This window comes from Seriola aureovittata, chromosome 6 (genome assembly GCF_021018895.1).
Source record: "Seriola aureovittata isolate HTS-2021-v1 ecotype China chromosome 6, ASM2101889v1, whole genome shotgun sequence".
NCBI lineage: Eukaryota > Metazoa > Chordata > Actinopteri > Carangiformes > Carangidae > Seriola > Seriola aureovittata.
In genome coordinates this window covers 14,688,418-14,807,193 of record NC_079369.1, presented here as the reverse complement: position 1 = coordinate 14,807,193, position 118,776 = coordinate 14,688,418, and the positions used below count along the sequence as shown (strand labels likewise).

The window sequence follows — 118,776 nt, the reverse complement described above, 5'->3', positions numbered from 1 at the left end:
AATTTTCTCAAGTATGTATAAATGATTTGATTTGTTGATTTGATTTGTTGCTTATCTAGTATGGAAACACTAAAATAGATTAATGTAAAATATGGCTTATACATAGTTTAGTTGAACTGGTCCCAGAACAATAAATCCAGATTTGAATTTGAACTCAATTTTACACTTAAAATTGTCACATACTAAGGTGAACAATGAAAGTTAAACCACACTTTTATCCAGGGTTTAAAGTTGGTGCAGCACACACTCAAACTCCAAAACACATGTACAAGTGCAAACTGTAGATATAAACTGATAAAAGTGATGCACATCCCCAGGCACATACACACACAATACTATTAAAGAGTTGATAATAATGATAAAATACAGCCCCACACACACACACACACACACACACACACACACACCCCCCCCCCACACACACACACACACACACACACACACACAGAGGCATGCCCTGGCCTGCTGTTGCTGTTGTCCACTGGTGGTAAAACTGTTCTCTGGCAACAGTCAAACAGTCAGTGGGCAGCAGAGAAATCCTGCCTGACTGACAGACGATATTTGCTGGTGCAGAGAGGAGGCGTGTGGAGGCTGCAGGAGGTCAGGAGGTCAGCAGGGCGAAGCGATGGCCTTTCAGCCTGGACGCGACTGACCAGCAGGTGAACAAACAGACAGGCTGCAGCGGAGGAGGGAGCACAACGACGGCATGATAGGAGACGGCAGAGATGGATTTCACTTTAAAAGTTTTGTTTAGCTTTAAAATATGTACGGGTGAACAATGAATGCCACAAAAGCTTACAAGTTTGCATTTTAAATCATACAAATGACAAAAGTGTGTGACCAGAGTTATTGGAACGGTGTCACGCAAAGTAGACTCAGAGACAAAGACAGTTTATTCCTGGAGAGCGGCCTAGTGATAAAGACAGCATTTTTGTTTCAGGATTCATTCGGCCATTCGTCCATCTTCCTTGTGTGTTTCATATCTACATCAGTAAATCGGGACAAAATGTTCTCTGGATAACGCATCCTGCTGATTTTCATAAACTTCACCTTCTTAGGGCTCGTCTTCATTCAGATCACTATTTTCTTAAATCTCTTCTAATCTTATTTTCAACTCTTATTTGTGCAAAGGTCATGTGAAAAAAAAAAAACTTTTTGTGTGAGTTAAACTAATGTGCAAGAATTCCTGACAACACTGAATATGTATCGTGGCAATTCTCTTGTCTTAATCCATTGTGATGTCAGGCAGGTTAAAGCACTATGGGAAAACACTGAACTATTCATGTAACATAAGCCTGTTTTGCTGTTTAACTCCCAGAAAACATGTAAAACAGGCCTGTTTGAAAATGCAAATCTAATTAAAAGTATAAGCTGGGTGAAAAGCAGATCAGCATTTCTTGAAAAGAGACAAAAGCTCACAAACTTGATCACTTTACCAAGAGTGTTGTCATTTCTGCTCTGCTGTAACACACGATGCTGCTAACGCTACGGAGCCTCGCCACAAACATTCACACTCAGCCACAGTGCCTGTTTGCTTTTGGTTTTAGTGCCTGCTAAGATACTATTGATGGCCAGTCAAGTAATGTCACCAGACCGTTTTTGGTCTGGCCTCACTGCGGCACTTAGATGATGAAAGCCGGTCCTCAGTGTCCCCCATCCGGCAACAAGTGCAGGCCCCTGTCCCCACAGCTCTGCAGGAGGAGGCAGATCAGCCTGACTGACGTAAGTGGTGTGGACAGATACAATTTCAGCCTGGCAACACAGCCAGGATTTGGCAACCCTCCTCTCTGTTTACCTAAAGGCTAAGGCAGCAGAGCCCAGACCTCACCTGCTGGCCTCACTGGTTGCCATGAATGCTCACATAATCCCACTAAGTCCATGCAAACCCAGAGCCGCTTCTTGTGCTAAAAGCTCAGAGTCCCTCCCTCTCACTAAGACCTCCACTTGATTAAGAAACAGTTTGTGCGACGATCAGTTTTTCCATGGCAACTTTGCATATCTCCATTCTGCCCAGGAAAGTTCCCAACCCTCTGTTGTTATACACACACACACACACACACACACACACACACACACACACACACACACACACACACACACACACACACACAACACACACACACACACACACACACACACACACACACACACACACACACACACACACACACACACACACACACACACACGCCTTTTATTTCTTCGCCCACTGTTTCAGCTTTTTACTATTCAGTCACACTTTAACCGCCATCTTGTGGAGGCGGGTATGATTTAATTTGAATTCCTCTACAAGTCACAGTCTCAGTTCTATATAAATCTGATGTGTGTGGGATGTAACCAACATCTGATTATCAGTACTTTATGACATTACCACAGAGTAATGAATGCATGTTTTCCAACACATTTCAGTTACATTATTAATAACAAAATTGAAGTGTTAATCCGAATTCTAATCAAATCAGCCACTTGGTTTTGTTGTTTTCTATGCTGGTGTTGGCATAGTTAAGATGGCGGGAAAATGTTGCCAGATTTAGTTATTGTTGGGGCATCACTAATAAATTCTGATTTAAGCCTTATAAAAAAATACTTCCTGCTCATTGGCATGAAATTTTTGAGGACCAGGTTTGTCAGCAAAACTATATAAAGGGAAAAATGACGTAGAGAGGATCCTGCACACAGTGTCTGCATCTGAAGCTCAAAAGTAGGACAATATCTCAGTTTGAGGGAGATGTTCAGCAGATTTTTTTGGCTGGAATCTGCAGACACTATGCAAGGTCCATTCTTTGTGTATTAAAGTCAAATTTCTAGGGTACATATTAGGATCCAATTCAGTGGTGCTGGTAGCAACAACAGATCCCTCGTGCAGGTTTTGGTTGTTCACATTAACCAAACAATGATTGTGATGTGAGGGTGAATCTTAAATGTGATTTTTCTGAGCAGCGGTGAGATGACAGTCCTGCCTCTGTTTGTTTTTGTTTTTTTATCTCTTGTGTAGAGGGTGACCCTGTGGTGTGAGCGGACACCCTGCATCTGGAGGGATTAGTGGGAAAATATAGACATACAGACCATCAGGGATTTATTAATGGAGACTGTTTCCCTCCACAATGCCCTGATTCATTTATGACGTCCTGCGCCGTGAGAGACGATGAGGTCATTTTATGGATTCTTTCAGGGTGGACGTCACATTTGAATGCTGAGAACATGCGGTCATCCTCCGCCCTGCCACCCCTGTGGAAACAGTGGCTAAGTCCCCCACACACAAACACACGCACGCACGCACGCACGCACGCACGCACACATCTATATATAGATACAGGACCACTGTAGGATTCACACGGTCGAGCCTCCTTCAGTTCCTAAAATTTAAGCACTGAGTACTGGCATAATTTATAGCTCACACAGAGTAAGAACAGGGCTCTCTGTATATATGTGTGTGTGTGTTGGTGGTATGACAAGGAAGGTCACTGACCTCTGTGACTTGGCTAAAATCCCCATGGGCCTAATTCAGCATTGGAATGGACCCCACAGTGCAATGGGAAGATGCCTCCAACATAATGAACACAAAGGCCAATTGTGACGCTATTCTCTGCAGGGCAGAAAGCAGCGGGCCCCGGGGACAGTAGAGGGTTTTGTTGGCTGAAACGGAGAAGGAAGCCTGTGCTTCAACAAGCCTCTGATAAGATTCATCAGTGGTGACTCAACGGTGTTAGTTTGTCTCCCAGGGCGCAAAGTGTTAGATTTACATCCACTGTGTTTATCTGCTCTTGTTGACTGAAGTGCTGATAAGTGACCCTCGTAGGCCAAATCATTGTCCTCTAGGTGTTATAGCATCTCCTCAAATATTATACAAAGTCTCTCATGTACAGGAAGACAAACAAGAGTCTCTCATGTAATTGTGATCATGTCTTTTCAAAGGTTGTACAATGTCTCTTGTGTCCTGAGAGTCTGACTGAGTATCTTGTGTGCTGTCAGTATTTTGTTTTACTGTTATATTTAACAAAACACATAGGTGCGTCATGGAGGCTCAGTGCTGGCTGCATACCAAAGATTAAAAAAACATAACGTCATAGTGTTGTATGCTCTACATATATGGTGATTGTGAATTTCTATGGGTTGAGAAATTTCACCCAATTCCTGAGATAAACAAACCATTTGAAAACCATTTGGATTATTAGAAAAATTCATTAACACAAAACTGAAAACACCACTGTTCTTCTTATGAAAAGTTAATATTTTGGAGATACAGTACATGGTTTCAACAGGACAGTGACAATAGCAAGCACACAGGTTTACTGCCCATGCATCTGATATTACACACACAGTGAGATTACACATGACAGTGTCATTAAAATATTGTTAAATCATGACTGGTGCACAGAAATACTATACTGTACATATCGTCATTAGTCCCACCCACTCAAATCAGCGAGAAGAGGTCAGATGAAACAAAAAAATTCATAACATCTCTAATGTGAAACAATCAAAACTGTTCAAACTTTGGAAGAATATTCTGTGTTCACGCAGGATCCAACTGCTCGGAGTAAGAACCTGATTGTGAAAAGGTCTTCAGTATGTCTTTGTAAGCAAACAGAGCGCGATCTACCTGTTTTCTGAATCTACACTCATCATGCACTTGTAAATGACTTTATGGTTCGACACATAGAAAACCAACGAGGTGGAACCAGTATCGTTTTGGTTAATGTCCACCTGAGGATGCTTTAAAGCAGCGGTTTGGTGCCGGGCAGGAAGGCCATGTGTGTTAATCTACTTCCAAAAATCTCTGCCTCTCCCAGAACCTCAACCTGCAGCTCGATCACAGAGGAGACAGAAACACGAACACAAAGCGGAACACAAAGCCGGTGCCGCCAACAAGAAGGCAAACAAATGCTTACACTGCTGCTACTGCCAAAAAACGCCCATCCCCACAATTTATTGCTCTTTTCTAAGACTTATTCAAGGTTTTCATCATATACCGACCGGCCACGCCTCCCCCACCAAAAACCCCAAATCTGTCTGTGTGATGAGGTGGGGGATTAAAAAAATGAAGCAACAAGATTGGCCCTTTCTTTTTCTTAAGAAAGACTAGAAATGAAGCTTTGTGCACGTCTGCTGCCGTGGCACATTTGACAGGTCTGGTCCGGCTGCTTTTGTGTCACCAGCATAAAGGGGATTGAGGGAGAACACAAACTGAACCACTGTGCCGTTGTGGCGCTGGCTATTAGTCAATGTGACGGCCTTTGCAGATGCTAATGGTGTATAGTGTGTCCCGGCCGGCCTCCCTCCTCCCAGAACGTGGCTATCTGATTGCACAAAGGCCTTCTGCTGGAGGTTGACTTTTCCCCCTTTCTTTTCACGCCTGCTACAAAGTCATTAGGCTTTTTTTTTACTCCTTTTCTCTTGTTTTCAGGAAAACAGGGGAATATCGTAGACACACAGAAAGCAGCAAGTTGATGTGAGGCAGATATCTTCATGTGTAAAGCCTCAGGTGATCATAGTAAGGACTATACACCTCCCCCCACCCCCCCGTATTCCTCCCTCCTTGCTGTGCTGCCCTTTGAGCAATGTGGAGATGCTGCAACAACCAGGCTCCTGTGAAAGAAGAGAGGATGCCCAGGAGTGTAGGACCTCTGGACTCTGACTTATTAATCAGTCAGGCCCTCGGCTGCCTGCCTGCCTCGGGCTGCATCATGTCTTCAGCCTGCTCTGGGATGAGATAACAGCCTGCAGAGTTAAATACTCAGAGGGTTTGCCCAGACCTGGAGCTGAAGCCTCAGCACATCAGCACACAGGTCACTGCATCCAGCAGCAACCTGCTGCAGGATACATAATGGTTACACACGTACATTTAACACAACTCTCCAAGGATGAGAGCGAAACAATGCATCAGAGCTGATTCTTTTTTCCTTCTTATCTCAGATTCTCAAAGGCAGTAAAGGTTAAAGTAAAGGGAGATGAATTCTGTTCAAGGCAACAATGCAAACAAGATTTGGAGATAACCAGTATCAGGGAGTAACTAAGTACATTTACTCAAGTACTGTACTTCAAAACTAATTGAAGCTAATTGTGTATTTCCGTGTTATTCTTCATCTACTCCACTACAATTCAGAGGGAAATATACTTTGTTCTCCAATGCATAATTCCAACAGCTATAGTTACTAGTTCTTTAACAAATGAAGATATTACATACAAAACATATGATGAGCTTATAAAATATAATGCACTGTTATACAATAAACTACCACACAATGTGTAAAATACAGCAGTAATAAAACAGTAAAATGCTGCCTGCACATTAATGCAAGTTATAATGATCCACTGACATAATTATGTAACTTTCAACTTCATGGTGGCGCTAGAGGAAAAGCCAAGGGAACGCCACATCCAGGGAACATAAATGTCTCTACAAAATCCAAGAGTTGTCAAAATATTTCAGTCTGGACCAAAGCAGTGGACTGACCAGAAGACACTATCAACATGGCACAAAAGCAAAAACTGCTAATACTGAGCTGGATGACGATGCACCCAACAGCAAAGCGACTTCCACTGTTGTACAGATTGGTTCAACTGTGACAGGACAAGCTGGCGCGTCATGAAAAATCTTTTTTTTTTTTTTTATTTATGTCAATTTTATTTGCACTTTTTCCTTTTAAACACAAATTTAATAAATAAAGCACATCTGATGGGGTACACCATGCAAACATTACTCTCTACAACATAAAACATTTGTTTGAACCAACTCACCGATTTTCTGTTACACAAGCGGCTCACTCTGCATACACGTGCTTAACTTTAGCTGTACAGAATGCACGGCATATTATTTATATAGACCCATGTGTCCTTATACACATATGCATGAATGAATGGAAAGGGGTTTACAGAGTCTCTCACTCCCTTTTGTCAAATATATGACAGTTTAGTTTTTTTAAGCTAGGAAGAGTTAGTGGACGTCTGCATGGGTGATGGAAAGAGTCATAGTGGTCCAAATGAGGGAGGTGCAAAGAGTGGTGCAATGTGAGATAAGAAGACAGTGGAAGATGAGAGTGAGGAAGAAGCACAAGACTGAGAATCATCCGGCCCTGGACAGTAACAGGTGGAAGAATCAGTGAGTTGACGAAAGCAATATACATTTTCGATTTAAAATCACCCACCAGCATGTTGTATTTTTCCTTTGTTCTTGACTGTTAGGACTATTTCTGTACATTTTCCTTGTTTTTGGGGTGTTTGATCTCATCCCAGAAGCAGCAAGAGGTGTAAGATCTTAATGACGATTCAATCACAGACACAAGAGTGGATAAGTACACAGACTGAAGTGTCCTGCCAAATAAACAAATGACATGAAACCTGATGCAGCTTGCAAACATATCAATGACATCACCCTCCTCCTCCTGTGTAGCTGGACCAACTGATCAGGAGGGACTGGATGCAAGACAAAAAGGGAGACATGGGGTGTCACAACTGACAAATATTGTAATAGTGTTTCAAAATCTAATGAGATCTATCTATAAATTGGTAGCTGATGTATTTTTTAACCATGATCATGACACTTTTTAACTGACAATGTAATATGGATGTTGAGTAATGACATCATATACCATATAAATAGGTATAACAATGTAATATATTCATATGTATGATCACATAATCAGTTAAAAACTGCAGTAATTGGTTTAATCATGTGTCTAAATGCTCTACAAACATCCTGAATTTGTTTAATTACATTTTTATCTATTAAGAGGGTATCCTATTCTTCCGTTTGGAAGTTTTACTATTGAATTGTCAGTTGAAACACAGGCAGATATATAGTAGATGAAATGTTAATGTACAATGATGGAGCTTTACACATAGACTCACAGAGACAAAACGTGAGTTAGAGGCATGGCCAGAGCATTATGTGCATTTGGCAGACATACAAACACACGATTTGTCAAATTCACCCCATTAGACCAAAATAATGAGAAATTACATCTTTACATAATATTATTTCCAAAACCTTCAGAGCTGAGAAGAAGCTGGATGTTGAACCATGTTGTTACTTTCAATTCTTACAGATTCAAGGTGAGAACATCTGCTGGAACTAAAGTCTTATTTGGGTTTACATGTAGAGTAAATGGAGAATACAGATTTAGCTTGGAGGGATAACTTAAGTGCTTTGGATCCTAAGTGCAACAAAAAGATTATTTTGAACTTTTAAGAGAGGCAAGTTCTGAGTCTACCAGCTGGGTGACTTGGTGAGCACCAGGTGAGATAAAGGTATGAAATTCAAGGCTATTTCACCCATCAGGACCAGTGACAGTGTTGTGCATTTCTCTGTACACAGATCAGTGATTGCACACACTCTGGAATCACATATACACAAACACCAAAGGCCAGGAGAAAAAAAAAAAAAAGAAAGTGGGGAGATGAAAATGTACACAAGCCTTATTTATTGAAAATGCTGTGCAAGCTTCTCATTTTCCTCCTGATCTGACTGTTTGTTTGGGCTCCTGTGCAGAAGTCCCCCTCTTGATGCAGGACAGCAAGAAGACAGAAGAAAAAAACAAAAGAAAATCAAAGAAAGCTTGAAAACTGTTCCTCCATATTATCCTTCAGGTCCAGGTCCATCTTCCATCTTTGTCGGGTGGGGGTGGGGGTGGGGTGGGATGGGGGGGGACGACAGGAAGGCAAGCCGGGACATTAAAATCAGGTGATGGTGTGGTGAGGCAGGGCAAGGAGGTGATGACGGTCATTTACAGATTTACTTGTCTTTGTTCAGTGCATCTCTCTGCTGTGATCCAAACATGTACTTTCAATTGTTCTGTAAAGAGGAAGGAAACTCAAATCAGATATACATACAGTTACCATTTACCCTGTTGATTGCCCTGATTCTGTGTTAACCTTTACTATATTTTCACAACATAACTGAATAATAAGTCGGTGCTTTGATTATTACTGATGATGATTTTGATACATGTAGCTGGTAAAACAGACAGAGGCAAATACCTACTTATTTCTCCTTGTGAAGAGCTTCTATGAAGGCTTCAAGTTTCTCCTGGATCTCACGAACTTTCTCTGCAGAGAAGCACGCAAAGTCAGTTGGTTGGTCAAAAATACGCAGAATATTGACACACACACACACAAAAAAATACCAACACATTGTTAGAGCTGAAACAATGTCAATCAGTTGATCAGTCACCAAACAAAAAATTGATTCTGAATTACATTGAAATGAAGAAAAGCCAACAATTCACTGGTTCCAGTTTCATGAATACGTAGATTTGCTGCTGTACTTTGTATAGTAAACTGCAGAGCTGAAACAATTGCATTTCTGATAATAGTTATTAGATATAAGAAAAAGAATGTGAGAAATTTTCTGTTTTAAATAATTGTTAACTGATCATCTTTTGATTTTAGACTACTGGGTGAACAAATCATGATATTCAAAGACATCAGCTGGGCCAATGGGCATTTTTTCTGGTGTTTAAAAGACTGAATAGACTTAATGGACAGAATTGTTAACCTCAGCACTAAACATTTCCAACAACCGCTGAAATCTTTTTCATCATCAGCATGGGTAGCTGATTATAAATCATTGATCAAGTGAATTTCTGCAGGTAGAAATTCTCTCACTTTTTCACCAAAACACCAGATGGTCCCCTCTGACTGTGACAGCCAAACCTCAAGGCAGACCTCCTTCACACATCTGATGATGAAGAAGTGGGTACCCTTTCCCAGTTAGCACAGACCACATCAAAGCTCTCACCATTCCCTTTTCATGGTATGTACCTCCCGGGCACATTGCTAATGGACAGAGGGAGATACCATAACAACAACATTTCACATAAAAGGAGGGAATCTACTGGAAAAACAGTCAGTCAACTTCTTTTCATGAGTACACTCCTATTGTCCGGAGACTGCATAAGACCAGCAATCCTTCCACCCAACATGTACTGTCACACGAGATGAGCGAGTCATCGAAAGCAGTCTTAATCGCTGATTAAACAGAGGCTGAAGGAGGTCTGTGGGCCAATGCAGAGAAAAGGAAGCCACAGCTCCCAATGCCAGCTGCACCTCCAGGCCTGGATGGCTCTCCAGCTTCCCTGTCGCCCTCACTAATCTGTCTGGATCTCCCCCAAGCACAAACTCAAACACTGGCTCTGAAGAACAAACTAGCACTGCTGTATCTTGATCAATCAGGCCCACGAGATCCATAGGCAACCTATTGTCGACTGTTTTCCTACGTGGAGGCCCAATGAAAACACAGCTTTAAAAAGACTTGTCCATTTTCAGGGAGATAAATCATTGTGGTTTGGACCACAGAGCAACGGTGTCCTAAGTGTCCATTTCAGGTCGGCACAAAGGTGATAACTGCGTGCGTGCTTTGGAGTGAAACTAAATCTCGTACTCAGGGGCTTGTGTGCAGCCCCTTTGATGGGAGCACGGCTGCTGAGGTATCCTTTTCCTGACGGATGAAAAGCAAATGGATGTTAGGAGAGATGCAGGCACACCCCCACACACGTCCAGAAACACTAGCAGACCTGAGAAGTGGATAACACAAGAGGAGTGCTCTCTCTCTCTCACTCACACACACACACACACCTACACACACACACGTAAAAATTGACTGACAGCCAGAAAAGCTTGGCCATGAATGGTGCACACACACACAACCACCTCAATTACTTGAAAACCAGCGAGAGCTGTGCAGTCATGCCACCTCCACCTCTTTTCACCTTCCTACACACTCACCGCTGGCAGGTGGTAAAAAAAGAAAAAATCCCCGGCCTTTGATACTCTGTTAACACACTCAGGCAAAATGGCAGGGCGTTAGTGGGAGATTACAACACCTAATGGAGGCATTAAGGGGGCCTGTCGAGGGGCACGCTGACAAGTCACTGCAGCAGGTGTGGGGTTGAATGAAACATAACCCTGCGGTACACCATTCCAACACACAGCCCACCGCAGGGCACAGCTCAAAGGCAACTGACAGAGTTCAGCCGTGTGGGCTGTGTGCCCTGACCACAGGACAACATACCTCAATCCAAGCCAATCAGAGAAGGATTACCAACATCTGTCTGACCTGAAGAAAAAGAGACGTGAGGTGTAAGGGTGTGGAGTTCTGGTTGGTGTGTGGAAAGGAGGGTACTGACTGTCAGATCATCAAAACCTGGGAAATCCCCTGGCTCAAGCTTCAAAGCCTATAACTGGGTTTAGATGTGGCTGATGATGCTCTAAGGAGACTCAGTGTTTCAGATGCAGACACGGGTCAAACACTGACAACTGTCGGGCAGAGACACTGAGCTCTGCTAGATCAGCAGTGGTCTAGAGGTTCGTTTGTAGGGCTTGTGATAAGAAAAGACACTGGTTTGAAGCTAATCACCCTCCTTTTCTTTAACATCGTCTGTGGCTGTTGACGCAACTGAGACCCACCACTGATCCCTAACCTTAACTTCGTGGGCTCTACAATCTGTACAACATGCAATACCCGCTACACATAGACCTTTGTTGAGTAGTAGGCTTTTATTATGAGGTCCACATGATCAATTTTCTCCTTTCTTTTGGCTGCCAGATGGTGGACAGACAATTAACCAAGATGCAGGTGTAATAAGTGCTTAAGCTTAGCAGCATTCAGGATTCACTTGGTTGATCTACTGTTGGAGTGAGAGAGCGCCTACACTGGGTTGTCTCATCCTGACTCTTGAGTGAACCTCCAGATTTGTTTGATTTTGGACAAACCACAGACAACAAAACTTGAAGACAATGTTGAGGAAGGCTGTTTCGGACTGGCTGCTCATGGGGCCTCTGCTTTAGCTAGCTGCTGATGCTTACTCAAGGTAAGCCTCAAACAACCCACTGACAGCCAGCTTTCTCTTTCTGTCCTTTAAGTCTTTACTATTTTCTTTCTTCATGTCATTCTCATGACATTATATACATTTAAAAACAAAAGATATTCAGCAACTGATAAGTATAATTAGTTTAAGGCAGAGACTGTAGAATGAGTGTAGGGTGAAGAATGTCGATCAGTGAAAATGTCAAAACTTCCACTTGGAAGTCCCGACCTGTGTGTCAGAATGAGGCTAAAATGACCGGCCATCTATCACGATAGAAATTGCAGCTAAAGGTTTACTTGCACCTGACTCCCTGCATTGAAGTTTCACCATGAGATGGGATAAATGAGAACAGCAAGGCCCATCAACCATTCCCTTACAGCAGGATGCTTAATGACTTAAAAATGAGCCCTCAGCAGCTTTCAGGAGCCCAGGAGGCCACGGGTGAATGTGAATGGCATCTTTCAGAAAAGCCAATATTCTGTGGATAAAAACTGTGAGAAACAGATATTTATTTCCACCAGCACCATCTGTTTGCCACCAAAAGACAGCAGCAAGAGGAAGAAAAGGCCACAACAAGGCTTTCTTTCGTTCTGTGGAAATGCAACAACAAAAAAAAACAGTGGACAGAGTCACTATGGCCTGTTCCTCTCTGAGCAGTGGGAGTAGCGATCTAAAACTCCATTTAGGCTCCTGTTTACCTAAGAGATGAGGCCCAAAACACAGTCATTCAACCGCTCACCCCTTTATCTGGTCATGAATATTCCCATAATCCTCTGGCCTCTATCCCAGAGGCCCCCTCTTTAAGATGCTGGGTGTTGTGTGGGTTGCCGAGGGTGGAGGGACTCTCGCCCATTCAGAGAAAGAGAGGGGAGCCTTTTCCCCCAATCCCCTCTTTCAAGGCCTTCTCTCGGCTGATCTCCACATGAAATGATATCTCATTCACTCTCACTCTGTAGAGTCTCCTAAGCCTGCTATGGCCGAAGCGCTGGCAGAAGGAGGGCTGAGCCAGAAAGCCTTTAATTGACCTGTAATTAGACTGTGAAACTGCGTGGCCCTGCTGGACAAGTAGCCACCACAGAGGAGAGGGAGAACAGAGGAGAGAAACAGATGAGAGGGAGGCCTGCAACTTACTGTGAGATAGAAAAAAAACAACTAATCCTCTTCCTGTGGGAGATGGCTACTCTTCTTCACTGGATGTGAAACGAAGGGGACCATAAAGAAAGGGTGAATGTTATGAAGATGTGGCAATAGATAGATTTCAGTGGATGAAGTTTGATGCCATGGTTGAGGCTCCTTTAGCATGGTACTCTGAAATTTTGTACTGACAAGAGGGCAGCAGTTCACTGTATGGTCACTAGAGAGAGGGGTGGAGGGTTTAGTTCCTGTCCCACCCTGTCATCATTCATGAAGAGACTTTTTATATCTCATGACTGCCAAGGTCACAGTGTAGGTGGGGACACTGAATGTTTAAACGGTCTGCTGTTTCCTTCTTTGAAAGATGATCTCTTAATGTAACAAACAGAAAAGCCTTTTTCCGCAGCATGCTGCTTGATTTGTCACTAAATCTGGATTGTCACGCTATAAAAACTGGGCCATGGGAGACATAGACACAGGGAGATCTGTAACGTCGACGGCCCAAACGCCATGTCAGTGACAGAGCAATGAATCAGCCCTCATACTCACGGCTCTTATCTAGAAAACAGATGCCTGGGAGAGAGCAACCCAACCTGGGGACAGACATACGTAGGTCTAAATAGGTCAAAAGCCTGGGGTCAGCCAGAGGGCAGACTAAACAAAAACAAAAAGTAAAATGCAGGAAAAATCTTTTTGGAAGAGCTGGGCGAAGCGCAGGTTTTATTGACAAGCATTGCTTGTGCCTTTGAAGGGCCAAACATTAAACATTTTAGTGCAGGGGGTTGTTAAGATGAGGATAGTGATGAGAAAATTTGAGAGATGGAGGGTTTAGCTTGAGGCCTTAGGGAATTTAACTGAGAAAAGAGAGACAACAGTAATTGTAAATAATACAAAAGAATAGAACAAAGACTAACTAGAACTTATCATCTAAATACAGCAGCAAACAAGTCACCATCATTTCCCCATACCATTCTTAAAAATGAACAGGTCTGAGTGAGCCTACTTATGCGTGTAAATCACAGCAACTCAGGGGTCTGATGTTTTCCAAGACTCACCTTTTGCACTCAAATGGAGGCCTGTGCTGAAGCTAAGTGGCAATCAATCTTGAGAAGCCACTTGGGCCTGAGGATGTGAGGCTGATAAGTCTGGTTTAAACTGAGATCCCGTCATAATCCCTCAGAGAAACTCCCCTCCACTGAATCAGCCACAGGTGTGTGGACTAAGTTAACAAAAGTCCAGACTGAGCACACAAAACACACATACTTGAGTTGGAAAACATGCACGCACTCAGTTGATAACTGGGCCTAAACATAAAGGATCAATTTTTAATCACCTTGACTCAGTCCCTTCTTGACACGGCGCTGACCCCAAACCACCCGATCAAACAAGACGACAGAGAGAGATACGACAGTCCAACTCTCCTCTTCCCTGCTGCCCTCAGGTAAAATCATGTTTCCAGCTGCTCTAGACCCCACACACCTTCCCATCCATATAACACTGAGGAGATGGTAAACGCACCTGGAATTCCTTTGAACCTCTAGAAAAGGCCTGTTCAGGCTTATAGGTTGGAATCACTGGACTGCAGGTGTTTTATTTAAATGCAAGGCAGACAATGTACTACTCAAAAAGTGGCGCAGTACTTGATAAAGGCAGCATTACTACACTAATAACCAGTTCATCTTTTTCTTGACACTCGATCAAAAACACCTGCGTAAATTAAATTCACACTCAAAAAAGAGACTTTAAACACACAGCATGCCTAGCCACACATACAATATGTTCTTTTTTTGTGTGTATGGTTTTCCTATTACCGCATCTTAACCAACACCTGATGTATACGTAGATGTGTGTGAGTGAGAAGTGGATCAGTGGGAATGGGTCCGAGGTGGCCACACTGCTGCAAACATGTGAACAGAAGTCTCGCTGAAGTTCCCCTCCAGTCACACACCATCTTCTCTTTCCTCTTTTCCCACATTTGCTCTCTCTTTTTCCCTGAGGAGAATGAATGATGGTTTACACTCTCCTTTATAGTTTCATTTTTTATCACCACTTCCATCAGCACCTCTTGATTGCTTGTCATCTAAAACACACAGCTCTTTTTTCTTATTTCCTTAGTCCGCTGGAGTTATTTCCTGAGTTTCTGTCTAGGGAGGACATTCAGAGGCAGCCACATCACCTGCAGATGGTCTCTCAGCCAACTTAATCTGACTGTAAATACTGGGAATGGTTTTACAGAAATGTAGCTAAGAACAATGTCAGTGTTAGCTGTTCAGTGGATATTTAATTTCAGGGATTACAAACACATATTCACTACTGTACTTAATATGTTTTCATATTGATCTACGACACAGAAGGTATCTAAGTGCTTCATCTACGCCTATTAACAGCTAATCACTCTGACCAATGATCAACAGCTGTATTATCAAGAGATTATCAAACAGATGCTGGATAGGAGCAAGTGTATCTGGGTCAAAATATGTAAATATACTCTGCTATAATTAATATTTTGTTACACATGGTTTTCCCTCATTGAGAAATCCTGGAACAGGCCTCACCCACCACCGCTGCTTGCACAAGGTTGACAGGTGAAAGAGCAGTGCGTATCAGATGAAGAGACTGTGGTGCACCAAAACGGGCGATTAGCATACGTATCACAACGGTTAGCATCTGTTATTTGTTTATGATGTTTGGCAGTGGCTGACACAGTGTTAGTGGTTGTGCTAACGCAAACTCTCGCTCTCTGTACTGACAATGTTTCGGCTTCGTTTTGCCCACCCGTCCCCACAAGTTGACGTGACTGGTTCCTTAGGGAATGTGAGGTATGAATCCCTGGCTGTCTGAATCCATTTTTATGAGACTGTCATTGGTTCACTGCGGTTCCAAGGTGGAAATATGCAGTTGGCGTTGACTGCTTATTTCATGTTATGTCTTGTATTATATAAAAAACACCATGTGGAATTGTTAACAAGGTTAAAAACTTGATTTTCCCTGAGAGGGGGTCTTTAAAGCTAAATGTTTAATTGGTGGAAATTTTATGTAGGACCATTTCAAAAACTATCGAAGAAAACATGACCCGGGTGATCACATTTCTGAAACCATATATCAGCAGTATCAGCAGGACAGCAGGAAATCAGTTATAATAGGGGCAGAATGCCGACTGTGGTAAACCAGATATAACGACAAAAATGTCTTTCAGGCTGTATTAACTTTGTTCTTCATTAATCTAGAAGTGCACACAGCATTAAGAAAACAGTAATAATAAATCATTTAAGGTGCCTTGCAATAGAAAAGTAGTGTATTCATTTCAGAAGTCTCTCTCACACAACATTAACAGAACAAGATTGGATAAATGTGGAAGGGCCGCCACATCTATGCTAGTGTTATGACAACTGTTGATCTAGTGTTTGTGTACTTGACACTCCTGGGGAGAAAGTGGATCAGTTGGCAGCAACACTGCAGCCTGAGGTTTCCTCCTCCGTGGGAAAAAACAAACTTATATTGTAACATTACTAAGCCTCTAAGTTTACACAGCCACACTGCTAACACCGTCTATTTAATTCAGAGACAATGAAGACTGTGGTCAGGCAGAGTGGAGATGAGGTTTACAGAAAGAGCAAGAAAAGACAGGGAGAAAAAAAAAAAGACAAGAGCCAAGGAATGAGAGACACAGAAGTAAGACAGTGTGAAATAAGGAGTGACGCGGAAAAGGGACAACGCCAGACAGAAGTGTAGATGGAGAAACAAAACAACAGATAGAGTAATAAGTCAAATTCATATAGATCATATTAATGTAAGAGTGCATCTCAGGCCAATAGTCCCAAATATGACATCAAGGTGGAAAGTTTACTTTACAAAAATGATGATGTTTGTCAACCTTCCAACACACAAACATGATCAGGTACTGACATCTAGCAGCAACGTTAAGACACAAACTCTCTGCATCTGCAGCCAACAGCTATCTGAGAACTACACTGGCATAAAAAAGTGATTTGATCTGCGGTTTCAATACAGCAGACTAAGAATTAACTTGGCCTTGGTGAATCATTTGTAAACTGAACAAATTACAATTTCCTACTTATGTAGTGGTGTAGTGGCAACTGTCAGTGACAACTGTATAACGTGTTCAGCTATACACAAATACAATATAAGTGATTAGAGTTAGAACAGAGGATGAACCTGATATCAAACAACACTCCTTAACAGATGATTGTGGCAACACACAATTTAGTTGTTTGTTGGCTTAAAGAAGCTGTTTTGTTATTTTAGCGTGGATGGTGAACTTTTTGAAAAGATCTGAAAACATGAATGTAGACGAAACCGTGCGACACAAAAACTGCCATTTTTTAAAATTTCTTATATTAGCTGTGACATAGGCTCACTGAAAGAACTGTGCAAAAGGTAGGAGACCACATGTATAGATGGTATAAGGTACTATACATACTGTGATTAAGTATATAATTGCTTGTAACTGGCCCATTTCATGATTCATGTGTAAATGTTCAAATTCAGTGGGTGCATTAGGTTATATCTGATTTGTAAACAAGATGTACAGTATGATGAAACTAACTCTATGATGTCAACAGCATCTAAATAATCTAGTTTCCAGAAGCATGGACGATGAAGCAACAGAAGCATTAATACCTATAGGAACAGAACTTAAAGCTGCACACAAAACATGAGCCAGCTATAAGGTTTGTGCAAATGCAGCAACTGCTCCGCTCCCTCCTGAACACAGGCAAATGTGCACACAACACCTTAAGATGATACGTCATCCCTTAGAGCAGAGGAGACCAGAGAAGCACTTCTCATTGAGCCCTCGCTAATCACTCTGGAGGAAGCTGTCCAAAGGAGGAGGAGGGGGAGGAGATGAAAGGAAACAAAGTGAGCGTGAGGCTGAGAGGGCATTCCGGTGAGCAAGCCCAGACAACCAGAGCTTTATTGTATTCTGCTTCTACACAAGATAAAGGAAAAGGAGAAAGTGACGGCATGTGCAAACATGCAAACACTTCACACATTACCACTGTTCTTGAGAGCACATTCAGTTGACACCTTTAATTCCTTAACCCTCAAATAACCTTAACACCAAAGCTGAAATCCATAAATTTCTGCACATTGTTGCATTCATCAGTAGCAACAAGCCTGAACTGAAGATGGTGAACTTTGTTTTCGTTGGCCAGGTGTTCATTAATTTGAATCAGCCCTTGCAATAATATGCTAGCAACCAAAGTGTGACACTAATGGACTTGATTTTGGTATCGGAAAATGCTAACGCTATAAAATGCTTCACTTCGAGGCTCAAGCATAATGTAGGTAATGTACTGTATAGGATGTTTCCGAACTGTTAAAAATAAAACAGAAAAGTAACTTATCCTCATCCCTCACTCTTAATATAACTGTCAAATGCAGTGAAAAATAGTATTTGAGTTACTGATTCTGTTCAATTAGTCACTGAGAAATTATTACTCTTCCTGTGCTCAGGTGCTCCTGCCAGCACACTCTTCACCAATCTGACAAGGTGGACAAACAGCCAGCAAGATGGGAGAGACAGCCGAGAAGCACTTATTCTCTTTTATAGGCAGCCAATTTATGTGCCAGGAGAAGAAGAGGAGCAGAGGAACACAAACAGAACTAGCACCGCTGCCATTTACACACATTACATATTATACACATATTACAAAAATTTACCAAAGCAAAGTGAGGCTGTGGGTCAGAGGTAGAAAGGGAAATAAGGAACACGCAAATCTGGAGAAGGTAATAGATTTAAACTCAAAACTTATTGTGTAGGAATAAAACAAGAGCTAAAACATTTGCCTTGAAGCTAACATAAGCATTAAATCCCACTGACAGTGCCCTCTCTATGTTATAAACGGCAAATATCGCACATGACATAATTTGCTGACACCAACCTTTTAGCAAAAATGGTGCAGTCATGATCTATGCTCACGAGTGTAAAGTGTCTCATAGTATTTAATATGACAACCAACACCACCATAATAGAGTTGTGATTCTGGAAACTCTCTCGTATAGTGCACGTTCTCAAATCAGGCATCACAGGACTTTTTCCAGTACAACACACACACACAAAACACAATTCTATGAGGGGCAATGAAGCAGCCAAGCAGCATCCTAGTGGTCTCTTAAGAGGCCTGTGCTTGCACATTAGGCCTGGGCTTTGCTCCAGAGGCGGCACTGTGCCATACAGCTGGTCTGGTACATGCTGACAAACACACACACAACTCTTTGCAATGTACATTGTACCACTCATTAATGATGCTTTCACCCTCTCACTCACTGACGCACAAACCTGACCTGTATTGGTAACCTGAGCAATGCTGGGCCTGTCTGCGAGTAGGGGCAGATAGAGCTTAACAGCAGACTGTCCCTGGGAGCACATTTCTGCCTTTGTTAAGTATGTTTATCCATTCTCCCTCTCCCTCTTTTCCCTCCTCTCTTCCCTCCTTTTCTTATAGGAGAGGTTGTCAGGTGAATGTGGTGTCTCCTGTCTGTGGTGCAGGGACAGGGTCAGTTGGACAGAATTTGACAGAGGTAGTGAAAACGTGACAGAGAGATCCTGATAGATAGAGAGAGGGAAAAGAAAGCTAGCTGGATCAAGTAGCCTGTGGTATTAGCTGACTGACCTGTGAGGTCAGGCTATAGTTTGGACCTGAGGCTTTTTGACCTGCTGTCTTTTAAAAGGCTGGAGGCAGGAGGACAACAACTCTGAGGAACAATGATTTCATAACGCGTTGAGGAACGTTGCTTTACAGACAGACATGCACAAAACCCATTTTCCTGTAGTTTAGGAAGAGGTGTGTGCAACTCCTATCAAGCGTCCAACCACTGATTTGAAAAACCACACTAAAATTGCTCTAGTGAAAGGCTGTATTTGGCGTTACAAACACACTTCTCCCGATTGAAAGACCACAGGTTCTACGCCTGCCAACGGCTGAAATGTCTTGAGTGAATGAGGCATTTGTGCGATTAATTGGGTGAATTTTGACTGAATGCTTTTATGCCCAGCTAGAATCTGCAACATCATAATGCAGTAACCAGACATGTCAATGCATCACTAATTAAATCAACAAGAATGTTAAAGGAAATCTAAAGAACTCCACAAGTTTTTACACAGAAAACCTTTTGATAAAGTTTGTTTCTTCAAAAACTTTTGCCCCAAGGAATCTTGCACACTTTGTGTTTTGAGGTGTGTCAGCCCATCAGCCATGCAGTTCAGTCTAGACTGATGGACCCATATACCCACGGCCACACACATGGGTCTAGGCCACATTATACAGAAAGCCCTGTGCAAAATGTCAGACAGCTAATGACCCAGATCCTCCACTCACCCACTAACTCAACCTGACAGACTGACAAAGCTGAAACTCTGGAACACACTTTCTTGGTAGGTGGAAAAGAAAAACCTGACATCAACATAAAATTAGGACTAAGTGATATAGGCATGCTGAGAAGTACAGTATTTACAGAATACTTCAATAAAGCAGTTATGAGTTAGAACAAAATGAGTGGTGTTAGATGTTTTTTAGTATTTTTTCCAGGCATTTTATGCATTTGTTGGAGAGGAGATTATGGAGACAGACAGGAAATGAGGAAAGGGAGACAAGGGGAATAACATGAAATAGAAGTCCCTTGCCAGACACAAACCGGTAATGTTGTGGTTCATGGTCAGCACCTTAAACCCCTAGACGACCAGGGTGCCTAAACTAGGGCTAGGTTTAGTATTTCTAGATTTATCTACAGTTTTCCCTCATGTTTAATTTCCTAGCAGAACAGAAATATTTTTGATAGAAATCTGAGTGCTGTGGGTCTAATCCTTGTACCCCTCTTACTACTGGCAGCTTGTAATGATGCAGATGCAGAATGTGAGGGTGTCTCTGTCACACAAATAATGGAGGTTCAAACACAAGACATAATATGTGCTCTGGCAGAAAATTAAACACACCATTCTACAAGTCACTTTAGGTCGCTGTTTACTATTCTGAGATATGATAGTAAAAAAGACTGAAAACATGAGATTTAATAGCCAGTGAAGTTACAAGGTTCCCATGCTGGACCCCAGGAGCCTGTCAGAGTGAATGTGTGTGTGTGTGTGTGTGTGTGTGTGTGTGTGTATGAACAGGTGTGTTTCTACCCTATAGGATCCCATGACAGATTCCAACCACATTCCCACATCTACCGCTGAGGGGAGTCTTTGGTGGTGGGAAGTGGGAACGTCATGCCTGTTTGGGAAAGTTTGGGATTGAATTGCCTTATAGGATTTGCAAGGCCAGGCAGGTCTGGGCATTCCTGACAGTGTGTGGAACGGAGAGAGGAGTGTGTGTGTGTGTGTGTGTGTGTGTGTGTGTGTGTGTGTGTACATGCACTCTTCTTTCCCCTAGGCTGGTGTCATGACTCCACAGTGGAGGGGGTAAAAACAGCCCCTTGTTTAACTACCTGGCCAAAAAGTTGTTGATTTTGTGTCTCTTTTCTCTATCTCTCTTCATGTAATTTGACTGTGCTTGTATGAATTAGTAGGCCTGTATAAAATCTTTGTGTGTACATGTGTGACGTTACTCTAAATGTTTGTCTTCTTAAATGCACAATAGATTGTGTATTCTGTTCTTATGTGATATGAGAACATGTGTGCACATTTGTGTTTACACTGGTAGTAACTGGTAAAAAAATGTCAATGGAGGGGTGTTTCAGAGTTTTCTTAGGGCAATAACTGACTCAACCAAACCAACACAAACACCCACACATTACACACACAGATAGACCAACCACTCAAACCCTGCCTCATTCACCTGTAGGCTTTTACAACATGAGTCCCCTATCAGTAGACAGGAAGCCCACATGAAGGAGGAAACAATGGGAATTGTGTGCATGCGTAAGAGTCTAAACAAATAACTCTTACAGGGTTAATGTTTGAGTGTGTGAAGCCCAAGGAACACCCATCAATTAGATTCTGTATATAAAAGCCAAGAATATCTGGCAGCAGGAAGTAGATGAGGACAAGATTTCTCAGGGCCAGAGGGCAAGGCACTGCCAGTTGAATCGTGTCACCACATAGCCGGAGAATATGGCTAATGCATGGGTCATATGGTCAGGATGTCTGCAAGTTGCAAAAACCTTTTAATAGCTTTTTAAGCTCTTTAAATTTCATATGGAATCTGATTTGAGATCAAGTAAAAATTGAGAAAAAAAAAAGTGATTATTACTGACTCAGAATAGACAATGAAAAACCCTGATAATAAAACTCTTTTAGTTAAAGGAAATATTGCCAGAAAAAAAGTCAAGATGGAAATCATTCAGCCTAGTATAACTATAAAAATCTGCCAATGAAATAAGATTAGTGTGGGTTTGAGTTTTCTAGAATCGAGGGTCATGCTTTTGAGATGAAAGCACAGATCTGTATTATTCTGTCTTGTTTAAAACCTTCACACTCATTAATGTGAAGTTCTTCATAATCAAAAAAAACTGCTTTAATCAAACCTCACTGGCAAAAATCATCGCAAAAAACATTGAAGTAGTTGAGGAAAGAAAATGTAACTATTGAAACGGATGAATGAGAGAATAGTTGTGTGAGTGTGTGTTTACGTTATACTTTGAGGTAGATGTGTGTAAATTATACTTCCCAGTGTGTGTGTGTTTGTGTTTATAGGAATTATCATTATGAGTGCGTGTGAATGTGTCATACAGAGTTCCAGCATGCCTCACGTACTTTGTGAATACAGACTTTGTTTAACCAGCAGAGTTTTGTTGAATGAGACCAAAGCTGGAGACCACTCAACTCTAACTGAAGTAGCTGTTAATGGGAGGCTTCAGCAAGGAGACAGGTAAAAATTAGCCCATCCCCAAGAAAGGTCCTTCAAAATTTACTAACAGTGCATATATACTGCATGTTCATGGTACTAATGCTACATACAGTACATGCCTCAATGCCTTTTTAACCAAAGTAAATGAGTCAAATTCCTTCACATTTAGTGATTCCTAATCTATTTTGCAAATGCACATTTACACATAGACAAGATTACCAGTGCATGAAAAAGTTTCCAACAGATCATTGAGTGTGATCTGTTGGAACAAATAAATCTAATGCATTACAGTGCTGACCAGTGTGACCAGTGACCTGCCTGTGTGCCTTAATCCACTCTCTGTAGACAAATCAAGACTGAAAAAGTATCCATGGAATCAAACAACATACACAGGTCTGGTCATGTCAGTGGTGGCACAGACCAAGACATGACTAATACTCAACAACTAGAGGGGTTGTTAGTGGTGTGCTTGTGCTTGCACCAGTTCCAAAAACACAGAAATCCTCTCTATCCATCTCTGGTTACCATTAACGCCAGACTAGAAATGAGACCAGAGCCATACTGGTAGTCTGACTCATACAAGCCACATCCCACTCATTTCCAACATGACAAATAAAAAACACACAAAGCACAACGGTCATTTGCAGTATCGTCTGGTTCATGACCTTTACTTTAACAATGATTTTTCAAATTATGATTCATTTTGTTTGAACAGAAAAAGAAAAAAAGAAAAATTATTCCTCATACTTAGTGCCTAACACTGACATAAATTATACATAACTTATGCAGTCAACAGTAATGTTGGCTAGGAGTCGAAATTCTGAAAGTGGGTGTCAGTCATCTTAAGTGTTGAACATCTGATTTTGGAACCAGATTATTCACCGTATGCTATTATTGACAAGTATGCAGGAACATGATAAACTCCTGAACAAGTTTAGAAAGCATTTTCCAATTTGAAGCGACTAAATATATTTTACCAATTTCAGATAGGTGCCATTTGGTAAAAGTAAAGAGGGTGTTATTATAATGCATGCATTATAATGCATGAGAGAAAGCAAGTCCGGACATGCCTTGTGGGCACTCTGCAAATTGTGCTGCTTTTAATCAGTAAAGTTGTGTAAAAAGAGACCAAGGCTGGTGGCTAGGCCTGATAGAGAATCAGACAACTCTCCCTCCTATCCTTACTTTCCCATGTGCCAATTCAAGTCTCCAAATATATTGTAAAAATATGTCATCAGCACCACCATATATGTCGAATAAGTTTATGTCCAGGCTCATCAGGCCAGACATACACATATGTATTGATATACAAGAGAAGACAGTAGGAAAACTAAGCTTAAAAAGCAGCCGGCCACTTGACATCCAAGTTATTTTAACTTGAAGTTACTGTATCTGTTTGAAGAACTAACCAACTAAATCCTGCTTTATCTGGCTAGTCAATGGAGATACCTTAAGCACTACTGCCACCTACTGACAACTTTAAGATTTCCTCTAATGGAATTATTTAGATATTACAATATACCTAGCTATCATAAGTTGATTCAAGTAAGCATATTTGAATGCATGGAAGCCGATGTATGCTTTTAATACTACAGTCTGGATTTGGTTGACTGACTGTAGTTAAAATCACATTTATGGTCTCTACAACATCCAATGTGACAAACTGAACCAGTGACAATCTGCCTTTTTACTCATTTCAATTTCAGCTTTCAGTGTAAGCTTCTGTTTCGCAAGTGTTTGTGAGTCTTACTGAGATCCTCCGCCAGCTGTACACGGCGACCAGTGATGAGGTGGGTCTTCTTCTCCATGTCTTCCCCAAAGTCATCCAGCACCTCCTTCACATTTTTCTCCAACCGGCGCACTGAGAAGACAAATGGAGGAACAAAGACACATACAAAGCATAACAATCAATATCCAATCCAAAAACAATGCATGGGATTTTTCCGTTTGCAGATTGAATTATTTGATCAACACATTTTAGCATCATTAAAATGGTTGAGGGAGAAATTGTCTATTCTCACAATGGGTGTTTTTGAGCATACCGGTTGTAGGACCAATTTTATTATTGAATTATTATCAATGACCTGGAAAACTGGTTATAAATCTTGGGTAAATTATATGACAAAGTAAAGGTTGTCCAGCTGCCCCAGTAATCCATATCTCTACCACTCTGAACTAAGCTTTATCCATTGATCTCAGTGTTGACTCTCTCGCCTAAATAACTGAAGGTTCCACTGACACAATTTACTCCATCAGAAAAATATACATCTGAAAGTATAGAGTAAAATTTTCATCAATAACCTGTTAGCATTATGGAATAACTCAAAAGATAAGTATTGGTAAGAAACCAAACTGAATGATGATAAACAATTTGTTAAAATTTGAGAGGCAAGGATGACTAACAGGGGGAGGCAGAGAGTTAGATATTGAACCATATTGTAAATTATATATAAAGTATCCATTGCTGCTCCTTTTATATGCAAATGGTGGGAGCCTCCTTTTAGAACAATCTTCCATTATAAATAAGTCCCTAATCCTTACCCTCAGTGTTGGTGAGCTGTTGTCGGAGAGTGTTGGCTGTGATGACCAGCATTCTCTGGATCCTCCAGAACAGTACCACATCATTGCACTCCAACTGTGAAAAATATGAAGACACAGTTCAACTTTTCACACAATGACAATTAACACAGGAAAGAAGAAGGTAGAAAAGAAAGACACTTCAGGGTAGTTCTTCACCTCTCCTTACCTCAGAGTCAACAAAGTGTCTCTGGTAGTAGTAAAAACCTCTCTTGCAGAGGCTACAGTGAGCCAGTGCCTTCTGCAAGAAGTGTCGGCGATACAGCTGATGCCACGTGTCCTTGATCTGTACAGGAAAAGAAGTCAGCACTCTGGGAGTTAATGGGTGGTAGTTATAATAAAAGCTCAAACTCTGTAAATGCTGCAACTATGAAATAACAAACACTGGATTTAACATATTTTTCCCATCATCTAACTTTTGTTTAGAGGCTCACCAGCACAGGGTCAACTTCGACCCCTCGTCCCTCGAGGTTCTTCCTCACTGTGGTGACCTCGTCATTGGCCAGGTAGGCTGTGTGGTCATCATGCAGCTTCAGCAAACGCTCCAGCTCATTTTTTGTTTCATTACGGATGTGCTAAAAGGTCAAAGATAAGGAAGTGAGCATTTAGATTTATATGATTATTCAATGCACTGTGTGCTTCTATCAAGCTCTAGTACCTGAGGTACTGTAAAAGGTGGATCTGTACTAATGTGTAATGTAACTGGTATTATACCCCGTCTTATAATCCTTCCACTTAAAAATCAATGGGGTGCCTCTAAAACAACAGCACAGTCATGCCCAGGAATTTGGGGAGACTCCTCAAACTCTGACCTGATCTGGTGTGCGATTCTTCCAGTTCAGCCACCTCTGCTTCCAGTCTGGACCCACCATGTCTCTAATTACTGAGTCAGCTGCAAGAAGAGAGAAGACAGATGTTCAAAGAGAATGAAAAGCATACAGTTTGCCATCCATTGCAGAATCCAATTCCATTGAAAGTATTTAAAAACTCTTTCATCTAGAATTTCTATGGTGCAGAGCACCAGGGGCAGTGAAGCAGAGTAACACACTACACAAAATAATACAAAGGAATGACCATTTCTGACCAGCTGTCCTCTCCTTTATGTGTGTGTCTGTGACATGTTTAACTGTGCCAGCCATATTATATTGAGCCATGCTGAACATTAGAACAGTGTTCGACTGCGATTCCCGAGTTTGTTCCGTAATTTAATGGCTCTGACCCAACTATGTTTGGATGTCAACCATGAACCCAGAAGTAGAGGAAATGTGAAAAATGCTAAATGGATGAGCTGCTCATATATACCGCTGTATATATGACCATTCATTATCTTGAACCATGTTCATGTTATGACTTTCCAACTTAACTACACAGGGCTATGAGACATTTTGACAGCTAAGATATCACAGTTTAATAGAGAAAGGGAAGTCTAGCACTTGGTGTGAAGTTGTATAAAGCCATCATGGCTAACGTACTGTCTTTGAGACGTGACTGCAGGGTTTCTTCCATGAACTGGATTGCTGCATCCCACTGAGGTTTGTCTGTGATGGAACGGTCTTCTAGGGCATTGTGCTGGATTACCCTCTGACAAACACATACAAAGGGCAAGGAGAAAAATCACATTAGTAGCAGAGTTGTATAATGTAATGCAATGTAATAGAAATGCATAATAAGTGCAGTACAAAATATGATACTTGATAGCATGATGACTACACCAATGTCACCAAGACCAGTTTCCTTTTAAAGGAAGGTAGATGATAACTAAATTGCCTTTTGAAAGGGACAGATTAAATTAACTTGTGTATAAGGTCTCTGTATCCTTGTGCTCAGGGTTGGTGGATTTACTGTTTGTTTACCAGGCTGTCCATGGCCCTCTCATTCCACTTGTGCCTTTTGATGCTCTCGTCCTTCACAGCCTCCTTCAGCTTGTCAAAGATGTCGTCCTGGTCTTTGCCTTTGTATTCAGCCATGAAGCGGGCAAACTCCTCCTGCAGTGTCTCCCAGGCAACCTGATGAGGAGCGAAGTGTTTTGGGGAAAGAAAAGAATCATAATACCACAAGGCCATTGCCTTTTTGAATATTCCTTACAATAAATTCAGTTTGTGACAAAATATAGAAACTTAATGTCACTAAAATATCAAATCATTCAGTAATAATTCAGTTTTAGCAACTGCATAATGTATATATGGAAGAATTACATATCAAAAACAATCCCATGATGAAACCAATTTAATGTAATACTCAACATTACAATCTGAATTATAATATGACCAGTTGTATTAAGAAAGACTGCATTACCTCCAGCGCTTTGTGTGGAAGCTGCTTGTCAGTCCACTGCTTGAGCTTGATGTCTATGGTGGTGTTAAAGGTACCAGAGTCCATTGTTTGGGCAGCAGGCAGGTAGATGTTCTCAATTACATGGGTAGAAACACGTTCCCACAGCTTCTTCTGCAGGATGGCCTCCCTGCAGGGGTAAAAGATAACTCATTGCAACTTCAAAAGAAATGTGATTAGTACCTCACTCTGAAGCTGGTTGTTGCAATTTTTGTTCTCTTGAGATCTAGTAAAACGCTGAAGGAGCGACGACATTAACGTAATAGATGTTAACATCCTTTTTTAGATTCGGCTTATCATGTTTTGTTTCAGATGTAAGATGGATCTAACAAGCAAGAATGCTCTGAACAAAGTTGCTTTTAGCTGTCTAGCTCAGTTCGCTTAAGTGACCCGGTGGGGCCTGAAAACAATGAGTGAAGAGGGATCGTTCTTGGCTCAGCTGCTTTCACAGTGCAGTCTGCTGCAGTCACAGTGTGCTGCTGTGATTGCCCTTGACTGTAGATTCCAATACAGCTTCAGTATGACCCTGTTAACAGCTAAAGGCCTCCGCACTCTCACTCTATCTCTCCACAGCAGTGTGACAATGGAACAAAACCCTCCCCAAGTTCCCCTGAGACCAGAGCAGTGTTGTGCCTTTCTCATTAATCATAAAGGCACGCTCATATTTCATTAGGCTCCCCTTTTGTTCAGGCTAGCACTCCTCACTGTCAATAAGCACTTTCTCCAATAGTGCTGGCTGCTGGCTGGCTAACAGGGCCACCCCTGTTCCAATCCATGGGCCATTCATCAGAGTATTGATCTGGGAGAACTGATGGCACGCACACTGGGGACAGCCACAACACCATGCATACATCTCATTTAGCAAGGTTTTCCTCATTGGAGGTGAGGCATAACTAGACATTCACATGTAGGTAAATGCTTTCAGAGAAAGACCAGCAGATTGCCCTAAAAATAGCTTTCCACTCATGTCTAGTTGAGTGCTGTAGCAGAACATATGATCTAATTCAGGAAGACAATTTTTATAAAGTTCAGTCATCTCAAGGGGATTTCCTAGTAAGACCAATATACTAAATAGGGTGAATAAACAAATAATACTCACAATATTAAAATTTGATCAATATTTACATTGTGACAACTGACTTCTGACTCAAGAACAGGAGGAAGCACTGTGTATTTGGAAAGTGGGGTCTACTGAATCCATAATTAGCTAAAACAAAGTTGAACCATAGTATAAAATCTTGCAAGGTTAATGCTGTTTTGACAGATATAACTCATCCTGAACTTACCAATGTTGTGGAGTCACTTGACTCAAACTAATGACTTCATCCAAGATTTCATTTTTGGCCTTTTCATAAAGTTCATTCTGCAAGGATTCAAAATAAGGCACAATTAGATGAGTATAATATGCCTTTGGAGAACTTCTGTGTAAGAGGACTTTCTGTTTCTCACCCTGTCCAGCTCTCTCAGACGAGGGTAGTTGTTCTTCCATTCTGTCTCCAGGTTGAAACGGGATGCTGTGGTGAGGAGGGACATTGATTATTTCATCATTTATCATTTACAATAAGAACACCAGCATGTATAACCTTAAACTTCACATTTAAAAATCAGTGACATTATAATTGCATACAAGTGATTCCATCATAAAGCCTATTTAGAAACTTAATCTACCTCTTGAAATTTCTAAATTAATCTACCTTCCCTTATGTGTCATTTCCCAGGTGTTTGTCGTCACGCCTGGATGACAGCAAACAGTAATACTCTATAATCAACAGGCAATGATCATACAGGGACAGGGCCTGCTTTGTTTTAACTTGGGTATGATATAAAGGCAGCTTTCAGACTGATAATGGTGCCTATCCTTTAATAAAAGTAGGTAAGGACTTTGCACACTCACTCTTTTAACTAGTCCCTTAGGAGAAGAAGGGATGGGGCCGATCACACGCACTTTATCAAAAGTCAGAGTTTTAGTACTCACATATGCACACAGGGGAAGACCAGAGACAGAATCACAGACACGGACACACACGCACACCAAGCCTGCTGTCCCTTTCCACAGCTCCCTATCCACAGTGGAGATTAGGCTAATTGCTGGTTTGTGGGGCCACGGTGGCACCAAGCAAGGACGATTGAGGCCGGCTGCGTGTGATTTGATGGGCTACGGATCGATACACCACACAATGGGCCTATGGGAACTGCAGTCTCACGGCCATAAATCTCCTGTGCAGTTAGCAATGGGCTTGTAATTGTCTAGACTAATTGCAGTTGGAAGGCAGGACTGGAGGAGTAGAGAAGTGTGGCAGGGTGGGCTGAGTAAGGCCAACAAAAGCAGGTGGAGGAGTCAGGAATAGTAGCACCTGTTTCCTGTGCAGCGTAATGAATAGAGGCAGGTGCCAATATCACAGTTAATGAAGAAAACTTTATGTCCACTCCCACTTTCAGAACATGCCTGGCACCATAAAGGGGCTTTGGACACAAACATCCACTAAATGGTGCACATAACAAGGTTTAAGAATCATTCTTCTCTGGGATAAAAGTTAAAATTATAAACCTATTCTGTTTTCTGTGCAGTCTTACCTTTGAAGACATCAGCCTGCTGCTCAACAGACTCCCTAACCATCTTCCAGAAGCAGTCGGAGACGGCCAGACTCAGGTTCTTTGTGGTCACCTGGTGGGCCTTCAACATGCCATCCCTAATTGAATCAATGCATTACTTGTCAGCTTTGACTTAAATCATGCAATGTAACGTTAACGTTTGGTGAATCAGGTGTAACATGCCTAAGTAATCTGGAGTTCTGGAAGAAGTCCTCCTCGTAGTCTTTAATGGAGTCTATGCTTTCACCAGTGCTCCCTGCGCACAGGTAAATAGCAGAACAAGTGAGTGAGTAATTGACAATTCAGGTAATGTTGGATTTCATATAGAACAATAACAAAAATATTATAAGTGCTACATAATATAATAAGTCAGAGCAAAAACTTCCCCATGCAAACAACAATATGATGAAGAAACCACAAATTACCTCCATCTAGTTTGCTGGGTAGCACAAGTAGTGTCGTGAAACAAAATTAAAGAATTGGGACGTGATCATGATCTGAAAGTCCTCAATAAATAATGTGAAATTAAATGCTCCACGTTGGATGACTCAGTAATAGAGGTTACCTTTGCCTGTCACCACAGCAAAGTAGCCCAGGGCCTTCATGGGAAACAGCTTTCCTTCCACTATTTGCTGGATCTGAAAAAAAAGATTTAACAGAAAGGATTTAAGTTTTTTGGCTCCTCCTGTCTGCACTATAAGGTTCCTAAACATTGGGTTGTTGAGGGACAAGCTGGTTAAAATCAAAGTGCTTGGCTCCCTCTGGTGGAGCAGCTTCATATAGTCGCCTCTCATAGTTGTGGGTACGTCATATACTGGTTTAAAAAAATCTTCAAATGCAACTGTTTTGTTATTAGTCACACTGGTTTTGCTCCCTATTTCTGTGTTCTTAACAGAATTCACATGGGATGTCAACGATTATCATTGATTTCACCACTGTAAGAAATGATACAAAATATATCAACCAATAATATGAAATTCAACTGTGGCACTGTTTTCCTTTTTGGACATCAATAATAAAAAGCATGTAGACAGATCCATGCTTTCATCACAGGAACAAAAAGTGCCAAGTAACTCATAGTCAATATGATATACAATTTTTGAGTTGAGTTGGCACTAAAAGCCCAATGGAGGGGTAAGTGACGAGTTAAACCGTCTCACTCTGCTCGGGCTGGCCAGGTTCTTCTCAGCCAAGTCCACCTTAGTCAGGACAAAGATAGTCCTCTTCCCTTGGGGGTCCATCTGGCTAACCAAGTCAGTTACAATGCTCCGCTCTGCATCGACACTGCCATCTGGACAGAGAGAAGGAAGATCACAAGAGATGAAGTAATGCTGTATAGCTAATAAAAAATGAAGACAATAGGACATAATTGCATGGTGGGAATGGTATGTTCATGGCTCACCCTGAATACAGAGGATGATAGCGTTGGGGTTCTGCATGTAGGCTTTGCTGATGCTGAAGATGGTTTCCTTAGTGTCTGATGCCATGCCAGCAGTCACCGTCTGAGAAAGACACACATTAAAAAGGCTTTTTAAAGACTGCATGTGTATCACTGTATTTGTGAAGACAAGTTTGGTTGTGGTGTTAACATTCCCACACTTATCAGACCGTATACTCACACTGATGACACCTGGTAAATCAACAAGCACCATCCTCTGGATGCCAGGGCCTTTGACACTCAAGGATATTGTCTAACATGCAAAAAAAAAAAAAAAAAAAGATTATTCCATGAAACATAAGTAAATCATTATGTCGCAGCTTCTTTGAATGGAAATACTATGTCGCACCTCAGAGCTGACTGTCTGTCCCTCCTTCACGCTCTTCCTCATCCTCAGCTCAATCTCATGCCTCAAAGCAGAGAGCTGCAAGACATAGGAAGAAAGACGAGATAAAATTGTGTGAACAGAGAACTAAGTTAAAGCTGTAATTCATATTAGGTGGATGGAGTGAATGACTTTGTGACTTACATCCTCCTCCTTGGTCAGGTCAAACTCTCTGCCACTATCCTTGAACATGGCCACATGGTGGGGGCCTTCACTTAGTGTTACCTACAGAAAGAAAATGAGCATAGTCTAATCTCTAAAAACAGGGTTTCTTTACATTTTCAACTTCCAAAATACCTTCATTTCTTGGTTGACAGTAGCCAATAAAATAATTTTACATTCTGGATAAGCAATTACTTACTAACTGATGTTACTAAGTAAATCTAATTTCATGGCATTTCAATTACAAAGTGTAGTAACAGTAGGGCTTCAAATTAACCAGCTATTGGTAAATGTGTAAATCTTTTTTGTGTTGTTTTACATTCTAAAGAAGAGGATTACACATCAGCAAGTCTGATTCCACTTACCTTGACAGGGGAGCGAGTCATCATCTCTCCTGAGCCCCGAGGAAAGATCCTGGCCTGAGCTATCATCTCCAGCACACTAGTCTTCCCAGCACTCTGATCCCCGACCACAACCACCTGAAAGAGGAGAGGACAAACTGAGAGACTGTGGCAGAGTACACAGATGGATGGAGGAGAACGAGGAAACCTAAGGAAAAAGAAGTGGAAAGGACCAACTAACACAAATTTGAAATGCAGGAATCTGGTGTGAGGATTCATCAATAGACAGATAGCAATTCTATTTGAAAAATTAGAAGAAATATATATTTTGGATAACAACATCTTTCCTTTTTTGCAAATATCAGAAACAAAACAAATCAAATAAATCCTACAAACACATTGAGTAACTCAGTGAGGCAGTCTTGTTAGAGAATTTGTAACAACTGAAGAATCAATTAAGCCCATATTTGAAAGCAAACCATTTGTAGTGAATGAGGAGCTGACTGACTGCTCCTTACCCTGGGTAGGTGGTCCTGCGTGTTGTAGTTGGCATCGTAGTCAGACAAAATGTCCAGAACCTCAGAATACAAGTCAATAAGGGATTTCTACATGGGGAGAAACAAAAATGAACATTGATGATAAAATATGTGTCAATACTTTAACCTTCAAACATGTATTTGTCACTTGTAGTCTAGCAGTGATTGTAAGGAATAGCTAAAGTAAAAGTGAAATAATTAAACTGATATTATTGCTCAGAGCAGCATTAAAGGGACAGTACCCAAAGATGGGAGTGACTATTCCTGTGTCCACCGAATGATCATTGCAAACCCAAACCCAAGCCTCAGAAGTTAAAATGAATGTGTTTATTGTATGTGTATGTGTATGTGTGTGTATGTGTGTGTGTGTGTGTGTGTATGTGTGTGTGTGTGTGTGTGTGTGTGTGTGTGTGTATGTGTGTGTGTGTGTTTAGAAACCTACCTTCACTTTCCTTTGGTGAATCCCCTTATCATCTTTTTGCAGCACCACTTTCCTTAACTCTTTATTCTCCTTCTCCAGTCTCTCCAGCATGCGCTGATATTTTAGCTATGTGATAGACAGTAGCATCCCATCAACAATGAGCATCAGTAACACATAACATGTAAAATGAGATGTTTTTACCAAAAAATCTGGTGGCAGTATTTGATCTAGAGGTGCAACGGTTGGATTTACCTAATTTTTCAGCTGTACGAACAGTATGCAGTATTGTATGAGTAGTAGTTAATAACCTATTCTCCAAGCAGGTAAGTTTTAACCTATTTGATGGTTTGGCCAAATCTTGGCAATTCCATTTCACTGGGAAATAAGACCAGTATTTAAAAATATTAGAAAAATAAAAGCTCTTGCATGATAATAAGAGTCCTGTGTTTCACCAAGAGACAGATTTTTAGCAAAAGTATCACAAAATCTACTGTACCTGTGTACGAAGCAGTTCTTCTTGAAGCTGGTCTATCTTTTCTTTGTCTGATGACTAAAGGTTGAAGCATAAAAACAGAAAAAGAACAGCAACAAACTGAGTTAATGCTTCGTTTCCACTTTGAAAATAAGGGCTACCCGTCACTCTCACTTTGCAACTTCATAAGCATGAAATCCCACCAGCATCAGGAAGGTTCATTACGTGCACACTGTATTACAGAGAGAACCAGAGTTGAGTCAAGTTAATGCATTAAGAGAAGAACAAAATCAGATTTCAGACAGACACTACTCATTCTGGGATTACTCAGCTTTGATCAACAAGCTCCAATTCACAAAACAGGCACAAATCACAGGGTGAGCCCTGAAAAATATGAATTTCATCCCAAAATTATTTAGTCATTGCAGTTTGATTTTTTACAACTGGGCAAACATCATTTTATTTTGCATTTTGTTTACTTGCAATAGGTTTGACAGGATGAGAAACAGGACAGAAAGCAGGAGACACAGCATAAATGGACAGATGGGACTGGCAGCAGAAGAAAGGGAATTTAAGAAACAAACAAACGCAAAACTACTGTAGCAAATACAATTTCTATACTACACAACAAGGACAAGAAGTGCGCTGTAAATTACCTTTTAGCAATATGAACAAACAGTGTATTAAAATGCTTTGAATTTCCTCAATTAGGAAAGTTATTTGGGCTTTACATAACTTCTCGTAAGTTTAAGACTTCTCCCGTGCTGATGATAAAATGATCAGCTTCCTTTATAAAAGTTGTCCATTCATGGTAGTTTCAAAAAGTGCAGCTCACACCATGCAGCAGGTTGCCACTCCATGCAGTGTTTCCATACATTAATGTGCTCCTGATGATAATCCATCCATTTGCATGAGAGTGAGGCTGAGCTACTACGTCACTTCTGGAGCCAGGCTATGAAGGTCCATGCATGCCTTTTCCACAGCCCACTGATAAAATAAATTTTAGCACAGCCTGACAGACTATGGGGTGATACATGGAGGCTACTGTTGGGTATTACAGGGGTCAGACTAACGGACTGCACTAGAAATAATATAAAATTTAAAAAGGTTATAAAATATTTAAAAACACTAGCATCATGGCTTAAACTGGAGGGCTAGACACAAACACCTGTAAAATATAATAATCCAATGCAGTAGCAATACAATAAATAATTTTAAGTGGAGGGGGTTGGTTTAATCTATGGTGGTGTTGTACCGTGTTTGCATTCTGTTTTAAGATGCTACTGTTGTCTATGTGGTGGACAAAATAAACACATTGTGGGTTAGCAAACATTGTATTTATTGCATGGCCACAGCACTGGAATGTATTATTGAGTTAATTAATTATTCTGCAGCTGTTCATGTTGTTGTGTCCTCCATCCTGTGCATATTAGGGACTAACAGAAAGCAATGCTACCAAAAATTTAATCTTCTATAAAATAGAAAGACTTTTATTTAATTATTAAAATTGCCAGCTCTACTCTTCACCAATTAAGTCAGTTAAAAAAGCAACTTAACAACAACTGAAAATGTTTTCACTCACCTCCACTACTTTAACTTCTCACCCTGCTGCAGTGATGCCTCAGTGTACTCCAAAGTATGTCAGTACACTGTGACATCACTGTTAGGTGTGATTATAGGTGCAATGGAGCACACTTCCAAGCACATCCAACCTGACCAATTAGTGATGCTGGATGTATTGAGAGGTACAACAGACTTGAAACTTTCATCCAGAGAGACCAGTGAAACCTGCTTTTCAGCCTGGTGTTAAGTTACTGTAACGTTTCGTCAAGGGAGCTGGTTTAAATAAAATTTTTCTAGAATATATATTCTGTTCCTACTCTGTAGCTGTGATCTTTAGGAGCCATTTGTGGGATAGGACGAATCTAAGTGGGGTGGGACCTTCACCTTTCGTTTCTGTTGAAGGGGGCTGGGGTTCGGAGGCGGACTGGGAGCAGGCTCTGGCGGTGGGGGACGCGCACTATTGGCTGCAGCGGCCCGCCGGACCTCCTCCTCGTGCCGCTGGATCTGCTGCTGAATAAGAATGAGCTCGCCAAGCAGACCCTGCTGGGGTACGTCATAGTGAGAAAGAGGTAGGAGCAGCAAAAAACATAACAGCCAGCTACTAGTCTGGTCAGCCATACAGGCCAATGCTGCATCCAAAAAACACAGGGCTACAACAGAAGAAGTCTGGCCTGTGTCTCTGTCGCTGGCATTGGTGCTGTTTGTTGGAGAATCACGATTCAGTTAAGGCTCATGTTTAAGAGAATCAAGATCTTTGGCTTTGGTAATCTTGCCACAATCATCAGTGTGACCGAACAAAGTTAAGTCTCCCTCAAACACAAAAGGGAGACGCCAAACTTTGCCAGACTGAAGGCAGAAGAGGCAACCAATACCACAACCAGCGCCTCTCAACAAGTGGCAACAACAGTGACTTGTCATGTGCCACTGTGGATTCATGACTGTACGCTCACCATGATTCAGACAACACAATAACTGATTTTTATAATTATACTTAGCAGTATATAATACATGAAGAGAGTTGAAATTCGGGTTTTACTGTAACGGTAAAATAATAAACAAGTTCAGTCCACTGTTTTAATGTGTTGCAACACAATATTAGGCGGTTCTGAATATAATCGATCTGACGATGTTGAAAATGATGAAAATAAGCAAAGCAAGGATTGGGATTGCTCTATCTGGGGTGAGGCATAAAGCATACTGTATAGCAGGTGAAATTTGCTTTGGTTCAGAGGTCCCCAACATGACAATTTGAGCGATTTTGTGCAATTTTGTGCTGGTTTTTGCGCCTTTCTCTGTGTTATGCACATGCAATACATGTAATATGTTTTTTGAAGTGAAACATCAACTTGTAAGATTTTAGTTGTGTTAACTGTGTTCATGTTGGAGACCAGGATTGCAGACAAAAAGCAGGGCATAGGAGAGGAAAGCTTAATTTTTTTTTTTTTTCAAATGCAGCTTCTCTTTAAATATACATAGTCAGAGCTTCCTATAGTTTGTTTTCAAAGTTTAACTCTGTATAGTATTACAAAACACATAAAAACTTACAATAACATAAAAAATAAAACAGAGAGACACTGAAACCGGTCACTTTATGGAAAAGGACAAAACACAAAATGGACAAAAAGGAGAGAGAACACAAGAAATGAAACACACGTGCATACAAAGTGTTTGCCAGAGATGATATACTGTGGTGGAAGGGTTGGTGTCTATGAATGAGCCTTCTGGGGAAAAAAGTTGAGAGGAATGACAAGCAGTAAAGGCACATGAAGTAATGATAAATATCGAAATGAGTGCCATACAGTATGTACATGGTATCCTGTGTTAATGGTGTAAATTTTTATGTAAAATAACACTCAATAGTAAACTGCTCTGCACTGAGAAAAGCTCTTATCTTTCTTACCATCACCTCAGGACCTCAAAAGCGTATCTTGATAACAGGCTAGCATGTAGCCTGAAACTTTTCACATGAAGTAGAACAGACTGAATCAGACTGCACCCAAAAAAAATTAAATATCAATATAGAGGACACCATCAGTCAAAGCACTTTATGGGTGCTCCAGTTCATATAATCAGGACCCTGTTTAAGTGTAGCTTTTAACAACTTATGTGAGACAACATGAAGTCTGCTTGGTGCCTCACAGGCTCTTAAAAGATATTTCGTTATTGCTTACAACTCATATGTTAGTTCTTTGGGTGCATTTTGATTTAGTTCACTATAGTTCTTGCCACTGAAGTGAAAGGTAGCCAAGCTGCAGACAGGAGCAGAGTGGGACTGAGCTGTGGTGGTGTAGAGAGCAGAAAGCTGACAACTGTCAGCAGGTTATTATAAACTTGCCTTTTTGTATTGCTTGTCACCGGCATCTTGTGTGGCTGCAGCAGAAGAATCTGTGGCTTTTAGAGGAGGATCACCTGAGGTTTCTACCAGAGGAGACATAACACCACAAAATAAGGTTATCAATGTATCATTGACTATTGAGTGCTGATTGTAAACAAGCTTAGGGAGAAAATTATGCCCATAACTAAAAAATGCCAGATAGCCATTTAAAGCAGGCCTAGGATAAGAAAAATAGACCAGTGTTATCAAAGTTCAAATGTTTGGAAAATATTGCACTGATATATACACATATTATGTGCATGTAAAGTAGATGCATATGAATACAATGTAATAGAACCTGTTTACATCAGTTCATTTTGAAAGAGTAACGGCCAATGGGGAAACTCGAACAATCAGTGTTCCGACCAATGGTGTAACTTCATCATTCACTCACCAACAGACATTTGTGTTTCTGGGGCGGGCCCCATTTTTAAAGTCCAGCCAAAAACATGCAATAAAGGTTCGGAAAACTGGTTAAAGTTGGTTCTGTTTAGGTATAAGGTCAATGAAATTTTGATTGGTGGATTTTCGTGGGGCAGCCTGTTAAGAAGAAAGCTTATTGCAAGACAAAATAAAACAACCTGACATGTAGTACAAAGGAAATTGTCACTGAATGCGTCTTTGTACAAATGACTTTGGAAGATTAGATTAGGTCTTTGCATAAACTTTTGTACCTAGATGCATTTATGGTTGCATCATTATTATTTATCATCACAACTATTTGACATCATTTAAGAAAAAAATATTTTGTAAATATTTGAATTTTTCAAGAATTTCCAACCTAAATTGATGTTTTATGTAAATTTTTTTTCATTTATTTACAACTATATTCAAAAATTTACTTTTTAAATTTTGTGTGCATTTTCCAAACATCTGAGTGTCAGTAAATAAAGGCAGAAAGAGATCGCACCATAGATTAGCAATGAGAGTGTAGTTAAAGAAAGCAGGTGATACAGGCCAGGGGAGAGAGGGTGGAAGTCAAAGGAGGCAAAAATCACACAGGTGGGACAAGGTAAAGCCAAGGACAGTCAGGTTATAGAAAGTCAAAAGGGAAGAGGAGACAAACAGAAAAACAGCCATTTTGATCTTTTAATTTTTCCTTTCCAGACTAGGAAAATCAAAAGATCAAGATGGGTTATTGATCCTATTTAACACTTTTCTTTTACTGCATGTGTGCTTTGATGTGAACAAGAGAATAGTTCTCAGGATTTTAAAAGAAGTCTGGAAGAGCAAGAAATCTAGAGTCTTTTACTGATTCAAACAAACAGATGTCAGCCACAAGGTAAAATCAGATGTCTGCATAAATAATCATACTCCTCTGAATACCCCGAGTCCAAGACCTTTTCAGCATTCTAGTCACAGGTTATACATTTATACAATAAATAACCTGTGTTAACCATGAACACTGCTGTTGTTGACAGCAGTGTTCCTGCTGGAACCTAACGTGGTATTGAATCTTCCTGCCTTTACAGCTGAACCATGGCAAGAACTCCTCAAGTCCGCAAGCAGGAACCCACAACCATACCAATATCGTGGCAAGATGGTGGTCAAACAGCGGCAGAAAGAATAAAGGGGAGTGGGCAGCGCTACTGAGTGCAGGGTTTACACACCTAACAAAAGATGCAGACCAGCTCCTTTGACTTCACTACCCAAACTCACACCTGTGAAGAATGTGGAGGAGGACAGGAGGATAGGGGAGGAGGAGAAAGGGAGAACAACACAAGATATAAATCATAAAAGACAGAAGCAGCGGGATGATGGTCAAAGCAGGGACACAGCTAAATGGTGTGTATTAAAACAAAGCAGCTGCTGTGCCGGAAATTCAAGTGAAGTAGCCACTTAATGAGAAACTGTTAAAAGAGATAAGCACACCCCAAACTGGTCCTGATCCTCAATGAGCCCAAAATATCCTTTTTTGTAATTACCAGCCAATCAAGAGGTTGCTCTATTTAAAGGCATTTCCTGTACTTGCTAGAGGCGTGTAGGCAGAATAAGATTTCTTTTTTAATATTATCACTTTCTTCCTTTCTGACTCAAAATACTGAATTCAAAACACTAAAACCTCTTCAGTATATTAGAGAAATGTCATGGTTATTTCACTTATTTTTTTGGAACTGATAAGAAGCAGAGCAGTAGGTGAAACCAGAGAGATATGAACCAGTTGCTAATTTGCTGACAATTTTTTTAGGAAGTTTCAACTGACATGATGGTGAGTGGATAATTTTATTCAGGGTGAACCATCCCTTTTGTCAAACATTCTTCAATACATTTGGGATATGTGAGCACATGGTGTGCTATTAGCAAATTAAAAATCAAAACCCCTGAGGCAGGACTGATGTGAGTGACAAGAGTGATGACAAACTGGAGGTCTGAGGTTCACCCCAACTGTAGTAAACCCCTTATACTCTACAATCAGGGATTAATCCTCTCACACAATACATCTGCTATATGCAACAATGCGATTTACAAGAGATGTTTTTTGGAATAGATGTAAAGTAATGAGAGCTTTCATCTTATCCAAGGAGAGACAGGCACTCTGGCAAAATGACTTATGAAACACAATACAAAGCAGTTTTATTGTGTTTTTAGTTCATGTTTTGTGAACATAGAAATAAGTCTACCCAGGATTGCTGTGGTTGTATAAGGCATGGATTTTAGCATTGCCTACAAAACTACTGATCTAAAACACATTAGTTATAAGTTATTCGGTATAAAGAAGGGCTCTTTGTAGAATCTGTTAGCAACCACAACCATAGACAAGAGGGCTGTTGCAGAAAAAGTAGCAATTTAGAGCATAAAGTAGGCTACTTCCTCATATTTTCTTATAACCTTGAGTTTATGTTATTTCATTCTGCTACGGTAACTTTGAGGTAAGAGAAACCACAAATACCATACTTTAAGTATGGTAGAGCACCCAACTGAATTGTAAGACACATAATGTAAAAACAGAGGCCAATGCAGGTGTGGCAGACAGGTTTGCTTCAGTACAGTTCCTGTTATCTTAATTTGAAACCTGGACACTGGACATGACCTCAGATTTTTGCAAATAACAATTTTATTTTTGTTATGATGCAGTAACTTTATGAAGACATAGTTCAGGTGTTGTTCACTCACCAGTAGACAGGAGGCTTTTGAGGAAAGTGAAGTTCTCTCCTATCTTGTCAAGGTCAGGTAGTAGTTTGGCTATTTCCTCAATCTCTGGTAGAGCCTTGGCCAATTTTTCTGTGGATACAAGAGATAACTGCTGAAGTGGAGAAAACAGAAAGGTTGGATAAGACAAAAAGTCTTATCCGATGATGCATAACTGTGCAGCCATGTTTCAAGTATATCCTAAGAATAACTATCCCTGTTTCATTAACTGAAATCAGGGATAATTTACAATAAAGTTATGGCCTGTTATTATCACATTAATTCACAATCAAGATGTAAACTGTATGTCTTTCACTTCATGAATCAGGGCACTAAAATAAAGATGCTTACCGAGATCAATTTGTTCACTCAGTTCCCAGACAAAATCAGGAATGACCCAGTTGTATTCACTAAAGTCAGGCAGCAACTCCTTCCATTCCTCATAGGTCTGAAAGTAAAATCACAAACCTTTGTTATTTTCACACATGCAGTACAGGATATAAAAGCTCCATTTTATTAGAAATATAATTGATATTTGCAATTAGCAGGAACACAATATGACAGGTGGAAAAACCAACAAATGCATGACACCGTAAATCAGAGACACATTCAATGACTCAATAATGACCTTTTTAGCTGTGTACCCTCCTCCCACTGCCGTGCCCAGCAGAATGTATCGGAGCTTCAGCAGTCTAGCAGCAAGGCGGGCCACCCAGAAGTTGCGCTTCTGCTGGTAGCTACGGCCCCCTGATCCAGGAGGTGGCTTGGGTGGTCGCATGGGCAACCGTGACATAGAAGTGAAGTAGCGGGCTGCCGTGCGATGAGGATATCGCTGAGGGTTGGTGTTTGCCGAATAGCGGTGGTGGATGGCACGGGACAGAGGGTGCAGCTTCTGCAGCGGTACCAGAAATCTCATCCCCATGTTGGTGGAGACCAGGTTCCTGCAGGCCATGCTGAAAGGACATAGAAATAAGACAACAAATTACACAAGCTTATCTTCCTCATGTGCCTAGACAATACAACATCAGAGGGAGCTTCTAGTCATCCCTTAAATTCTATCTCTAATGATACAAGTACTGACCAAACAGTAATATGAACTCTAATTTTATTCACAAGAGAATCATTCTAGCAGAAAAAATGTGACTCTGTGAAACCTGGGAATCTCAGTTTTCATGTTGTTGTAAAAACAGATATTGCAAATAATTGTAATCTTTATCAATTTCCAGCCAAACAAACCAAAATACACAAAATTGATATGTATAATAGTGTACATAACTAAGTCATACTACAAGTTACCAGTTAAGTAAAAGTTAGTACAACGTAGCACCACAATAAGATACAAAATGCAGGTAAAGAGAGAATATTATGCATATGACCAATTTAGCCATTCAAGTTAACGTTGGCGCAGCAAAATGCATTAAAATCACAATTGAAAACAAATCTACCTTCTATGATATATTGCTATCACATATTTAGATACGCATGCGGTGTTAGCTAGTGAATAAAAGGTATTTAAAGGCTGTCAAACAAGTAGGTTTGACTCTGTAAGATCAGACATATCCACCAACCACCGGGGTTAGCTACCTAGCTAGCCAGTTAGCTGTCTAGGTAACGTCCAGATCCCCTACAGCTGCTCAGGGCGCTTTGCAACTTATAATAAATATGTCAGTGACAGTGTTTGAACAAAGGTTATGAATGTAGATAGCCATAATATATTTAACCAGGGGTCTTTTATTCACAAGGACGACAGCTAGCTTGGCTGTCCTCAGCTGTCAAAAGAACCAGCTGCATCTGTAATTTCCTTACACAGCTAACACAACTAGCTTCAGTAACCACTACCTTTATTAAACACGCACTTACCAGGCGGCTTTGCTCCCGACACGCAACATGGTGCTGTTATCAACAGCAGATTAACAAAAATCTTTTTCAAATCCACTCTTTAGGCACAGTTTAATTCATCTTTCCAAATGGTACACATTTCCCCAGCCGCTAACTATCGCGTTAGCTAACAAGGACACAGCCAGAATGACAGTCCACTTCCTGTGGACGTTACTACCTCCAAATCGGCACTGACAGAAAACGAACCAGTGAAGAGTTCCTATGTGGTACATATCAACACCCCTTCCCTAGTTTATGCCTCTCATGTCATTTTGTACGATCATTAACAGCCAGGCCCAACATCAGCTGTGGGTACTAAGCCCACCTTTGAACAATTTTTGTGTGCCTATCACAAATGTGTAGTAGGATGCAGGGACCCTAAACTCTGTATTGAATAGTTTAGCATTTCCAGATGAAATTCCTAACTGTTGCCAAAAACTGGCTGTTGGGCCTCCACTATCCGTTATAAACATTATATTGACTGAAAAATCAATCAAATTATATATATATATATATATATATATTTAAAAAAAAGTCAAATATATGGATAATTGATATTGTCTTTGTTTGCAGCCTTATAGTACTTCTATGATGGAATAAAACTTTGTATTAAATACTTAACACACAGAAAGACTTAATCTGTTTGATAACACACAACCTTGAAACAAACTGCCCATGGGCAGTTTCCTGGTTTTCCATGTTGGTAATCTATCATTTGTGGAATAATTTACCTAGGCTAGAGTGATAATTTATAATGTCCTCAGATGATTATAAAATAAGCATAATGATATCTTCATAGAAAAAACAGACACTATACAGTGCTTACTGCAATTCACTGTAGCATACATGTGAAATGAAAATGATGTTGTCATCCCTACTTGAAGTTTGGTACATAAGAATGCCATGAATTGTGAGTAATTCCCTCAAAGTCTGCAACCTTGCAGACATGTGTAAAGTTAGCAATAGACACCATCCTGAGAGCTATCTGTAAGTTGGACATTAAAATTGGCAATACTTAACACGTAACTTGAATAAACGGTTTAGCTATGCATTAGACAAAATGCAATTGAGATTAAGGCACACAGGACCTTATGTAAGACATATTTGTGCACTTTAAGGTGAGTGCAAACATCAGCGAGGGCAGGAACTGCACAACACTGAAGCTGTACAGTTTATTTCCCAATTCAGGAGCAGGATCCTCCAAACTCAACATTTCTGGAAAGACTGCATAAAATGGATTAACAAGGCTTGTCAAATTTCAAAGGCTCTTCAAAATGAGGTATCCTGTGCCTGAATTTTGAGGACACAACCTGCGTAACCTTCACAGCCATTAGGATACCACAATCCATTATGAGCTATTCACTTGTTTACACTTAGGTGATCCATGTCAGCTTGTTAAACTAGTAAAGTCTTGTGACCAATTCACATTTACCAGGTACTGCACTCAGGAAAACTCTATAAACAATATACTTTGAATTTCTTCTACATGTTGACAACTCATACCCATTCTCTACATACAACCATGTACTTTTCTGTAGTTTCTGCAGCATTGTGGAGAATGACAATGGAGACAAAGTAATTGTAGACTTGCAACAGTGTGTTTTCAGAACATTTATTGAAAAGAAAGAAATCAAGATAAATCTGAAATACAATCCTCAGGGAAAAAGAAATGGAAATAAATAAAAAATAAATTATAAAGTACAAAAATTTTCAAAAAAATGTACATCTCTGCCAATAACAAAAACACATATACCCCAGGTGAGCCTCTTTCTGAGGTATGGGAGCTGCAAATAAAAAGCACACCAATTAAACTCTACTGAAAGAGCTGACATACAGATGGACTGTAATAAATCTTTTCTTTTTTTTTTTTACCAACAATATATTTTCATTCAGTTTGGGTATCAACTTCTATTATTTTCTCTGTTCATTACAAATAGACATTTCCCTGAGGAAACAACATCCACATGAGGGTTCAAACACTCAGTGGCTGACTCAATCTAAATGCCATTCAATGGTTTGTTTAAAATACATGATGTGACTAAGAGGCCAATGCTAACTGTCAACAGTCGGTATATGTTGTACCTGTGTAAGAGCATAGAGGTTTCAGCATAAAAATCAATTGCTTTGACATAGCTGTGTCACAATAAAAGGCAAAACTACGTAAGAGAAAAGCAATAGTATTTACACTTTGCACATCATTAAATTGATGAATTTTCTGTATCAAGGTGCACGATAATGACAGAGCTGAGACCGAATCATTTTGCCCCTAGCAGCAATATAATCACATCTACAACAGACTGCTGATACGAGCAGCAATGCACATTCTTTTTTGCCAATTTCATAATTTTACACAGATGCAAAAGATTTTTAATAGGTTCTAGACAAAAAAAGTAAAATGTGTATATTGGATGATTTGACAGAAAAGTAACAAGATTGTCGCATGTTTCTCAAATTCTGAATTTGCAGAGATGAGGTGCTAAATACACTACATCAGTTGAATTCCCTTCTTGTGTCAGATCCTTGGTTTTATACAAAGCATTGAGACAAATAAGGAGAAAAAAAAAGCTGAGAAGTAGATCTACTATAGGAACCTGCAAAAACTATTTTTTCCATTCAGTTTGGTTCAAGTTCAACTTCTTTCAAACTCTAAAGTAGACATTTGCTCCATTATTTTTAACCAAGACAGAACAAATATTGATCCAAGTGCCCCAATCATACTTCACAATAACTGATTGAAATTGTGAAATAAATGCCCAGGATTCATGCCCAAATAAAGAATATCCAAGCTAAAGCCTCAACAAAAGTCAAAGTACAAACAAATCTAATAGACAGTACAAATCAAAAATTGACAAACAACTGATTGTAACACAGTACCAAAATAGCAGACAAAGACACACCAGCCCTTTGATAATCCAAAAACCATACATTTTTATAACTAAAACTTTTTTGACTTTTATGCACACACTAGAAATGTACATCTCATATATACAGATAGAATCCATCTTATAATATTATTATCAGTGTTTAAAGTCAACTTCAGCTGAGACAAATCAGATTTGACAGAACTGAACACAGGCTAAAATAAACTTTTTTTTTTCTTTTTTCTTTTTTCTAACGATGTGATGAAAGGTCTTTGGAAACAGAATCAATAACCATAGTATTGCATTGCATTAAATTTTGCTCTTTACACAACATTCAATTTTAGCCTCAGTAGGTATTTAGAGAAAAACAATTAAACCCTGAAAGCAAAGAAGAAAAAAAAAAAAACAGAATATTCAGAAGCATAGAAACCCATGTGGCTCATGTTTGGGCACATCAGCAACATTTTTTTAAATCCCACAAAAATAACAAATTGAGTCTAAGATTTTTTTAACAAAATATCATAATTCTTCTGCAAACTGGCACAACAATGTCCATTTGAGGATGTTATGCTTTTCTTACCAGTTTTATCGACTATACATCTGTCTTCTCACACTGACAATTTGCCCACACAATACTATAACAAAATACTATCACTTTCCTCATCAAATAAACAATGCATCTATGAAAACTATTGTCACATGTCATATTTGAAAAAATAAAAAAAAAGTTTGGATCACAAGTTTCATATGCATTGGAATATTATTACAAGGATCTTAATCGACAATGGCTTTTAGCAACTGAGCAATGTCAGACGTGTTATAAGTGATGTTATGGAAATCTATTGTGACTGTTTCTATATGTATAAAATTATTAATAATTAATGGACAAGCTAAAGGTGATGCTATATGTCATACAAAAATCAGATAAAAGTGTTTTTGCCAGACTTTTGAGAAATAATTTGCTCAATGTTGTCATTGGAGAGGAAGTAACTTTACATTTACTTGACATTCTTTAGACACGGTGACTCATAACCACTGAGTTGCACTATGAAAATACTTTGAGACACACACTATTTGAAATGATTAACATGAAATCATATAATTCTTAAAAGGCAGAGTGCTAAGTTATACTGACAGTGGGAACGAGCTGCATGTATGTTGGTGTTTTTTCTTTAAAGTGATTCTCTATCCTAAATCTGCATTTTCACAATCAAACATTACCTCTGGTGGCTTTAGGAAGTTTGTAGCTTTCTCTTATAGTGGCTGTGGTAATCTTGTGTCAGTCATAATGATTTCTAAATGGTACCAATTTTCATGGCTGAATAAAGTATTAAAATGGAAAAATACTTCCTCAATCCACTGATGAAGTGTAAACTGCTTCTCTGCTGTTCATCTGTTTGCTCAGTACATCATTACTGGAATTTAATTCTACCGATTTCTCGCAGTAAGGTTTAATTAAGAAAGAAACTACAAACTTTTACAGCCGCTTTCAAAGTCTACAGGAGTGTTTGAAGAATACTTTCAGAACAGATTTTGGCGAGCATCACTTTAAACGTCAAAGAAACAGCAGTGAACATAAAATATAGCCCTTATCTCTCTATGCAGGTAGCCTATGTGCAATACATGAATACAACTGTACATGGTAATCTGCATCTATTTTATGCAGGGTGTGCTGTTGCGTGGATCTTTTGAATGTGCCAAGAGCAGCGAGCAATTGGGATGCACAATTCCTTACCTTAATTTACTATCACACTTTTAATCAGTCTTCCATAGGAAGAAATTTTGTTTAAATAAAAAAAAAAAAGAAAGAAAGAAAGAACTGGCTTTCTGAAGCCAATCTGATGTGAGTTTGTAGATGTAGGATTCTTTGATTCATATGGTCTCATGCATGTAAATTAACTGTTAACCAGTCAGATTCATGCTGCTTCTTGTGTAGATTTTTCTATTTTTTAAATTTTTTTTAAATTTTTTATAAACAGACATGTGAATGTCAATGTTTTTTAATTCTACAGTAATGCTGTATATTTGTAGTAATATTTCTAGTATTTCAACCATCTAGTCTTTCAAGTCTTCAGAACATGACAAATAGTGAAATGGCGTCATGCAAATCTTGGTATGCTTTCAGGTTCCTGTCTGATGTCAGAAGTTGAGAGGACAGGGCTCACAGATGCAAAAACACAAGATTAATGGTTTATAGCGGCCCACGAGGTTGCAGAGCTCATTACACACTAGAAAGCAACTTTTTGATGGATGAAAATCATTTAGTATGTAGGCAAGCTATGTTGGCTTTAATATTACAGTACAGCTGAAGTTGATGAGAATTTAGTCATTAGCTTTAGAGGTATCTTGTTATGAACTGAAGTGTTGTTGACTGGTTGGTGGCATGACATGGAAAATACAGCAAGGAGCTACAAAAAATAAATGAATGTCTGTGCCATGGGTCATGGCAATGCATCCAATAGTTTTTGAGATATATCAGTCTGGACCAACAGACCAATGGATTGACTATGCTAGCATGGCTAAATTGACAGTTCCTTTTGTTACTGTCTTTTTTTTCTTTTTTTTCATTTTTTGACTTTTCTACATAATATCTTTGTTAAAAACCAGAAAGGTAAACTCTGACAAACTGACAAACATGATGGATAGTCTGCCACAGGTCCCAGCCTGTGTGTGAGAGTGGATCAGCACATCTCACTGCCCTCTTAAAGTTCTTTACTTTTTAAAAGCCATAATGTTCTGAATGTGTATTAACATTATGGCCTCATTATTTTATGCTTTCAATCATCATCAGCCTGCGATGTATTATGTATTGAAATTTTAAAAGCCTACTTTTTCTAAACCTACCTTGCCTACTTATATTGTCAACACAACATTTTTTGTTTACATGAATTTAAATTAAAGTTGGCCGGGCACAACAGTATGACTTTCAGACGCCACGTCACACGACACCAGGCCTACAAATACTTTACATGTGTCTTATGAAAAAATATTTTCACTTATTGTGCAGTTCCCAAATCTTATGAAATCTGGACGGACCTGATCTTATTCTCTAAACTTTCCGAGACCTGTATAATCTGCTCTTGACAACCAATTTGATATGCATATTTTTGTGTTTATTATAAAATGTGAATATAAACTTCTGCCTGGGGTGTGCAATTTAACAAGACAGACTACAGCTGTTCATTGTTCCCAATTTTCTACAATTCTCGGTGTGCTTAAAAGAGTATTTGAATACTGGCTTCAAATAAGTAATCACTGGGGGTCCCATAGTAAGATTTAAAAATATTTTTGGTTATCACTCTGTCCTCTCTAATGAGTGTTTCCCAGGTGGTTATGCTAGCTCATTAAAATGACGCAATATAAACGTACATTAGATGTATAAGACCACTACACAGTAGCAATCAGAGCCTGCACTGCCCACAACAGGTAAGACGTAGCTATTCATTGTGTGAACATCCTAAAAGCGGGATGATGGCTGCTCAGAAATACAAACACAGAATGAACATCTGCATGCTGCTCTATGATCACATCATACTGAGTTGGTCAGTGCAGCCACCTACAGGTTTCTATCCATTATTCTGTGCACATTCAACTCTACCAGCCTTTCCACTTCTAATAACAGAATCTCTCCATTTTCAAAGTGGAACCTCTTTCTTCTGCCCTCTTCTTCAAACTCCACCTTTATCAACCATTCCTCTTACTCGCCATTCCAGCCAGAGTGGGTTGCACTGAAGTAAAGTACAACCCTTCAACTGGGCTAGCATCTGTTTCATCCTATACTCTACTTCTCTATTTTCTATATTTTCAGGGCAGTGATCTTTCTGAAAGTCCCATGCATGATATCAGACTATATTACTCAAAATGGATATCTAGTACTGTGGTGCTAATGAAATCTGAAGAGCGGGCTATTTTTAACAATGGTATAATGGCAATTACTTTCTAGCATTTAACACCATTCCATCTGACAGCATGTTTGTCAGAAGCTATTTCTCAAGTGGAGTGGAACTTTGGCTCTCTTTTAAACCGCTTTCAGACAGATAATCTTAAGAGGTCATCGTGCTAATTCAACCTGTTTTAACAATCCTCCTCCCAATGTGGGCTGCCTGCTGCTCAGCTTTGGTGGACTCACATTGCAATAAGGGGTGGGAATTAAATTTGATGTTACGGATGTTTGAATGACATTTAAACATAAGCAAGAGAGACCTGAGCGCGCGCAAGTGGGCGAGACACAGAGAGAGCAAGTACTGAGAGAACTGAAGCTTAACTTTATTTGGTACTTATGTGTAATTCTATGGTTTTTGCAGTAATGTCTCTGGAACTACAGTATCAGACGCAAGTCTCTGTGAACGGTGACGACAAGCAATCATCCTGTGACAATTTTACGTGAAGAGGTTGAATGTGCATTCACTAAGCACCCATATGAAAGGTGAGATTGAATACTGTGAGGGGCTGTGGTGGTGCTAGGAGTTGATCATAATTTGATAGGTGGAACCATTTTCTGGGCGGGGTTTGGCTTCAGTGGTGGTGGTTGGCTTTGGAGGCCAGTCGGGGTCCACACTGAGCTCCTGGGCCAGATGCATGTAGCGGGCCTTGGGCGTCTTGCGTGGGCAGCAGAGCCAGGACAAACACTTGTACGCCTGCAGGTCAATGCCCCCCTGAAAACACCACAACCCCAAAAATAATAAATAAATAAATAAAATAAAAATACCAGTGAAAGGAGGAAAGGGAGGAATGAAAAGCGGTGTCATACTTTGTTCAGGTTTTCTTAAACATTTTTACCGACAGTGGCATGCTACTTTATAACTGCCGCATGCAAAATATGAAACTGGAGGAGCCATTTGTGTGATACACAGGCACATTTCTTTACACTGGTAAACTACAACAAGTGTGCATGCATGCAAGTCATTCAAAACAAAATTGAGCATGATAATAGTTTGAAGGAGTTGGCAGTAGACAGCTTAAAGGGTGAGCCTTCTACTTAAAAACAAGCTCATGGAGTCAAAGATCAAACAAATAAAGGATTCCAAAGCAAATCTTTACAGATCAAAAAAAATAAAATAAGTAAAAATTTAAGGCTAGCCTGCTTCAATTGTAAAGCTACTGTACTTCATAGGAACCACTGACAGTGTTGACTGACAGAGTTAGGTAACGAGGAAACTAAGGGAAAGTGCAGTAATAGAGCTTGGTAGGAAGTGGAGGCGCAGTAAATGGGACAAAGGAGGTGGCAAGCAATCATACTTCTAGGGAAAAAGTAATAGGAGATATCCAACGCTTTGAAAATGTAGTTAATGTTTTTCCACAAGAATGTGTATGGTACACATTTGCACATATAAAAACTTGATACTTACTTTGCACTTGGAGCAAATTCAGTAATTTTAATTGTAGTAGTGTATATCACATCCTTTAAAAGGTTGATCTCGCAGATAAAAAGGTTTAAATTGCTTTAAATACTATCATGCCTGGTCTGGCTGGATGATTTCTTCTGTTACTTTCTTTAATTTTGGCAGCTGGCTAGAAAAGAAATGGTGCACTAACTCCAACATCTCATCTCTTGTGCATCAGATTGCTTCCTCTCTAATCTTTGTTCTGCCTGACAATTTAAATTTTTTCTTATGTCTTAAATTTTGAAATTTTTTAGCAACACATGACTCAGAAATGTAACATACTGACAACTGAGCGTGATGGTTTTTACCACCTTGTTAAAAGCACATGTTATATGGTTATATTCTTATGAGTGAGAGCACTTGACCACGAGTCTCGAATTAAACCAATGACTTCCCAGTCATAGACCCATTTATCTCAATGTAAATGTGTTTATCAGTGAGCTTCAGCAAGAATGTTATAAAGTAAACCAATTATCCTGAAAAGCAGTTATGAAGCTTATCTCACAACAGCGGTTTGGAGTATAACTGTAACTAAGCCCTCAACAGAGTGCCCATTAGAAGAACATGAGAGGATATATCAGGATGAGACTGATGTCTCACACATGCATGTCTTGGTTAGAGGTTACAATAGAAAGGTGCACTCTGTAACATTAGAGAAAGAAGTGGGGACAGAAAGAAGGAATACCACACAAGAGGAAAATGAAAGGGCTAGAGAAGAAGGTGTCAGATTTTCCCAACCTGTGGTGTCGGGGCGACAGGAGTGATGCTGCCCTGTTTGTCTCGGCTGAACACAAGCTTCCATAAGACGATGTCAAGGATGAAGGTCTATGGAATAGCGCAGTGGGCAGGGGAAAGAATTACAGAGAGGCTAATTTGATTTCACATAGCTCCTGCTATTTTTTTTTTTTCTTTTGCACAGAGGTCTTCAATTATGTTTGCACAGCCACATTGTATTGAAGCTTTATCATGTGTGGCAATTTTTTTTTTTTTCCATGAAGTTGTGTGTTAATCATTACATGTGATGTTAAAATTAAATTAAACAAAATTAGTAAGAAGAGAGTGCATGGATACCATTGTATCAAAATACTGAAAACTCTGCAAATGTTTGATTATGTGCAAAATCATTTTGCTTGATTTCAATTCATTTAAAAAGGTGAAAGGAATTTGCACTGGCAGTTTAGGAAATAGCTTCATCTAAAGTGTCTGCTAAGCAGTGTGTGTATGCAAGGGCAGCCATCTAAAAGGAAGGCAGAGGTGTAGTGATACTGCTCCACTGAGTGTGGCAGGCCAGCATAAACTATCCATTCTCATGCAGTAGTACAGCAATAAGTTATTTTCTTAAAGAGCATCCGTCTGTCCAAAAGTTAGACGAGACAAACAGATGCTGCTTTGAGGAATTTCAAAAGCCTCACTTATACATGCGTTTCATCAAAAAAAAGAAAGAAAAAAAAAATGGTCAAAAACGGTCACATAATTCAAGTATTAACAATTACAGATACCATATTTTGTCTCTTTGAAGACACTAACATTTTCACTTTAGAACATTTCTTCTCACAACACAAGATCAATCCTGCTGTCCAGCTAAGTGAGACAAAGATGAGCACACTGCATGAAAAAACAAAAACTGAACATGAGAAAAACATCTACCGTTACCATGTGTGCATGTGTGTGTGTCTTACCTCCACCACAACAGACACAGCAGCATTGACTAGGATGATGAGGAAGAGTTTTACCCTCCATTCAAACGGGACACAAACAATCTGTACAGAGAGAGAGTGCAAGAGCGAGAGAGAGCGACAGAAAGAGAGAGAGAGAGAGATACTCCAACAATTACCATTAAGAACTCACAAAGTGATCATAACTAATAATGCCTTTCTTAGTGCTTTGTGTATCTACAGCAGTTCAATGAGGCACATATTAATGAACTTACACATGTAATAGTATAAGGCTTGGCATGATAAAAGAAACTGCAGTCTAAACCAGAGCTGAGAAAAGGTGTATATTTTGATGTCTTCTTACCTCAAGAAAGCTGTCAATGGTTTCAACAGGGTGGAACATGATGAACAGGAGGAAAAAATACAAACCCAAGGCAGACAGCACAAAAGGCCCTGGGTAGTGCATACACAAGCACAAACACACACACAAATTTAAAATATAGAAAAAAGAACACTGTAACTACTTTATGACGGACTGATTAGTCTTAAGAGGGAAGTGTCTTACAATTCTTGTAGCTAGGCTGCCTGAAAGGTTTGCCCTTTGAGAAAACGATGGCAACAATGAGATACTGGAAGGAGGAGATATAGAAGAGGCTGGTGTTCTCATAGTTTTGGATGTTGTGGTCGTCCATTTCCGTATCGTTGTGGTCAGAGACATTAATGTGTGATGACGAGTTGCAGGCACTGGGTGAGGACAGAGATTGATTTGAGAAGAACATCAAAATACAGGAATTCTGTTTCATTGAACCAAAAACTAAATTAAAAAATAAGATATAATAAATAAAATGAAACTCATACATACATACATACAAACAAGAGTAATTAAATGGGGTATTCCACGCCAATAAGCATCATGAAATGATAAGGTAAAAAAGCAAGGTAAAATATTTTTGTTAGGTTGCTGTGCATTAGCAATGACAGCAAGTACTCACTCTGCAAAAGGTGTCCAGACTGTGTACCAGGGCTGCTGTCGGACCCAAAGGAATGTAATGGTCTGGAAGCCCAAGCAGATGAGGATCTGGGTCAGCACAGAGAACAACAGAGGCCCTGAGATCAGACCTGACGGTGGCCGACGTGACACAAGCTCTTTCCACGCTGGATTCAGACTCACTGACGAGGAGAAAGGACAGAAAGTAAAGAGAATGCGTGAGATATGACAAAGCTATAATGCAAATTGCCTTATCAATGTTACTCATCTTCTACTTACTGGTAAAGACAATAAGGAGGATGATAGCAACATCAATGAAGAGGAACTGGAAGTCTCCAAGGTTACTGAGGATCTAAGAAACAAAAACAACAGACAGCACAGATCAGACTGTAAATTCATTGGACTTCTCCACAGCTACTATTGATTACGAAAGCAGCAATACGTACAGAGTAGAGGAGAGTGACACTGATATACTGGATAATGCTGTAGAGGGCCATGAACTTGAACACACAGAAGGAGGTGATGAGAGCAGCACGGCCCTCCCTGTAAAAGCAAGCAACCACTGTGTTCATAAGTAGTCATTTTAATCCATTTCAAGAAAAACACTTTAAAACTGCACTATATGAAGGAAAACTAAATGCTCGAACATGAGCATTTTCCAATCACTATATCAATAACCTTTGCATCATTAAAAAATACCTACAAAATTGCAAGTAATAACGACATTATCCGTCTTTGATGATTTTGAGATGAGATTTCCCTTCAAGTTTTATTTCGTATTCGTATTTTCTCTTTTATTTATTTATTTAATGTGTGGCACGCAAATAAATAGAAGGCAAAAAAACCTGATGAGGCTGGGGACACAGGAGATGTTGGGGGTCCTGGAGGTGAAGGGAGAGGCTACAGAGGCCTCGAGCTCTGAGAGAGAGATGCCACCATGAGCCCTCTTCAGAGCCTGGGTGAGGAAAGAGAGAAAGATAGCTTCTAAACAGACTGAAGTCAATTTATGTACATGTTATTGTTACACCAACATTCGTGACTATACATACCCCACAATCATTTGCTCCATCTCCACACATCCCCACAAAGTAGCTGTGAGCAAATGATAAGAAATAAGTGACTCTGTGCTCAATGGTACTATTTTTCTTTCATTAAAAATTCCATTAAAGAAGTTTATTAAAAAAAAAGATTTCTACAATTTTGACTTATGACTTTTACTATTGATGATAATCTAACAGCCTCTCAGCAGAAAGCAGCATACATTATAATATATATAATAAATAAACTTAACAATCCTTGTCAAAGTACTTTGTCATAGCTACACCATGTGTTTGACTTAAATACTCACTCAACGCCCTGCAACGCCTCAATAAGCTGGGTTTTCTGGTCTGGGGCCATTCTGGCAAACACTGTCCCATGCAGCACCAGCTACAAGGCAGAACACATGGTCATAACGGCAGAAACATTAGGTATTGTGTACAGTGGGAACAACTTTAACATTTCTACTCCAGTTACAGAAAAGGTCAGAGTGACATCCATCCTCATTTAAGGGACATCATACCTTTTGAAGCATGTCCGGGAAATGCTCTGCGATTACTGCAAATGATTTTCCATTCATAGCAAAGTGGTAAAGCTCTTGTGTTTTGGGCTCATCTACATGGCACACATCCTCCAGGCTGATGTTCACTTCCTGTAGAGAAAGTACAGATTAGAGCCAAAACATTACAAGAATAAGATACCACATAACCTAAATCATCAATAAGTTAAAAATTAATATATATTATATATATTAATATTTCATAAAGGTTTTATTTGTATTGGATTGCATTATGTAAACAAATTGATTTAGTTGCATTATGTCACAATTTAGTTTTTGAAACTTTTTTATATAAACTGAAAAAGGTATTTGAATTCATTGTATGCCTGCATGCAGTGCGTGTCTGCTTGTGCAAGCCTTTTCATCTGTTGCTCCTGTATGTGTTTTGTGTTTGTGCAGTTATTCGCATTAGTATTAACTCCATCGCCTCACCTCCAGGCAAGATGTCTTGCTCGGCTTGTCAGCATATCTCCAGATGATCTTGGCGGCCTGTCCATCATGGGGAGGGAGGGCATCAGCGATGATGACTGTGTCCTGGGGAGGGATCATTCCACAGTCTCGGGCCACCGAAATCGCTGTCAGCATATTGTCACCTGGAAAGTGAATGGAGTAAACATTTATCACCAAAAGTCCATAAATCAATGATTTGTTTTACTGACACACATCTCCGAATTTTCTTTGAATGGTCAAACCATTAACTGTCCAGTAAAAAGCCCAAAGCTGTAACCTCAGAACTACCCAAATGAGTCTCTTGAATTATGTTCCTCCATCTGTTCTTTGTCTGCCTCTCCTACAAATAGAGTTTTCCTGCTTGTGAGTGATGGTAGAATGGTGAATAGAAATACAAGCTCATTGTGCTGGAGCACTTTACTACCACAAGGGGACACTATCAAATGGGTTTGAGGTGTGATGGCACAGGCTGTGTTTGCAAAAAACATATACATACAGATACATACATATATACATACATCAGAATAGATTATAAAATCTTATTGCTTGTTTTTAAATCACTGAACAGCCTGGCTCAATCTTATATCATTGAACTTCTCACCCCATATATCCCTGCTTGCTCTCTTAGATCTGCAAATCATCTGTTGTGCTCAGTTCCAAGGGCAATGCTTGAGACAGAGGGTGGTAGGGCATTTGCTGTGAGGGCTCCTAAACTGTGGAATAATCTCCCGTTGAGAATTAGGCAAGCTACCTCAGTGTCCTCTTTTATAAAACAATTTCCTTTATAAAAAGGCTTTTAAATGAGTTTCTGTTTGTATTATGCTATTATTGTTTTTATCATTTGAAGGCTTGTATTTCATTGCCTTTTATCTATACATCATGATTGCACCGTTTCTTTTTGACTGTGAAGCACTTTGTAAACTTGTCTTTCGAAAAGTGCTATACAATTAAAATGTATTCCTCTTATTATAATTATCATACAAATACCATGTAGTATGTGCAGACCATGAATCACTCATGAATTCTAAATTCACTTTCAGCTTCAATCTTCACACGACAGAGGAAAATGTGAAAGCAAAGGATATAAAGTAAAGAAGAAAAACAACAACAAATGATCCTCTGGTGGACACTGGAGTTAGTTTGTGCCAGTTAGACTGAGCAGCCTAGAAATGTTATTAGTTGAGATTATAGGTACAGCTGAGTAAATACCAGAGGGACTAAATCTAACCAGTGACAAAACACATGAGATTACCAAATTTACTGTGCTCTTTGTGTGATAGCAATTCAAGAGGTTTAACCAGCTAGAGGAAGAAGTGTAAAGTTTGTGTGTACAGGTATTGTAAGTTAATGTTTACAAATTTGTGTGTTTTGCATTTCTAATTAGGGACTGCCATGATGCAAATACTGTCCTAGTTTTAGGCCGTGTGTACATATGTAGACATGTGTGGGTGCTCTTACCAGTAACCATGACAGTGCGGATATTGGCCTGGTGAAGGTCCTGGAGCACCGCTGGGGTTTCTGCCTTCAGTTTGTTCTGCATAATGATCAGACCCAGGAACTCCATGTTTGTCTCTATGTGATCCCTAGTTCAAAGGAAGATATGTACAAATCAGTAATTAGGTGTCCAGTCCAAAAAGCTTCAAATACAAAATAGTATTGGGGACACACATACTATTGCGCTCAACATCAACTTGTCTATGTTTCATCATTTTGAGTACACACTTTGCTCGACACAGGAAGCCCTTTATTACGTTTTCTTATTTACACTCAGTAAGCATGTTATTAGGAACAGCATACTGAGTATGGCCTCCCTTTCCTCTCAAAACAGCCTCAGTTCTTCTTGGCATTGATTCAACAAAATGTTGGAAACATTCCTTTGAGATTCTGGTCCATGTTGACATGACTGCATCACATCATTTCAGCAGATTTATCTGCTGCACATTCATGCTGCCAATCTCCTGCTCTACCACATCCCAAAACTACTGGATTCAGATCTGGTGACTATATAGGCCAATGAAGTGCACTGAACTTATTGTCATGTTCATGAAACCAGTTTGAGATGGTTTTTGGTTTGTGACATGGTGCATTACCATGCTGGAAATAGTCATTAAAGGATGGACATATACAGGTATAAGAGTGTCAAACATCACTGGTGTGAAGTAGGATGCTCAAATGGAGCAGCAATCCTCAGATATGGTTCTCTGGAAGGGTAAATTAGTTGAAATCAAGGTCAAAAGCAACAACAAACAGTAAATGCTACCTATTAATGTTCTGAACTTTGTGCCACGTGAGTTTGGATTCGAGTCGACGGTGAGCCAGAGCAATCACCCTGAAACCCTGCTTGGTGTAGCCCTCCAAAACCTCTGCAAAATTTTCTGGCACTGCAGAGAGACAGGTAGACAGTGGAGAAATGATTAACATCAGAGAGGTGCAAACAGCAGGAAAATAAGAGATCAAAATTATATGGCTTTTGTGCTCAGGTCAGGGATCAGAGGTTACCAAAATTTACAGATACTGTACTGATTATATTTGATGCACTAAACCCCTACACATTTGGCAGGCTAGTGGGCTAAAATAAAACATAGTGCACTTCCCAGTGCTGGTGAACACCATAGGAGTTAGTGCACACCTCACCTGTCTCTTTCTTGCAAAGACTTGCCACCACCTCTGGCGCCCCCTTTGTGTACGCATTCATACGTTTCTCCCCCAGCAGACGAGCAACCACACTCATTCTCTGGAGAGCTGAGGAAAAAGGAAACTGGCGCACAATACCTATCTCATACGCTGACTGCACATGCACACACACAGGCACACGCACACACACAGACAGAAAATAACTGTATCATTTATGTCAAGGGGAAAAGGCTGATTGATACTGAAAATATGGATAATGCTAAACTGACATAGGTGACCAAATTGAGAAGCATTTGAGGTATCCTCTATGTTAGTATGGAAGATCAGTGTATGGACAAGTCTACATTTTTGCCAACATTAACAATATAAGTCCACTGTTCATGCTTACAGTTCTTTAAGATAGACCTGTGCCGTTCATTCTAATGGAAACAAAGACAAATTTGATTACTACATTTTGAAAAAGGAAGCAGACTTCTTACCGAGAGCTCATAGAGTTCCTAGAATGAGAAAAAGAGCAGACAGAGATAAGCTGGTGAGAAAACATAATGTAAAGACAAAAAAAACAATCATTAAGTAATAATGTTGCCTGTTGTTATTGTATACAATGATAGTAGTGTCTATGTTGCAGTGTTTGTTTTCATTACAGCCAATATACTGTGGATTTAGGTCAGTTAAAACACAACCTCAATTAGGCTGACTACAAAACAAATCCAAAAATTTTAAATAAAATCTTTTAAGACCTCTCTCAACCACTAATATTAGATTGATATATATTTCACTTTTTCTTTATGTTCATAGGATAAAAATGATTTACGATTTTAAGATATTTCTCAGACTTCTATCCTGTTGAACAACTGGGTTGCTGTGCGTACCATGTCCTGTTCTTGAGATACGGCAGGCTCTGGGGGCAACAGCTGCTTTGGGGGTCGAACCACAGTGGGCATGATACGGTTGTGGAGAGATGTTTCCTCCTCAGTGGCCTCTTCCAGGATCTGGGCAATCAAAGGTTTAGAGAAAACATGAATCACAAAAATGTCAATGAAACAAAAAATATAGATATAAAGAAACATACTTGACACAATAAGTATCTTTCAGATTCACTCTCTCTCTACACAAATAGCCTACGCATAAAATGGATTCCATATGGCTGTTGGTCCCAATATATCTTTTTAAGGGTGGTCTGACTTATGACATTTCCATTGTCAGGCCCTGGACAACTTTAAGCTTATGGATTGACATAGAATAACTCACCCAGCCTGTAGCCTCAAACATTTTGAGGTCCAGTGGGTCTCCAGACAGCTGGCCCTCTATTTTGGTAAGAGAGTGGCAAGTGGCCATGCAAGCCACAAACTGGGACTTGACAAGGTTCTCCTTGTAGGCATTTTCCTCCGACAGGTGGAAACTGGACAGACAGGAGAGGTAGGTGGATAGATGACAAGTTTTACTCAGACAAATACATATTTTTATTAAATGAAAAATATAAATCATAATGAGAATGAAAATGCATGTATGAATGTATAAAAAACAACTGGTGTAATATCAATGTATGATTATAGACAAGGTGGACAAAGTACACAACTTTATTACTGGAGTCAAAGTATAAATACTCCTGGTCAAATATTACTACTTATTACAGTACAAGTGAAAGTTGATTACTTGAGTTAAAGTACTGGTGTACGTTCTTTTAAAAATGCTATGCTAAAAGTATTCAAAAGTCGCCTACATTCTTTATGTCAATGCATTGTTGCGTTGTTCAACAGTACATTTACAGAATTTAAAAACTCTGAAACACCTACTTACTTGTAGAAGACGTAGGATAAAAAGCTTCTAGAATATGTTACGAAGCCTATAGAAATGGCCATGAAAACCCAATTGAATGCACAAATGAACAGTCATTGTCATTTTGTTTTTTTTTTGAAAATTTTGCTAATAATCCTGTATCTTGATAGTTAGTAGTAATCTAGTTCAGCTTTTTGAAAGAACCACATTTTCAGCAAATTCAAGGTCCATCAGGGTCTCGTTAGCATTTTTATTTAAATTTAAGTGTCTGAACATCAAAAACATAAGGAAATGTAACCATCAGCAGGAAGATTTTGTAAATATTTAAAATATTTGTCACCAATGCAGCCTGAAATTGACTAAAACAGTAGTAGTTTCAGGTGTGCTAAATTGGAGTAAAGACCAGCTTACCTGCCATTCTCAACTCTCTGGACTCCCCACAGGTCTAATCCATCTTCTGTCAGAGTTCCCGTCTATAAATAGAAAGTAAGTAGAATAGAATTTAATTGAATAGATGGGTTCTGCATCACCCCACAAACCAAAGGCAGGTGGAATTAATTTGGGTAACATCAATAGTTACTTCTTCATATCATCATACCAACTCAGACATCCACAATATGACTAATTCTTTGGTAACTCAAGTCTCACTACTATTCATATCACCATGTTTCTGTTTATTTTCTTTCATTTCAGATGTGTAATGTCTTCTGGCCTTGATTGAAACATTTGACTGAGAAAAAACAGCAGTCATACAACCTCTAATGCTCACCTTGTCAAAGCAGACCAGATTGATTTGCCCACAGATATTGATCCTTTGTGGGCTGATGCAGAAAATGCCAATGTGTTTGAGGCGTCGCTGGGCGTACACAATGCCAGCTGTCATGGCAGCTGGCAGAGCTGGTGGCACAGTTATTGTGATGATGTCCAGGGACTCAATGATGATGGTCTTAGCTGGCACCTAGGGAAGGCAAAAAGTAGAACATTTTTATGCATGTCTCATAATCACTTAGTCTTTGATTATCATCTCTCAAACTATAAATCAGGTAGGGATTCACAATTCACTCTCACTCGTTTGTTGGTAGGGCTGCTAAAATTCTGGTTTCAGACTCAAATATGTGGCCTCTCCAAACATGAGCTGCAGAAATCCACTTTAGGCTTGACCAGTGTGGAACAACAAAGTTTCTCCAGGGTATGTTTCTCCCCTGATTGTTCATATTAACAACAAATCCAAATAAATGACCCAAACAGGCTGATCCTTTAAGTCTGGCGCTAATCCTACCAAAAGCCTAGAATGCAAACTAACGTCTCACACAGTTCATGTTCTGCAACACGCAGAGATCCACTAATATATTACAGCGCTGTGTGTTGCTCAAAAACGTTTTGTGCAATGTTGCATTAAGGGAAAGGAATATCTTTTCCACTGGACTCATTGGGTGACTCTCAAAAAGGACAGCTGTTTTGGCATTTCACAACTGAAATTTTAATTGACTTTACACTTTTAGAACAAACCCAAAATGTTTTTTCTTGGAATTCAAATAAAAAAAAACAAAAAACTAACACAAACTGACTTATTGTAACTGTCTTATTAGTCCCATTACTATTATTAGTTTTATACATCTTTATGTGGAACTTGTATTATGCTTTGTTCTCTTTCTTCAATCTCTCTCTCCCTCTTCAGCCGCCTAGTGGGCAAACATCTCTCAACTCAGTTTAAGCTGCAGCCACAGTGAGCCTTTCATTCATAAGCAGATTAAACTGTTGAACTGGGCAGCTTCTAGATCTGTGTAAAACTATGTGAGTGAGAAGAAAGGCATTGGGGGAAAAAGGTCATATGTCCTTAAAAAATACATATTTCAAACAGAAATTAAGTTTTAGAAAATACAATACCTGCTGTGATGCATCGATATATAAAGATACAGTATGTTGTAACAATAAGACAAAGCCAAACAATGTTCCATGGGACAATGTAAGATTTGGTGTTCGTACAGGTAAAGCCCCCACCACCACCACCACCCCCACCCCCTTACTGCCAAACTCTGAACTTGTGCAACTCAAACAGAACATTGTCACCTCCTACATTACCTTGTTCATGATGCTGAGGACAATGGAGTACACAAAGCCAATTCCAGCCACAGCCACCAGACACAACAGGAAGAGGTAGGCATCACGGTACAGCTTGAAGTCGGTGGGTTTGGGGTACAGAATGGAGCGCACCAGCTGGCCTTTGGCTGTGCCGAAACCTGAGTGAAGAAAGGGACAAATCTTTCAAAAGTTGACCCTGTTTTCAGAAAGGAAATCATGTCTCTGAACTGTGATGTCCACAGATTAACCTGTGACAGACTTTTTTTAAGAATGGCTCAAATGTGGATTTAACACATATTTAGTGGAACAAAGATTATACTGGCGGCCTGAATGAAAAGGATATTACTGACCTCTGAAATGCTGCATTGCTCTTGTAATGAGCAGCAGTAGTGCTTGAGAGGTACAGTATGAGTCTTCAGACTATTGTTAGTCTGCAGCTAACTATTGTATTTCAGTAAACTTCATGGAGTACAGCTCACACTACACACACACACATACCTGTGCGGACCACCACAGCCTTGACTAGTTCGCCTGTGTAGAAGCGGGTCTGGATGACATTGGTGCCACAGAAAAGTGTGTGTCTCTTATGGTCCTCTGTGTTGTAGGCACTGTCAGCCTCCTCCCCCCTCTCCCCTGGCAATGGGTTTGGGAGATTGGTCTTTGTCACAGGAACACTTTCACCTGATGGAGAGGAGGCTGATATTAATACTGGATTCTGGTAGGTGTAGTAAGAAAGCACTTTGATTTTTGGGGTCTCCTGTGGCTGGTTGATGGGTTTATTTACAAATAGATCAAATATTGCTGTTGTTTTCCAAAATTTACTTTAATTTTCAGGTTTCTCCTCTAACCTGTGAGCATGCTTTCATTGACGATGCAGGTGCCACTGACCAACACAGCGTCACATGGCATGATGGTCCCGTTGCTGGGAATGACCATCACATCACCAGGCACAAGATCAGTGGACAAAATTTCTTCAATATCTGAGGGTACAATGGAGGAGTGGAGAAGATAAATGTGGAAAATAAATTAGAAGAAACAAAATAAAGGGTGTGGATAAAGGTGAAAAGTGTGTAAATAAGCCAACAGTGGCAGATGGTGGATTTGCGGGATGGGGGTGGGGGTGGGGATGAGAAAGGAGATATTTTGTGTGTCAGAGCCCCCGAGTCTTGTTCAGCACATATCTCATTACTCACGCCCCTCTAGGCAGCAGGGAGAAAAGCTGAGGCATCACAAGCAGGGACCAGCGCAATAAATGGATGCATAAACAAAAGTAAATGGTGTACAAACCTCCACAGCAAGGTTTCTGATTGATCCTAATCATAAAAGTAATTTTTTTCTCCTTTGCTCAATGGATGGAATTAACTTTAATTGGCTACAGCTGATAAGACATGCTTATGCATCACCTTTGCAGACACTTGTATGTAGCCATACAAAAGTTTGTGCATCCATTTAAAAGTGCTTTTAAATGTACATGCTAAACCCTCTCTCTCTCTCTCTCTCTGTCCCTCTCTCTCCCTCCCCCCAAGCCTGCAGTGTCCCACCCAAGCAGCCATCTGGAGCACAGCCAAAGCAGGGTGACTGTGTAATTGAGTCTGGCCCAGCACAGAAGAAGAAAATGTCTACTGTCAGGTTTGGTTTGGAAAGCACCATTCAGACAAGCTGGAAACTGAATAGAATAATACATGCTGTGAGCTACTATTGAAATTACTCTACATAGGCAGTCTGCAGAAAAAGAGACACAAAAGCAAAAAAAATTGACAAACCATTGTTGGCTCGGCATACAGACACACGGACAATACTGTGAGCTGCCACCATATCGTGAAGCATGACGTATTGCTGGAGGAAAAAAAAACAAACAAAGAAAACGGTGATGAAAAACCTGAGCGGTTCTTGATTCTCATGACCACCTGTTAAACCGCAAGGGTGAATTCATCTGAGTTTGTGTGCTATGAAGCCAGGGGCACTAGACCGTGTGCAGATGAGCCTTTATGCTAGCTTGAAAACCCTGGATTAGACATGAGTGGGGCAGCGAGTGTGTCTGACATAGCCTAGCCCTGGTCTCGCTCTAGTGCTGTAACATTACAAATTTTATTGCACCAGAGGAGTTCAGTCAGTGGGAAGTTACAGCAGTGTAATATGTATGTAATATGTAATGTAATATGCATTCGCATCTGTCTGTTTGGTACTTGATGTACTGTGTCATATAGCAAAGTCACACTGTCATGGAAGCCAAGATAAAGAAAAAACAAAGCATTGAGATAAACTGATGTCATGTTCATGTGATATAAGACACATGACATGTAAGACACATATCGTCTGGTAAAATAATATCACTCACCACATGCTGTCTTTTAAAGGCTGTTTTACTGACATTTAGATTATGAAACCTCTTGTGTATGGAGCTGACATGTTGGCCTATTGGTAGTAAAGGAAAGATCAGAGGGTCACCAAAAATATTGGATTTATATTGGACTCTCAAGACCTTCTGATGCCATAGAAGTGCCTTAATATGTGAATAAAATCTGAAAAAAAAAACCCATCTAAAAACAAATCTAAATTGCTACTGCAGTCAACATAACCCAGCTGCAAATTGTGAAATATGAGGAGCTAATTGCTGAACTCCTGTGTGTGAACATTTGGAATGGCACATGGATCAAATTACCACTTTCAATTCACTTTAACCCGGTCCTGCCATATACAGTATATGCAGTATAATAAATGGCTCTGGAATAGTAGAGTCTTGGCAATTTGTGGAGCTCACCTTTTTGATGGTGTACAGAGAGGTAGCTATGGATATGACCGACATGAAAACAATGGCCACAGCATAGTAGTAATACTCATCGGCACTCCACAGGATCACACTGAAGAGCTGGAAGATGTAGAAAGGGTTGAGGACCTGCGGGAGGAGGCAGAGGGAGAAGTCAGTGTGGCAAATACAGGGGTGAGAGCATGTAGATAAAACTACAATGGAGTTTAAAACAGAGATGATCACTTGAGGACATAACTAAGATGCTATCAGGGCAGTGAGGAGAAAACAACTACAAATGATCAAGTTCCCATATGTTTGCACAATTCCCACTTAATATTTATACTTATTTATTAAGCTTGAGATATATTTGCATTACATTTTGTTTGTTTATGGTGAAATAATAATAAATACATGTCCACTTGGTAATATTAACCGGTTTGTTGAATATGAGTTGCAACCAAAATTACTGTGTTGGTCTGAAGGGGCATTAGTGTAACATTTACTCTCATACAGCTCTCCTATTGTAGAAATATAGTAAGTAGATATCCCAAACACTTTCCTTTAAGAAGTATGCAGAAAAGTCTCTATATCTGCTAGCTGGGGAATGAGTCAAAGACCAATCAAATTGAAAATTTAAGAGAAACTTTGTATTAAAGAGTAATAATAAGGACAAAGTCTCAGTACAGAATACAGAGGACCAGAGATTCCCTTAAACAGATTAAATAGATGAGTAGCTGTTTGCAGATTAAGCAGATGAGTAGCTATTTTCCCTGCTAATATAGGTCCTGTTAGCAGTTCAACTGACTAAATACCAATGCAGAAATAACAATAGGCAAATGTTTATCTGAATATCCTAAGGCATTTCTACAGGGCAAAATGTTGGTTTTGCATGTTTGCTTTTGCAGAAACAGAAAAAAAAGATTGTAAGTATGTAAATGTCCTGACACCCACTATACACACTGCTAGCAATCCCTGAAGGAGAAAAATCCCAAACTGAAATATTCAACACAGGTTTTTAGCCAACAGTCAAAAACCCAAAGATATTAAGTTTACCATCACAGAAGTCTAAAAATAAAAATAATTAAAAATAATTGACTAGTCATTTCTACTGCTCTACCTAAGAAACATGCAAAAGTGACAACACATTACAATTACACTTATATCACATATAATATTTAGCATAAAAACCCATTCATTGTGTCAATATCCATGTAAAAAAAATCTATGAGTTGAGCACAAAATTTGACAAGGTGTTTTTCGGCGAAGGGAAATTCAATCTCTGGGTTAAAGAAAATGCTGTAAATATTAATGTAAATTGGGCCCTACCTCTTTGATAAGCAGCTTGAAAACAGAAGGCACTTTCACTGCAATTTCATTCACTCCGAAGAACAGTCTCCTGACAAGTGATGAAAGAGACATTCATGAGGCAAGTGGTGTAAATAGGACTGTCATATCTAAACATACATGCACAGAGTATACAGCAAAGATACATAACAATGTACCATTAAAGGCTAAGAGTATGCAGGTTTTCATTCTTAAAAATACTACCAAATGATTTCACTGATCCATTTCTCCACTTTTGTTGAAGCACTTTAATTAGTGAAATCGTCTGTACTGTCTACATTGTCATTTCAACATGTCCGCACTGACTTCCCCATGGCCACTTATGAGCAATCCCTGCATCGACATCTGGCCTGACGAAATCAAAGAAAATGTGAAAAGTTTTGTCAAGGCAGTGGTCTTATTATCTGCAGCTACTGTAACTCATAGAGAGAGAATAAGAGAATAATCTGACTACCAGGCCTGAGAACCCACCTCCTGTCTGTCTGCCTAAAGTTGATAAGATAGAAGAGATGTTACCTGTACTCCTGCTGGTTCCTGGTCAGGCCTGCACTGTGCTCCGAGTGGAGGGTGGAGCAGCTGATCTGCAGATCCTCCAGGCCACTGTAGGTGGAATGTAGGTCAGAGAGAGAGAGACAAAGTTGACACTTAATTACAATTAAAAGTGCCAGCAATGCAAGTCTAACTGTTACTACAGCTGGTAATCCAGGTGATCGTTTTGCTTATTTTGTCTTCCTATCAATTTATCTTTTGTTATCACTGCTGTTGTGTAATACCGTACACACACTGACAGATAAAACCCTGATCCGATTTAGCTTGCTCTAAGGGAAGAGATTTCTGCAGTGATAGTGCCTGAAAACTGGTATAAACATAGTAAATACAATTTCTGTAGATAATCAAAGAATGCTTACCATAAAACTTCAAAATTCTGCACCTCGTCATTCCAATAATACTTTGTGCTATGAAAGGTAAAATAGCGAATCTGAGGGAAACAAAAGAGAGAGGGGCAGAAGGAAGAGAGAACGACTTTTAATATGTTTTAAAAAAATTGTGATTTGATTTGGAAACCAAACAGTGATTGATACTGTAAATACAGTATATTGTTGAGATGGGTGCCTACCTGTGTGGGCTGGTAGTCGGCAAATCTTCTGATGAGCTCCTGAGCGGGGCTGCCATCGGAGGGGTGAGGGGTGTGTCCGTTGGCCAGAGGGGGGGAGGCAGGGGAGGAGAAGGGGCAAGAAGGAGAAGAAGGGGAGCAGGGGGAGGTGGTCTGGGTCTCCAGGCTGTGGAAGGGGTTGCTCCCTGGGGCCAGCATCACTCGCACCCTGGCCAGGAACCAGCGCCGGAACTCATCCTAAAAACATGTATAAAATTAGACTGCTGAACTTTTGGGGACCATTATTTGTTATAATACATCATAACACCCCTTCATTACTAACTAACCAACCTTAAAACTTTAGGGCAACACGCTTTTTTAAAAGTCTTTATGTCGTTATGTAATTTTTATGTTATAATCTCTTTATAATGTTAAAGGTTGTGTTGTATCAATGGGCAAAGGTATAAAAATGTTTTCATGATATTTCCATCTTAAAATACTATAGGGAAAAGTTCAAATTTTTAAGCAATTGCTCTATCGTTGTGATAGAGATTATGTGTGTTTCATCACAGGGTACAAGTGTGTAAAGATTTAGTGACGTTGGCTAACTAATACCTGCAATGAGCTACATTTACTGATTTCTGGACTCTGACAGGTTGCACACTTTGAGCTGATCTTGACAGAAAGAAAAAGAAACCTTCATGCTGTTGTTGGCTACAGTCAGGCTGTTTTTTTTTCTGACTGCAAACACCTCTGTACTTGGCCCGTACAAGATCTAAATTCCTGGCTCACTCCTGTACTGTATCTCGAGGCAGATAGACGTGCCTGATGTTTGTTATGAGTGTCAACTGGCACGCATCAAGTGATGCACTCCAAAAATTTCAACAGCACAGTTAAAACAGCAATGTATACACCTTAAAAATGCAGCTGTATTTGGTGTTTGACAGGTGTTATTTTCAGACCCTGCCTTACCCTGTCTAATCCTCACTAACCTTAACCCAAAACCAAATTCCTATCTCAAGCCTCTTTAAGAAGTGAACAAAAGTGAGCAAAATGTTTAAACTGAAATAGGTTCCTAATGCTTCAACCCTCAGGAGTGCATCTAAAATTCAGTCAACACCGACAATCTGACACAGATTCATACACACATGGTCAAGGATGAATATACATACATGCACCCAAGCATGGGACCAACACAGAGAGAAAGGAGTGCAGACACTTATATGGCAAGTCATCAGTGTATTCCTGCTGGTGTGACTGTAGTGGGTTGGGAGAAAAGCTACAAGTTTGGTTTTATCTAAACAAATACCCCCCCATTTTTCATACAGTCTTTCAATGGAGGCAATACACCTTGAAGTCAGTAGATGCTGCTCTGGTGCTGTTGTGGATCCACTAGATTGATTGTAGCTACAGGCTCAGCACATGCGCAGCTCAGAAATAAATGAGCATTGGCCTGGGCAAGATGGTAACTTTGGTCCTCTCAGGTATTACAAAACTCACTTTTCTGCTTTTAAACTGGTTCTACAACTAATGTAAATTCAGTATTAGTTGTTTTGTATTGTTAAGATAGTTGTGAGATGTGTGATATGTACAGCTAGTTTGTTTTGTAGTAGATTGTCTCAGCATGCATCATCATGGTGACAGAAGTTGTTTACAGGACGTGTAGGAATTAGCGCAACTGAATGAGTTACTTTGAATCATAACTGTCATCATCTATTACTGTTATTATTATTATTATTATTATTATTATATTTTTATAATTATTATTCTTTATTTTGGTACCATTAGTATTTCAGTAGACCAATTTTTTGTTGAACTGAACGCATGTTAAATTAAATTATTTAGGTCATGTGCACTTATTTTCTTTTTTTAGGAAGAATGTTTTATGTTATTTAATGTAGTTTTGATTACAAAATTATTTATTTAATTTGCGGAATATTGTTGTTTTAATATCATTTAAATATAAATGTAAATAAAAAACCTCACACCTTAGATTAGCTGTATATAATAATTATTTTATTTATTCATTTTTACTTGATTAATTGCTTAGACTACAAAATGTAAAAAATTGTGCAAAAAATTCCACGTCTTGAAGCCCATAGCAATGTCTTAAATTTGCTTGTTTTGTCCGACATTTGAGAAGCTGAAACCAGAAAATATGTGGCATTTAACTGAAATGATTGATTGATTATCCAATTAGTTGCAGGTTAAATTTCTGCCAATCATTGCAGTTCTATTTGCTACCTACCGTGGAGCGCATCAACACCACTTCAGCATCACGGGCTGTGGTACGAGTGCAGGTGGATTTGACGCACCACTCTGGCATCCAGTAGAGCACCAGGAGTAGGAAGCCCCCTGTACACAGCACCCCAAGGCCCACCAGGGCCAGCCGCCAACGACATAGACGGTAGCCCTGCAGCTCCTAGACGGTGTAGGAAGAAAACATAATGCAGTCTGATAAGTCTGAAACCAATAATTCCCACTTTCCACCTATGTAAAATAAAAAGGGAGCTTACCATCTCCTCCTCTTCCCCCTTGTTGAGGACCTTGAGGTCTTCCTTCTCCATGCTGCAGAACAGTTTGCCAAGCCCCTTCCTTAGTCACTGCAAACACAACAGACAAAATGTCAGGTGAACGGTGTGGGAAATCATTTCAGCTCCAAAACAGCCTATCAAACCGTGGCTCAACACCAGAGGGTCAAACACCCCAGGCGGGGTCACAAGATACCTTCTAAGTTTATTATGCAAAAGAGTAGTGTGTGGAAAATGAAGTGTATCATCAAGTCATTCAATCACACTTTTGTAAGCTTCCTCCATTACATAATGATGTAAAAAAGGTTGCGAAGGGAAAAACCCAAATCATCATTCACTATTATTATTTCCTGCATTTCTGTAGTTGCACAATCACGCAGTAACTCCATATCACTTCATAGCTGGGGTTTATAGACTGAAAAGGATTGCGACTGTGCAGCCAGTTACCATTTAATCTGGTATCAAAATCTAGTGGCACAGTGGTGGTGCAGTTTGCTATTTGGGTGGCACTGGTCACCCTTCAAATCTGATTAACCAGCCTTGGTCCCACTCAAACACATCATTCACTGTTTAACACTGAGATTGTGCACTCATGCATTATTTCAAACAAAGCACTTTCTCTGAAATAGGAGCAGAGTGCTCAGGGCGTGTTATGATATCCAAACAACATGGATGGATTTGATGATACAGTGGCATTGTGATTCAGTGTATTTTCAGTACAGTAAATTTGAAGACTGTTTTAAGTTTTGCCTCATCCATTTAGAGTGGTTTGTCAGCAGCATACAGTGTATAAGAATATAATACATACAATAACAGACAGATGTGGTGATGAATCCAAGAGTGCTGAGACAATGTCCTTTAAGAGGGAATAAGTGGTCCCCACATTCCTCCTGTCTAAAGTTTCTGTAAAGACACAAACCCTCTATCTACTTCTGCTGTTGATGAGACCATTGGCTAAATCACTGAAATGATACTTTCCATCAATCTTTGAACAGTTAATATAAGGCAGTAGGTATGCATTGCAATGCAATTCACCAATCACTCTCCACACAGAAAATGTTCAAGGACTATGAGACAAGTACATGCACTGCAAAATGTTCGATAGCACATGGACCTCAATGTAGGGACAGCGTGACGGGGCATCATTATGTTTTTCTAAACTCTGGTGAAGTCTCTTGAACCCAGTGTGAGCTCTTTAACTTTGTGTGGGAAAAGAGCATTAACAAAGGAAGACATAACTGTCTGTGGGTCCGATGTACAGGAAAGTTATCAGAGGTCCATAGTTCATTAGAGCACATGAATATACTCCAACTATAAGAATGTGCAACTCTTCTCAGACAGCTGCTTGACCTCAGAACACCTGAGATTATCTCTTAAGAGTGTCAGCACACCCACACACAGACCAACTGAGTCATCAGATGTGTGTTACCAAATATCAAGCTCATCCCTCTTTCCTCCTCTCAGTTGTCCCAGAGGACTAGCCAGCTGCCAAGGAAGGCACACTTTGTGTGAGTGTGTATCTGAATTCTGCATTGATATTGACAGAGGGGCATCTGGGTCAAAAAGAACAGGCCCATAGAAATGTTAGTTCAGCTGCAGACAATCTGTCTATGAGGTTAAAAGCAATACCAAGCTCCAGCAGGTTACTTTTCCACTCTGTGGCTTATGTACTGCATTGAGTTACAGAGAAAAACAGTGAAGCTGACCGTGTGTGAACAATCAAACTGTGAGTGGGCATTAAAAAAGAAGCTAATTAGGCTACTGGCTTCAAGGACAGGAGCTGGTAATCCATTGGTCGATCAGGTGCACTCAGGATTTCGCTGGGGTTTCTCTTGGAACTGGTGACATTCCCATCATGCCCTGCTAAGATGCCAACCGGCCAAAACATTGGTGGACAAGCGTTAGCCTGTAAATTTCTACATGTCTTTTGTAGCACAAGACATGTAGAAAGTAACAAATTACAGGTGGAAATCAATGCCTGGTTTCTTTGTTTACATGTTGTAATTGGAATTCTGGAGATTACTGGAGAACTGATCAGTGTCATCTACACTGTCCACAACACTTACACGAAAGAAAGGCATGTCATAACTAAGAGAGCCAGTTTTGGGTGAAAAAGAATAAGACTGGCAGAGAGATGGAGGGTAGGTGGAAGAAGAGACATACAAACAGACTTCAGGCTGTCCCATAAAAAACGCGTAGCTTGTACAAGGTAGTATCCACACCAAAATGCATTACATTAAGCAATTATTTGTAAATAGTCAAAATACTTCATACAAGTCATTCAATGACACATTCATTCAACTACAACTTGCAAAAGATTAATTCAAAATGGAATATACAAACAAAACAATACAAACTGTCTAACCCTGAATATACATTCTGTTGCATATTCCCTTTAGACTAATTACAGCCACACACTCTCTTTTTGCGAGAATGCTATGCTATTTACATGTCAGAATACGTTGGGGTCAAAGCTGACTGAAGTTAAATTTTGGCCTCAAATTCAAGGCAGTGCAGTGAGTTTCGCTTTCCCTCTTTATGCAGTGCTGTGACTGTCTTTGGTATGAAAGCCCACTTAAGCAGAATGTGATTCAGAGATACCTATGACAGAACATGCTCTTACATAGATACATAAAGAGGGGTATAAAAAAGATAGAGTACACACACACACACAATTGCAAAAAACACTACATTAAGTGACACAAACACAGGGAGAGTTAGAGCACTCTCACCCCAGATATCACAGAGGAGTGCTAGCATGCTGTGACAGGACACTGTGCCCATTGGACTACCCTGCTACTGCCCCCACCACCCTAAAAACACCCACTGATCCTGTATCACTGCCCCCACACACTGATCTTATCTGCCAGCAGCACCCGGCTGGACTTTTTCTCTGGCATACAGCGGGATATTTTGCTTAGGACCAAGCCCTTCCTAGTATTTTACAATAGCAGCCCCCTGACCGGCGCTATGCAGTGGGTGCAGTGAAACAAGAACATTCCCTCCCCAATCTCTGCAATGACTGGAAATGCCAACAACAGGGCATCATGGATACACTCTTTCACAAAATAGCTGCTGGTATGGTGACTCAGACATAACACACCAATAAAAAACAGCCCCCAAAAATGATTGAAAAGTATCAGCTTTATGTGGTTTTTAAAACCAGAGATTGTTACACAGTCTGTGGTGTTGGAATCATCTGCTCAGGTAACAGCAGGTTGCAACCTCAGAAAACATAAAGGCATCCATAATTACAGGCTCCAAACAGACAACCAGCCAAAGTTAAAGGTTTGTGGCTGACGAGCCAGACATGTTAACCCTGTTTATGGCTCAAGTACCAATATGTTACATGTTAACTGGGGTTGGAGACAAATTAAGTTATACTTTCGTTCAGACAAACTTGTGCAAGAGCATGGATGGGGCACTGTCAAAAAATCATTGTGTATTAAGAAATATTAAGAAACAATGTTAAGATAGAATATATCATAGTGAGAATAAAAGAAAGAACTGATCACTTGATGCTGTTATTGGCTAAAATGGTAAGAAAACTGTGTCTTAGTGTAGAGAGTAAGATAATATACAGTATATTGGAACTGGGTAAAAAATTAACACAAACTGCCATTCAAACATCATTTTTGCTTTACAATCAATAACATAACAAAATAACACAGGATCCCCAAGTCAATCCAAATAATTAGCACAGCTTCGTCAATGTATATCATCAAACAACCAAACAGATCTAGGGTAATCGTTTGTTCCCTAAATAAAACAAGTTTGTTAGGTTCTGTCAGTATATTTGCAGTGCAGTCAGCTCAAGGGGATTTACAGAGTGTGGTGAAGGTATCTTGCTACATAGGACATGAAAATGACCAAATCACTTCTGGGAAAAAAACATAACTAGCTTACGCTCAACCAGAGCCCAAAGCAGTGACTTAGACATTGGAGAAGCTTCTGGGTAATTTCATGGATGTCCCACTGGGTTACAGTGAATTTGTTGCGCATTCATATGTCAAAAATCTGTGCAATTTAGTCAGTAAGAAACACTTGCTGTTCTTCTTCTCCTAGGCTGCATCTCCTCAACAGTCCAGCAACATAAAAGAGATAAAAGTTTCTAGTTACCTTGAGAGCCAGGGACACGATGCCCCAGGCGGTCCTCCTCCCCGTAGTTAGCTTGCTCTCTCACCACACCAACCTGGAACCCTGGGGAAAAACAAGCAATTACAAACAGTGGACATCACAAAACTTCCCACAAGGGTCTTTCAGCTATGTACACAAAATTAACTTAATGAAGTGCAGGTTAACAATAATAGTTAATGAGCTGCAGCAGAAGAAATTTCAAACCAACCAGGTAATATAAAGCATGACAAGGTGTTTACTGATATACTTTCTATAGAGTATATTCATCATTTCCATTCAACAAGATAATGGAAATACACTTTAGACTTATCTCTGAAAGACTACAAACTGATGAAAATGAGTTTAATTTCATTGGCCACAGGCAACCACATTTGGACCACTGTCAATCATTTTATTTGGTCTGGTTGCCCCTGCTAACCACAACATTGTGGAATTTTTTGAAAATTGAGGTATTAGGAATGAGTGAACCATCTGAAGTGAACTGAAGTCCATAAATAAATTGTCAGCATCATGGAATATCCCACACCATGTCCACTCTGCTAATTTTAGGACTAGAATTTCATGGACGACATCACGCTAGAGGTTAAATACCATCATGTAAAATTCAGATTTACATCTTCCTGTTCCCACCAGCTTATGTGGACTTCTGTTGCCACTAATCCTGTCCTTTGCTGACCCTGTTCATTTTACACTCCATTCCCAGTTATTATTTCCCCCAGTGACAAAAGAACCTAGGTACTGTAGGTATCAACAACATGATAAACAATGCCTTGAGCAAATAAATCATGACTTCATGCTGAAATGGCAGCAGCTGAAATAACATCAGGTGATTCCTCCTGATTCCTCTCTACTAACAAGGCATGGTGTTCCCATCCCATACAAATGCTAATGATATAATGTAATAAATCTTCCCTGTTTTCCCACCAGAAACAGTAACGAAAAAAAACAACAGATAAATTATCTCTTCCGTTGTGAATAGGAGGATAACAGGAGAAACCAGTGTTCTTACTGGAATATAGAGGACCATGTTCGGGGCCTCTAGGAGTCAGCATGACTTCAGAGATATTAATAGATTCCTCAAGCCCAGCCTAAAGCCACATTGTTGTCTCGCATTTGATTAGTCTGCTATTGTATTAATAAGCAATGCTGGCTTGGAAGAAAAAAAACAAAAAAACAATGTCATGTTTCAAACAAGTTGAACATGACAATCATCAGTGTTCCTGGAAAGAAATTGTAACATGTCAGAAAATAATCAACCAAGTATAGATGTATCAAAACACAACACAGGTAGAAAACATGACTAACTCTTTGAGTCCAAAAGCAGATCTGGTTCTGTGATCAACCACAGCCAAAATATTATGAGATAATTATCTAAAGACACAGTTTATTTGTAATTTAATTGACTGTGTAATGAGTTCTCTGTTTCTCCAATTTATCAACTGCTTTCAACTAACTATCAGCAATACATTCAGTCACATTAGCAAAGAAAAACACCAGATGCTCACATTTGACCAGTTGTATCAAAAAATGTTTGGCAATGTTGCTTGAAAAACCATTAATATCGGCTATCTGCAATTTCACAGGATGACGAAAGGACGATCGGACTATGGTTAAGATTGCGCAACCCTAATACTCGAGCAAAGCAAAAGTATACAAATAAATAACTCAAGACAATAGCCAAGAGTAGACACATACTCCTTTCCCTTTCTGCCCTATTCTTCAACACACAGACAAAAAGGAAAAAGTGAACAATGAGTCATGACCTAATGACAGAGGCCTATAATTCATGGAAGCATTTGGAGGAAAAAGTGTTTTGTTGCTATCATGCTCTGCACTCAATGTGCTTTCTTTATCACTTCCCCTCCTACTCATGGGGTATTATAGCCAAGCAAGGGCCAATCAAGCTGTTTATCACTGCAGCCACTGGCCTTAAAAAAAAAAAAAAAAAAAAGTATGACCACCTGCCTTCCTCTGCTGTCTGAACTAAAAACTCTTCCTCAGTCAGCTCTAAGAGCCCATCACCACTGACAACATGATTAACTGAGCAATTCTCTTTTAACAACTTGACTAAGGAGAAATCAAGAGTTTCATTCTTCTCAAACTTCAAACACAGTTAAAGCTGAATCACCTACTCAAACTCACCTATCGATTCTCAAAGACATTATTCAAAACATTGGCCTCACATATCATAGATACTCATACTGTATGTTTTCAGATGACATACATGGGCTTTAGATCACAACAAGTGAGAAGAACTGTTGGCATTACAGCCAACTATGATCCATGTAAGGGGAAAGGAAAGTTTACATGGATGAGATCAGGGAGCGGAAGAGGACAAAGAGAGCTGTACAGGGACTATATGTGGACTCCACTACTGTCAAGTACCCATAAGAAAAAAAGTGGAGGGAAAGGGCTGGGAAAAAAATAATCCTGCAGATCAAATGTGTGCAAAGTTTTAAGTCACACCACATGCTCTTGGATTAACAGTGGCGTTGCTTGACAGACTATGAAAAACTGCTGATACCACTGTGCAAGAGATTAAAACACTTCTTAGAGCAGCTTATTGGTACATAATGAACCTGGATGTAATATTTCTACATGAATGTAACAGGCTATTGAATTACTCAACATTTCTATATTTTGTACGAAAATTTTGTTCAATTAGGGGAAAATATCAGGCAGAACCCTTTTAATTATTTGACTAGCGAAATAATTTCAGCATCAGCACCACAAAACTAATAACCATTTCTCTGGGTGATCAGTCCAGAGTGTCTGTAATGTACAAACTGACTTTAAGAGGGAATTAGGTAGAACAAACAACAAAGATTGGATACGTTAAGTGTTGTTAACAAAACACAGGCAACAAATTTATACTTTAATACTACACACTACTAACAAAGACTGACATAAAACAATAACAACTAACTACACACACAGAAATGCTACAGTGAAAGAAAAGATGAATTGATGAGGGAAATATCTAACAGGTGAATAAACCAATATATGCAGTCTCTACTGGAATGAAGCTGGTAAAATCTGTGGTAAATTTAGAATCATGTTTGGATAGAGAAGCCAGTTAAAGCCAGTTAATTTCTGAATTTACCATTAGCAGAAAATAAAGTATATGCTACTTGTGTTTCTGTGCAACCGCTGATTCAGCACAGCAGCATCTGCTGTGAGGGAGAAGATGATGATGCAGCAGCAAAGGTGAGGATGAAGATTCTGATGAAGTTGAGATCAGCAGAGCAATGTGGAGACAGAATGGGGCACCTATAGCATTCCAGCAATGCTCTTTTATAGAGAGTTTTAGGCAAGAGGTTCAGAAAGATGCCTAGACAATCTGTGGGTCGCTCGAATTGTCAGGTTTACACTCCTTCCAGGTGGCATGTGTCCAGTAGAGGCCATATGCCACACATTTAACTTTTTCAGACAAGTTCTTAAATAACTGTATTTTGTTATTAAATAATTACAATGAATAAAAACCTGGCATCCTGATGCTGAGGGGATTTTAACAAGACCAAACACAGAATTTATCTCTAATGGTAATGGAAATACTAATATACGAGTTTCTTCAACATATAGCTTGCAGAGTTAACTGTAAATGATCACAAACCTATCAATAGGAGTAAGACTACAGATACAGACATTTAAAGATTAATAACAGACAAATGACAATGTTCTGGCATTTAGGATTAGGATCAGGATTACATATTCTCTTGTCTATAGAAGAGCAGATGAGAGGGGCAGTGAGAAGAAGGGGGGCTTCAGGATATCTGCAGAAAAGTGTCTTAGGGTGGCTGTGAGTGCACATGTGCTAAGGTACAAATGACTTGCCTTGATTATGTCTATCAAACAGTGATATGGGACTGGTCTGCTAATTTCATCCCAATTTGGAAAATATCAAATTCTTCTGTAAATAGCGTTAGAAGTTAAACAACAGTCATGGCAGGGCAGCAACCACCCTGCTGCCAAGTAGGCCTGTGGAATGTCCAGTGTGGGTCTCCGTAGCCATTATCAGTTGTTTCTTTTGTCTTATCATCTGCTTTTTTCAAGAAGCTTTGATTTGTGTTTAAATGTAAACACCGTTCCAGGTTTGCTGTTCTGGTCAGAGCAGCAAATGTCTTCACCACTAATTTACTGCTGTGAGAACAGAGCAAAACCAAAGTCTTAAAGCTGGGGGTGAATATCTGGGGGTTGCTTGGAATGCATCACACTTCAGATGCATTTGTCTTGCGTTCTATTCAGATATTTCCTATAATTTCATGAGCCAAAATTGTAAATGTCATATAATGTCTCTGTGGTAGGTTACACCAAGATGAATAATACATGATGTAAATCAAATATATTAATCTTACAATTCCAATTTGAGAAATAAGGGAAGGAAATAAATATGACTCATATAACAGTGTCTTCATGGCGCAATCTCAATCAAACACGCCCATGAGACAATTTATGTTCCCATCTAGCCCCAGCCAGACCTGAGGATGCAGTCCAACAGGGAGTATTTTTGGGCTGCAAGTGCCTGGTGAATGTTACAGTGATATCACGCTAGAAGCTAATAGAGCAAATGGAAGTCTTACAACTCTTTCGCCCTCTCAAAAACGCACTTTTGAGTTTTTTTTTCTAATGCACCTGCTTTTCATATGTCCACAGAGCATAAGAGTCGCATTTTCAGCAGCTGCCTCTTGCTACACAGCATCTCATCCAGTTTAGAACCAGAGTGCAACTCAGGATGCAACAAGTGTGAGGCTGTATCACTGTCATAATGCCAGATGATTAGTGCTGTCAACAGCTACTGAGCTGTGGTCATCTGTTTCACAGATTTACCAGGTATGTAAAAATGGCTGCTTTATAGCATTTAATTACTTGAGCTGCTCCATGATCATCATCATCAGCAGGAGCATTTTAAGGAGGAGTCTATCCAGAGCCCTAACCACATCTTTCTGTCACAGACTGCCTCCGACAGCAATTTAACTTGTTGAATTGCCAAAACAGCTGCTGATAAGAGAGATGGAGCCAACGGTGTGGGACACACCACAAAAAAAACTAATTGCGATCTGCCATACAAGTCCCAACAGCACCTGAAAACCAAAACTCAGCATTCTGAGGTTGTAACAGTGATGGAGTCAAGCCGTTCTTGCCGAAGGACCCCAGATTACATTTGTATGTATGAGATTAAAACCAAACTAGACTATAAAAGGCGTTAAAAGTAAAATCTTAAAATTAATTGTGAAATGAAGAAGTACTTGATTTGCTAGATAGTCCTGATCTAATACTATCATCCATAATCAGAATGGGAATTTCGATCAGCGATGAACTGAGTCCCTTCGCAATCCACACTGTATTCATTTAATTGCACAACTCTGCTCTCAGGTTAACATTACTGTGTCAAATTTCACAGTTGTTTCTATTTTCATTCAAAATGTTCTCGCTTCCACTGATGCCGGCCGCTGGCTTGTCCTGGTCTTGTTGGAGGCAAACCGCTATACCGGCACTAGAAAGATCTGTTTCTCTAACGTGCTGCACTCAGGCTCCAACACCAAACAGTGCTGGGCTGCGGAGAGGACTTTTACCATGTCAGGATATTTCTCATCTCTACTCTGAATCAACACTGGCAGGCCTTCCATCACAGTCTGCTGTTTTAAAACTCACCTGTGAAAAGTCTTAAGGTACTGGCTCAAAAGCCCATTGAATATTGGCGCCTCACTTCTTAAACTGAGACTAAACAGCTTCCAAATCTCCAGTTTGGACAAGACCTCAGGCTCTCTCTCAGAGAAGAAGGAATTCAAAAGGTGAGAAGGGCAAGTACAATTAGTCGATTCCTTCATTCCAAGAATCTGTACACAGATGTGTAACATGGATTAAGCGAGTTAAACTCGTCTCTTAGATATACTCACATGATGCCAGAAACTGCAAGATGTTTTTTTTTTTAACAATTATGAAACTCATCCCATAGTTTACCCAAGTCTAATTTTTCTAAGACAAATATGAATAACGACCAAAGCATAAATGCAAACAGTACTGTATATCTTTGCGACCTGGTGCATGAAGTAACCACAAAAAATGCACATGGACAAGATCTTGACTTAATTCCAGCAGAAGAAGAAAAAACTCAAACTAGTAGCATATTTATCTCTCTCTCTGTACTGCCAAATGATTGAGGAAGTCTAACTACTGCAATGGAAAATGGTTAACCAAATACAAATCACATCAAGTTAAAAACAATGCTTCTATGTAAAAAAAAAAAAGAGTGGTTTCTACAAATGCATCATGGTTTAAAACACATGGTTGCATCGCATGTCAATAACTTTTACTATACGTACATCAGGTATCTCATATATATTTTTTCTTGTGTGCCTTGTGAAGCGTGATCCCAATAGGCACACACTGACTTTCACTGATCTAGTCTACACATACAGATACAAATATTTAAAACTATGAAGTGTGAACATTTTAAACAGTGAAGCTTTCAAAAGGACTAGTCAGTTCAAATTTAAATTCAGTGGATGGTATACTTTTACGCAAACTCTGAAAATTGACTTGTTGACTTACAAGTAGCCTTCTCACTGACTGCGGTGCATGCACAATTTGAATTTATCACAAATGTTGCTAAATCATGTTAAAGACAAAATGACTCCTATTTCTCCACTATCAATGATGAATATGTCAAGAATTAATTGGAGATATTTTGTTCAAGCAGTGGTTCAGTTCCTACTTTCATCTCACCTCTTAATCCTTAATAGTGTGGTCAAAAGCTGCACAGGTTATGTGTGAGAGTGGGAAGCTTTTCTTCTTATAAACTGAAGGAATGAAAACAAAACACTGTGTTGATATTATTCCTCACAACTCAAAGGTCACATTCCCATTAAAGCTAGACAAACTAATTATCGCCTAAGCCTCACTGTGGCACCACAGAAAACATATATAAACAGAAAAGGGAATAGACAATGAATACATATCTCCTGAGCTGCTGTGTGCAATTAGTATTTGTGCTACACAAACAAACTTGAACTTGATCAGGATATTTTTAAACTGATTGGTGCTGGCTATATAAAGCCTCCAATCCTTTTCTCATCCTTTGTTTACTGAAACCTTTTGTGGTCTGGGTATGCCAGCTATGCCGGGGCACAAATAAAAAAAATAGCAGCCAGCAGTCTCAATTAACAATATCCACACTGACAGCATGCAACCACAAGCAATGTGGGCATAGCCACACCAGCTCAAGGCTCTTTACCATCTAAGTGACAATAAATCTCCATAAACTGATCTAAATTAACTACAGATATAATAAATTAGTATTCAATAAACATTCATTTCCTTTGCTGTAACAAACTTCAATCATGTCAACTGTTGCATAAGGTTGAAAGGACACTAAATAAGGTGTGCCAAAGTCTACATAATCTGGCAAAATCTGTATCATTAGGACAAAACAATATTCCAAACAAATGTACAACAAGGCAGTGATGAACTACCAGTTATACAAAAAGGATATTCCAAGATACTAAATGTCAACAGCACAGTAAGGCCAAAGACAGCAAAGTGGAACGGCAAAATGGAATATGAACACCTATAAGACCCTTGTACATTCAGTGTCTGCTTAAGAAGGTCACTAATGAGGGAGTCCACCAAGAAGTCTAGGGCACCTCTGAAGGAGCTACGGGAAGGGGTCATTGTGAAGGATCAGAGCCATTGTGCATATAAACCAACTGTTATTCGGGTGTTTCAGCTTTATGGCAGATTCATTGTCTATAAGAAAACCGTAGTTGAAAATAACTTGCATGGCATCTTGACTGGTGTTTGCCAGAAGGCTTCTGGGAGACCCAGAAATAAAGTGTAGTGGTAAAGTTAGAGTCCAGACCTCAATCAAATTGAGAGGACTTGAAAATTATTGTTCACTCATGGTCCACATGCAATTTGACAGAGCCTAAAGTGTCTTGCAAAGAACAAAAGGAGAAAGCGCTCAAATCCACTGCAAAACTGAGACTTCCACATAAGCCAAAAGGTGCCTTTACTAAATACTACCATGAATTAAATTGTGTTTTAAATGTATACTAAATTCAGACAATTCAGCCTCATGTTATGTTTACTTGGTTCATTTCCTACTGTATGTTACTTAAGTTGTGAGAAGCCAAAACATGGTACATTTTCATTATTTACATGTCAAATATACAATTGCTGTGTGATGGAAAAATCCAATAAAGCCTCTCTTAGCCAATAGCTAAAAAGACTTTCAAGCTCGCTCTCTATGGAAAAACTAAAATTTGCATTAAAGGGAAAATCCAAAGGCTTTGAGCAGATGTGGAGAACATTTATAGACATTCTAAAAAACAAGAATTTTATTTATCTTAAAATATAAAGTTGATGAATATAAAGTGATGAATACAAGTTGTACACCATCTGTTTCTTTAATCTTTTCTTTTCTTCCATCTAATTAATTAACTATTCATCTATCGCAATCTGACCAAAAGATCATATCACTTGTTGAGAAGAATCACAATGCACAATCTGAATCGAGATCTACATCCTGTTTTCGCTTTTATTATGTTCCTGATTATGTTTTGTACGTTTGACATATATTCCAAATAGAATGAATACAACGGTAAAAAACACAACTCAGACAATCTGTGAAGATTTGTTTCACAAGTAACAACTGTGCAAATTAATATATACAATCAATTCATACCATCAGGACATGTCACAACAACTTTGCTATGTAATTTTGATGCAACACTGGTCATTGGCTAGCTTTGGTTTCTGTATGCATTCATACTGCTATGTAACACAGCACATAATAGACAGTGCAAGTTAAGTTGTCTAATCATGGACAATCTGAATGGGCCATGTGAGTTTCATTCTATTTTTATTTTGAATTTGGAGTAAGATAGATGGTGTCAATATACTTCAGTCCCTGGCTGTAAAAACAATGTTTTATTTTTAACATCCCTTAAACATATTGTTTCTATCCTGTTGTTTTGGAGGTACACAAAAATTATATTATTATTATTATTATTAAAATGTGAGGCTATTGATAATTTCATTACGCTGCCTAACTAGAAACCTGATCAGTATGGCAGGTGTTTGGAAAAGGAATGAAGCTGTCAGAAAGGAGGTGTGTTAGCAAGCTGTTTAAAGCCTCTACAGTGGTACTTTTTGATTGTAATGAAACGACCCACAATACTGTTTGAAAAGTATCTTTATATCTAAATATTAGAAAGACCAAAAACACTATCACATCTGTGTAATGTGTATCCTCAATGTTAAGAGCTTTACATTGTGGCAGGATCTAGATCACCATATGGTTGTCTTTCACTAGCTAGTGTTAACTGCATCACGATATATGCCAAATTGTTGACAACGAATCATGGCTACAAGCCCTAGGCTGCCAGGGAAGCGCTTCGTCGGGAAGACATCGCTGGATGTTGGCTAGCTGGCTATGGTTAGCCAAGCTTCATTGTTAGCCCGCTACTTAGTGACTAGCTGAATAATAGCGTCCATGTGTCTCCAAACGTTATTCTTGCTTTCGGTTTCAAACATTGCTGGAAGGACACGGCGATTCAATTGCAGCCATGGCTGTTTTTCCTGCCTTTGCGCAAGAAGGAGAACGGCTGACGTCCGCACACACACACACACACACACACATGCTAACGTTACCACTTTAGCTTTAGCCCCGCTTGGTAGCAACTGACACATGGGTGATGATGACAGCGATGAAGGCAAACCGCAAACATAATTCAGAAAAAACACACTCACCCAGAACCACCTGGACACTCTGAAGATCACCTTCGAGTCATGGTGAGACAAGAGTAGCTGTTATCTGAAGGAAAACGTCGTTGAGGAGAAAAATTGACTAAGTTGGATTGAAAAATGTTGTCGCAGCGGACAAGCAGAGCGGAGTGCTGCTATGCCTTGACAGCTCAGTGGGACAGACTGAGTACTACAGCGGTAGTGAACTGGCCTGAACTGGCTGTCTGACGGCAGGAAGTGACATGTAGTGAAATCACGATGGGGGGAGGAGGGGTGTGTGTGTGTGTGTGTGTGTGTGTGTGTGTGGGGTGGGGGGGTGGGGGTGTGTGTGTGGGGGGGGGGGGGTGTACCGCCCATTAACCTACAGTGACTACTTTACATGTGTAAGAGGGAGCTCGTTTATTCTCACCTGTCGCAGCTTTAAAAAACGATTCTAAAAATGTTACCCTATATCATGGTGAGGTAATAACGAGTCATGGTGTCTTTTTAGCTCACCAGTGGCGTAATATAACTAAGTACGTTTATTAAAGTACTGTATTTGTACAATTTTGAGGTACTGTACTTGAGTACTTCCATTTCATGGTAGTTATACTTATGGACGGATTGTGACACAAAGGGCCCCTTTTAAAGCCCCGCCACCCGATCCCTTGGACCCATGGGCCTGTGCCTGATGGGCTTGTTCAGTAATAAATGCTTCTACTCCAGTACATTTCTGAGGAAAATACTGTACTTTTTACACATCTACATTTATCTGACAGATGCAGTTAGTAGTAACTTTTAAAACTGAAATTGTACATTAAAGAAACACATAAGGTTACAATAAATAAATAACGTTGTGCTCTGGGACCCAAAAGCAGGTTAATCCAACCATGGCAAACATCATGAAAAAAGTCTTAAACGTTAGTTCATCAAAGTGGATCTTGATTGATTTTTTATTAGGCATTCAGAAAGTGTAGGGTCTTGCAAGTGACAGATGGGATCAAGAATGGGTGAAGCAAAGCAGGAGACATATACCAACTTTTATTCTCATGTGTGAGTCAGCTGGCATAAACACTAAATGCTGCATTTCCCATAATGCAGCCTAAATCGCCTGGTGCCCTCAGAAGACATCATAGAACTGTTTTCACAGACGGCGTGGTAGGCTACTATTTATGATGAGAAAACTGAGCTATGTGTTAAACTCACCATCATCTATTACATAATCCTTAATCAGTAACTAGTAGGTATTCATTAATCAGCATTCAGTTTCTGATTTATTCCTCGCTTGTTCAGGATTTTGTGTTGAACAATTTCCCCTCTCCCCTCCTGGCCAACTTGCAAGGTGAACAAAATGTCCTGCAGCCTCAAATCACCCATCAACCATCTTCCATGTCCTCTGCAGTGGAGCGATCACTGACGTACAGGCCAAGAAAAACAGAAAGGCCCATTACCCGCTGCTGCTTCAGATGTGCTAATCCTTGCTCTTGATCATCTCTGCAAACAGAATTCCACCTTTTTATGTGGGATACATGGTTTGTTTTCCTTTCACCCAATCTCAGAAGAGACAGAGATGAGGCCCAGAGATGGAACAATGCTAGCTCAGCATTTATCATAACTTCAGATGGCATTAATGGAGTACAAACACATTTTTTTGTGTATTGGATCTGTTCAGAAATACAGATGAAAAACAATTTGTGTTTTGGTCTATTTCCAAAATGGTTCTCAAGTTTAAAGTTCTCAGGTGAACAACCAAATGGATCTATTACATCTAATCTATTACAATAGATAATGCACCAGTTAAACCAAGGAGACATATTATGTAACATATGCTACAGGTATTATGTGTATAATGACTAACCTCATTCAGATCATCTCAGATTTCAGGACTCTTACCCAAGCTACACCCATGGGTTACATCCATGTCCATCAGCAACTTTAGCTTTTCATTGTGGGTTCATTTCTCACATTCCTAAGGTCTTAAAGACTACACTGTTACATAAGTAGATTATATGACGCACTGACTGAATGAAAGATGACAAAGATACTATCAACAGGGCTGGACGATATTGTTGAAAACATTATGTATATACAGTATATGTATCAAATCAATCAAATCTATGCAAAATCACAGATAAAGTCATTGCTTTCACACATGAAGGCAATACATTTTTCATAATTGTGACATTCTTTATGTGTCAAATATTAACTTTAACAGCAAAGTTTGCTAAATTTGAATTACAGCTTGCTCAAATTTATTAATCATTAACATAAATTGGTAAAACAATAACAAGATCATATAATCTTGATATTATGTTTGTGCAATTCAATGAACAATATAATTGAATTATGTCCCAGCCCAATTGGAGTCATGTTTACATGACAAACAGGGTGTTAAGTGACATTAATTGCTACTGCTGATATCAGCAATTGCTTTGTTACACTTTATATTAGTTGTTTCCCAGTCATTTGTCCCAGTCATATGTCTCAGACAGACATGTCACTTGAGGAAATGTAACAGGGAGGAGTGAAATGTACTTCATAACTTTGCTCTTATCTTTGTATTGTTTGGTTATCAGGCATAAGGAAGTCCCTTCAGTTAAAAACGCCCTAGTTAGTTGCTCTAGCATCTTTCTTTAAAGCTCCACAGCAGCCAGATGGACGGAGGTCTGAGGGATGATGAAGAGGACAGACAAGCTCTGGCCGTCTAGTCTGCCGCTTATCTGCTCTGCCGGCCCTTTTCCCAGTCCAGCCCTGATAACCCAGGTTGACTAGCAAAATACAGGATATGACCCAATAACCTTGCAAGGCAGCAAGGGAGCAATATTGTTTTATTAGGGGAGGTCTTTTCCGTAAACCTTCCTAACAGATATCAGTTCTCAAAGGGCTCGATGAACGCAGTCAGGACAGAGTTTTTACAGCAAAGGTATTTGTTGCTATGCAGTAACGAACAGCCACAAGTTAGAGACAATAATAAAATAAGAATAAAACAGTCACTGTTATCAGCCAAAACTTTTCACAATCAATTTACCAACATTGATCAGTTAATGTTACAGTTTAGTGCACACACACACATTAGCTAGACTGTTAAGTGATGCACTAAAATGAGATGGACAAAAGGTCAATGTTTGCAGATTTTATTACATCTCAAATTAAAGCACCAGGTGTGTACAATATATCTAACACATTACTAACTGAAAATGACAGTTCTTTGTCATTTAGCCAGACTTACAGCAGAGACATACTTCCCCTCTTCTTCACCAGACAGTTTTCTGTGAGAGTCCAGACATGGCACAGGTACAGATGTTAAAGGGTCTGGGGTTTGCTGGCCACTCTTGGAGGGGGAACTCATCCCCTTGCTGTTGTTTTGTTGTTGGTTCTCTCCACTGGCCATTTGCCTCTTCAAAATCCCACTGGAATATATGGACAAGTCAAATGTATTATCATGGAGAATTGCAGTGGAAGGATTAAGATATGTCATATTCTACCATGTTGTCATGTTACCAAGTCGTCTTTGTAGCTAATATTACTTACTCTAACGTGCCTTGGTTACAATTTTAAAAAGAAGGTGGTCTGTGGAGTTTTCTTCCACAGGGCACCTTTAAGGCATAAAGGAGGGATATGTAATGGTGTTTTTTTTTGTCAATTAACTGACATTTCATAGTAGTTCCATCATACTTAGGCGTTTTAGCAACATTAAGAATATTTGTCATTTCTTTCTCTGAACCTTGACCCTTTCAACGCTGGTTGTTTGTTATGTTAGAGATACTGGAAGTGTATTTGACTGTTTTAATGACTAATCCTGTATGAGCACATTAACTAAACCTACAATATGAAATGTTTAGCAGTGTTCATACACAGTTAAATTCCAGGCCAGGAGCCATCCCACAAGAGACCATAAACATCTCCCAAAATAGCAGAGGGTAGCACTGGCCCCCTATAGACAAGGCAACCATTTTGCACTACTTCCTAGGCAGACAGGCCCTGCCCAGTTTTGGTCTTTAATCAAAGATCCTTTACAGCAGAACAATTGGGCCACAAGGCAAATCTCAAACAAATCCACCCCTCACTGTACCCCTCAGTCGACCCCCCACCTCACCCACCTCACCCAACCCACACCACCTCAGCATAGTGAAGAACCAGCACTCAGCAGAAATGTGCAAGGATCACACAGTACAATAGACAATTTGAGTTGTGGTAAGTTCAGAGAGCTCTGACTGCTCAGTTTAGACAGGCATCACACTCCAAAATGTTGTGTGGTTTTATCATGATCAACGATTATGGAGTTATTGTGAAAAGCAGAAAAAAAATGTAATTCATCTTCTATGTAAATAATTCTAAAATGTGCTCGCACTGTGAATCATTTTACAGTTGCAGAACCTCAGGGTTTAATGTAGAGGAAAAGTGTTGCAATCAAGTAAAAAGTGAGATTTTTTCACTGACAATCTGGAAGTCATCTAGAGTTCTGTGTATTAAGGATTAAACATTAAACACTTGAAAGGAAGCAATCTTTCTGTTAAATCACCAAGTAAACAGCTTCTGTTAATGCTTACTAGCAAGTAGAGAGAGTTCCAGACAGAGAGGGACAAATCTATGACTTTACCCGCTGTTATCTTTGTTTAGAAAGACTACAGATTAGAGATCTGTTCAGTACTGATCAGCCAAGATTACCTCTCATTGTCAGGAGTGTACAGATTCAACTTTTATGTTGCTGCACTGATCTAAGCTGCCACTAATACATTGAATATTTGAGTTGAGCTAAGGGTATTCACGTCATTTGCTTTTTCCTGTTGGGTGAACAGTATCAAGCTGCAATTGTTTGTGCTCACACCATGCCTTGCCTTTGTTTCTAGTTAAATGACATCCTCCATAGCTTGGCTTTCTACAGCAGCACAGTGAGGGAGTTTCTCTTGTGGCTGGGAGCGTCAGGGCCTGAGAAGGAAAAAGCTTGTAATTTCACTTCCCTTGCAAACTAAAACTATGCCTTTCAGAGGAGTGGAAATTATATAAATATGAACTGTCAAGGCCAGTTTTACTATGTAGCCAATATTTAATTTTGGGCACAATTGTACTGCACTGCAGTACAAAGTTAAAATACAAATCCTGTTTCCCATGCTACTTCCAAATGACCTTGCCATACACTTTTAACCACAAAACCCACAAGCACACATGCTCATCTCTCTATAGAGTTTGACTCATCAATCCTATAAAACATGCTGACAGTTGTCCTCTTACAAGAAACTCTGGACAGCTGTCTGACTTACTTCCCTGAACATCACGTGAAAAACACAAAGCCTGGTTTTCAGAAGCACACATGCTTCTTTTTATGGATACTTCTGAGTTGCATTCTAAGTGCTTGTGGTAGCTTTTCTCTTAAATATGGATAGAACAAACATTGATTCAGATAATAAACTGCAACACCACTGAAGCAAAAGTCTGAAGGCAAAGTCAACCATCATCAAATACACTTTCAACTAGCTTTCTCCAGATGTGTATTCTCATCATGAAGGGACAGAGCCACATCTAGCTATGTGACACTGCTGTGTCTCCAAGTTTATTAGTGTTTATTACACTCAAGGAAACACAATAACCGTAAAAACAGAAAATCTGTCCGTCTGTTCTTAAACATTCATAAAACAGCATAGCTTTCACCTCTTCATGAACTTCTGTGCCATTTTGAACTTCACTGCTGTTTTGTATGGGCCTGTTAAATAAGCCCATATAAAAAGGCAATAAACTAAACAGATTCAAGTCATCGCAGCAGGTCACACCATGGATATAACACAAGTTAACAGCAGGAACACACCTTTCACAGTGGTTGTGCACCACCCATTATGTTAACATGCTGCCACCACCTAGTGGTACAATTTGAAAAGTACACTTCATAGCTTCATTAACACACTTAATGAGCAGTACATCTGAGATCACTGTTTAAACCAGCTTTCACTTTCAGTTTCCTGGGCAAAGCTTTCTCCTAAAACCATTGTTAATGATTGCAGAATAAATATCTATGCAACAGTTTAGACAGAGTGCAAATTTTCATTGACAATCAGGGGGGGTCAACTTTTTCACCAGGGTGAAAGGGAACCCAGTACAATGCAGGCACATGCTTCAGTGAACTAAAATATTACAGTTCTTAAAGTATCGTGCTTGTTTAACTAAATCTGTCAAATAATGTAGTGGAATAAAAAGAACAATATTTCCTTCTGAACTGTAGTGGAGTGGAAGTGGAAATATAAGTATCCAAAAATTCTACATTACAGCAATACTTAGACTAAATGTACTTAATTACTTTCCACCACTGCTAATGCAATTACTTTGCCTTCAGCACATATGGATTTTATAATATAATTATATAATTATTATATTGGCAATGAAATGCCTAGCCAACATTATGATTGAGAGGACGCGCCATCAGCTAGCTAACTTTAGTTAGCTAAACTGTAACTTAAGCCAAAGTTAGAAACTAGCAAACATTATTGTTGATCCATATATACTTGACACAGTCTACTTCAGAAATGCTGAATCATTAACTATATTTTTTACACCCGAGCTTTTTCTACTGTGACGTCAAAATATCCAGAGTTAAAAAGGGCTATAAATACTAATGATAATTATTTAGGAACTTGTTGAAAAACAATATTATTAATACTTTGCACTGATGTACTGATCCTGTTTGAAACATGTAACATTTTCCTTGGCTCTCTGTTGTGACTGGTTACCTTACTCATTTCCACTTCGTACTTGATGTCACCAACAGAGGTTAAATAATGCACACTGTAGGCACTGTAGTTAATTCATTCAACCCACCTCCAGATCAGAACTGACTAGTGACGAGTCACAGGATGTATCTGAAAAACAGAAACTATCTACTCTGATCACTCGCACTGTCCTGTTGAGAGGCTGGTCCTCCGCCTCCTCCTTGGACAATGTCACCTCTTTTAGACATATCTGCAAACAGAACACAACTGTTTCTACTTGTATTCACTGACTAAGGAGGAAGAAAAATATGCAATGACATTTTAAAAGAAAGAAAGAAACATTATTGTTCTTGCACACAAAGAAACTTATTACTGTTGTGAAAAGTCTGTCACAGCAGATTCTTTGCTTACTTTTCTTGCAGGGTGAGTATTGACATCCATGTAATGGCCCATTTCAGTCATCTTCTGGAGATTTTTTACAACATTAAAAGATTAAACATGACTCAGCTAAGCTGATACATTAATGAGTGAAATAGCACAGTGAGTAAAACCCTTTATTGTCAATGTTAAATATAAAGCAATTAGTTAATACTTTCTTATTCAGGAAGTCTCACTGAGATCAAGATTTAAATGAAATGCAAGCAGTAGCCTTGCCTACGCAATTAGCGTAACAGAATATTCCTGTATCATTCCTAAGGCTTAGGAAAGCCAAAAAAGCAGCATAAAGTTCAAAGAAGACTTACTTTTGTTTCTGCTGACTTAACTTTTTGTTTTCTGTGTTTCTTCACAACACCTTTCTCCTCAGTGAGAATGCCTGAGCCACCCAATAGGCTCTCTGTGTCTGGAGAAAACCTCATAAGGTGCTGCCTGGTTCCTCTCTTGCTCCAGTGGAGGACTAGAATCTGATGATGTTGAGTAAAAGGTCAATGGATCACACCTGATTGAAAATCAGTACAATTCACATACATTTAAGCTATTCAAGACATCATTTCAATCTAGCTGTACTGCACACTAGCTCTGATTTTAATGGGAATATATGATTCTGTTATGTCGTTTTTTGGCAGCTGAATCCCTGAGCCTAATAGACTTAGTTGGAGACAGTCTTACTGTGCTGTTCAAGGATACAAGAAGATCCAGAATAACACAGCATATTGCTGACAGCAGCCATGGCATGACTCTCAGAAGAAACTCAGGCTGAGTGTCGTAGAGGAGTATGGCAGCAGTGTAGAGGGCACCAGCCAGCGAGCACAGCAGTCCTGAGAACATGTAGGCCTGGGTCAACATTTGTCCTCTGTACTAAAGGGGAAAAAGTAAATGTCATTCCTTTCAAAGTGATCTATTGCTGGGAACAGATTTGGGAAGGCAATAAGAACATGAAGTTGAGTGGCTATGGCATCAAAATACTTGTGTACTCTTTGTAACTTACGGCTCTGCAGACTGCAGGGAATCTGGAGGTACAGGCAATGACAAAAGAGATCAAGCCCAGTATGTAACCAAGGATTTCACTGTTGTCCTGTTAAAATAAGCGTTTTGACATGCTAAAACATTACATACAACATACTTTAATAAAAATATTTTATCAGAATTGACTAAACTGGAAGACATACATTTCAACAAGTTTATATGTGCATGTTTATAAGTTAAGTGAATAATTACTTGAAGGGGGACATTCAGAAGTTTCCTCCCACTGAGAGTCCTATCTGCCGTGTGGTGGCTAACCCTGGACTTCAGAAAGCCTCCTGCAACCACCATCAATATGCACACCGCAAGGAGGTGCTGTCTCCTCCGTCTCTGCATCATCCTCAGCCTCCTTCCTAATAGAGAACACACACATGAGATAAGATGGTTGCAGTTGGAACCAGTTCAAGAGTTGTCCTGTTCACTTGTTTGCTTATCTCTGGAGCTCCTCTGATAAGTCTCCTTACAGTTTTGCCTAGAGGGTTTGGCCAGCTAGGTGCTAGTACTAAAACACCTTTGCTACCTTTTTGCACTTTGTTTGAACATTTGAACAAAAGATCTGGGTATGATCATATTTGCATTACTATTATTATATGGCTCTAAACCTACCTCTCTTTGAATTCCAGCAGAAGAACACTGTGAAATAGCAAGACACAACATTGACAGCATCCACTGTAGCAGCAAGAGCACCCATTAAAATCTAAAGAGGACAAACCAAAAGTAAGTTAATTGTGGCTGCAATAAATTAAAAGTACCACGAGTAAATCTGTTACCTGAATATAAAGCTGTCTAGACAGAATGGCTCCAACAGTGCTGCACAGGTTACCGAGGAAGCAGTAGAAGAAAATGACGGTTTCTCCCGGATTTTCTCCACCACATTTGCACTTCTGATGCACAAGCCTTAAACAATTTGACATAGCCTATGTTTAATGGAAGAGAACAGTTTCAGTAGCCTAAATCGCTGAAGCAAACGTTGCAATGAAAACTACTTACACAAGGCACGACAAAAGTAAAAGCAGCGCAGACAGAGAGCTGAAAGCGATGGGGATGCAAAGTTTGTCTGCCTCATCAGAAAAACAGGTGGCGATTGAATCCACGTAAAAAGCGAGCAGATTAGTGGAGTAATTGTTCGAGCCTTGACCGGTTTTCTCATCAGCAATCATCTTACGCCCCCCCATATTTATTACAAATACTTCTACATTCCGTGTTACTGAAGGAAAAAAAACGGATTCACGCACCGATTCAGCCATGCAAGCAACGCGCTTCAGGCGCACGATCCAAAGGCTTACATATTTAAAGGAGGGGTTTACCTAGGATGACAAAGGTATGTCTTCACACTGCAGAGGGAGGCATGACTCCAGCAGCAAAGAGCGAATGGCAGAATGCCCTTACTGTGCATCAGAGGAAAGATGCCACCTTGCCCTGTAACAACAGAAATACATGCATTTTAATATAAATACAAACGTATATAATTAAATAAGGAAATGTTCAAGTTACAAAGCATGATATTAAAAATAATGTTACAAAAACTAGGCTGTTTCCACCTGGTTTCGAATTAGCAACCAAAAACATTATAACATTATAACCACCTGTCAAAACAGGTCACTGTGACCAAGCCAAAGCCACAAAGGGTTATTAGCTACAACTATAATCATAGTGCTTCCTGGATTAAAACGCTGATGGATAACCTTATTAACTTCGAAGAGTGATGAGCAGAAATTACTTACCGATAACAGTTTCCGTAGTGTAGTGGTTATCACGTTCGCCTAACACGCGAAAGGTCCCCGGTTCGAGACCGGGCGGAAACAACTTTATCCATATTCACAGAACCAACCTGATGTGATAGTGGCAGTCTAGATGGTCGCAACAGAGCGAATGTCAGGTGATGCAACAACATCCAGCACACACAACTTTGTGTGATCTTTCTGCTGAATGGGTTAAATGGATGAAAACGCTTATGATCACACAACTCAAGGAATCCTGAGTAGTGTCCCAAAGGCACTGGGTGGAAAAAAGTTTCTCCATTCAAGGTTTTATAGAACCACGCGAAGACAGACAGTGACTGTGATTTGTAACCTTTATATCTCCACTTGACTTATTATGTTACAAAAAACATCGTTGGAAGGCTGGATAAAAACAACAAGAAATCAGTTCATGTCAGCGACAGTGAATGTTGGTTTGTACATGTAGCATTAGTAGACATTAGCATAGTCGTCCGTATCTCCACCTGTCACGCGGAAGGCTGGGCTTTGATTCCCAAACGGGGAAAGTTTCCTTATTTCCTCCTGAAACAGCGCATCTACAGCATTGCACCAGAGCAAAGGTCACATAATACAACAACATCCAGTAGAAACCACCTTTTACAATCTTTCTCAAACTTAAGTCACAGTGACAGTGACAGCCTGCTTATCTTCATTGGATATGTTGGAAGGCTAACACTCTGTGTCGTTGTCAGCAAGTGTGGATGTTCAGATAGGAGGGGAATGACTCCTCCCTCCTGCTGTTTTATCTATCATTGCTTAACCTGTCACACGTGAGCTCAAGCTAAGCTCATGCCAGGGACAGCAAACATGGGAATCATTGAACCAGGAGCAGCTTCACAGTTTCTGCGCTGCTTGTGGAAATGGACACCAGTTCTTCACTGGTGCAGGGGTTGAATGTGGAAAAAAGTTTATGGGCACATAACTCCAGGAAGCCTAGGTAGTGTCCAAATGGCACCAGGTGAAGAGTGCAACCCGGTAAATGCACCAGGAGTCCGTCGACATGGCAGACGTGGGTGTTGCGACAGTCCTCGTTAGTATAGTGGACAGTATCTCCGCCAGTAGAAACAACTTTGTAAGATCTCTTTCAAACTTAAGTCACAGTCACAGTGAAAGCCTGCCTATCTCCATTGGATATGTTGGAAGCTAAGCTCATGGTTTCCATGCTGCTTGTGGAAATGGACACCAGTTCTTCACTGTTGAATGCTGCAGGGGTTGAATGTGGAAAAAAGTTTATGGGCACATAACTCAAGGAATCCTAGGTAGTGTCCCAATGGCACCAGGTGAAGAAGATAACCCGGTAAATGCACCAGGAGTCCTTCGACATGGCAGACAGGAGCGTTGCAACAGTCCTCGTTAGTATAGTGGACAGTATCTCCGCCTGTCACGCGGAAGACCGGGGTTCGATTCCCCGACGGGGAGAGTTTCTTTGTTTTCTGCTGAAAGAGGTCACCTAATTGAGCAAAGGTCATGTAATACAACAGCGTCCAGTAGAAACAACTTTGTATGATCGCTCTCAAACTTAAGTCACAGTCACAGTCACATTGACAGTGACAGCCTGCCTATTTCCATTGGATATGTTGGAAGCTAAGCTCACGGCTTTCGCGCTGCTTGTGGAACTGGACACCAGTTCTTCACTGTTGAATGCTGCAGGGGTTGAATGTGGAAAAAGCTTACAGGCACATATCTGAAAGGATCACAGGTAGTGTCCCAATGGCACTAGGTGAAGAGTTCACCTGGTAAATGCACCAGGAGTAGATATGTTCGTTAGATATATTCAGATACGAGGGGTTTTCGCTCACGGCTTTCACGCTGCTTGTGCAACTGGACACCAGTTCTTCAATGTTGAATGCTGCAGGAGTTGAATGTGGAAAAAGCTTACGGGCACATATCTGAAAGGATCCTAGGTAGTGTCCCAATGGCACCAGGTGAAGAGGGTAACCTGGTAAATGCACCAGGAGTCGGTCGACATGGCAGACATGTATGTTGCAGCAGTCCTCGTTAGTATAGTGGACAGTATCTCCGCCTGTCACGCGGAAGACCGGGGTTCGATTCCCTGACGGGGAGAGTTGCTTTGTTTTCTGCTGAAAGAGGTCACCTAAATCATTACACAAAGAGCAAAGTTCATGTAATGCAACAGCGTCCAGTAGAAACAACTTTGTACCATCTTTCTCAAACTTAAGTCACAGTCACAGTGACAGTGACAGCCTGCCTATCTCCATTGGATATGTTGGAAGCTAAGCTCACGGCTTTCGCGCTGCTTGTGGAACTGGACACCAGCTCTTCACTGTTGAATGCTGCAGGGGTTGAATGTGGAAAAAGCTTGTGAGCACATATCTGAAGGGATCCTACGTAGTGTCCCAATGGCACCAGGTGAAGAGTGAACCCAGTAAATGCACGTGGGTGTTGCGACAGTCCTCGTTAGATATGTTCAGATAGGAGGGGAATGGCTCCTCCCTCCTGCTGTTTTATCTATCATTGCTTAACCTGTCCTGTCCTGCATATCTCCATTGGATGTGTTGGAAGGCTCACACTGTCTGTGTCAATGTCAGCAAGCTTAATGTGCATACCTGAGGGATTGGCTCCTCTCTCCTCCTGTTTATCTGTCACTGCTCTGCCTGTCACACCTGAGCTCAAGCTAAACCCATGCCAGGGACAGCAAACATAGGAACCATTGAACCAGGAGCAGCTTCACGATTTCTGCGCTGCTTGTGGAACTTGACACCAGTTCTTTATTGTTGAATGCTGCAGGAGTTAAATGATGAAAAAGCTTATGATCACACAACTTAAGGAGTCCTGAGTAGTGTCCCAAAGGCACTGGGTTGAAAAAAGTTTCTCCATTCAAGGTTTTATGAAACCACGTGAAGTCAGACAGTGACTGTGATTTGTAACCTCTATATCTCCACTTGACTCATTAGGTTACAAAAAGCATCGTTGGAAGGCTGGATAAAAACAACAAGAAATCAGTTCATGTCAGCGACAGTGAGTGTGGGTACGTAAATGTGAAAGCTCTGAAAAGTAAAAACAAATTTGCCAATTTAACGCTTTAGTCAATGTTCCTTGTCAAGATCCAGGTTATTTGAATACAGAGCCAGATCACATGATTTGTACTTGCCCTCCATCGTGAAGAGTGCAACCCAGTAAATGCACAACCATTCGATTGAAATGGCAGATGTGCGTGCATCAGTCCTTGTTAGTATAGTGGACGTATCTCCGCCTGACCGGGCTTCGATTCCCCGACGAGGAGAGAGTATTTGTTAGTCCATGCTGGTTTGCTTCCTTTGGAGCAACTTGCTGTCATACTTGAAGGACATTTGGCTTCGGTGAGGTCACTATCAAAAGTTAGAAAATGTCCCCGAGAAGGACCTGGAGGGCAGACCAGCCGAGCGGCAGCAGAACAATGAATTTCTGTAGTGATTCAGCAATTTGTCCCATATGTGGACATAACTTGTGATCCTCCAAAAAGGATGCAATTTCTATACCCAAGTTCATTAGCCTGTATTCTTTGAAAATGAATCCAGTCAACTAATTATGAAAAATTACAGCAGACATGAACAGCTTGGACAGAAGGCCTGCATTTCAACAGAGATGAAGTCACTTGGTCATAGTAAGTTTGGATGCCATTTGTTCTACCTGTGACTACATCCAGATTTGAATGTCTCTTCTGATATCTTCAAAGACCCTTTGTAGCACATTCCAATCATTTGGATTAGGCTTTTCCAATTCAAGAGCTCATTGTGCCCGGTGTACACTGATGGATTTCATTGAGTCAGGGGCAGCCAGAAAGGTATTACACAGTTTCCGTAGTGTAGTGGTTATCACGTTCGCCTCACACGCGAAAGGTTCCCGGTTCGAAACCGGGCGGAAACAAAGTTCTCCGTTTGTGGTTTTATGAAAGCAGGTGAAGTCAGACTGACTGTGATTCGGAAGTTCTGTATCTCCACTTGACATGTTAAGCTACAAAAATCATTGTTGGAAGAATGGATAAAGACAAGTCAAATTCGATTCATGTCAGCGACAGTGAGTGTGGGTTTGCAGATGTGAAAGTTCTCAAATGTAAACACAGATTTACCAATTTAACGCTTTAGTCAATGTTCCTTTTCACAATCCAGGTTTCTACAGTACAGAGACAAAGCAACAAATGATTTGTACTTGTACCCCAACGTTAAGCGTGCACCAGGAATCGGACGACATGGTAGAGCACAGTGTTGCGACAATCCTCGTTAGTATAGTGGACAGTATCTCCGCCTGTCACGCGGAAGACCGGGGTTCGATTCCCCGACGGGGAGAGTTTTTTGTTTTCTGCTGAAAGATCGCACCAGAGCGAAGGTCATAAAATACAGTAATAAAAAAGTAAAAGTAATACAATAGCATCCAGTTGACACAACTTTGTACGATCTTTCTCAAACTTAAGTCACAGTGACAGTGACAGCCTGCATATCTCCACATTTTAGTCAGCTGGATAAAGACAACTCAAGTGTCCAGACACTCTCTTTTTCTTCATTTGGTGACAGTGGACAGTTGCCATCACATCTAATGTTAACGATGTCAGTGGCATTTGTAACGTTTACATTACTTTTGAATAAATTAGTTAACCTAAAAAATAATCCTTCAGTTTTTTCTCGTTTTACTCTGCTCTACCTTTTGTTCTTTGGTACCACTTTCCATTTCATTTGTATTTTCAATTCGTTTTCTTGCAGCTCATCCCTTCCTTGCAGTACAGATAACCTATTTGGGACGTTGTAACGACCAAACCCTCCAATATCAAGCGGTAGCTGGTTGATTCCCCCCCCCCAATTTTTTTTTTTTTAACTACATGGTAGATACGACATGATTTTCGACTTGATTGGCAGTCTTAGTCCTACATTCAAACGTTTATTTAAAATAGAAAATAAAAAGTAAAATTAGTAAATAAAAGAAATATTGTCAGTAAATGTATATCAAACATAATAGTACCTGTCCCCTGTGACTGACTTGAAGTATCAAACATAAAAGTACCTCAAACAGTACAAAGTACAATATTTCCCTACTGAACTTTGGTGGAGTAGAATTATACAGTAACAGAATATGTGAATACTTGAATTAAGTACAAGTACCTACAAATTGTACTGCATAAATGTATTTATTTACATTCTACCACTAGTTGACCATGGTGGAGGAACCTTGTCTTCCCATTTATAAAGGAGCGGTTGTAGATAATAGCTAAGAACACGGGGCTATGCAGCCTTAACAAGACCCTAATCCTGTAAACTCTGTGAGTAGGCTCTATAAATCTCCCATTTCTTGTGGCTTTCTAAATGCTCATACACATAATCAATTGGTCGAAGTTCTTTTGTTTTTCACAGAAATGTGTAGTTTAAAGTTTAATGGGATGTTAGTGGTGATCCAGTCGATGGAATGTTAGGGACGGTCTTCTCTTGTTGGCTAAAAACCCTCTTGGTTTTGATCACTGGCAATCAGGTAAATGCTTATATCTCTGATAATAAACGAATACTCTCACCTTTTATATGCTTATTTGGGGGCTAAATTCCCTCTAAATAGATAAGTCTAAACAAAACTACAAAAAGACAACATTCAGCTAAAATCATTTAGATGTTTTAGGGCCGTCACTCCTCTTGTTTTTTTCCACCTCTAGGAAATCTATATATCTTCTCTGTATCAGACATCATTAGATTTGGTGAATTTAGCCTCATTTGACTGATAAAATATTAAACTACAACACAGGCCTTTTTATATTACAGTAATTTCATTAAATGTTGATGTTTAAACATATTATATACCAACTGCAGCAAATGAAGCCCTTTAAAGAAATGGACCCCTGTATGAGTGCATATGCCCTTGTAGATGTGATTTGAATTTTACATTTATAATTTTAAATTTGCAAATATATAGATTACTTATCTTTCCACCATTGCACTGTGAAGCATTACTTCAAGGAAATGGGATAAAGAAGTGACACACTAACATGAAAACAATATTTTTATTTTATAATCCAGATTCATTACTTTAGTTATAATTGTATGCGATTAAAAGCTGTATCCAACATACAGTAATTTATCTGGGAAATGAATTCTTTGTGATGCAAAAAAACCTTCAAAATTCAAACTGAAAATGTATTTTTCAATTTCTTACAAATTTCTCACCCTCTGAATGGTGAGTCCATCGTTTCCGAACCCTGCGAGGAGATATGCTGTACAACTGGTGACTCAGTCGATGGAATGCATCGCACCAATATGATCTTCAAACCAGTGCAGTCTATGACCGATTATGTAACTCATTAGTTAATATAAAAACAGCCTGACAATCCCATACTCACAAGACTAAGAGGCCATAATCTTTACCTACAGATACTGCTCAGCATCAATTCCCTTGGAATCACATGAGCTGTATGTTTGGGTATTTCTATTCCTGCTGAAATGATCTGTCATTGAAAGTGCTTAGAATTTAAGATCAGTGTCAGGCATCCAGATGTTTGTTGAGCCGGCGTACTTTCTCCTTCTTGTTCCTGTTCCCATGTTTTTTCCAGGGTTTGCCCACCACCATCTCCGATTCAGCTTTACCTGGGCCAATGGGTCCACTGCCTGGTTTGTAGCCCATGACGGACTGAACTCCCTTGGAGAGTGCCCGCACATTCTCCTAAAAACAGAGATCGCATCACTGCTCAAACATTTAATTTCACAATAAAGAGCCTCTCTCCTTGCTACATACTTTTATATATGTGTTTGATTTTCTAAATAACTACTATTTGTGAATTTTCCTCACTAGTCAGGAGACAGCAGATGTACTGTACCTGATGGAAGAAATTCTTGTCAACCACATTTTCAATCCTCTTGATTTTCTGTTGTTTGTTTGTTATTGTGGAGAGGTCACAGCCAGAGTCTCTATTCTGGAACTTGCAGTGCTGTGGCTGGAAGTCTTCCGCATTAATATGTGGAGGAGGATGGCAGTACAGAAGCTTGCCCTGTAAGGCGTCAACATTGTTAGGAAAGGTGTGTTATATGAGGTTATATTCAGGATGCACATATATTAAGTAATATATGGATTATTGGTCAAATTAAAAAAAACAATCAAAAATTCTAATTCTTTGGCAATGATCACATGATGCAAAATAATTTCATAGAGCAGGTACTGCAATATGCAGCTATATGGCCAAAGGTCCTCACTAACCTGTACTGTAACCAGTAGATTAAAATACAGAAATTAATTTTACATTATTTTGTTAATTAGAGATATAACATGATTTTGAAGAGACTGTCTAGACATTTTGGTTTTCAATAGGAGGTCCCTTTAGACCTATTCAACCATACCATCCTACTTTTCAGAAGTTGGCAAAACATATACATACAACTGAAACTTTTTAAATCTGACCCTGGTTTGGCACTTACACTGACGAAATCCTTCAGGATATACCGGGCTGATCTGGACTGATCAGGCTGCCCATGGGACGTCATAAAACCTCTCATGTCTGGAAAAAAGACAAACACGGGATAAACATTTTATACAGCTCTTGTCCAACCACATGGTGCTTTACAAAAACAAAAACAGTTAATACTGAGTCTATAAAAATACATTTTATGAATTTAGATCAAAGATTATAAAGATGGATCATTGTCATAAGCAATCTCCATCCACAGCTGTATGCTGACAAATAAATGTTTTGGGCTATTGTTAATTAATCTGTCTGGTAGTCTCACATCCATAAGCCATCAGTAGCTCTTCAGAGGTAGGGGGTCTGTCAGGGTCTTCATCTTCTCGTGGTCGGATTATGTTGATGCCGTAGGTACCTTCTAACACATGCCGAGGGACTGTCTGACATATGTGTCAAATCTGTTAAGGACTGAACCACAATCAGCATCCAAGGAATGCCTGTATTGACATATCACTGTAAAATTTATTTTAGTCATTTGAAGTTATTACTGTTATCAAATGAGAGCACTATTACAATTATTTATACTGGGGCATACTCACAGAAGCGTACTTTCAATCACAGTGTTTTTTTTTTTAATGTAGACGACATTTCCTATAAACCATCTTCCTTCCTGCTACAGAAAGATCTATAAATATTGGATTCTGCAGGTGCTGTGCAGAACGCATATAAAGGATATAAGAGAGACTGCCGGTACGTGGTCTCTCATTTGATCAATGGGCAGGATCCCAGAGCAGATCATCTCAGCTTTGGTAGAGACAAAGGAGGGCATGACAAGACCTGGGCAGTCACAGAGGCACAGGCCTGGCTCCACATACAAGGTCTGCAATGCATGTAAAAAGAAAATGTTACAAAACAATCACACCTTTGGCTTTCTGTTGATGTTATGCATGATCTGAATTCATATAGAAAGATTTAAAGACTAGTCCTGTACCTGAAAGTGCTTAGTGTGTCCAGGAGTGGCAGAAACAGACACCTTCTTGTTCCTTAGAATAGTGTTGATAGTGGAACTTTTTCCCACATTAGGATACCCAACCTGTTAAGATGTATACATGATGAAAAAGGAGAATTTACATTATTTGACAGGGTGATAGGTAGTTTTATAAAACCAACACAGCTGCATGTTGATTCTATTGCTTTAGCCTCTCTCTTCAACCTCTGTAAAAACTTAAGTGACAAAAATCTTGCTGCACATTAGCAGCAAGAGTAAGGCCCCCTCACAAGCACCTCAGCCCATAAATGCCCCGACAAATCTCCTCCAAATAGAATGTAAACAGAACAGAGTTCTTCAAATGTTATTTTCCATTTAAGGCACATTTTATATTATGGCTATAGTGGAAACAAACACAGCAACATTTCTATATATGACTACTCTACATGTACCAGAGCAAGAACTTTTACCCACCAGTCCCACTGTGAGTTGTCCTTCTTTACACCTGGTCCCCTTGTGAACAGCCCTAAACATGTCCAGCAGCTCATCCTTATGCAGCAGACGGCTGGAGTTGCGGAAGTAGGATTCATTGGATGAACCAACAGTCCTCTCCTCTTCTTCATCCTCATCTTCTGAGCAGGTGTGCCACTCCTCCTCATCTACAATGATCTTTTCCTGCTGCTCGTCCTCTGTGCCACTATCTTCTCCCTCTTCATCCTCCACATCCGCCTTCACCTCCTCCTCCTCTCCATCTGCCCCTTTATTGCTCATGTCTTCAATGTCTGGCTTTGCCTCCTCTTCTGGGTCACTGTCGCCACACTCTGGACCCTCCACTTCCATGCCCTGTGGTAAGAGAAGTCCATCACTTTAATTCTGGGTTTACGTCAGCAGTGAGTATATAGATGCTAAATGACTCTTCACAGGGATTTCTCCGAAACCATTTGAAATTAAAAAAACGGATAACCATCGCCTCCCCATGAAAAAGCAATGTGGATCTACAGTTATCTGCTCTCAAGGAATGCACTGTAAATGTATAAACAAATTCAATGAAGAGCGCATCAAACGTCCATCCCCTTACCTTCTCCTCTGCATCTAGCCTGTCACTCTCAGCCAGGGCAGACCAGAAAACTGCCCTCAGCCCCTCCTTTTCAAAGTGTCTGGCCCACACTCGCCTCTGCTCCCTGGTTAGCAGGTCTGCCTTGTTCACTAACAGCATGTTCACCTTATCCTTCGACACCTCCTTTACGTATGACTCCTGGAAGCACACCAAGGAAGACATTATAAATCAATCAATATAAGTACATTTCACTTGTAAAATGTTAAGATTCATCTATATACAGTATTTCTCCTGGTTAAAATCAGGAGTTTAGGAATTTTGTTGGCATGTGAATTGAATAAAATAATAAAGTTTTCTATGAAAAAATAACAGCACAAAGTGTATGAGAATTCAACATAAGGACAAACTGTATAAAGGTGACTTCTATCTACTTAAGCAGTGTACACACAGCCCTTTCCCCACTGAAGCACCTCTGCCACTGTTAAAAATAAGCATTCTTACCAGGTCAGGACATCTGAACAGCAAAGGATTTCTGGCATCAACAATTTGGACGACGACATCACTAGAGGAAAAAAAAAAAAAAAGCCAATTTTTGCCTTGAGCATCACATAAGGAGAACATATTCCTCATCAAGGACAGGGTTAAACTGAAAGCTGTACAGTGTTTTTTTATTTCTACCTCCTCTCGATCACTCTCCACAACTGTCTCCAGAACTCAAGATTCCTCTCAAATGGGGTGAGAATTAGCTTCTGTTCTTCTTCCAGCCTGTGGAAACAACACTTGTGGTTAGATTACCTGCACTGATAATCCAGCACAAATGTCACATAATTTATATATCTCAAAATGCACAAATGTTCTTCAGTGTGAAAACTTTTTACTTAGTAAAACAGAATTATACACACTGTGCAAGCTCTCGTCTCCACTCCAAGAAGCTGTCTTTCTCTGCCTGCTGAAGTGCATCTGGACTGGTGCCTTCATCCCAGTGGGGGCTAAAACAATGAGAGACACAGCAACACTTATAAATGCAAAATATACTTAAATGTTATAAAATAGCGTAGATCTCTTGCGCTTACCGTCGAGGAATTCTAAGAAAATGCTTGTTGTCCTCGTGAAGCTTTTTCAGCCTGGTTTTCTCCTCAGCTGTTAAAAGGCCTGCTCTAGCTTCCGCTGGCACAAACCTGATGTTGAGTTTCTCTAAGAAAACAAAGCAAGAACAGTCTGATTCAGCAGTGGACTCATAGGATAAAGGCACAGTGGGTAACACAGTAACATGTGGGAATGCAGCAACCTGTATAAATTTGGTGTGAGAGCCAGTAATTTACGACATCTGCATTCAGTTTGACATTATGTTTGCAACCATGTCAGAGAATAGTATGTACTGGGGAGATGAATACTCCATGAAGATTATTTACACTTTTTGGCCACAACATATATGTACAACATACAACCACACAAGTTAAGTGAAGTGCCACTTACCTGCGACAAACTCTGTTCCTGCCAATTCAGCAGTGGCCAGGAAGTCATCCATGGAACTCTGTTCAGTTACCGACTGCAGGTTCAGCCGTCCCCAGTCATAGCCATCATTCAGTTCACTGGTGTGGAGCTGGAAACGCAAAATGAAGGCCAAATAACGAGTTACAGTGAGGAGTGTAGAAAAAACCGTTCCAATAGACATAGTAACTGTCATTATGAGATACTGCAAGCATGTGTTCCTTATGGTTTGTAATATCATGATTGCCCTGCATGTGTAGTAGTAGCAATCCCAATGAGCCAGTTGTGAAAGTTTTGAGAATGTATGGCAAAAAAAAAAAAATTTTCCTGGAAAACTGATCTCCATGCCCAATTCACCACAGGAACCTATTTAGTGTGTGTGGAGTATTTTTACCCAGTGATTGTATATACAGAAGTATTGGACAGCTTGGGGATCCACTCAAATGGTGGGAAAGACAGAAACGTATATATATCCTATACACCGTTTTTTGTTTTTGTGTATCCAGCCTCATCTGTGCTGAAAGGTTGTTCTCAAAGGCAGGAGAGCATATTAAAAAATGTCTTAGTCCCAAGACAGTTGAGAAGGTTTTACTTACTACTTACTACCATAAAAATGAATTACGTGATTTTGTATTATACATATTCTTTGCCCACATTGCACAGACTAAACTTTTACTCTTAAGTTAAAACACAGATATTGAGCCTAACTTGACTGATATTAATACATTTGATGCATAGAAAATATATTTTGATTGCTTTTACAGTAATTACTATAAACGTAATCTTAGAATAAATAAATACAATCATGGCTTCCCTTATACTGATATGTAATTTGTATCTAACCAGTAGATATCGCTCTATTGACATGAAGCATCCAGAAATGAAGTGGTTCAGCAAGGAACCACTTTCCTGGCAGGGTTCGGTGCTTCATAAAACTTCTTCTTCACTAATATTCATGTATTAACTTCACTTTCCTGATTTATAAAATATCATACTCTTGAAGGAGTTTGGCGCAAGCAACGAACCACAGATACTTATCAGACCCGCTGACATCCCTGCCGACGCCCTGTTGTAGTGAATGAGTTAAATGGCAGGGATACAGCGAGATAACTGTAATGTAGAATGCGTTTTAAACGTGTTTCGGAAAGCTAGTTGTTGCGGTGTCATACCCAGGAGTCGCCCCTCTTGTTTCCTCGGCCTGCCTGAAGTCTCTCTTTTATCAGAGCTCTGCCGAGTCCAACTCCTCCGCCGGCCTTCTTCTTGCCCATAGCAGCTTCTGGTGATGCCGCTTCACACAAAACACTGTGGTTTAATGAATCTAAACGTGTTATCTGTCAGTACTTCTTCTAGCTACTGCTCTCCATGTGCACTACGTTGTTGTCGTAAGAACCGGAAATGGGTCAAACCAATTGACTGATATGTCTAGACAGATCTACTTAAACTCCGCGAGATAAATATACTTAATTCCAATAGTTATTGCTTCACATATCATATCTCAGTAATTAATCCATGAAAAGCTCAAGATAATATCTGCTTCTTTATGTGAGTATCCATGGCAGGCTAACGCAGTTATGGTACAGTCCACTTTTTGGTCCAGCGATTAAATGTGCCCTGAAGAAAATGGGACAGTGACAATTTTCTTTCCTCGTGCCTAACAGCAGTTAGTTTTATAGCCAAATAAATATAAATCAAACCTCATAAATTTGATAATAAGTCACAAAAGCATTATAGTGCGCAAAGTAACAAATCATCAAATGAAAATCATCTTCCATCATCACACAAAAACGCACAAGATTAACTAATGCACCTTTGATGTGAACCGAAAGATGGCAGCACAAAACAGCAGTGTCTGAGTGATTCCTGCTTCCTCATAAACCAAGTGGCATAGGTCTGGTAGCCTAAATATTTGCCTTCTGTAGTATTTTACTTATCACACGTAAGACTCAGAAGTGAATTCATACCATTTCATTTTTATGGTTAGTTTTGCGTTTAAAAGCTTTCAATTGAGAAGGAGAGCATTGACATCCAGGTTTAAGTTAAACCATAGTATATGGACTATATATTTAAAGGGAAATTACCTTTTCTTATTCCAATTGAAAAAAGACTATTTATTTTTCAATTTTTAAAATTATTCCTTGTATTTTTTTGGCAACATGAAATGCTGTAATGTAATAACAAATAACATAGGCTAATTTAGGCGTGTTGCCTAAATAGTCAGTGTTTCTGCCTGTAGTCGTTTTTAATCATTTTAAAATCGTAAATCTTACCGGTTGGTCTATTTGCTGAAAACAAATGTAGGAGTTTTGCGTCAATGAACATAGTCATCACACACGAGTCAACAGATACTAATACAGGTCTATTGTCATTTGGTTCAGTCCCCCTACAGGCTCACTGAAATGGTTTCTCCCTGTATATAAGCAGTGAGGCTCTTCTCTCTGTGACAGACTGTACTCTGCACTACATTGAGTTAAGACGGGAAATATGGACAAGAGCACATTAGAGAATGGACAGATGAAGTACGATGTGTTTGCGTTCAGTTCTCATAGAGTAGCTCATAAATGACCTGACAGGCTGTAGGCTAAACACTTTTAGAATTTAGAAGTAGCCTAATAAAAAGTTGTTTTCTTTCTCTCTCAGTGTTGCTGTGGACTGGAATCAGCAATAAAATGCTGCCTTGGAAGAAGAATAAGTTCGACCTGATTGAGGAAGACAAGCAGTCTAAACAGAAGGGCTATGCGGTGAGTCTCAACTATTCGGCGCTCACCTCCTTCGCCAAGTCCTGCCCCGAGAGCGCGCTCAACAGGGTGGGCAGCATGTTCAAGTCAAAGAGGAAAAAGGTGAAGATCACCAGCGAGGACCCCACGTACACGGTGCTCTACTTGGGGAATGCCACCACCATCCAGTCCAAAGGGGACGGCTGCACGGACGTGGCGGTGAGCAAGATCTGGGGCAAAAGCGAGATGGGCAAGAACGGCACCAAGATGAGGCTGACCATCAGCTCACAGGGCATCCGGATGGTGCATGTGGACGACAAGGCTAGAAGACCGGGACACTTGTACTTGCTGCACCGGATAACCTACTGCGTCGCGGACCCGAGGCTACCCAAGATTTTCGCTTGGATTTACAGGCACGAGATGAAGCACAAGGCCGTGATGCTGCGCTGCCACGCAGTGCTGGTGTCCAAGCCGGAGAAGGCAAAAGCCATGGCGCTGCTTCTTTACCAGACCTCGGCCACAGCCCTGGCTGAGTTCAAAAGACTAAAACGGAGAGACGATGCCAGGCACCAGCAGCAGCAGCTCATAGGGGAACAAACCATCCCGCTGGTCCCCCTCAGAAAGCTGCTGAACGGACAGTGTTACTACAAACCCCCAGTGGAGCGCAGCCGGAGCGCGCCCAAGCTGGGCTCCATCACAGAGGACTTGGTCGGGGAGGAGGAGGAGGAGAAAGCGATGCACTTTGAGTGTGAGGACATTCTGGACACGGACGATGATTGTGTTGCCAATGGCAAACGGGAGTTGACTCAGATTATTAATGACTTGGGAGAGATGAGCATAGGAAACGATGTGCAGACACTGAAAGCTGACCTTAGAGTCACCAGACTTCTCTCTGGAGAGAGCACGGGGAGTGAGTCCTCCATAGAGAGCAACCAGGAGCCCCCTCCGCTCACTAATGGGTTTGAGGAGGTAAAGGTGCAGGAAATTGCCTGAATAATTTTAGGCATTTCTGGGCGCTTCTGGCGCATTGTTTTGTTGAGCCACGATGTCTCCACAAGAAACATTTCCTCTGTTGTCAATCTTGTGTTGGAGAGTGTTTGTTTAATATGTGCCTCCACGACTAATTGAAAGGACCCAGAAAAGATCCTCCATGGTTCTGGGACCATTACCGCACACAAACACATGATTAGGCTACTGAATGATATTTTAAGATTGTGTAAACACAGAAAAAAAAAAAAATTGGAAAAACAAGTGCATGTCCGTTTACGAAATGATAGGTTGAACCGACAAAATCCCAGTGCGCCTCAGGACGCACGGCACTAATTCCATCTCTTTTATTTAAGAGGATTTGTTGTAACCTCAAGCTTGTTTACCTAACTTTTTTTCTCTCTCGTGAAAATGGCATTTTCCTACTGAAAAATGCTTATCATGATTTAAAAAAAACATTCTGTTTTAAAGCACGTTTATTCCTAAGTGGTTCAGTGGGTTTAAACAGGCATCCTTAATTTCCTTGTCAGGGCGCTTCTGTAACAGCCTGCTCATTTACTTTATTTTGCACTGTTGTGGAATTCATTCAAGTATTATGTTGACTACATGTATATAATGTTTGTTGGTATGTTGTCTGAAACATAAACGTCATATCTTTGCTGTGCAAAAGAAAAAACACCTTTATGTATTATGATGTAAAGTAAGATGTTTTAAGTATAAATATGTTATTTTTTAAAGAATAAAAAATGTGGTTTGTTATGTGAACCTCATAGAATTATCAATAAAAAAAAAGAAAATGATACAAAGTTGTTGTAGTTTATATGTAGTTATGTGTGTTAAAAAGCACTGAAGGAAAACATGGCCTACATGTTTTCCTTCCTCCTTCTCTTGTTTTGTTTTTTTTTTTAACATGAATGGGAGTTTACCTTGAAAGTCTCAAACTGAGGTCAGATTTAACCTGCTTAAAAGTCACACAGAGGCTGGAAACACAGAGATTCAGTATTTCTCAGCTGTATGGGTCTATAGGTTGTCAGTGCTATCACAAGGGTCTCTGTGTTGTTGTAAATATGTTTTTATTTAATAGTCTTGGCTGAATCTGAACCCCCCCCCCCCTTTTTTTTTAACCACATTGCTTTAGGGGAACAGGCTGTAAAAGTGATTCAGTCAATGTACTGAAGGCCCATTCATTCTGACTGGCCTCAGGGAAGCGAGGCCGCAAGAGAACGTCACCACAAGCACAAGCTGTTAGAACATTACATTGGTTCTTTAGTGACAAGGCAGCAGATGCACCAGAAGACCTTTAACAACATACTGGCTGTTTTCTATTTGCTATTATGTCTGTCCTCCTTTGGTTAGACATTACAGATAATATATTAAGAGTCAACAAGACATTTACTGTATATAACACATACAGAATCATACATTCAACCAGGCAGGTAAGTTTCATTCACATTTGCCCTACTTACTGAAAACCAGACAAAACGCATTAGTGGTCTTGTGTGTCATGTCACAATATCAGCTATGAAATGAGAGGGCCACTGATGAAAGATTAGATTAGTTCCTTTTATGAAATGTCACCACATCAGGTTCAATATTTGCTATCGACTGCAGTGGCAAATAAACAGAATCAGCTCTCATGCCAGCACATGTAACATGTGATCAGGGTTGTGACTTATCAGTGGTGATACCACTTCTGCTGTTCTAAAAGTGGAAGACCTGCCACTGTCACTTCCTTTTCACACACAGCAACAGGCCCTATATGCACATGCCACAGCGTTCTTGCAAGTCATTTGGCTGAGACAAATATAACTATCTACTCAAACACAAATACTGATGCATTGATAAGCCATTGGTGTTACCTGCCGGGGCTGCTCTGGAGGAGCCAGGCATATTCTCACTAACACCAGCAGCACTGATGCTGCACACTAACAGGGCTGAATAAGGCATGAGGAAGGAGAAAGCAGGCTTGCTGCTTCCCAGAGGAGGTGGATATGGGGATTGTTATCTGGACAGACTGTGTTTCACCAGCTGGCACAATCTCATTGGCCATGCTGAGGTATTCACTAAAAACAAAAACTCCCACCATGGATTTAGAGTAAAATCCAGAGACAGGAGGTTAATGTATTTCAGACAGCGGTTCTATGAAAAGCTTAACAGCAGCTCATTATGAACTGATGTGCTCTCAGGAGACACACACACACTCTAAATCGAGACTGTTGTTGCTGTGTTTGTGGATTGTCAACTATTAACTGTGCATGTGAGCTGAAATAGAAACAGAGCACAGAAACTCACTCAGTTAGCTTCTCTTCCTCATGTGGTTTGATGCTCTGTCTACACCAGCTGCAGCCTCATGGAAGTCACGTTCATACTGCGAAGACAGCATGACATCATCAGCATGGGCCCATCTTAATGTAATTAGTGGACAGCCAGTACTCCTACCACATAAACATAAAAGCAGCGCAATAGGCCATTTGTCTGCTGCTCCTGCTTTGTAAAGGTGCTCAACGCATTTATAGTTTGATATTTCTCCCTGACCTACATTCTCATACAAGTGCTCTGCAAAAGCAATCATGGCCTCACAATCTCCCAGGGTTGCCTGGAAATCGGCCACATGTGCAGATGCCCATTCACACGATTTAAGGTTTGAAAGTGTTTGTTGACGACAAGTGGTTGTAGAACACGTTTTTAGGTGCCAAGGGAAAGAGCTGAGTTCCTGATTGATATGACAGAATAAAAAAAAAGTGCTTTTTAATATTCACACGTCATGTTCTCTTTCTCCTCAAACAAATACTCAGGTGTTTGCTTAACCTACTGTCAGGCAAGTGTGGGTCACAGGGAAGGAGGCTACGCATTCAACAAGAAAATTGTCTGTCAGTCACAGAGACAAAGTGTTGCTGTTGGGTTTTAATGTCTGCCCTAAAAACTAAATTGCTGGTCAGGAATGGACAGGCAAATGTTGATGTTTTTTTTCCTCTGACAGATGATCATGTATTAATTTAAAAAAAAAAAAATCTGCTTTCTTAATGTGATTTAATTTTTATAAAAATACTAAAATGCAATCACTCGTAAATGGTTACAGGCAGATCCACCTACAGTGGGCTCGACTCAATTGCAGTTTAAAATCCCATTTGCCTTCCTTTTGCTATTTTTCCTTTCTTTAACATAAAAAGACTGATTATCCAAGTCCATGATGACTCATGCTTCTATAGGAAAAAAACAAAAAAAACAACAAGACACTGCTTAAGGCTGCATTGAATGATCGTTTTTATTATTTAGTAATCTACATTATCCTGATAAATAGGTAAAAATACCCTTCACCAATTCCAAAAGCCCAAAGTGCTGTCTTCAAATTGTTTGTTTTGGACAACCAACAGCACAACTCCAAGATACAAGATACGTAGATAGATAAGAACGTCAAAATAGTTAAAGGTTAGTTTTCTGTCGATTGACTAATTGATTAATGGACTAATCTTTTCAGCTCTAAAACTGTTAATGATTCTGTAACAGCAACAATTTGCTTTTATATAGGCTACCCAGTGGTGGAAGACGTATTCGGATTGTTCGCTCATGTAAAAGTAGCAACACTGCACTCCTCCACATAAAAATACTCCTTTGCAGGTGGAAGTCATGAATTCAACATGTTAACTAAAAATGTGACATTAACATAAAACTTAAAGTGTCAGAAGTAAAAGTACAAATCATTTAGGAAACCCCTTTTATATAATTTTATATTATTAACTCTGCATAGGAGGTTATGTTTTCACCCATGTTTGTCTGTTTATCAGCATGATAATGCTAAATGTATGCTACTGAACTGATTTGCACCAAACTTGGTGGAGGGATGGGGCACAGGTCAGGGAAGAACACATAAAATTGTGGTGCCAATTCAATTAAAGGGGCAGATCCAGGAATTTTTTTGTGTAGCATTTTTTGTAGTTTTTGTAGTGTAGAAGTAAAGCATGGATCTTGATGTAAAAAATCATATTGAGATTTATGATGGCACAATTTCCAATAATCTGGATCAAATAATCTGGATTATATCTGGATTATATATATATATAATCTTGATAAACCTCATATACATATATTATATGTTATTATTATTATTATTATTATTATTATTATTATTATTATCATTGTTGTTGTTATTGTTATTCAGTGAACCCCCATATAATGAACATAAAGTTTTCTCTGGGTTTCTCTGGGTCCCTTATTGCTCACTGAAGTGAAAGCCTGTAAGCACATGAAAACCCTTCATCAAAATTGATCACATCCATAATTCACTCAGAACTGCTCTGATTGAAGCACACTTAAAAATGTTCATGCAAACAATGAACCTGTTGGTCACAGACCGGCCTGACACACAAGCAGGCAGGCAGAGTTTCCTAATTATCTGCTAGCAGAACGGCGCCACGGGCAGTCACTGTACCAGGTCATCATCATCAGTGCCAGGCAGCCTCACAGTTTAATTTTGAACTACAAAATCTGCTTGTCTATAATGCAAGAGGGGAGCTGAGAAAGCACCAGAGCTTAGTTAGTGTGCCCAGATCTGATTACACCAGCTGCACGAGAGATGTCAGAGGGGTTGAATCAGAGCACAGAGGGGCAGTGACCTTCTCTTTACTGTGGAAACATATAAACGAATCTCTAAGAATAGTAACAGAGAGCAACATGTCCCAGCATGCCCTCAAAACATAATTAGATACTGTATGTAGACTGCACGTCAGAACTGGGGGCAGGTGAGGAGGAGATGGACACAACGCTACTGTTTGTAAGGTGAAGGTGTGTAATTAACACACACTTCAATTACTTCGATTACAAAAACCACTGCTGAAGGTCATTTTACACATAACATGGGAGCAGAGGTGTAGCAGACCTAAGCAAAGTTATGGTGAATTTTGTTGACCCATCAAGGTGAAGATGATGTGGACGTTTGGACCCCATGCTTCGCAGACAGACAGTGTCAGACAGTGTCAGAGTCAGAGTCCACCTATGACACTGGCAGGATGATGGCTGAATGTCAGAAAGACAGACAGACAGTACAGTGCAGTGAGAGACAGAAAGACAGAGAGAAATCCATTATGGTGCCAACCTCAACTCTCATTAGTTTGAATCTGACAGCTATCCTCTGGGACGTGTGTGTCTACGCATTCAAGTGCACTCTGTGGTACAAGTCCTTTCACGCTCACCTGTTTTATGAAACACTTCATGCGCTGGATTCTCTAAGGTGCTGCTCTGGCTGAAGCGGAAAACAGATAACTCAACGGGCAAAGACTGACATGCTTTAATTAATTATTGAGAACGTGCATCCATTAAAAGCAACTGAGTCTCTGAAACATCCCGACAGATGTCAGTGATTTTATGCGCTAGTGGCTGACAAGTTGGGTTATCTAACATAAAGTAAACCAAAGAAGTATAAAATTTGACCTGATGGTGTCACTACATGAAAAGTCAGAGGATCGCCAAAGTTATAACATTTATTCCTGAGGGGAACATGTGTAAATGGTGAATGGACTTTTCTCAGCACCACTCAAAGCGCTTTACATTCATGCATATTCATACATCGAATCCAAGATCCATTCAGTATCTTGCCCATGGAAACTTAGACATGAGGACTGGAGGAGCCAGGGATCGAACCACTGGCCCTCTGGTTAGTGGACGACCCACTAACCTCCTCCTTTCATTGTATCCATCCAATAGTTTTCCAGATATTTCACTCAAAACCACATAAGTCAACCTCATGGTGATGCCAGGGGAATAGTCGGAGTATAACCAAAACCATTAGGATGCATCATCCAAAAAGAATCAATGTCTGTACATTCCATAGAAGTTGAGATATTTCATAGGTAATTGAAAACTTTGACCTGTTGGTGGCACTTCAGGAAAGACCAGGGGCTCACTAAAGTCATAAAGATTCATCTTCAGGGGACCATGAATGTCTATACAAAATTTCACAGCAATCCATATTGAGAAAAATCTGTCTGGACCACAGTGGTGGACCAATGACTGACATTGCCATCAATCAATCAAGAAAGAAGCAGAACGGAAAGAGAGGAGAAGCATTGCAGTAAAGTTTTTGTGGGATACAAAAATTTGTTTCCCTATGCTGTGATCGTGACCTCTCCTTCCTCAGCTCACCACATACACAGTTGCAGGTACTCACAGAATATTTCATCACTGTTCAGCCTCAAACAAACAAGAGTCCAGTCTACAATTTCCCCCGTGAATCATACATGCTGAGTTTCTCACATGACACTTCTTGGTTGGTCTCAGTACAGTCTGCTCATGTAATGAGCTGTGTCTGTGTCTATGGACAGAGCCCCATGAGGCCATGAAACTCTAGATCTCAGTGTCCCATTCAGCCACCACTGCTCTTGTTTTCCACTTGCTCTGACACAAAAGCTTTGCCCCTGGAGAGCCATAGATTTCAGCCGGGTTATTTCGGTCTTTCCGTTCACAGGGAGGAAATGGAATAATAACAGAGGAGAGAGAGAAAATCATGGGGTGACCCTCGAACAGACAAGCTGTCTGAGCATAATGCACAAGCCATAATTTGATTTGTGAGCCTTCTTAATGTTTTTAATGAGATACCCATCAGCACGTTTTGTGTAGGGGGACACTTGACCTACGTCCATGCCTCCCGAACGCTTGCTTATCTTTGCCTTTATTGTTCACCGAGCAAAGGGAGAGTATATTTTGAATCACTTGATACCTTAGCCTACTTTTCACATCTACACAAATATGAGGAAACTATGTCAAAATCAGCATGTGTAATTTTCCTGTTTCAAATACGGACAGGAAACAGATGCAGTGTCCAGCACCTCAGTTTTTCAGCTTGTGCCATAGGATGCACATGTTTCTGTGTGTCCATGTGTTTTGGAGGTGCTTTTACCTACTGACAGGAAGGCTTGGGATATCAGTACTATATCTGAGGAACAAAAAGCAAACACATCACCATCTGTAAAAACCTTACCCCAGAAGTGTAAAGGTTCATGCCACTGTAAAGATTCCTTAGTTATGTTTATCTACTTTGTACCTAGTTGGGGTTTTATGAATGAATTATCTCAACACATGTAATTTAATTACCATAGCTCCAAAGATTGCACTTTGGGTGTTTGTATTTTGAGCCACAAATAGATTCATCTTAAATGCCATTATCTGATACATCAGTGAAGATGCTCTTATTTTGACCCCTGTGACATATTTACTGAGGGACGCCTAAAACTCAGAGGCATTGACTAGACTAATCAGATCTGAATTTTCCATTGGCTGCATGACCTGTAACAGACAGACCTTGTCACAGACCAATACGTCCTGACCACTGTATTTAGATCAATTCTGTGCAGGGCTTTGAGTACAGGCATGCTGCTGCCTGGTATGGTCAGACTGTTGCTGTTAGAAGGGATCAGGATCTCTGCTTTGACTGAGCGGGTGTTCAATTCATAGGATTTTGCTAGCATATTATCAGTTGACATTAAAGCACAGGTGTCCATATTGATAGCCAATCAATAGATAGCCTGGCCAGCTGTGTGCATTCACCTTTGAACTTGAAGATGCTGTTTTTCCACCTATTTTCACGTGAGTAGTTTGGTCTGCTGAACTCTTAAGAGTGGACTAGATGACAAGATAAAAAAAAATTTCATGATGATATTTCACGGCTTCTTCTCATAAACTTGGTATAGTAGTTCATGTTAAGTGAAAATTGAGAAAAAAGTCTTTGTTTGTAGTTTGATTACAATGGGCCATATGATATTTCACCTGAAATGGAAAAATGAAAGTCATCTAAATCAGATTTAAATTTCCACATGACAAAACTAATTTATGTTTAAAAGTATGGATTGTACAAGGCTGGCACAAGTAGTGGTTTTAATTTAAAGTCAGTGATTTTAATTAAAAGTTACACAAATAGCCACAAATTTGCCTCACAATGGTTTGATCTGAGGTGAGGATGCACCCATGTGAGTTGAAAACCTTTCAATCTGAGTGAAAAATTTGTGCTCGCCCTGCAGCTTTATGAATCTACTTCATAAAAGAACAAAGTAGAAGTAGAAAAAGGAGAGAGACTGGGGCAAAGTTACAGAAGGAGCTGGAGTTCCTGGTGAGTTCTGAGATTAGTCAGAGACTCACAACTGTTATCTGTACACTCAGGACATTGGCTGCTTGGAGTGAATCAACACATTACACAAACAGTTCAACCATGAAATTAGTGCAAATAAAACGGTGCAAAAAACCCCCCCAAAAAAACCCCCCTCATGTTCTGTCTGAACACATCTTTAAGCTTTCCTTTCTCTGCATGGGATACCTAATTAGTGGGATTACTGTACCAGTTCAGGAAAATTCATTTTGTCAAGCAGATCATATTTTCATTAACAGGAAATTATTTGCAAAAATATTCCTGTGGTTAACAAAATAATTATTGGCACTTATTGTATTGTGCTATGTGGAATTGTGCACGAAACATTAAACCATAAAAATGCATTTTAAGTCTGGTACTGGACAAAACATGTTGTCATTCATTATGTGTCAAACAAATGTTTGCATATTTTCTTACACATGCTCGGAATCCTTGAAACTATGTTTGACTAGCCGTCTTCTTTTGTTAGTCACAGAGAATCCGTACATCAACACTGGAGCTCTCATCTTGAATCTCACATATGGTTAGATTTATGCAACAAAAGCACTTTGGTTAAGGTTAGTGGGATGGGGTTAGATAAGATGGTGGTTTCAGTTAAATGTCGTGTCTCAAGCTTCAAGTCACTGTACACTTTTTCTGTTAAATTATGAATGAATGAATGAATGAATGAATGAATGAATGAATGAATGAATGAATGAAATTTATTCGAACAAACGTGCAAGAATATATACAACCAATAGTAACAAACAGAAAACATAATGCAGGAAAGGTAAATGATAATCCTCAACAAAAAGAAAAAAGGAAAAGTAGCTTTCTTGCCGACAAGCTCGAAAGGGAGTAGGAAGAAGTAAAAACTTATTTACTCCTACCCCCCAAGCTTAACGTTATTATTATTAATATTTCCCTAACCTTAACTAAATGGTACCTAAACATAATCATGAAAAAGTTTGATCAGGCTATAGTGGCAATGAGTGGATACTGTGCAAAAACAAATGAAATATTTGTTGTTGTCAGGGAACATTTTACAGATACTTTCAGTATCAACATGTTGTGACTTGCCAGGTTACGTTGCTTCACACCATTTACTTGATATGCTGATAAAAATAATGCAATCATGGATTAAGTTTTCTCCAAAATGTCTTTCCTGTTTTGGAAAGACATTTGTTTTATATAAACATAATTTTCAAGGAGATAAGCTTGAGAATGGAGATTTTTTTCTACATCATGTTGAAGTTTTCAACCGTTTCAACTTGCAACACCTTAAGATTGAGTGATATACCTTTATAGAATATCTCTGACACCAGAAAACAATTTTGAATTTCAGCTCATGTTACTTGACTTATTATTGAAAGAAGCCATGGCTGCACAGCAAAATCAGCAGACTGGTTCGTTATTTCTTTACTCTGCATGACTAAGTTGAAAGTTTTAAGTAGGTGATTATTCTTTGGCCTTTTTACAGAATTACAGTATAGTTAAGTTAAAAGTTGAATTAAAAAAAGCAAACTTAATTAAAGCTTAATTTGTACATTAGACATATTTCAGATTACGAATGTTTTAGATTTTAAAAAATCTTTAATTCTTTATATCGTTTTGGGCCATCCCCTCCCAATCATCTTCCAGGTAAGAATATCTAGGTTTCGTGTCAGCAACAGCAGCAGCAGTCGTCCTGTGCTGCATCACACCACATCAGCGGTGTCAACATTTTCCCAGCCATGTGTGGCTGGCTGTTCGGGATTTAGCCAGATGGCATCTCATCTCTTCCAAGCCTCTTAAAGCCTCTTAAGACATACAGGCAACAAGCTCCAGGAAACAACAGAGCAACCTTGCTAGACTTCCACTGCCAGACGGTAATCTCAGCCCCACCTCCGACGCTGTCTTCATGGAATTAATATGTTATCAGGTCTCATGAGCCACACAGCGTCTAGGAAACGCACAGTGTCCTTGGCTGTTACTATGCCCACTTTGTCGCCTGGCTTAAGGTGAACATTAAACTGGCAGTACGTGAGTGTGATCTTTGATTTTGTATTTATTGGTGCCAAACTGCAATTTTTTAAAATGTTTTTAATTTGCTGCAGTTTCTATGTTTCTTTACTGAAGTTTGAGTTTAGTCAGGGCTGTTAATGCATATCCTGCCAACTTGCGAAGTTTTTCTTTATTTCAGACC

At 39.8% G+C, this 118,776-nt stretch overlaps 5 protein-coding genes and 5 non-coding genes across 17 annotated transcripts; 6 read left to right on the top strand and 4 right to left on the bottom strand.

Moving 5' to 3' along the window:
- Positions 1 to 6,593: 6,593 nt before the first annotated feature.
- Positions 6,594 to 43,102, bottom strand: opa1 (OPA1 mitochondrial dynamin like GTPase). 4 transcript variants are annotated; one of them, XM_056378529.1, is made up of 31 exons: positions 42,932 to 43,102; positions 41,700 to 42,024; positions 41,423 to 41,519; positions 41,057 to 41,164; positions 39,553 to 39,603; positions 37,904 to 37,986; positions 35,953 to 36,108; positions 34,030 to 34,083; positions 33,555 to 33,659; positions 33,095 to 33,181; positions 32,601 to 32,714; positions 32,218 to 32,298; positions 32,038 to 32,112; positions 31,870 to 31,941; positions 31,653 to 31,752; positions 31,411 to 31,541; positions 30,816 to 30,888; positions 30,434 to 30,506; positions 30,233 to 30,348; positions 29,108 to 29,172; positions 28,945 to 29,021; positions 27,623 to 27,788; positions 27,181 to 27,333; positions 26,800 to 26,908; positions 26,140 to 26,219; positions 25,762 to 25,902; positions 25,497 to 25,613; positions 25,292 to 25,385; positions 24,501 to 24,611; positions 8,984 to 9,048; positions 6,594 to 8,794 (listed from the first exon to the last, which is right to left on the bottom strand). In XM_056378529.1, the coding sequence occupies exons 1-30, from the start codon at positions 42,958 to 42,960 to the stop codon at positions 8,984 to 8,986; spliced, it is 3,108 nt and encodes a 1,035-aa protein (XP_056234504.1). In that variant the 5' UTR covers positions 42,961 to 43,102; the 3' UTR covers positions 6,594 to 8,794. The 4 variants fall into 4 exon arrangements, with proteins under 4 accessions (XP_056234504.1, XP_056234506.1, XP_056234505.1 ...); XM_056378531.1 differs by lacking the exon at positions 35,953 to 36,108; XM_056378530.1 differs by lacking the exon at positions 39,553 to 39,603.
- Positions 43,103 to 44,547: 1,445 nt separating this feature from the next.
- atp13a3 (ATPase 13A3) lies at positions 44,548 to 84,198 on the bottom strand. Of its 2 annotated transcripts, XM_056378174.1 has the most exons (34): positions 83,984 to 84,197; positions 74,216 to 74,296; positions 70,082 to 70,168; positions 69,814 to 69,987; positions 67,590 to 67,823; positions 67,381 to 67,451; positions 66,989 to 67,072; positions 66,455 to 66,524; positions 65,141 to 65,275; positions 64,143 to 64,215; positions 63,228 to 63,359; positions 62,878 to 63,060; positions 62,380 to 62,537; positions 61,067 to 61,255; positions 60,709 to 60,770; positions 59,770 to 59,920; positions 59,391 to 59,510; positions 58,998 to 59,015; positions 58,519 to 58,672; positions 58,145 to 58,265; positions 57,343 to 57,467; positions 55,867 to 56,027; positions 55,399 to 55,527; positions 55,186 to 55,265; positions 54,887 to 54,929; positions 54,683 to 54,792; positions 54,284 to 54,380; positions 54,117 to 54,189; positions 53,842 to 54,019; positions 53,415 to 53,593; positions 53,214 to 53,302; positions 52,874 to 52,954; positions 51,933 to 52,019; positions 44,548 to 50,465 (listed from the first exon to the last, which is right to left on the bottom strand). In XM_056378174.1, exons 3-34 carry the CDS (start codon positions 70,130 to 70,132, stop codon positions 50,271 to 50,273), a joined length of 3,807 nt encoding a protein of 1,268 aa, XP_056234149.1. In that variant the 5' UTR covers positions 70,133 to 70,168; positions 74,216 to 74,296; positions 83,984 to 84,197; the 3' UTR covers positions 44,548 to 50,270. The 2 variants fall into 2 exon arrangements, with proteins under 2 accessions (XP_056234149.1, XP_056234150.1); XM_056378175.1 differs by lacking the exon at positions 51,933 to 52,019 and having other exon boundaries at positions 83,984 to 84,198.
- Positions 84,199 to 86,778: 2,580 nt separating this feature from the next.
- On the bottom strand, positions 86,779 to 94,109 carry tmem44 (transmembrane protein 44). 4 transcript variants are annotated; one of them, XM_056378954.1, is made up of 11 exons: positions 93,840 to 94,109; positions 93,423 to 93,534; positions 92,886 to 93,012; positions 92,722 to 92,812; positions 92,311 to 92,468; positions 92,081 to 92,167; positions 91,762 to 91,950; positions 91,398 to 91,556; positions 91,066 to 91,119; positions 90,764 to 90,904; positions 86,779 to 87,366 (listed from the first exon to the last, which is right to left on the bottom strand). In XM_056378954.1, the coding sequence occupies exons 2-11, from the start codon at positions 93,509 to 93,511 to the stop codon at positions 87,211 to 87,213; spliced, it is 1,251 nt and encodes a 416-aa protein (XP_056234929.1). In that variant the 5' UTR covers positions 93,512 to 93,534; positions 93,840 to 94,109; the 3' UTR covers positions 86,779 to 87,210. The 4 variants fall into 4 exon arrangements, with proteins under 4 accessions (XP_056234929.1, XP_056234927.1, XP_056234928.1 ...); XM_056378952.1 differs by lacking the exons at positions 93,423 to 93,534; positions 93,840 to 94,109 and adding an exon at positions 93,106 to 93,404; XM_056378953.1 differs by lacking the exons at positions 93,423 to 93,534; positions 93,840 to 94,109 and adding an exon at positions 93,106 to 93,404 and having other exon boundaries at positions 91,780 to 91,950.
- Positions 93,848 to 93,920, top strand: trnav-aac (transfer RNA valine (anticodon AAC)). The gene has a single exon. It is a non-coding gene; the product is annotated as a tRNA-Val (tRNA).
- Positions 94,110 to 95,222: 1,113 nt separating the features above from the next.
- trnad-guc (transfer RNA aspartic acid (anticodon GUC)) lies at positions 95,223 to 95,294 on the top strand. Its single transcript has one exon. It is a non-coding gene; the product is annotated as a tRNA-Asp (tRNA).
- A 573-nt stretch (positions 95,295 to 95,867) lies between these two features.
- On the top strand, positions 95,868 to 95,939 carry trnad-guc (transfer RNA aspartic acid (anticodon GUC)). Its single transcript has one exon. It is a non-coding gene; the product is annotated as a tRNA-Asp (tRNA).
- A 1,730-nt stretch (positions 95,940 to 97,669) lies between these two features.
- On the top strand, positions 97,670 to 97,742 carry trnav-cac (transfer RNA valine (anticodon CAC)). The gene has a single exon. It is a non-coding gene; the product is annotated as a tRNA-Val (tRNA).
- Positions 97,743 to 98,089: 347 nt separating this feature from the next.
- trnad-guc (transfer RNA aspartic acid (anticodon GUC)) lies at positions 98,090 to 98,161 on the top strand. Its single transcript has one exon. It is a non-coding gene; the product is annotated as a tRNA-Asp (tRNA).
- A 1,677-nt stretch (positions 98,162 to 99,838) lies between these two features.
- On the bottom strand, positions 99,839 to 106,189 carry lsg1 (large 60S subunit nuclear export GTPase 1). Its single transcript, XM_056379614.1, has 14 exons — positions 105,947 to 106,189; positions 104,763 to 104,889; positions 104,360 to 104,480; positions 104,189 to 104,275; positions 103,965 to 104,051; positions 103,788 to 103,848; positions 103,308 to 103,484; positions 102,704 to 103,072; positions 102,233 to 102,334; positions 101,978 to 102,121; positions 101,567 to 101,690; positions 101,258 to 101,337; positions 100,663 to 100,833; positions 99,839 to 100,508 (listed from the first exon to the last, which is right to left on the bottom strand). Exons 1-14 carry the CDS (start codon positions 106,043 to 106,045, stop codon positions 100,329 to 100,331), a joined length of 1,929 nt encoding a protein of 642 aa, XP_056235589.1. The 5' UTR covers positions 106,046 to 106,189; the 3' UTR covers positions 99,839 to 100,328.
- A 1,022-nt stretch (positions 106,190 to 107,211) lies between these two features.
- Positions 107,212 to 109,275, top strand: fam43a (family with sequence similarity 43 member A). The gene is made up of 2 exons (XM_056378523.1): positions 107,212 to 107,293; positions 107,415 to 109,275. Coding segments are annotated over exons 1-2 (1,071 nt in total). The 5' UTR covers positions 107,212 to 107,292; the 3' UTR covers positions 108,485 to 109,275.
- The last annotated feature ends 9,501 nt before the right edge of the window (positions 109,276 to 118,776 follow it).

Excerpts from the sequence above, each read along its gene's own strand:
- atp13a3 (XM_056378174.1), bottom strand. The coding sequence starts at position 70,132 with ATGGAGAAGGAAGACCTCAAGGTCCTCAACAAGGGGGAAGAGGAGGAG. Across the intron at positions 69,988-70,081 it reads AGGGGGAAGAGGAGGAGATG|GAGCTGCAGGGCTACCGTCT; the intron begins GTAAGCTCCCTT and ends TACACCGTCTAG. Across the intron at positions 54,930-55,185 it reads GAGGCGTTGCAGGGCGTTGA|CTACTTTGTGGGGATGTGTG; the intron begins GTGAGTATTTAA and ends ATTTGCTCACAG.
- lsg1 (XM_056379614.1), bottom strand. The coding sequence starts at position 106,045 with ATGGGCAAGAAGAAGGCCGGCGGAGGAGTTGGACTCGGCAGAGCTCTG. Across the intron at positions 104,052-104,188 it reads TGGAGACGAGAGCTTGCACA|GCTGGAAGAAGAACAGAAGC; the intron begins GTGTGTATAATT and ends TTGTTTCCACAG. Across the intron at positions 103,849-103,964 it reads TGGAGAGTGATCGAGAGGAG|TGATGTCGTCGTCCAAATTG; the intron begins GTAGAAATAAAA and ends TTTTTCCTCTAG.
- opa1 (XM_056378529.1), bottom strand. The coding sequence starts at position 42,960 with ATGTTGCGTGTCGGGAGCAAAGCCGCCTG. Across the intron at positions 26,909-27,180 it reads AGAGGGCCATGGACAGCCTG|AGGGTAATCCAGCACAATGC; the intron begins GTAAACAAACAG and ends TGTGTTTGTCAG. Across the intron at positions 25,614-25,761 it reads TCGAAGTTGACCCTGTGCTG|ATCAAGGACACGTGGCATCA; the intron begins GTGAGCCTCTAA and ends TTTCCTGTACAG.
- tmem44 (XM_056378952.1), bottom strand. The coding sequence starts at position 93,362 with ATGGCTGAATCGGTGCGTGAATCCGTTTTTTTTCCTTCAGTAACACGG. Across the intron at positions 92,168-92,310 it reads TTCTGAATGTCCCCCTTCAA|GACAACAGTGAAATCCTTGG; the intron begins GTAATTATTCAC and ends TTATTTTAACAG. Across the intron at positions 90,905-91,065 it reads ATACTCACCCTGCAAGAAAA|ATATGTCTAAAAGAGGTGAC; the intron begins GTAAGCAAAGAA and ends TTCTGTTTGCAG.